Source organism: Tachypleus tridentatus, chromosome 13, assembly GCF_004210375.1.
Source record: "Tachypleus tridentatus isolate NWPU-2018 chromosome 13, ASM421037v1, whole genome shotgun sequence".
Taxonomy (NCBI): Eukaryota; Metazoa; Arthropoda; class Merostomata; order Xiphosura; family Limulidae; genus Tachypleus; species Tachypleus tridentatus.
This window is the reverse complement of record NC_134837.1, coordinates 42,307,555-42,414,146: the sequence shown is the minus strand read 5'-3', so window position 1 is coordinate 42,414,146 and position 106,592 is coordinate 42,307,555. Positions and strand designations below refer to the sequence as shown.

Here is a 106,592-nt window from a genome sequence, read left to right as displayed (position 1 = left end):
ATTACAAGTAGGGTAGCACAGGGTTTAGTACCTGGCCTTTTGCTAGTATCTCCCTAATAGCACAGTGGTAAATTTGCAGAATTAAACGCTAGAAACCAGGTTCCGATACCCGTGGTGTGCTGAGCACAGATAACTCACGGTGCAGCTTTGTGCTTAACTTCAAAAAAGCAAATGCACTTTTGCTAGTAATAACAAAAATAACAGAATAAGTAGCAAGGTATCTAAATTTGCATATAATATTCAAAATGTCATAAAATTATGTAGTTTTACAAAGAGCTATTGACTGTTTGGGGAGCTTCGCATATGCTTTTTACCTTAAAAGAAATAAGGCTATATATAATAATTTCCAGAAAATTGACTATTTTTATAATCTTGTAGAGGATCGAAGTTAGATGTAAAGATGACAAGGAAAACAATCTGGGTTTCCTCGTTTGTTTGAAGTCAAGCACAATAGATTATCTGTACTGTGTCCATCACGGGTATTAAAACTTGGTTTTAAGCGTTATAAGTCTCCAGACTTACCGCTGTGACACTAGAAGAAATGGTCTGGTAATAGCTTTTACAAGATTTCTAATAGTTCTTAAAGAACTCTAGTAATATGTTTTTCTCAGGTGATCTAATTTCCTAACAAGATTAATAAAAGCAGGATCAAACAGGGCATCTCAGTTTGAAAACTCAACACTGGACCACCACATTTACTGGATCAGTGTAGGAGTAGGCATACTTCTTTTTCTCAAGACAAATCTCTGTATGATAAAAAGCAAACAAGCAAAAAACAAAACAAGTTTAACTATAGGATTAAGGCTCGTCTGTTCCTTTGTGTTGCGACAGTGTTACAACGTTAATGATCATTCTCTCACTGTATTCGTTGGCCGTAACACACAGACGTTATTCACTAGTGCAGGGATGGCGAACCTTTTTGAAAGCGTGTGCCCATAATGGGGATAATCTTCTAAAATATTTCTCTTGTGTGCCCATGGTAAATTTTAGCAGCAGATTGCCATTTATTCTTCTTCTGAATTATTTTAAATAAAACAGCTTTATGAGTTACATGTTATTAATAACTACAGTAATTCACAATAAATAAAATTAATGAATTATTAACAATAATAATGGACTTTTTTTATAAGGAAAAAAAGGAATCCTCTTGTTTATTTACGTTTATTCATTGTTTTACTATTGACAGAAGGTATTTTGTGAAATAATAATCTCTGGTTCATATTATGTAACAAACAAAAAATAAAAAGACAAAGAAAGGAAAATAATCATATTTTACTCTTAGTGAGACTTTTGCTGCTGCACCAACGATGACAGATATTCTATACCAGGCTTGTATTTAGTTGTTTTGAGAGCTATACATGCAGCACTAGCTTCATCAGTAAGTCTATTCCTGTAATTAGGCTTTACAAAGGTCGTTACTGAATGGTTCGCATCGTGAGGTGGTTAAGGCACTAGAGTCGTAATCAGAGGATCGTGGGTTCGTATCCCCGTCACACCCTTCAGCCGTGGGGGCATTATAAAGTTACGGTCAATCGTTGGTAAAAGAGTAGCCCAACAACTGGTGGTGAGTGGTGATGACTAGCTGCTCTTGCTCTAGTCTTACACTACTAAATTAGAGACAGCTAGCGCAGATAGCCCTCGTGTAGCTTTGCGCAAGATTCAAACCAGTCATCACCGACAATAATGATTCGCATAAATATGTTAATCAAAATACTGTTAATACTGCCATTGCAACATTTCTCAGTCTTTCAAAAGTTTCAGCAATAGAATTCCAGCGTTTCAGAACCTCATTTTTTGCGTTATTCCAATCACTAACCGATCTCTTTCAACATTTTCTAGTTCAGCTCTTTAAGTCGACAAATTTTTGCCTCCAAATTGAGCTGCTTTGTAAATCAATGAGTTGCATCTCAAACTTATTCGAGTCAATCCACTGCAAGATTCTCAAATTCAGTTTGTCTAACGTTTCACTGTCTGCATACTTTATGAATTTTACAGTTTCTTCAAATAACCTGAACTTATTAAATTGTAAAGAAAATTGTTCAAAAATTGAATTAATGATGCTCCGAATGTATATTTTCTTATTAATTTCAAGATCTGTCATGTTTTTTTTTTTAAGTTTGGGAAATATTTGAAAGAGCCATTGTAAACATCACGTTTAATCATTTTCAGTTTGATTTCAAAAGATTTTATGTTATAAAGCATAACATCAAGTGTTTTGCTAGATCTCTGCAATTTGGTGTTCAGGTTATTTAAATGTGAGGAGAAATGTGTAAAAAACATCAATCTACATACCCACACAACATCAGATAATTCTTGACAAGAAAATTTTCATTTGTCAAAAATAAACGAATTTCATCCAAACACTCAACAAAACGTTTAAGAACAGAACATCAACTTAGCCAGTAAACTTTGTCGCATATAAATAGTCCTATGTACACTGAATTCGCCTCTCTCAGTAAATTCCGAAATTGTCTTTTTTCCAAAGCATGCGCAGAAATACAGTTAACTACCTTGGTTACAATTTTCATCACTTTTTCAAGCTTCTTTAGGCCAGTTTTTGCACACAAAGCCTCCTCGTGTTATAATACAATGAAAGCCTACTAGTGGATGTCCAACATATTTTGCAACCAGATTTACAAAATCTGCTTCTTTACCAATCATGCTGGGTGCACCATCAGCTGTTAAGGGAACTATTTTTGAAAGGTCAACCTGTCGGTTGGATAATTCGTTTACTACTGCTTTACATATTTCAGTCCTTGTGGTGTGTTCAGGTAACGTTATCAAGTTAACCAGTTCTTCGCAGATTTCATCAGTCCTACAAAATCGAGCAGTAACGGCTAGTCTAGCTGATGATGTAACATCAGTGCTCTCATCAAGACAAATGGAAAGGAACTTAAATGAACCAATATCTGTTGTTAGCTGTTCTTATATGTTTGTTTCCATCTTTAATACTCTATCTTTTACTGTGTTTATACTCACTGGCAATTCGTTAATGCGCTGAATATTTCTTTTTCTTTTTCTGGAAAACCGTCAAAAAGTAATGGAGCACATTCCAGTCACGATTCTTTTGTTTGTTTGTTTGGAATTTCGCACAAAGCTACTCGAGGGCTATCTGTGCTAGCCGTCCCTAATTTAGCAGTGTAAGACTAGAGGGAAGGCAACTACTCATCACCACCCACCGCTAACTCTTGGGCTACTCTTTTACCAACGAATAGTGGGATTGACCGTAACATTATAACGCCCCCACGGCTGGGAGGGCGAGCATGTTTGGCGCGACTCGGGCGCGAACCCGCGACCGTCAGATTACGAAGCGCACGCCTTAACGCGCTAGGCCATGCCAGGCCACGATTCTTTAATATATTCCCCATCACTAGGTGGTTTCCCATGTTGAGCAGTAATCTTTGAAATATCAAAACTAGCAGTAACTAAGTTGGAACTACCTGAAACAAATTTCATCAATGCACTTGACTGTGTGTTATTGTTGATATCTTGAGAAATGTGCTATTTTTTGTTCTTGATCACTCTTATCACAAAACTATTTATGAACAGTTTCATAATGCCGCTTTACAGTGAAAGTCCTGCACACTACGGTTTCGAAACATAAGATGCATAATGCTTTATCACACCAAATCTTTCAGTCCATGATCCTTGAAAATATCTGCTACTGCTCCTTCCACTTCGATGTGTTTGTTTTTGCTCGTTGACCTGACATTCTGACAAGCTGAAAAGGGTAAATACAATTTAAAAATATCTCACCACTTAATTTAAATACGAGAATTTAACTTATCGTAACATAACAGTAAGTGGAAATTTATGTCATTGATATAAAAATAAATCTGTGGTTAATTTATAAAAAAAAATATACGCATACCACGCCAAATAACATAATTTTAAAATATAATTAATATATTTACTGCGCTATTATCGCTAAATATCCAGTATTCACTCACAAACAACAAAAGAAAATTATGAGCAGAGCGAAGCCAATACCAACAGTTTACGTCTGTTTTTATTCAAATACTGATGTGTACACTGAGTCTGCAAAGAATTCAAAACGTGTCATCTGGTATCACGTGCTTCCGAAACCGCAAAACTGACGCCAAGAGAGCGTGAGATGTCTCCTGTAAACATTTCTCACTGCTCCAGGCCTGGAAAAATTATTCGCTGCTGCATTTGGCAATAATGATAATCATTATATATGTTTATTTACTTATTTTGGGTTAACGTTAGGGTTTAAAGAATCGAGAGGCAGCACTGCATACCGCGTGTCAGCAAAAGGTTTTATCGTGCCACGTTGGGCACGCGTGCCATAGGTTTGCCATCACTGCACTAGTGCAACGAAGAACGTTGAAGTAGTTAAATCTCTTGATCCTGATGTAGTGCAACATTCCTGTGGGAAGAGTAGATATTATCATTTACAGAGAGAAAAAGTAACTTGTACAAAACTTTCAACGGTTTTCTGAACAACCACTGGTTTATGACAGAACTGCATAAACTAAATGAAAAAAAAAGTTAAAAAAACTTGCTTATAACTCAAAGAAGAGGAAAAATATTTAAGACAACTCCATATTACAGAAGTTAGGCAAACAAGATTTTAGGTTCTTTACAAAGAAGCACTGAGTACAAGCAAAGGAGGTCATTAGTCCACTTTATTAAGTATTAGTTAAATTACACTTGAAATATTGTATTAAGTTTTAGTCACCTTATTTAACATAGTAACAGGCTAAACATTCTTAATATTTTGCATCGGAGAGGTAAGAGCTTAAGGTTACGTGAGTTAAGGTTGTTAAGATTATCAATGGTTAGGCTTAACATTTATAAATTCAAGGAAGTTTTCATTAAACTATATATAGTGAGACTAGAAGACACGATTTTAAGTAAAGGAGGTCATTAGTCCATTTTATAAATTATTAGTTAAACTACATTTGAAATATTATGTTAAGTTTAATAAATAAACAAAAAAGTTTTATAAATAAAAAAATGAATGGAATTATCAACCAGTGATCATTTGGAAAATCATCTTGAAGCATAAAACACAATATTTAAATATTGTTTATTTATTTGTTAACTACCTGAATATTATCGGGATATAAATGCACGATAAAATAGCACTAAATTGAAGTAGCCTTAGTTTTTTACTTTAATTATTTATAAGCGATACTCAAAGGACAGAACCCACACAGAATACAAGTTCATTAACTAAACAAATTGAGACAGTTATATTAAAATGATTTTTAAGCCTCACCATGTCGTTACAGTATATGCTGATACATCTGGTCACGCTTTATCTTTTAACTGACTTCCTTAATCCGTATAATATACGAAGACAAAAGTTTTCCAGTACCCATTTTAAAAGTACAATAGCAGAGAAATATATAGGCGTTGTACGTTGTAACTTAACCAGTATGTTTTCGTTTGGAATAGCATAAATACCCGTTTCATTATTCAGCTGCTTCGGGTATGCAACAGTTAAACAGGATAAACGACTTGAGGTCTTATATTGTAAACCGATACCGTTTTAACCTCGTTTACAAATATATCCAGTACCTTTTGTAATAAAAATAGTTTAGATGACAGTAATCAATGTTCAATTTTAACTTTATATCCTCTATTCTGATTCTAGTTTACTCAATGCGATATTAGCGATGATCAGAAATCCCTTTAAAAGTGTTTTGTAATATGCTTTGTACGACTTCTGGAATTTTCTTTCATTCACTGACTGGTAGAAAATGGTACGTGACTTCTTACAGTTATTAAGATACACATGTGTTTTGTCAAATGTCACCGAATATTTAGTTTTTTCTCTAATTAGGTACTGTTTGTACAATTTTATAGAGTTGATATGCTTTTCCTTTAGGGTGGTTGGTCTTTAGAAGGGGTAGCTTTTGGATTTTGTGGAAGCAGTAAATTCTGGTGAGTTTATGAAAAACGCTGGCTTTGAGATCTTATTTTTATTTTTATTTCATTTAATAGTTTTAGTTTAATTTAGGGGATGGAGCAGCCCAGGTTGACCAATAAGTTCATTGTTGTCCCTAAACATTGTTTTGTAATTTTTATTTTTCTCTATAGTATAATTCTCTAGAGTAAACATTTCTGAAATAATTAAGATAGTAATAATAGAACTATAACGTTTTTAATAATATTTTTCTTTAGTGATATGATATTAAGATATACAAAATGATTTATGTATAAATTTATTTATTGCTTTTCGGGAAACATGATTTTTAAAAATAAATAATAGTTGCTTTGAATTTTACTAGATGGTGCTTTATGTTACAGGAAGTTTTTGAATTAGTAGTTTTTACATATCAATCAGTGGAGTCTGTTGAACTCTGAGGAAATGTGTTTTCATGACGAGTAATTATTTCCAGCAAGTGAATGAGTTTGTTTAAGTAAGAATTTAAGATAATAATTTACGATATTGCGATAAATTATGAATACTGGAAGTCAAATTATTTTGTTCTTTACAGTATCAAAACTATTAACATGAAACTAAGAATTTTATTTCTAACCAGGTCGAGGTCAACAGCATTAACTAATGTTGTACATTACCATTGTAGTGTCTGTAGTACCAGTGATCTGCTTTTTAATTTAGTTCTGATACGGAACAAAGATCTGTACGGTTTTTAGCCTATTGTCATTTGAGGTATGTTACATCATCATTTGACATTTTGAAATAGTACGTAACCATAGAAGAGGACCTATGTTATTAATAAGTAAGTAGTATCACTGGTAGCTAAGGTATGTGATATTAACAAGAATATTACATGGTGGTAGTATAGTTAATTTGTATTTAATTAAAATTTGAAAAGGGTGAAATAATTTTGAAATTGTAATTTTTGTCATTTTGAGTAGGATGTTTATTCTGCTACTGTGTAAATGTACTGTAAATTTAGAGAGTGTAAAGTTATTACTTTCTGTTGGCATTGTTAGGGGAAATAATCAAATAAGCATTTTCAGTTGAGCAAAAATTACTTATTACATATTTTGAATATTTAATAAAGGTGTATCTAAGTGTTTAAAGAAGGAAATGCTTTAGTTAAGTCCTTCCCCAAAAATAACAACATACAAACAAAAACAAAATAATGTAATTGAGGTAAAGCTACTATTTCATATTAAAATAATTTTTGATAATTTGGTTTTTGTTCAAACAACTTGGTCTAAAAGTTTGTTTTATTATTTTCCTCTTGAACTTTATTAAAAAGTTGGGTATTAATTTCTTCAAAACTGTTATTATTGGGCTTTGTAGTATGTGTGTGGTTTAACATTGAAGAATTACATGTGTAATTCTAAAGTTCAAATATAGTTAGTGTACATGTATTTAGCAAATATTTGTGAAGTGGTAAATTCATTATAAATAATCTATTTGTTGTTTCAAAATTTGTTAAGATGTGTATACTGACTACATCATACATGCACACATCTGTGCATGTATGATGTAGAGTTTGCACTATTTGAATGGTTATTAAATGATACAGGAGATCGTCATACCAAATGTTTCTATGAAACTGATTTTTACATTTTAACTTGTAAAATATCTGAGAACATCCAAAGCTTTAACTCCTATAGAATTCTAATAAAAGCCTCCCCTCCCCCATTGAAATCTAAAAATAATGCTCCTACAGGTATGCCAATTCAACTATTGCAATAATTTTTATATAACTATTGTTTCACTTTTTACAATTTTTTAACCTCAACCATTTTTCTGTGAATGACTTTTTACTTTAAAAAAATCCAAGACAATAAATTTAATAATTTAATACTTTAATGTACATTTGTATTTTTTGAAACATTTTTATATTAATTAAAATTTTTATTTTGCAGAAATCTATAAATAACTGTTAGATCCAAATTTTTATGAGGTGAAGAAAGTCTTAGGCATGACATTAACAGTCAAAAGGTCATGGAAGTTGCGTGAGTATGCCTATCATGTGTGATGAAAGTTTTAATAAAAGTAAAGTGAAGATTTTAAATACAAACTTTGATATAAGCAAAATATTTGTCAATAAATGATGTGAATGAATATGTAGCTGCCAGTGTGATTAAATTATTACATTCATAATTATTGTGTTAACTTGATTTCATTATTTACCATAATTTGGGTTATTATAAGGCAATTTGCTTTTATGGTTTCATAACGACAAGTGTTAGATATAATAAAAATGAAAATAATTCAGAAAATGACTATGAGAATGTTTCTGGAAATAGTAGGGTTATGGTACATGGATATGTTAAAATTGCTTAACTTGTTTTCTCTTCAGAAATAGAGTAAGGGGTAATGACCTTGAAGTTTACAAGATTACTTAGTGGACTGATAGGACAAAGGTGTGATTTGTTTTTGCTATATTTTAAAGGCAACAGAATAAGAGGTTAAAATATTTCAAAGAGACAGACTGGTCAAAACAGTTATATTTTCTTAACACTGTGATTGGCTTAATACAAAAGTTTAATACTGTTAGCTGTCTGTGGTCTTCATAGACCTCATATTTTGTAAACGTTGGCACTGACAGATAATTGTTTAAGGACAATGTGGGACTTATTGGTCTGTCTTGGCTGTTCCTCACTCAAAATCAATTAACTTAAAAACACAACTTAAAGCCAATCTTTATCATTCCTATACATATCAAGCTTTTTCTTAAAATTATTTAGCTTTTCTGCCACTACAACATCTCAAGTCAACCCATTTCAAAGGCCAACCACCCTGTTATAAAAATAAAATTGTCTTAACTGAAGATGGAAGTATATAAATGTTTGTTTTTATTGGTAACTTCAGTGTTTTTTTTTTTTGTGGTAAATTGTTACACTTAGTTTATGTGGTAAAAAAAGAAACAAATTGTGATATTTAATGTTTATTTATTGAATAATGAAGAAAAAGATTTTACATGTTAGGGTTTTTTTTGTTTCCAAAATACTAGTTTATTATCATTTAAATATTTTTAAATTAAGTTTTTTGGATGGGATCTACTTTGGCCCTGGAAGAGTGATGTATCAAGTAAAATACAATTAAAATATAGATATATAAAAACAATTATACAAATGCAGAAATGTTTTACAACCAACTCTTAGGTATTTTTAAAAATACTAAATTACTTAAAACATAAATTATAAGTGAATTAGATTATTCTTACTAACATTACACAGAAAATAAGTATTCATGTTTATCTGTGTTTAATTCTTTTAAAGTAACTGTGTAAATATATTAACGTACAAATTTTTTTAGGCCTTAATTAATAAGATGCTCAGGAAGTGTTAAATTTTCTTTGTGTAAATAATAAAATGAAAATTTTCCATATAATTCAGTGTTCAGACCTAACTGAAGACATGAGTTCTAAATATTAGTGTTTCTTTACTGAAACTTTTATGACGGTATCACAGGATAAAATTTTTAAATATAAAGAATATAAACATTTTAAACCTGTACTTATTTATATAGTTAATTTCTACCAATTTACAACCACAGTGATGGAATTTCTTGCTTTTAATTCTCTAGAAACTTCTGTAGTTGTTTTCCAGTAATTATTTTGTTGGACTGTAGTTTCCAGTAGATTTTCTGGGGTTTACATAACTAATGTGCAATACTTAAAGTATACTCTAATGCAAATATTTTTATGATTCAGACATTAGAAGTGTAGGAAGAAAATTAATAGTGGGTGTCCAAGGTTTATTTGACTTAGTAAATCAAAGTAGTAGGAACCATTGGTACGCCTATTATGGCCTGTATCCAGTGCTTGACTTAGAAGATCTTGGGTTCTGTATTAAATTTTATGCATTATATGCAAAAAGTGAGGATAATTTACCTAATTTTCGTGCATTTTCAATGATGTATGTTGAAAAGTGGTGGACCTGGCTCCCTTGATCTTTTTACACCACAAACATAGCAAAATGGATATTTTTTTCAATATCTTAACAGAAACAGTTACCCATAATATTACTGTTGCAAAGTTAATCTTTCAGTACCCCACCTTACTGCAAGCAGAAGTATTAACTAAGTGTTACTGATATCCTGATGTTTAAAAGCTATATGTGACAATTACTGTGCCCTAGAGTTGTAATATTTTATTGTTAGCAGGGTTGTGTAAATAGACGTTTAGCTTACATTTAAATAAGCTTGTGTTTGTTTGATTATGATTATCTCTGAGAGTTGCGTCTGTACCAACTCCTAATTTTAATTAGGTAGTGGTAACTTACCAGATTAGAAATGCTAAAATTCAGGGTTTCATTTTCAATAGTAGATAGAATGAAATTAGTAAATTGTGAAGCTTTACACTAAAGAAACAATAACAACCCTAATTTTAATGGACTTTTAAATTAATTAAGCAAACAAATGAATTTTCATTTTATTGTAAATTGCCATGTTAAAGTTAAAACCAAGGGACAGTATTGAGATATTAAGTTGGTGCATAGACACATAATGTTTTGAAATAGGTACTTGTATATCGTGTTGGCTCAAAGGTATTTCACAGGTAATACTTATTGTTTATTTCACAATCACTACTTAGACTGCTCGGTAGATGGCGATAATTATGCTAAAACTTTGTCCTAATTCTAATAGTTATGCTAACTCTTTTTTAATTCTACTTTACTATTATTAAACCTAAAATATTTTTTGTTTTTGTATTTTATTTTAACAAATCAATTTCGATTTGTGACATACAGTAGACCTGACGTTCTGTTAATGTACTTATTCTCCAATTGGTCTAATATAAATATTATAAAGTAGAAATACAACAAAAAATGGGTACTTTTTTGTGTCATTAAGTGGTTTTTCTAGATTCATTAAATAGTAGTTTATTTATTCGAATTTAACTCGTACTTAAAAAAATTTTCTATAGTCAGTTAAAATATAATAACATATGAAATAAAACCAGCATCAGAGAAAATACAAAAAAAAAAAATGTAGGCTTGTAGTAAAAGAAAAATTTCCTTTGCTCCAATGAATTTGGGCTGTGATACGACAGATTCATGCAGTTGCTATTTGTATTATAAAATCGTTTAAATAATAGCTATTGCTTTATGAACCGGATTAAGTTGAAGTGTAATATTCCTTAGTTTTATTGATGATAGGATAGTTAAAATAAAAATTAACCTTGCTTATCATAAGAAACTTGTGGCTGGAGAACGTCTTTTTCGTGTTTGGTTTTGGATATGACATACTTTGCGATATTTGTATTTGTGTGATTTTTGACCCGTTTCAACATAATACTTAGTGTTTGATAAACAGCCTTAGAAATTACAAGTCGCCAGCAGTGGTTTGTTTCTTTCACTTCATTTGAACATGTTATAAGGACGTCAACTGTTTGTTTCAGAGTTTTTGAACAATTTTTGCAGGGTAGCCAGTTTATTCCGACCCTTTTTTTTTTGTATTTTAAGGACTCGTATGACGTTCATCGCTTCTCGAGTTTGGAGCATTTTATTTTAACTTCGTCATTGGAATTTTGTTAAGAGTGATGTAGTTATCTTTGTCAATTCAAGTGTAAAGTGATGCTCGACAACTTGATTTCACGGTCATTGTAAGCCTAATTATTAATTAGTATTGTGAATGCGGATACCAATTAGGAACTCGTAAAAACTCGAAGCTTTTATATCTACAATTACGTAAAGCAGCTGTGGTATCTACGTTTCTTAGACATGAGCTTCAACTGGTTTTGTAAATCAATGATTCAAAGTGTCCTGGTCCGTTATGGCCAAGTAGGTTAAGGCGTTCGACTTGTAATATGCGAGTCGCGAGTTCGAATCCCCGTCGCACCAAACATGTTCGCCTTTTCAGCCGTGAGGACGTTATAATGTTACGATCAATCCCACTATTATTTGGTAAAAGAGTAGTCCAAGAGTTGGTGGTGGGTGGTGATGACTAGCTGCCTTCCTTCTAGTCTTATAGTGCTAAATTAGGGATGGCTAGCGCAGATAGCCTTCGAGTAGCTTTGCGCGAAATACAAAAGAAAAGTTTTGAATTCAAAGATTTTTTCATTGGAATCAAATTTATTTGTTTTTAAATTTTAATGTTAGCAAAGTTTTTTAATGTTTGTATTTAACTCAAAAACATCAAATTAGTGATGACTAGCTGTCTTTCCTCTAGTCTTACACTGCAAAATTAGAGACGGCTAGCGCAGATTGCCCTTGTGTAGTTTTGCGCGAAATTTAAAACAAAGAAACAAATTTATGTACGCTGTTGGGTGAAGTATATGTAGTATGATGGTCAATGACAGCATGGGGTCTACATAGACCCCACACAAATATTAGATTATAGCTGTTTCAAAAACAGCACTGTCATCTACCAGAAGTACTGAAGAGGGTTAAATATAACGAATAAGACAACCATAAAATCCATAGTTTATGGCCATTTTTTTTTCAATATTATGCTCAACCTTTAGTTTGAACAACAATTTACTGATATTCAAATTTAATATAAGGCTGTTGCAGGTTAATACTGTAGCTGGAACGCATGCGTGTCACTTTTCTGTATATACACATAATACTGTCTAACATACCACAGTTACAACATCGTTGTTTGCCCCTATGCAAGAAGATGAGCATGGTAATGTATCATGAGAGCTAATCAGTTTAAATAGAATCTCTCTCCAGAAAAAGAAAGGTTCTACAGTTCGTAGTATATGTTAAGATGCTACAGTCATAACGTTTGTTTATCAACTTTTTAGTGCTAATCATATCTTATAAGAATAATAAACAGGCTACTAGATTGAAGTACATCAGAATGTCGACGTAAAGTGGGAAAACTAGTTTGCCAAGTGAACAAAGCTACACAGTTTTTCTCACAAAAGATTCAAGTAGAAAGAATAAGCTAATTTTTGTTATGCTTAATCCGTATAATAACTATCAGTAAATATTTATATTTTTATTGTCATTTCTAGACAAAATCTCCATCTTTTAAACTGTTGTCATGTTTTTTTATTCAGTTAGTAAAGAGGTACAACGTAATCTAAATTTCACTGTTTCAATATATGTTGTAGTTTCGTTGTTACAAGACTTCATTTGTTTGGTTGTTATAGAATGTCATTTTTGGTATTGATTTCGTGGACTTCAAAATCGTGTGTTTAAAATACTGTTATATTATCCCTATCCTTGCGGGTAACTAGGGGTTAGAGGGCATGTCATAACGTTTGTAGACTAACATTCAAAATTTTATTTATACCCCTCGGTGTGAATTTCTGTACGTGGTGAGGGGACCTCCCAGGGAAAGTTCTGTTCTTTTAGTTTACCTCTTCTGGGATCTAAACATCCACCCACGTGTTTGCCGTGCGTGGCGACCCGTGAAGGGGAGGAGAGGATCTTGGTAGTTGAGGGTCCAACCCTGACACACTACTTTGGCCTTGAATTTCTGTGGACGGGCGGTCTTGGGGAAGTCCCCCTGGGTCAATCGGCTGGTCCATTTGGGATAGGGACAATCAAGTACCAATGTTGGATGTTCTCTGCAGGTGTTGTGGATATTGTATCTGATGCTGGTGTTTGGGTATAGTGCTCATAAAACCCTGGCGTTGCTGCAGAGTCCTTGTTTGGCTTTGTAGTGCGTCACCTCCTAGGGCTCCATGGTGGGTGGGGGTCAGTGGGCACCGAAATTTCCTTTTTTAAATATGGATCCTCCAAATAAAACTTAAAATAGTGAAAAACGGTAAACGACCACGTCTTGAAGATTCTGAGCAGCAATCTTCAACATCTGTAACACCTCATTTTCTTATTCTACATTTTCTTTCAGACAGACCTTTAAGGCAAATGTCTCCCTTTTTCATTGAAAAGGGACTAGAGGGACTTGATGGCTCTCCAAAGTCCGTAAAGAAGCTTTGATCTGATGACATGTTGGTGGAAACATCCTCATCTCAATACAGTGAACTCCTCTTGCATTCAAAGGCAATTGGGGATATACCTGTTGAGATTACACCTCATGCTACTTTGAATTCATCATGAGTTATTCTTGAGAGGGATTGGAAGAACATTCCTGAGTCAGAGATTCTTGTTGGTTTCTCTACTCGAGTTTCTGCAGTGAGGCATATCTCCACTCGCAAAGATGGAATTACAATGCTGACCAACATCCTCATTCTGACATTTACATCATCACGTCCACCTGCCACCATCAAGGGAGGTTATCTTAATTGCAGGGTACGGCCATATTTTCCCAACCCTCTTTGATGTTTCCAGTGTCAGCTGTTTGGTCACTCAAAGACGTCATGTCGTGGTTCCTTGACGTGTGCTCGTTGCAGTGGCAAGGACCACGATGACTTTGAGTGTGAAGTGGACCCACATTGTGTTAATTGCAATGGCTCTCACTCGTACTACTTTCTTTCTTGCTCTAAACGGTTGTAGGAAAGAGAGGTGCAACGTTTGAAAACGATTCACAATATTACTTATCCTGAGGTTCGAAAATTGCAGACCACCACTTCATCTCGGACATATGCTACTGCACTTCGTTCCACAATTATATTGGAAGTGCAGACAGATGTCTCTGTGCCTCCAAAAGAATCGTTATCAAAGCAAATGAAAAGTCTTTTGACCTCCATGGTTAAAAAGTTGATTAATTAATTTCAACACCTATCTCTGTCCCTTACATACATTCCAACAAATCCAAAGATCCATGATCCACTTCCTTCGATTCTGGGTACAGGCATTTCCTCGGATGCATTTTCTTCTCCCATCCCAAGATGCAAAATGATCATTCGTTCACGTTCTCATTCACTGGAATCCTTTTCCAACAGCAAAATCCTGCCCAATCGACCCAGAGCAGGATCCATGGAGGTCATTAGACCTTCCTCAAATAAAGACAGTAAAGAAAAAAGACGTGGTTGTAAAGAAGGGTTCTCCACCCAATTCGTCTACACATAAATAAAAATGGCCATCTTGATACAATGGAACTGTCGAGGTTAACATTCCAATCTGGATGACATCAAAACACTGATTGCTTCATACCATCCTGTATGTCTTTCCTTACAGGAAACATTTCTGAAAGCTGCTGATACACTCACCTTTCAGTAGTTTTCTTTGTATAGAAATGACAGGCTGTGTGATGGACGAGTGCATGGAGGGGAGGCACTGTTGGTTGATCAGCATGTTCCCACCCTGTTTTAGCGACTCTACACACTCTTGGAGGCTGTAGCCATCCATGTTTCTTTGTGTCTTACCATCACTGTTTGTTTTCTCTATCTGTCGCCTGGAGAGACGCGATCAATCAGACTTTGATGCTCTCATTGAACAGTTGCTGTCTCTTTTTTTTTAATTCTGGGGGACTTAATGGTTGTCATCCCCTCTGGGGAAGTGCTGGTATTTATAGGAGGGGTTGCTCTGTAGAGTGTATGCTCTCTGATCACAACCTTTCTCTTTTCAATACTGGTCCTTCTACTTATTTCTATGTGCCTAGTCAGTCCTTGACTACATTGATCTCTCAATTTGCTCCCATTCTTTATTCTCCCATTTTTCATGGATGGTTGACATTAATCTACGAGGCAGTGATCAGTTTCCTATAATTTTGAGAGAGACTGGCCGTGGTCATTGCCACCTGACCCGCGTGTCTGGTAGAAGCTGGATCACTCAAACTGGCCCTCTTTCACTGCTCTTGCAGAACTTGATTCTGCCATTGTCTGTAAGCCATCAATAGACGACTGTGTGGCAGCAGTAACTGACTGTATTATACAAGCAGCTGCTCAGTGTATTCCTAAAACCTCGACACGTTTTTCACGTTATCCTCGTTCATGGTGGAATCCTGCCTGCCATATGGCACGGAAGGCTCAAAAACGGGCCTTGGATACTTTCTGTAGATATCTCACACTCTCGAACCGCATTACTTTCCAGCGGTCCTGTGCACATGCTAGGTGGGTAAGACGTCAAAGCCAGGTGGAATCTTGGATTAAGTTCACAACCAGCATATCTTCTACCACCAGTTCCAAAGTCATATGGGACAAGATTCGAAAGGTCAATGGGCAATATAATTCTGTTTCCCTCTCGATTTTGCTCTCTGATGGCCAGGAAGTAGTTGATACCTGGAGCATTGCTGGTGAAAGCTTTTGCCGGGTATCTAGCACTTCTACTTCTTCCTCCACCTTCTTAGCCATCAAAACTCTGGTAGAGCGATCACCTCTTTCCTTTTGAGCTGATTGTTTTTATGACTATAATCTTCCCTTCATAGGTCTGGCAGTACATCAGTTGGACCTGATAACTTTTAACTGGATCTGACAGGAGAATATTTTTCCTGATACCTGGCACCAGGCTATTGTCTTGCCCAATTGCTTTGACAAGCTGTCTCTGTAAGACCCTAGAGAGGATGGTTAATGCTCGTCTTGTTTGGCTTCTCGAATCAAACAATCTTCTCCTGCCCACCCATTGTGGGTTCCGAAGACAGTGCTCCACCTTCGACTACCTGATTTGACTTGAAACGTCAATCAGAAAAGCCTTTCTCAAATGACAAAATGATACAATATCTTGTATCAATATTCTTTGACATTGAGAAGGCTTATGACACAACATGGAGGTATGGCATTTTGTTAGACCTCCATATATATGGTTACGTGACCATTTTACCATTTTTATTAAAAAAATTTTAATGGACAGGAGATTCCAAGTGCGTGTAGGTTCGACACTTTCCCGTTCTTTTCTACAGGAACTTGGAGTCCCTCAGGACTGTGTTTTGAATGTCACACTTTTCAGTATAAAGATTAATACCATCATTGAACAACTCCCTCTCAATGTTGCAAATGGGCTATTTGTCGACGACTTTCACATCTCATGTGAGTTGTCGAACATGAGGTATATTGAGCGGCAGCTACAGACTGCCTTCAATCGTTTACTGAAGTGGACCACAGCAAATGGCTTTAACTTCTCTCTCTCTCTAAAACCGTTTGCATGCAGTTTTGCCGCCAACAGGATATTCGCCCTGATCCTGAACTCCGTATGTGTGAAGTTGTGCTGCCTGTGGTCCCTGAGGCAAAGTTCTTGGAGCTTATCTTTGACCATAAGCTGACCTTTATACCACACATCAAGCAGCTACGGGTCAAATGTACGAGAGCCCTGAACATCCTTCGTGTCCACTCTTCCACCACTTGGGGAGTAGATCAATGTTCTGTGCTAAAGATATATCGTGCTGTAATTTGATCAAAACTCTACTATGGATCACTGGTCTATGGCTCTGCCAGACCATCGGCCTTAAAGATGCTAGACCCTATTCATCATCAAGGACTTTGGCTCTGCACTGGGGCTTTCTGCATTTCCCCAGTTCAGAGCTTATACATAGTCTCATGAACCTTCTTTGCACCTCTGCCGTTTGCATCTGCCTTTATTATATGCTTCGAAACTCCGTTTCTTACCAAAGCATCCCACCTGGGGTTGTGTTTTCCTTCTTCAATGGGCCATGCGTTTTCAGAACAGATGATCTGCCAATGCTCCTTTTGGTCTTCGTATCCAGGTGCAGTTGAATAAATTGGGTTTGTCCTTGAATAACATTGTTGTATCCACTGGTAAGCCCATTCCACTATGGCTTCTTACAGTTCTCAAATGTGACCTATCTTTAAGTTGTCTGAGAAAAGCAGACACTCCCGACTGGAAATGCTGTCTGTTATTTGCTGAACATCTTTCGAACTATCCTTCCATTCCTATTTATACAGATGGTTCGAAATCAGGTGACTGTGTGGGCTCTGTTATGGTTTGTTGTGGTTCGGTGGTTGCGCGCAGAATCCCCTCTACAGCTTTTGTGTTCACTGCTGAACTGTACGCCATTTCTCTTACCCTGGATCACATAGAAGTTAAGAAATATTCAAACTGCACTATTTATACTGATTCGCTTAGTTCTCTACTGGCTTTGGAATCGCTTCACATTAGTTCACACCCTGTTATCGCCCATATTTAAAACCGACTGGCTCATTTCTCTTTCACATCTACTTATATCCAGTTTTTCTGGATACCGGGCTAAGTTGGTATTCGCGGGAACGAGCCCCTCGACACCACAGCTAAATCTATCTGCTTTGGCACTATCACCGCTGTTCTTGTTCCATACATGGACTATGGTCCTGTATTTAAGGCTCGGCTCCGTGCCACCTAGCAGTCGACTTGGAGCGAGCAACGCGAAAACTAGCTTTTCCAAATAAAACCATATATTGGACTTTCGCCTTCTTGCTTCCGTAAGGATCGGAAAGAGGAAGTTGTTCTTACTAGAATACGCATTTGTCATTGTTTTTTTAACTCATTGTTTTCTTTTGTCTGGAACTGATGCACAAATGTGTTGTCTGTGTAACACTCCGGTCACAATAAGCCACATTTTACTTTATTGCCATGGTTACGACTTTACCATTTTAAACATGTTCTGTTCCAAAGTTTGTCCATAACGTTAGTGTTATTAGTGATGGTGACACTGTCCACCTTAGAAATGTTTATAGTTTTTTAAAGGTCATTAATCTTTTTAATGCCATACATGTTTTTTAATTTATACATTAGATCTTTTTAATGTGATTCCGTTTTAAGAATTGCGGTCCATCTCGTTTGATTTGAAATTATAAACTGGCCGTAACATCAAATAACTCGAACCCAGGACTGGAAAGGCCAACTTCAGGTAACTAACGCCGTTGTTTGATTTAGCCGTTAGTCATCCTGGCGAGTTATTATTAAAATTTTGCTACAAGTCTTTTAAAACTTTTATTACTTTACTTTTTGAAAATGGCCATAACGTCAAATAATTCGCAACCAGGACCGGAAAGACCAACTTCTGACGGTGGTTTTTGAACCTACCTGTTGGTCTTCAGGCGAGTTGTGATAATTACAATTACGCTACAGAAAGTCCTTTACAACTTGTATTACTGTAGTTTTTCTTTTAACGTTGTAGACATTGGTTTTATGCTATTTATGTTTTTTAAACTTTGTTTTGTTTTACCTTAATTTCCTTTTATGAATTTTACTTAATTTACTTTTACCTTTTTACCGGACGTTTGGCGCAGATATCCTAGCTGCTTTGTGCCATAAATTACTAAATCAACCAACCAACTTTATTATACTATTTTATTAATATATATCAATAAAATTTGTACGAATTTTATACTTTAATTAAAATTGTAGTATTTTATATCAACTGATTTCTTAATTTGAAAGTAAATGAAAATATAGTTTAATATCATACTAACCACAATGGTACTTCATCTTTAAGTTTGGCCAGATTAGGTTTCATGACACGTCTAGTACAACATCTATAGTTTCATACGAGTTATAAACTCAAATTTCCAATATTGAAAAGCTAGAATATAAAATAAATACCTTTTACTTTTTGTATTTGGTAAGATATCTTAATATTTATCAAATTCACCATATTGGCTCCACCCATATACCACTTCATCATTTGAGAACTCTTGTTTATCCACGCCGTTTGTTTTATGCCTATAAGTTTATAATTAATCGAAAGCTCTACATTTTCTATACTTTAGATCTTCGTGATCCATATTGAAAAAGAATACACAGTACTATTCGTTGTTTCATCCAGTTTCATAAAAGTACTATAGAAAATAAGTGTAAAAAGTTAAAGTATAAACTCTTTGAAACTTTACAACAAATACTAACAATACTGTACATTTTATTTTGCGCATTGCAACCTTATTTTCGTTATACAACCTGAAGAATCAAGTATAGCATTATAGTAGAGGAAATAAAATATAGTTTTAATGAAAAGTATATTTTATATTTAATTAAGTTATTTATTTGTTATTTATATTCTCTTTATTATTATAAAAACAAGTTAAAATAATAAAAAATAAAACTTGTTGGGTAAGATAATGAACGAAAAATAATAAAAATCTTTATGGGGTACACATGCCAGCAGTTTGCGTTATACTATTTGATGGAATAACGTGAGCAGCATGTGCACCGCGTGATTTTCAACTTGTGTCGCGGTATTTTTAGTCAGATACGGTTCATAGGCCAGTAAAACAAAAGTTGATAAATATAAATGGATGTGCACTGTTAAGAGATTTAAATTATTTAGAATAAACGTGTGTTCCTCTTATAATTTGCAGTTATTCTAGAACAAAATAAAAGGTAATTTAGATTTATTTCCTTATTCATATGATGGTTATGAAGTTGATCAAATCGACCAACACTGTATGGAGTTAATACCGATTAAATAAGAGATTAAACATCTGGTCATCTCTTAAGTAATGTCCCATTTTTGGTTCAGAAAAAGAGAAAGGATTTCAAACGCTTTTAATATTATTTAATCAATAATGTATGTTCCGTTATTATTAATTATTTCCTGTTAACGATTCACAAGCTTCTGAATGTTACTTATGTAAAATTCTTGGGATTTGGAGGAAAATAATGTAGAGAGGACATTTTTGACTTCATATGTTCCAATCTATTTTCCATCAAGATGGTTCTGCAAACTTCAGAATATATAATAATCAGACAGGGCAAGGTCTGGAGAATTAGGAGGATGTGGAAGTTTTTCCCAGTCTAGCTCTTCAATCTTTGCAGATGTGATCCTTGCTGTATAGGGTAGTGCATTATCCTGGTGTAACACAACACGTTTACGATTGATTAAAGCAGGACTCTTTTCTTTCAGTACAACAGTCAAGCGTTCTAACTGTTGACAATAGAAATCTGGTGTAACCGTTACCTTGAGTGGCAGCAGCTCAAAGTGGATCACACCAACAATATCCCACCAAACGCTTAACAAGACTTTTCTGGGGTGGAGGCCCATTTTAGGCTGTACTTTAGGCAGTTTATCTGCACTAAGCCATTGTTTGCGGCGCTGATCATTTTTATAAAATATCCATTTTTCATCTCCAGTCACTGACCTGTCCAAAAAAGATGAGTTACGTTCACGAGAGTGCAGAGAAGTGCAAATGCCCTCTCTTGCTCTGAGGTTGGCTAGTGTCTGATTTTGAGTGTCCCATTTTCCAAGTTTTGACACCTTTTCAAACTGTTGCAGATGACAGTGAACTGTTTAATGGATTGAATTCAACTTCTGTACTAGTTCTTCAACTGTTACAACACAATCTTCATCAAGTGCAGCCAGCATCAAGTCATCATTAAACTCAACAGGACAACCTGAACGTGCTGCACCATTTAAGCTGTAGTCACCTGATCTGAACTTCTGAAAGCACCTTCGACGTTTTCTTTCATTGAGAGACTCCGCACCATAAACACCTTGAATGTTTCGTGTAGTTTGTTCTGCACTATTGCCTTTTTTAAACTCATAAAGCATTATGTGCCTAATGTGCTCGTCAGACACATCCATCTTCATAAAGGTTTATTTGATTAATGATTTGAAAAAGTGGAGTTGGGTTAGTTTTATTTATTTGTGTGAGCATTTTTGTATACGTCCTACTATATATTTTAGTCTTTACAGCCTTTTACAAAGACCGAAATGATGATGCACTTTCTGTATTAAATTTTCGAACATTACTTATGGGATGACCTGATATAAAGTTTTATTAAAAAAACGTTTAACGATTAATTATGATAATATAGAAATTAGGCAAATGAATCTTGACAAATTTCAGATAAAAAAAAATAAAATAATAACTGCTTTGCACGTTGGATGTTCTACATTCTAAGAGAAAAATTTCATGAGCAAACCTTTGATAAAAGAATCATAACAGTTAATTTAAAAATCTGATATATTGTGTATGAAATCCTTGTAATATTCTATAATAATCTTGTGTTTTTAAAAATTAGCTGTTTAAGTTTTCATTAAATGTTATATAATTTTGGAATATTTTTGTTATAGTTTTGTCCCTGTTGTTTGCTGCCACCTACAGCAGTTTCTCTTCTAATTCGTAATTTACATCGTCAGGTTATAGCATTTTCGATCATCTACGTCAGTGATAATTTTAAGGTGGGTCTGTATTTAAAAATCGTACATTTTGATCCATAGTACATGTTAAAGAAAATACATCCGTTGCATTTTCCGTACTGGAAACGTGTTCGTTGAACCGGTGCAAATGCACGTAATATGAAGCGTGTCTGTAATTGGGCTGTATCTGCTGTATATGCAATAAGTACAGGTTTACGTAACCTGATTTTACGAGTTCTGTTTCTAGTTAGGATCGCCAACTAGTCATTATTCAGAGTATATTTTTCATCATTTCATAGGATTTTCTATTATAAGCGATCGCGTATTCAGTATCAGTGACGTAGTTTGTGCTTCATATGCTACAAAAGTTATTCGAGGGTTACGAGAAGCAGTTTAAAAAGTCGTCACGTTTTTTTCAGCAGATATTTATTGCGTATATTTACATAATGTTCACTAAAAATTAAGGTGTCGGTTAATAATTGAAAAGGAATATCTGAAATAGTTATTCTGCTGTTATATTTACATGATATGCCAGCTTGACTTTTCAGTCATCAAAATATTCATAGACTCTGAGTAGTGGTAAGACATGTACGTTTCCAAGGAAACCGCGCGCGCGTCCTCGTTAAGTTCAAGCGCATCTCGTGGTTCACGCGAGTTTCTAGCTCAAGTCAAACCATCTTTCACGCAGCCTTGACACGAGCGTTAGTGGAGCGGTCGGCTACGTTTAGTTCTGTTAGAATAAAACACGATGACTCAATTCTGGATTTGCTAATATTTCAAGTAGTGAAGATGAGACGGGTGCCATTTCATTCGCACATCTTTGATGTTGTAAACAACTGCCATTCTCATGCACCAGTAGAGAAAGCAAAGGATCAACAAGTCTTATTTGGCATTCAGCGTCATGCCAAGTTTAAAAAGCATGAAGAAGTGAGAGCTAATTACTGTGTTGGATGGGGTAATTATATTTTTAAATAACATAGTTATTCAGTTTAATTAAATACCTGTTTGTTATTATTTCAATTTCACTACACCAATGTATCGCATACCTGTGTATTTCTTGCTTGTATGGTGTCTGTGAGGTTTTATGGACAATAGATTAGTTACGTCGAAGTTTGTTTTTTATCTAAAATGGTTATAATTTTGATTATTTATAGTATAAAACGTAGGTTTATTAAGTAAACCCAATCTATAGACTTTTCGATCTCAGTGAATCAAAGTTTCATTTGATGACGTGGAGGACCATTGACCTTGATATACGCGGAAATGAATGTAAATTAAAACTAATAGCACTCTGGTACACATTATCTCTGGTCGACTTCCGCCTTGCAAGTTGCGTGAGGCTCTTTAGATACTTTTTGTAATATCTTAAAAGGTTGGATGGCCATACGTGGTGACTGAGTTTCTTAATGAGCTGATACGTTTCAAACTGTAGTTCTAACAGTTTGCTTTGAATTTTGTTTAATCAGCTTTCACAGTAATCTACAGAATTTGTACAAAAGATTAAATAATTTCATGCTGTGCATCACCCTCTGTTAATTTATGCGAGAGGAAATCAGTTAGATTTAGTTAGTTTTACATAAAGTAAAAATTGTTTCCAATCTGTACGTTTGTTTTTCCAAGGTTAGAACCTTGATGTCCAGTTTTGTCTTCTAGATGGTATGGAGTTGAATTAATGTTTACTGAAATGATCCTAAATGGATCAGTTTTCCTATGGCTATAGAAAACAAATATTCACGTAATTACAGTATCTGTTTTATGTTTAGTGATATCCATAAAGGACTAATTATCCTTTCCGGAATACAGTTACAAACTCCCCAGTCCAAAGTTTGTTTTGTTTTACCCCATTCTCAAGCACCATTTGTGCATTTTTGAAGTGGAACATCAAAATTATTAGTGTTTTACACCAACTTCCGTGAGACGACTCTCACGTATTTAAATATAACTACCGGAGACTACGAAGAGTCGAGAATTCCATCATACATATAAAAAATATACATATTTCGACTCCGAATGTCGATACTTCTTATGGGTTATTTTGATGATTCGTAGCTGTAAGTAATTTTAAATTTGATATTAATCATGGTTTTTTCTTCACCAAAACAGACTTTTTCATATTATGAAATATTTTCACTACACAATTTTTAATCTTATTTTAGACAAATTTAATAAGACTTGTTAAACTCGTATATAGGCTAAAAATTATTTCATTTTAAATTTTTATTAAACTGGTATTTTATATGCTATCATTTCCTTGTTATTTATAAGAATCTCGGTAACTAGAATTGAAAATAGAGAATCAATTGTTAATATTAAGATTTTTATATTTTCACTAGAAGAGTTCCTGGCTCATGAGAGTACCGTCAATTGCCTGGCTCTGGGTAGAAAGTCAGGAAGGGTCATGGTCACCGGAGGTGAGGACAGAAAAGTCAATCTGTGGGCTGTTGGCAGACCCAACTGTATTATGGTAAATATTTGCCTGTCTATTTACACATTAGAGCTAATTATTTTTAAGGTTTAAGTTTTAAAAGGTTTCGGTAGTTGCCGCGTGAGGGAGTTACACAGTAGTGCTATTACCAGTAATTAGATATTATGCTTCCATCTTTATGAATGTTCATTCTTTATAAAAACAAAATAACTTGCATATAACCATGAACTTGTGGTTGGAGCTCAACTTGCAACGTGCGGATCGCAGGTTCGAATCCTGTCACCGAACATTCTTGCCCTTTCAACCTTTATATTTCGAACGTAACGTGAAGAAATAGTTTTTAAAAACGTTTCTCTTACAATGTTTCCTTTTTAATTTAAAAAAAATAGTTTAAAAAAAAGCTGTTGAAGAACAAACATGAATATTGTAACGCCATCACATCAGAAAAAATCTAAACTTTGGAATAACTCTGTAATCAAAGGTAGGAATAGTATACTTTTCAACGAAAATTAGAATAGCCAATCTAAATTTAGTAGTTTTCTTCACATACATGCATAATGTAAATCTGTAGATTAAATTTTCTTTAACGGAACTGTGATAGATTACCTAATCCTACGAAAACTCTTAATTAATATATCATAAGAAAAGTACACTAAACAAATTATATATTACTTTATTTTAATGTCAGTATTTTAAGTTGTTTTCCTGGAGATCTTGTGCAGGTAATGTTATGTGATTTGAAATAAGAAATGCACATGTAAGTTTAAATTTACGTATTAAATTCATTCTTCATTTTATGAAGTTGAGACAGTTGTGTACTATAACAACAACAGTACGTGGGTTTATTTTCTCTAACGACTGATGTTTGAAACGGAAAACGTCTATATTTGCATGAGTCTAGAAGGAATGTATTCCGTACAACAAAACTTTCAAATAAGCTTAACTTGTTTCCTGTTTAAATAAATGTCTATTTTGTTTTTACAGTTTCAAGACGAAATTTAAAATTATTTTAATTCCGTTTTTCTTCAATTCGTAAATACCTCAAGAAAATGTCCCAATAAAACGACTCACTTGCTTAGGGTTTACACTGAAGGAATCTCGAAAATCCGTAGCAAGGAAATTAATGGTTCACTTAGAAAATTTGAATAAGTCCAATTCTGTAGTTAAACTGATTCACGTATGTCAAATTTACGCATTGTTTCAAGAGCCTTTACGTCATTATACATTACTCAAGCCCCTTTAGTAGGAAACTGTATATATATAGGGTTCAGCTGGTTAATGAGTTTTGTATTCGTGGTTTCCAATTAAATTATTACTCTATTACTTGAGTCAGGTTTTATTAATATACAATATATATGTATATATGTTAATTTTTCAGGTCTTTCTTTTATCAGCGGGCTTTTAAATGTGCTATACGTATTTGAAATTAAACTGAAGTTGGTGGTGTTTTTTTTTTTTTGGGGGGGAGGGAAGGTGAAGAGGTTCTCATCTTTTTTTTTTAAATTTACTGCCAAAGGTAACTTGGCAAACAAATTTTTTATAGGTTGTGGGGAGGAATGAACGCAGGTAATTGTCGTACAAAATTTTCTGTATTAAAACTTCAGTTATGCTATTATACTCTAAGCCTAAACGACGACAGATGTTTACAAATGTACTTGTTTTATTCCATAAGTAATATATGGCGATTTTTGTATTTTTTCTCTGAAGGAACAAATAGAGAAGGGCGTTCTTTAGATGCATATTTAACTTCACCTTTTATGCTAATACGAATGGATCAGAGTTTTGATTCACACACAAATCTAATGAATAATACATGGTAATTTCGTATTTGTGACACACAAATCCCACGAATAATACATGGTAATTTCGTATTTGTGACACACAAATCCCACGAATAATGCTTGGTACTTTCAAATTTGTGATTTCAAAAATGTCTTTGTGGGTGTGCGAAGGACATTTTCTGTACATATAAAAGTAACAAGTAAGCGGAAAACCGGTTGTTGTGTTTTTTTTATGTATCCAACCCTCAATTATTCAGCTTTAATAAAGGAAGACAACTCGTCAAGCATCACATGTTTGATGCTTTGTACGCATATGCTTTCTCACTGAAACTGCATACCAAACCTAAAATGTGAGGTAAAAAAACAAAAAAACACACACAATAACCCGAAGGTTATATAAAGAAAAGTGAAAAACATTGCGGAGTAGTCACGGTGTACAAAAGAAGTAAAAAATTGTGGAAATATGAAAAAGAAATATCTAAATACGGCCCTTAAGCCTCTCTTAGATACTGTTTTGATGTATCGAAGTCACAGAAGTTACTGAATTAGTGTGGTTTCTTGTTAAAAAGAAGAAAGAGAGAAAGGAAATCAGAAGCCTTGTATACGTTTTGTTGTGGCGCAACTCCGGGAGTTTTATTGCTAACTTTGGTTTCTAGGTGCTACCTGTGCAGTTTTCCAAGAGATTGCGTTTACCCAATCATTAATATCAACATAAATATCAACGTGATTTTTAGCCACACAAACATTTCTTTTGGGTGAACCGGTTGTTGAAGATGTTGCCCTCTGAACTGAGCAATTACCCATCGTCAAGCTGCTACTATTGTTTATTATTTTGATATGTTAGTAGATGTCTTTTTCTTTTTACTCTCATAATGAGGCTTGAGGGAGAGACCTAGTGGTTATCGTACCAGGACTGCGAACTTGAGGGTTTATGGTTTACGTTCCGTTTGCGGAAAAAAACGACACGTATCCCACCATTTGTGTTGTAGGCATAATTTAAGAGAAACAAGCATTCATATCTTATCGTTCGATTAGATAAGATTAGCTCAACTCAGCGTTGACGGTCGGTGTTTTTTATCAGTTGCCTTTCTTATAGCCTGTTAGCCCAAAATTATTGAAGGCTATGTGTAACTGTGAGAAATTCTGAAACAAATATAACTATAAAGTTGGATGGTCTGACTTTAAAAAGCTCCTCCGTGTTGGACTTACAGTTCCTTCGGGAAGTTTGTAATTTTGAATTTCTCCAATGGTCTCTCCCCATTATTTCTGGGAAACTTTTAAACTTTCAAGTATACTTTAGTTAGCAGCTATGGAATAACCCCCCCCCCCATCTTCCATTTAGTGGAAAGACATGAGTAAAGCGGTTGACCAAAGTTCAGTCTTTGGTGTGTGTGATCGACCCACAGCCCTTAAAGTATCGATGTTGAAATTGCAACTACAGTGCGAATATATATAAACAGATGTTCTGTCGTTTTCAAATTTCGTTTCTGAAAAGGCAAGAGAAACTTACATTATCTTAGATAATAATAGTGATGTAAGACTGTTGTGATAATAGATTGCAAAATTTCGTTTTTTATATATATATATATATATATAAAATTTAGAGCATTAGAACAGTTAGCTGTAAGAAGAGCCACAATACTACACTGACACTGTTGAGTATTGCGTCCACTAACATGATGTAATTGTATGAAGATGTAAACACACAGAAAAATATACTGAGTTGAATTCTAACTGTCCAGTGGATATGTTTTAATATCTAATATTAGTGTCCTTTCTTCTTGATTTGATACATGCAGCATAATCATTGTTCAACTTCTTTTCATTTTCATTGGTTGCATTGCTGTTTTGGTAACCAATTAAATTTAGTTTTGGGAAAACAGAACTCTTGAAGTATAGTGTTGCTTGACAAAGACTTGATATGAAGACACATTTTTTTATTATATCAATGACAGATATTTTAAGACTCCCCTTCAAAATTAAAAGTTTATTTTTTGCTTAGAATTTCGTGGTACTTTAACTGTAACGTTAATTTATTTCATTGTTTTTATAACAATAAGTACCTTAAGCAATTTCTGTATTTCGCTGCGGGATAGACACGAGTTAGCCCCGAGAAGTAAAATAGTAATACATGTAGTTTAGAAAAATAGTAACAAGTTTCCTATTACCAGTTAGATTTAACTTTGACGTCACATAAACATTTGTTTCTTATGTATCAAGCCGCGCTCTTGGTTGAAACTTTTAGGCAGTCGAATGTCGTTACTATGTATTACATCTAGTTTTGACATGCCATCCATTATAGGCTGAATAAAAAACAAAAGCGAATAAGATAAAAGTAGACTAGAACACCAGGTATAAACTAGGTTTAAGTAAATGTATTAAGTTGTTCAGGCTTTATTTTTTCTTTCTTTTTGGAGTCAGAGCACGTGCGGCATTACCGTTCAGTCCCTTTACATTAAATCTATTACAAAACCCACGTGATATCTTAGGTGAATATATATATTATATATACGTATGCGGGACACGAAATACCACTCATCTCGTGTAACCTACTATACCATTGTACATGTGTACTGCCTTGTACACGTTCGCCCACATAACTTTGGTCGTTCAAATGGGGAGAAATGATCCCAGTTTGAATTCCAGGCGCAGTGTCATGTAGATTTGAAAACTGTAGTGCGCATTTCTGAAAAAATTGGGTTATCATAAATTCACCGGGAACGTTTTGTTTACGAATAAGTAACATACCATATGCAGATGAAGTAAGTGAATCGAACTGCTAATGAGAACGCAAGAACAGATGCAAGGAATATTAACTAACATCAGGTCTCTAGAGAAGGTCGTTGACCGTTTATGCTCGTTGATCTGAGTTGGGATATCACTGTCGCATGTCGTTTACCTCGTGTCACTGTGTGTCGCGTGCGGTGTCTGCTACCTATGGACGAAGCAACAGATAGGAACTAAACAGAAAAACAGTTACCGTTTTTAAGGGCTTTCACCTCGTACTTATAGATCCGTATAGATTAATCTAATCGTTCTGTATAACTTGGAAAATGAATTTTGATTTAAACTTGTTAACACCCCCACATTACATTCGAGATACACTATTTTCATTTTTGTCTTCCGTGAAAAGAAAACAAATCATTGCTTCACATTTATAAGCATTGCAGTGCTTGTGGTTTCCACTATAAGATGCGTTAGCTCTTCTCTACGTAAAGCAAGGTAATCCTTTGGCTCTGTTTCCAGTTCACTATTGACACTACATCTTTAAGTCTTTTGCAGCCTGGAATTTTGCAGTGGCTGTTGTGTTTCAGACAAATTGATGCCCAGGGTAATGGAAACTGCCCTTTACATTTCAGCTGTGCTTCGACGTACTCATTTTTCACGCATAAAGACTGGCTGCTACTTCACACATGACTTCAAAACGACTAAACTGTTCCTTCTTGGAGACTTTTAGCGTTTCTTATTACTTCTATAGTTCAGAAACCATGTCTTTTCAAACATCAGGCCCAACAAATGGAAAATTAGCTGATATTACCATTTTCTGGGCTTGACTTTCATCCTTTACGACGAAGTAAGTGCATTAAGGATGTTCAGCCCATCCATGAATTTCTTGTAAACCAGGACAACATTCGGACATTTTGCTTGAACAGTTTCTTTCCTTTTCTTCTTAACCAGTCCATCAACAGTTTAAATTGGGCTGATAGCAGTAAACTTAATGAGTGTTGTACCAACTTTTCTTCTCTGAGACTTACGCTATCCATTGTTTGTTTTCTTTTAAAAGATTCCCTCCTAGTTTTTTTCGTCATGCTGTCTGACGGGGATGGGTATGTACCCATACAGTGAGATTAAATCTACATAACACAACTACTTGTAATATATACTCTTCAAAAAAAAAAGAAACTCAAAAGGGGTATTTTTGTTATTTTAAAGAGAAATATATGTAATAACGTTACAAGCTCAGAGTATGTGATGTTATACGTGTTAAGGCACTGATTGTCAGACCAAAATGACAATAAAAGTTGTGCACTTTGAAAACGGAGGAAAACATCGGATTTTTCGCCAAAACGCATGCGTGTCTAATACATTTGTTTGAGAGATCTGCATGTTCTGCAAGTGCAACGTGCAAAATCCCTATAAAAGTGACGGGTTCTCGGTTTCCATAACTCCGTGTTAAGCCACCGACACACAATACAGTTACGCCAAGACTGACTGAAGCACAACGCAACAACGCCATTGGTCGCTTGGAAGCAGGCGAATCTCGATCAGATGTTGCCAGAGCTGTGAATGTCCACCCAAGCACCATCACAAGGCTATGTAATCGTCACCAACAACATGGATCAACTCGTGACCGTCCACGATCTGGCAGACCTCGTGTGACGACGCCCGCACAAGATCGCAACATCCGGTTATGTCACCTTCGGGATAGGACCACCACTGCGACGTCTACTGCCTCAACCGTACCAGGGCTGCGTAGGATTTCCGATCAGACCGTACGCAACCGTCTACGAGATTCTTAGGCCCCATGTGGAACCCATCATGGTGAACGTCAACGACGTTTTTCAACATGACAACGCCCGTCCTCACACAGCCCGACTCACCCCTGTCTTCTTGAGACACCACAACATCAACGTTCTTCCCTGGCCCTCCAGATCACCAGATTTAAACCCCATCGAACATCTTTGGGACGAGTTGGACCGACGTCTGCGACGGCGACAACCTCAACCGCAGACTCTATACCTCAGCTTGCAGCAGCTTTGCAGGCTGAGTGGACAGCCATTCCACAGTATGTGATTCGTCATCTCATCGGTTCCATGGGCAGGAGATGCCAAGCAGTTATTGATGCTCACGGGGGACATACTCGTTATTGACGTTGAATGACGTTAAACTTCACCTAGTGAGCGTGGGCTTCGCCTTTGCAGACTTTGGATGTTCAGCAGTGAATGTGCAAAGTTTCACACATGTCGTACAGAACTACCCGGAATAAACTTGTTAACAATGTGTCTCATATTTTGCCTTTTGCGTTTCTTTTTTTGAAGAATATATCTTGCGGGAAAAGTACTGTAGAACAAGCGACATAGCCCCCCCCCGCTAGTACAGCGGTAAGTCTACGGATTTACAACGCTAAAATGAGGGGCTTTATATCCTTAGGTGGGCTCAGCAGATAGCTCGATGTGGCTTTGCTGTAACACACACACACACGTTACACAAATTTGAGAACTGTGTTTGTATTTGTTTCGAGATCAGGCAGTCTATTAGCTGCTAGAATTGGACCACTGTAGATATATCAAAGCTGTAAACCACATTCCCATCTGTAAAAAGTATTTTATCTTTTTTTAAGGGTTTTACCGTATGTTTGAATTCTCGCCTTTCCGTGGCATTATATTCTCATTCACACAGAATTTCTCATCTGTCAGAATTCCTTGGGGCCTGGCATGACCTAGCGCGTTAAGGCGTGCGCTTCGTAATCTGAGGGTCGCGCCAAACATGCTCGCCCTCCCAGCCGTGGGGGCGTAATAAGTTACGGTCAATCCCACTTTTCGTTGGTAAAAGAGTAGCGGTGGGTGGTGATGACTAGCTGCCTTCCCTCTAGTCTTACACTGCGAAATTAGGGACGGCTAGCACAGATATCCCTCGAGTAGCTTTGTGCGAAATTCCAAAAAACAAACAAACAAGAATTCCTTGGAAGCCTTTCAGAAGAGCTTTTATCAACAATCGAACTTTGGATAGCCTATCGTAACCAAAGTGACCAACTTGCTTGTCATAGTTGTTCAAGTGGAGGAAGCATTTCGTAGCTTCCACGTGCAGCATTGATATCGTGTTGGTCAACAGTCGTTTTGATAGGAATCTTTCCAGTACGTACGTGACCAAGGAAAGACCAAATCCAGAGTGTAAATATTTGAGTCGCACTAAACAGACAAGATATTAGTTTACCCCACCACGCGTTTTAGTCTAGTAGGTTTCAGCAGTTGTCCATAATTGGTACAATAAAATAAAGCGGCCTTAGTTTTTACACACAACTCGCAGCTACGTTTTGTTTTCATGGGTATTTACTGATATATTAAACTATAGGCTACGTCTTTTGACTGATGTATTAATAAATAATCATACGAATAAAACAGATGTATGATAGATATATCCTGCAAAAAGGTTTTATTTTCTAATGCTTGTGTTGTTTGGATCTCCGTTCATAATGTTTCATTGGTTTCGTTCGTGGGTAGGAAATGTACTCTTGATCATTTTTATCAGTACGACAAGCTAATTTTGTCTTTTACTTCTCTTTGTCAGAAAACAATGATGCATTCATTTTCTGAACATACAAAATATTTCCATATAAATATAATCGTAATGTCTGTCGTATGTCCATATCACTGTTTCGCAGGGTGTAGATGGATCTTCATGATAGTTGGTATAGAGGTTCACATAAATTATCAGTTTCGAGCCGTGCATTAAGAGCGACGATCAAATCCTACTGTTCGGTCTGATAATAGTTGGCAATAGATGGCGCTGACGAGCTGCCTTAGGACAGTATTCCTTCAAGTCAATCGCTTCCTGTGGGGGATTTGCGTTAAAAACAAACAAACACCATCAACAAACAAACAAACAAAAACAGCAAACAGTCTTTCTGGAAGGTGTACTACTAGTTTTTTTGTTCTTTAATTTTACGATAAGAACTGCAACGGTAACGCAATTTGTTATCACGATTTGAGGTAATATCGAGTTCTGCTAATAGCCATGTGAACTTGGAGTCTGTATTTACATTTTTTAGGGATATTAACCAACATTCGTACACCGGTGTAACAGCTGTAAAATATTAGAAGGAAAGGTGATTTGGACGAGGGTAAGTGAAAAAGTTAGTGCAGGTATGCCACAGTTCGAATCTTAACTATTCCATGAAAGATGTATTGTGTATATAAATATCTGCATTAAAATTATCTCGTTCATCGTAATTACTTTTGTTTGTTTTTTTGCCATTTAGTAGATATAGGGGTAATGTACGTTTAACCCTGTACAGAAAAATCTGTGAAATGTAAATTCTGATAAAATCGGGGTGGAAGTACCAAAGAAGCCATTTCTTCGTGCATTCCATCCTTCCATCTACAAGTGACCCTTCATATGACTTTCAAATATCAAATGGTAGTTACTAGTTGAGAACTGCATTCCTTCATTACTGTTGATGATTAGCCCTTTTTTCAATTCATATTTTTTTTTTGCGTTAAATCTAGCCACGCAGCTCCAAAACAACGTGCAGCAAATAACTTATTTCATCATTTCTAAATTTTCGAACCTTGTTTTGCGGTTTTTGTTAAAATATCATCTTTTTCAAATTCTCATAAATGTAGATCGATTAGTGTTCATGGACGCACTAAATAGTGGAAGCAGTAACCAACCTATAATATATTACAGAATAACCATTTTATCAAGATTTTTAAAATAAACATTTCACATTCGAAGGTTCGTAAATCAGTTGGTGTTTGGACAATTTACGGAAATGTTATATCTTTGCATTGAGTTTATCTTGAGTCAACAGAAAAATTTACTTTTCAATTTCCGTTCTTTTATTTACATTTTTATTACACCCAATAATTACACAGAATTACTTTTATATTTCTTTTTTATGTTTTACCGGTTAAGAACAAAGTTGCTGTTCAAAAAATAATAACCAAAGAACTACAAATTTATTGTGTTTTCCAAAGGAAGCTAACCAAGGTCATTGACATTGATAGTAATATTGATTTTAAGCTACTGCAAGTGGGTGACATATTACACATGTAGGTGGTGTTTCCATTTTACTTTTTACCAGGAAATCTGTGGTTGAAGATTCACGAGCGAGTTTTGCATTTAGCAAATGGAGTCGGGTGCAACAACCTCAAGTTACGAGAATATCTTGAAAGCAACAACAAATATTGTAATATTGAAGACAGAAAATGAAATATAAAACTTCGCTGGTTGTTGTTAATATTAGTTGTAATATGTATTTTTGAGAAATAAATAATTAAAGATGTACTTAGTTGAGAGAAAAAAGCACAAAATACACAACACCGGATGCAGATATTTATTGTCCGATAAAAATTATTACTCCAAAGCTGTGTAATAAATATATATGTAAAAGATTAAAACAGTAGTATTTGTACTTGTGTATTTGTACAGTCATAAGCTGGCTGCTGGAGACAAGATGAAGTATTTACGTGTGTACAAGTGCACCTGCTATCTGCAAGTAAAATTTCGAAATTAGCAGGTTTTATGTCCAGCAAGGACAGGTGGTTAAAGTGCTCGACTCGTAATCCGAGGGTTGCGGTTTCGAATCCCCGTCACACAAAACATGCTCGCTTTTTCAGCCGTGGGAACGTTATAAAGTGACGGTGAGGCCCATTGTTTGTTGATAAAAGTAATCCAAGAATTCGCGGTGGGTGGTGGTGACAAGCTGCCTTCTCTCCAGTATTACACTGCTAAATTAGGGATGGCCAGTGCAGATAGCCCTCGTGTAGCTCTGCGCAAAATTAAAAACGAAAAACGAACAATTAGGAGGTTTTATAGTCAACATAAGAAACAAATATTTCTATAAAACACTAATTTACTCATGGCGAGTATAAAACTACACAGACGTTCACGAAGATTATTTTACTTGCATGCATAGTAACTTATCACAGGAGTCAAAGCATTTCCACTTAAAACAAAAGTACTCGAGTGCATGATACTTGAAAACAGAGAAATGTGAAGAGTATGGGTGTGTTGCTCTTCTCTCTTTCTTTTCGTAAAAATTTGTAAGAAAGGGAAGGAAAGTTTCAGCACAAAGCGACAAGAAGAATTTCTTAGTTGTTTTTTACATTTCATATAAATTACGTATTTAAATATAGTTGATTCACTGACCTTCCCTTCTGGTATTACAATTTTGAAGAGTTACAACCAGTCATCCTCTTTTGTACTTTGTTTCTTTTTTTAATCAGTACTGGTACTGTAGTGGTTTGTGTTTTTTTTATTTATTGGTACATATGAAGTATCAATTGAAACTTTAAAAGATGTTTCCATTTACATGGTGTATGTGGTATTCAGGTAAACAACTATCTACCAGATAGAAATTAAGTATCTGCAAAACATGTTCCAGAAATGTCATAATGACCTTGGACAGTAGAAGAAAAAACAAAACTGGTCCACATAGGATAAAGACAAGATAGGGTATAATGTGATACGGCACTTTTAAGTTATACCATGTTTTTTAGTATGGTTTCTCTTAGTTCTTAGATTTCCTATGTCCAGGGTTATTCATGCATGTCAATAAAAGTAATACAGTGGTGCTACTAGTCTCAGAGTCTGGTTTGTTTGTTTGTTTGTTTTCCTTAATTCATTTACATTTTTACCTCAAGTTATAATATTGAAACCCTCTTTCACTAGGGACTTACCATATTCTTTCAAGGCATATTCCTTAATACTAGAAAACTGGTTTGATCTGAAACTCAGATATCCCATAACTAATAATTCTAAGGATGTTGTAGTAGATTCAGTACAAACATACTTATATCTAGACATTTATACTGATATACAACTCACCATAATAGATTCAGTGTACACAGACTTGCCTCTAGACATTTACACCTATATACAGTTCATACCATAATAGACTCAGTATATCTAGATATTTATACTGATATACAACTCATACCATAATAGATTCAGTGTATACAGACTTGCCTGTAGACATTTACACCTATATATAGTTCATACCATAATAGACTCGGTATACAGACAGACTTACATTTAGACATTTATACTGACATAAAATTCATACGGTGATAGATTCGTTACATACAGATTTACATCTTGAGATTTATACTGACATACAATTTATACCATAATATTAGGTTGAGGAATAATTTGTGAGCGTTTTTAAATAATTTCATTCAAGCATTACATGCAAGACTATACAATACTTCAGTGCATGAACACATTACACCCAAAACATTTATTATGATACTTTATCTCATGTAATACCTAGGTATATAGTATGCATTGTTTTAAACGAAATTGCAAGAAATTAAATGCGAAAAGCAGATGGTGTCGAAAATTCTCGATTTTGTCCACTTGACATTCCATTTAATGAGCTGAAAATGAAAGCAAAAATTAAAGACATGAAAATCAAACACACCATCTATTAGAGCAAAAATTATCTACCAAATGACATGAAATATTTTGCAAAAGCGTTTCATTTATGAATATATTTTTTTAACTTGAAAAAACGCTCACGAATTATTCCTCAACCCAATAGATTCAGTATACACAGACTTGCATCTAGACATTTATGCTGATATACAACTCGTACCATATAAATTTTCTGCATTGTACCTTAAAACATAATAAAGAAGTCCCTAACTGTAGTGGTAAGTTTCATAAAACACATTAACTTAACTTGAAAAAACATAATGAAGTCCCTAACTGTAGTGGTAAGTTTCATAAAACACATTAACTTAACTTGAAGTATCCTTTTTATGTATTTTTATGTTCTTTTTCAACATTAACAGACAGCCTTCACATATAAGCATCCATACAGAATAGGGATGGTATCAAGTTTAATTTAACACTACACTTTCAAGTGAGACCAGTGTTTTAGTATAGTGTTCTCCAAATGTTAGATTACATACATCTAGGACTGTTTAAGTAATGTATACAAGGCAGGGAACTCTGAACTCGTTTGTTAATGATGGTCAGTATTGTTTTAATGTTTTGTTTTCAGAATAATTAGACGGCAATGTACTTAGTTAAGGGGAAAAGACACAAAGAGGTTAATATGTAATAAATATGCACGTACAACTACTTTAGTAGTTTGACTTCTTTCAATTTTGTGGGTTAAGAACAAAGTTGTGGTTGCTAAATAAAAAGTAAACATCCTTAAGTTGATAAGAAAAACATGAATAAAATGTGATAAAATGAAGAGTGAAAGATCATCATGGAAGAGAAGGTACAATGAAGTCAAAAGAAGTAAAAAAATTGTTTAAGATGAGAAAGCAAGGAAATATAACATTAAAGCTACTTCCAGATATTTTGTCTTAAAGTATCCATTGCACAGAAGAATGGAATTAGTTTGATTTCTTATGAGGAATATTTACTATAGACATTTTGCCACAACACAACTTCAGTAGCTCTGTTTTTATGTATGGGCTCAAAGCAATTTCTGGCATAGATTTTCTAGAGTTTGCATTTGTCTGATTGTTGTATTCTGTTTTTGGTTTCCTTGTGCTTCTGATTTGTATTTTGCTTGTATTATTGGTCTAATGTATGTTTACATCTTAAATTTACATTTAAAAAAAAAGCCATTGTTAAATTAAATTTATTTTTGTTGAAGAAAAAATTGTCTTTTTTTTCAGTAATGCCTTTATTTTAAATGGATGAACAATGATTTCAAAGTGTAATAAAGTTCTTTTATTAAGGGAACATACTGCATGTTTGAGTGGAATGATGGTATATTCCCCAGATAAAATCACTTCATTATATTTATAAATTGTTTGCCATTTGACTGTTATATTAGTATAATTTACTTCCATACACAACTATCTTTATTTTAATTTTCCCTGAGGAAAATTCAAGAGTATTAAAAGTTGTAATTAAAGAAAAATGGAAAAGATCAATAGATTCAAGGTTGATTTATAGAAAAAAGTGAAGTTAATAGAAAAATAGAACCTGTTAGAACCTAGTAACTTTTATTTTATAGTAAATAATAAACTTTTTTATAAATAATAAACATGAACATGTTAGGCTTTATAGATGCAATATACTATAATGCAATAAACGTTTACAGTATTACTTTGAGAATTACTACCAGTTAAAATACATCTGATGCAAATAGAAAGTGTTTGTTACAATTTAATCTTTTTTTGTTATTAAGGTAATTTAAATCTAGTATTATATCACTTCTTTTTAGATGTAAAAAACATTTTCTTTTTTGTTATATTACACAAAGAATCCATTGAGTTTGCCACAACTTAACACAGTTTACACATCTATAACATTTGTGTAGTTTGTGTGCCTGTACTTTTGTCTTAATATCCTTACTTTCTGCCTGAGATCTAACAAAAAAAATACATACTTTTAATTGAAAAGATAATAAATGTTTCCTTCCTGCATCATCATTGAGAAGATTGTTACAACCAATTGTACATTCAGCTGATAAATGCAGCTGGATGAGATAGATTGGGTCAGTATCAATTAAGATTTTCACAGGTTGAAAAAAACAACCAAAATCTGACAGTCATGATCATGAAGATCCATGTTACTGGTTGTTAAGATAAAAACTGTAGAGCTCATTAGCAAATGACAACTCTTTAGTTACTTCTCTGGACTATAAGACTGACACAAGACTTGTAATAATGTATACTTGAAGAGTAACAATAAAAATGGTTAACTATCAGTGACATGTTTTATTAGTTTAATGTTTAGTAAAGAGTAATTACTTAATTTTTTGGTAATTTCTATGTGTATGTAGAGTGTTAAAGAACACCATTTAATTATTTTTCTATGTTTATGCATCTGCAAAATGTTTTCAGGCTTCTTTGATTGTAAGACGTTTCAGGATATTGTGTCCGATCAAATGCAAAACGTTTTTTTTCCTAATGAATTTTAGAGTCTGAATGGTCACACAACAGCTGTAATGTGTGTAAAATTTGGTCGTTCAGAAGATACAGTTTGTGCTGGTTCTGTGTCAGGGTCAATGAAGTTGTGGGACTTGGAGGCCACTAAAAGTAAGTGCCACAAACAAGTATTCCTAATCTTCTACTTTGTTGTGTATGTTCCATATCAAAATTGTAATGTGAGAATAATCATCCTTAGAAAGTTAATGCTGAATTTGTTTTTATTTTGCTTTGCATAATTTACTGTTTATCTATTTAATATTAATTTTGAAACACTTAACTGTGAAGGTAACTTTGGGATGAATATTTCATTACAATGTAAATATTTGTGGAGTAACAGTTTATTCAGACCTAATTCTTTTATCTTGAAAAGAAAGAAAACAGTATTTTGTGATGTTTCTAGGAATGAAATGAAGTGACACATAAATTTGTTTAAAACTGAGGAAACTAAAGCTGTCTCTGTATTTATTTAAAGATGGGAAATTTTAATTCTTTCAACTTGTTTTATTTTCAGTCTTAAGAACTCTTACTGGACATAAATCCAGCATCAAATGTGTGGACTTCCATCCTTATGGAGAATTCATTGTTTCAGGATCCCAAGACAACACTCTCAAAGTATATCAGTTACTTAGATAAAAATATGTAATTGATATTTAAACTAATAAAAAATAAAGATACTTAGTTTTGCTATTGTGTTTTTTAAATGCATTTATATAAAAAATGTTAACTAAATGTAGCTATTTTGATATGTTCAGCAAAATACAGATATTCATAGAAGAGCACCATAACAGTTTAGTTCATGAGGCTCATAAGTATTAGAATTAAATAGCATATTAACACAAATATTTTATAATGCTTACAAGAACAGTCAAGAAACCTTATCTGCATCTTTTGTCTACTTTAGTTAAACTGTAATTGTTAGTTTCATGTTGCGTTGTTCTTTTTTAACATTATTGGTAAATGTTATTGGTAATGTTTACATACTCACACAGTTAATTTTTTTCAGGTAAGTTATATTTTTGTACTTTATTTATTCATTTTGTCTTCTCCACAAAGTTGATAGGGTTAGAATAAAAACTTGTATTTGAAGATTTTTTTTATAAATATCATAACATGTAATTTACAAATATTGTCATAGACTTGAATTTTTCAGGGTTGATTTGAAAATAAGAAATTTCTTGTAGAAATGTTTCATTGTTTTTGATTGAAGGTACTTAAATCCTTGTTTAACTTTCACTGTCCTCTTCTGGAACACTTGAAGTTTGAAGGTTTCAAGAAATGGCAACTTTACACTAATGCAATCAGAGCAGCCACACTGGGACTTGCAATTTAAAAATTTATTTTTTATTTTATTGGCCCTTTTTATTCTGTGCTGTTGATTATCCTATGAAGTATTCAGTTTAATACCATACTATTGTAATTCAATAAAGTAGCAACATTTGTCTTTGTATGAAGAAAATGTTTTGCAGGCCATGTTAATACAATTAAAAACTCATCTTTTAAGTATGTACAAAAATTAGATTTCAGGCAAAAATATTTAAAAATTACCAGATTAACAAAATATTTTTCTCTAAGATACCAGGTAATGATTGACCAGTGTTAAAAATAGTAATATCAAATTGAAGGCAGATGTTCATTGTGTGTATTATTCACACTGTACCACAATAATCTTGTTGTTCATTAGGGAAATTAGATAAAGAACATTTTACATGCTGGCCACAAAACAAAACATACTACAAGTTGGGTTTCAATACCTGTGGAGGGTACAGTGCAGATTTCCCATTATGTAGCATTTTCCTTAACAATGAAAGTAACAAATAAAAGCACTTGTACCAACCCATTAACTTTACACATCTTCCTCTTTTTGTTTTGTATGTAGGTGTTTTAGAACTTATTTGTTGTAATATATTGTAATCAGTTCATTGATTATTTATATACCTAGTTTCTGATAAGAAAATATTTTATAAGAAGAGAAGCATAATGATTGTCATAGTTATCTGTGTGTTTAGACAATGTTTGTGATTAAAGCAGTTGCTCTAGGTTGTGATGATAGATTAATTTTTGTTTAGAATATGTGTTGTTATCTTTACTCATACATTGAATATTTGTGATGGTGTGTACTTTACTGAAAATATGAATCAAATTTTTTAATACATATATGTATTAGGAAGTGATAAATGTATTTTTGGTTAACATTTCTTGCATAGATACTAATTGAATTTTGTGTTATGAAATTTTGTTTGTCTCTTGTTTTTTGTAGCTTTGGGACATGAGGAGAAAAGGATGTATTCGAACATATAAGGTAATAGTTAGTTAAGCCATGTAGATGTTTATATAATAATAGATAATGATGTTTCATTGTCACAAGTTCTTGTAATGTATCAGTTAGATTAAAGTAGTTTCAAATTTTCACAATTGTTTGAAAAAGAATTATGTAACTGTTCCTTCTGTAAATTGCAAAGGAAAAATTAAACAAAACATTAAGGCTTGAGAGATGAGAGAATATTTATGATGCTTTATTTTATTTGTAGAATTAAAACATTATAGTTCTGTGTTTAATAAGGTGTGATTATTTTTTAGGTGTTGAGTATGGAAAATAGTTTGATTGATTGGTTACTTTTATATCTATTATGAAGAATTTTTCATTCAAGTCGTATTAAAATATTTTTTTTATGATTGTACTTATATTTGTTAAGTGCTGTCATGTAGCTCTTTAAAGATTTTTTTAGTACAAAATTCAAGGACTGTAAGGGACTTAACGCCCCCCCCCCCATGCACCCAAACTTTTTAGACAAGTTCAGTTGCCACCTGTGAAGTTTCATAAAGATCTGTGATTGCATGTCAGATAATTTCACGCACAACTAATGGTTAAATGCCAATTTCTGATTGAACACTTTTAATACAGCAAGTTTTGTCAGAACTAGAGAAATACAATCAAATATCCATGAAAGGCTCAAATGCCTGTTCATTCTTGCCAGGATATCTACAACACAGTTTGGTTCAACTTTAATATCACGGTGAATGTATAATGAGGCCAGTCCATTCAATCGATTTTCAGTGGTAGTTTTTCTCAAATACGTTTTGAGTCTTTTGAAAGTTGAAAACGAATGCTCCACTTAGCTCGTGGCAAATACTTTTAACAGTCTAGAAATGACTGGGAACATTTCTGCATTGTACATTCCATGTATACATCTATGACATTTTTTGGTCTGTTGTTCACAAGTGATTTGTACCAAACCCTAAGTTCACTTACTGCAGCTAGTGAAGTGCTGTCAATGTCAGCCTTGTATATATTGACCAACTCTTTAATTTGGTCACATTGTTGTGCTGTAGATTCTGACCATTCTGTGGTAGATCCTGATGGTAGTAGACACATGAAGTTCATAAGAAGAGTTTTGTGACTGGACAAAAAAGAACGTGAGTATTACAGGCATTGATGATTTCATTTTGAATTTGAGGACTCGGATACATAGCATTCCTCTTTGTACTCTTAAGGCTTGCTGAAAGCTTGACATCACCCTTTGCCCTGTAGCGTAAAATTGCCCGAAAATTCCCATCATTATTGATGGGCTCCTCATCAGTTCCACCAACAAGCATTGGACCAGAATCATATTTTCCCTCAAAGCTAAACCCTGTCTCCCACACAGCAATACAGTATCAATAATAGGTATTAAATATTGCTGGTTCTGTTCAATTTCTTGCTTGTAAGTTGCATCAAGCTGCAAGTGCACAGATGAACTTGTGTTTATGACCTGTAGAAAATTGTTAGCTTTTTCTTTGCTGTCTTGGTGGTACTGTTTCAATTCATATATCTTGAAGTCTTCAACAGCCTTCTTCCAGTTTGCATATGGAAATTTCACTAGTTGTCCCAATTTCTGGTTTCCAACACCAGCACCATTAGGAGCAAAAAGACAGCAGTACGTGCAGAAAGCACTCTTTGCATGTTGACTGTAGAGTAGCAATCTCCACTGTGAAAGCCAACGATGCTGAAAATGTAACTTTCTTGGACCACACTGGGGGAAAACATAATCACTCCCTGGCTTCCAGGCATTCTGAAGGAGGCATTTTTTGATTTCAGCATTTATCTAAAAGAGACAGAAAGACATAGTTCTAATTAAGTTATTTTGCACATAGGAAAGTTTGTTGTGAGAGTACAATAACCTTGAAGAGAGGCTTAGAGCTGTACTTCACTGAGCAGGCCTAACATCCTGTGGCTGTAGGCCTACAATCACTAGCAGCAATGAATATTCAGTCTAAATCTCATCAGAGTGTTTGCATGATTTTTTATACAAAGTTAATATAATGAGTAGTCGATTTGCCTGTTTACCAATGCTGACATCATCAGAAATGTAATTTCCAATGTCCCAGACTGGACCTGAGGCAGTAGTGGCAGCACTGGTAGAAGGCCACGGTGATGACTCTGACAATTCTAATTCAACCTGATTTGCTGCAGCAGATTGATCAGGTTCAGCCTCATGAATGGGTTTAAAGAACCCATGCAGTGTCTTTTGCTTTTTCAGGTTTGACATAGTGAATGATTGTTTATCGCAACTTCTGTTTGTCAATGTCACATTCTTTTTGTAAACGTCACATTCATAGTACCGATGGCGCCAATGGTGCCACTCACTGTTTATTTGTAAAGTTAATTCTTGAAATCCAGGGAATCTGAACATACACTGTCCATGATATTTGAATACAGATTATAGACACTATACATATATTTTGCACTCTCCTGAGTGACTATTTTATATGTTGGTGACAGGACTGTAGGCCTACTTTACTGGGCCTGATAACTTTAAGTTATATATGGGTCATTCCATGTCAAATCATCCAGATTTTGGAAAATTTTCAAGGTTACCCCCTCAGAATGCCTTGAAAAAATTCACATGTGCTCATCTACCCATATAATGAAAAATTGCCAAAGATTAGATCAATATGTCTAATAGTTTGTGATTTACAGCCCTGTAAATTTTAAGTAGTTTTTTTCTTTTGTTTTGGCAAATTCATTTTCAGGCAACTTTGGCTACTTAAAGCTGCAAGAGTAATGGTGGTAGAAGGCTGAAATTTGCTACACTGGCTGAATTAATCTCACAGAATTAAAAAATGTTTTCAAACCAAGTTTCTCTCTTAGGATTTTCATAGTGAGGGAGTAAAATCACCTGAAAACCCAAACTCGTAAAAAACATTGGTTTATTTAATAAGCCATAGCTCTAAGACTTAATATGATACAAAGGTATTTTTTTTCTAATTTCCTATAACATATCAGTTGATAAATCAGCAATTGTTGTAATTAAAAGTCTGTTAGATCTCCTGTAAAAAAATTTAGCTGCATGCAACTTTTTATGATTTAGCTAAAAATAGCCCTACTTCAGGCCACAGTTTGACTATGTCACCAGTTATTCAGCCTTTTCAGATTTTTACCATATAATACATCTCTGAATATGATCTACAAAACAAATTAGGATGATGTTCAACCCACTTTTTGAGTTATAATTTTTTAAAGTATCCTCTGACCATACGTTTTTTTATTTAAAAAAAATTAAGTTCAGGTGTGTTACTGTGTGCAAATATATCCATAAGATTTTTAAATAATTTATGAATTCCATTGAAATATTTTAATCAGCCTTTACCATATATTCTTACATCTCTGAACATGATCTTCAAAAAAATCAAGGTTGTGAAAAATAATAAATTATCAAATTTTAAGTGTCTGTGATATATACCATTGGGCAAAGACCACATTCAGGGCATTCAGTTTTTTCTTGTCAATCAAGAATCAGTCCTGCAGAATTGTGTAAAGTTTGATCTACTTGAGTGCTATGAAAAATGTAAAACTGTGGCAGGTATTAGGTCACATCATAGCTTTATTCTACCAACAAATTGTATATGAGAAGGCTATCAGATGATGATGTGTTCACAGTTGTACCTGTTGGTAGTAGCAGTGAAAGTGATGTTGCAGCAGTTCAAATAGGGTCTAATGATAGCAATGACAATTATCAACCAGGGAAATACGTGTCATGCATATATGATCATGAATGGTATGTATGAAACATAAACGATAGATCAGATGAACATTCCGATGTGTTGGTGTCATTTACGAAGAAATCAAGAAATGAACTGTTCTCATGGGTGCAAGGTCACATAAAGATGAAAGCTTGATTCCTTTCCAACATATTCTTTGTCTGATAAGTGCACCTACCGTGCAAGGCAGTAGTGCTCACCACTATGTTCTAAGTCAAAGTGATCTCAACATAATCAAACTCAACTTTCAGAAATTTATTCAAGCTGTCTGAACAAAGCAATGTTTATTTGATGTTGTTAAGGCTAATTTATCGCCAAAGCAGTTTTTGAAACATTTCATTGTCATGATTATTGCAGTTTGGCTTTGGTGTGATTATAATCTTTCTCGGTTATCCCCTGTTGTATCACTGTGCTTTTTGTGTCTGATTTACCTTTGTATTTATTATATTATGAATCTTAAACTCAGCCATATCTGCATAACTGTAATGCACACACAATATATTTGCATTGCCATGTGATCTAACTAGTTATGTCAATAAACTTGTTCAGATATGAATTAATTCTTTCTTGTTTCTTACAACTTTATTATTTAACATTGTGAAAGGCTGGTTAGAATATTTCAGTGGGATTTATAAAAGCGTGACAGGTATTTTTCAAAACTGTATGGATATATTTGCACACGCAACTTTCAGAAATTTATTCAAGCTGTCTGAACAAAGCAATGTTTATTTGATGTTGTTAAGGCTAAACACACCTGAACTTAATTTTTTTAAAATAAAAATGTATGGTTAAAGGATACTTTAAAAAATTATAACTCAAAAAGTAGGTTGAACACCATCCTTATTTTTTTGTAGATCATATTCAGAGATGTAAACAATATGGTAAAAATCTGAAAAGGCTGAATAACTGGTGACATGGTCAAACTGTGGCCTGAAGTAGGGCTAATTTTAGCTAAATCATAAAAAGTTGCATGCAGCCAAATTTGTTTACAGGAGATCTAACAGACTTTTAATTACAACAATTGCTGATTTATCAACTGATATGCTATAGGAAATTTGAAAATAAAATTCAGCTTTGTATCATATTAAGTCTTAGAGCTTTGGCTTATTAAATAAACCAATGTTTTTTTATGAGTTTGGGTTTTCAGGTGATTTTACTGCCTTACTATGCAAGTACAAAGAGAGATAAACTTGGTTTGAGACCATTTTTTAATTCAGCCAGTGTAGCAAATTTCAGCCTTCTACCACCATTACTCTTGCAGCTTTAAGCAGCCAAAGTTGCCTGAAAATGAATTTGCCAAAAAAAAGAAAAAAACTACTTAAAATTTACAGGGCTGTAAATCACAAACTATTAGACATATTGATCTAATCTTTGGCAATTTTTCATTATATGGGTAGATGAGCACATGTGAATTTTTTCAAGGCATTCTGTGGGGGTCACCTGCAGCCCCCTGGATGATTTGACATGGAATAACCCATATTACATATATAGGCTTATATATTTATTTATGATTAAAAAAAATAAGACTGGCACCTCAATCCCCCAATGACCATTTCTGGCTATGCCTCTGTATGTAAATCAAAATAGACCAAAGTCCTAGCATTGAGCCCTGAAATATACCCCTTGTGACGTTAATGCAGTTTGACTGAACTTCATTTATAACAACCTTTACTTTTTTCCATCCAACCAATAAGTCGATTTATCCCCCTCATCCCTATAGAAATGATTTTTAACAAATTTTTTATGTAGCATTATGTCAAATGCTTTTTGAAGATCCACAGACTCTCACCTTCATATAAATAATTATTCATGCCTTCAAACAATGTCAAAAAATTAGTAAGACAAGATTTTCCCCTAATGAAACCATATTAATTAGTTATCAAAATTTGCAGAACATCTTTTATCAGACTTTACACATAGTTCTCATAATTGGTGTGAGGCCTTTTTATTACTGGGACAATTTTTATCATCTTTCTTGAAAATTGTAACAATTGGCCAACTCCAAATCCTCTGGCATCTGTTCATTGTTAAAGGACTTACAAAAATTAGTATGAAGTGGCTCACATATTCAACCCTTAAGGTTTTTCAAAACTCTTGGGAAAATGTTATCCAGCCAAAGAGCTTTATCATTCTTTGAACTTTTAAGTCATTTTGTAACAAACTCAGAATTAATGTGTTTCTTTTGTTTTTATTTAACAGTCATTTAGAATGAGGAATATTGCTTGTATCTTCATTTGTAAAAATTGAAGAGGAAGCAATATTTTATTACCCATCCATCTCATAAACATAGGATATGATCCTTTCTTCCTTTATCATCCCTCAAAAGCCCTACCCCTATCCTGACATTTTATGTGCACTGAATTTAAAAAAAATTACTATATATTTTTGGGTCAATCGGCTGGTCCACTTGGGCTAGAGTCAACTAAGTACAAGTGTTGGAAGTTCTCAACGGGTGTTGTGGACATTGTGCCTGATGCTGGTGTTTGGGTATAGTGCTCACGAAACCCTGGCATTGCTGCATTGTCATTGCATGACTTTGTAGTGCGTCCCCTTGTAGGGCTCCATGGTGGGTGGGGTCAGTGGGTACCGAAATTTTTTCTTTTTCCTATGGATCCTCTAAAAAATTTAAATAAAATTGTAAAAAAACAGTCAATGGGTAAGCGACCACATCTTGAATACTCAGAACAGCAATCTTCAACATCAGTAACACACATACCTCATTTTCTTATATTACATTCTCTTTCAGAAAAACCTTTAGGGCAAATGTCCCCTTTTTTTATTCAAAAGGGACTAGAGGGACTTGCTGGCTCTCCAAAGTTAGTAAAGAAACTTCGATCTGGTGACATATTGGTTGAAACATCCACATCCCAACACAGTGAACTCCTCTTGAATTCAAAGGCAATTGGGGATATACCTATTGAGGTTACACCCCATGCTACCTTGAATTCTTCACGAGGAGTTATTGTTGAAAGGATTTGAAGAACGTCCCAAGTCAGAGATTCTCACTGGTCTCTCCACTCAAGGAGTTTCTGCAGTGAGGCGATCTCCACTCACAAAGATGGAGTTACACTGCCAACAAATACCCTTGTTTTAACATTTACTTCATCACGCACCTGCCACCATCAAGGCAGGTTATCTCATTTGCAGGGTTCAGCCATACATACCAAACCCTCTCCAATGTTTCCAGTATCAGAGGTTCAGCCACTCAAAGACATCATGTTGTGGTTCCCTGACATGTGCTCGTTGTGGAGGCAAGGACCATGATGCCTATGACTGTGACATGAACCCACATTGCATAAACTGCAATGGTTCTCACCCCCTCTTACTTTCATTCTTGCCCAAAATGGTTGGGGGAAAAAGAGGTGCAGCGTTTGAAAATGACACATAACATTAGTTATCCTGAGGCTCGGAAATTGCTGTCCACAACTCCATCTCGGACATATGCTGCTGCACTTCATTCCACAACTACAGTGGGAGTGCAGACAGATCTCTCTGTGCCTCCAAGAGAATCGTTTTCAAAACAAATGAAAAGCCTTTTGACCTCCGTGGTTAAAAAGGTTGATGAATCGACTTCCACACCCATCTCTGTTTCTCCCATACCTTCCAACAAACCTCAAGATCCACATCCTTCGGTTTCAAATACAGGCATTTCTTCTGATACATCTTTTTCTCCCACCACAAGAGACAAAACAATTATTCGTTCGCGTCCTCAGTCACTGGATTACCCTTCCAATAACAAAAACCTGCCCACCAGACCCAGAGCAGGATCCATGGAGGTTGATAGACCTCCTCCAACTAAAGACAGTAAAGAAAAAAGACGTGGTCGTAAACCGAAGGGTTCTCCAGCCACTTCACCTACCCGTTCTTAAAAATGGCCACCTTGATACAATGGAACTGTCGAGGTTTACGTTCTAATCTGGATGATATCAAAACACTGATTGCTTCCTACCATCCTGTTTGTCTTTCTTTACAAGAAACATTTCTCAAAACTGCTGATACTGTCTCCATTCGGCAGTTTTCTCTGCACAGAAATGACAGGTTGTGTGATGGTCGAGTACATGGAGGGGGTGGCACTGTTGGTTGAACAACACGTGCCCACCCTGTCTTTGTCACTCAACACACCCTTGGAGGCTGTAGCCATCCGTGTTTCCTTGGGTCATACCATCACTGTTTGTTCTCTGTAACTGTCCCCTGGAGAGATATATGATCAATCAGATCTTGATGCTCTTGTTGAACAATTGCCATCTCCATTTCTAATCCTAGGGGATTTTAATGGACATCATCCCCTCTGGGGAAGTGCTATTATTGATGGGAGGGGCCGATCTGTAGAGCGGATGCTCTCTGATCACAATCTTTCTCTTTTCAATACTGGTTCTTCCACTAACTTTCATGCACCTAGTCAGTCCTTTACCGCTATTGATCTCTGACCATGGTTTGGTCCCCTTCATTATTCTCCCATTTTTCATGGAGGGTTGACAGTAATCCACTAGGCAGTGATCATTTTCCAATCCTTTTTAGAGAGACTGGCCGTGGTCGATGCCACCCTACCCGCGTGCCCCGGTGAAAGCTGGATCAGGCAGACTGGTCCACTTTCACTGCTCTCACAGAACTTGATCCTGCCATCGTAAATCAGCCATCAATAGACGGCTGTGTAGCAGCGGTAACTGACTGTATTACACATGCAGCTGCTCAGTGTATTCCTAAAACCTCGACACTTTTTCCACGATATCCTCGTCCGTGGTGGAATCCTGCTTGCCACTTAGCACGGAAGGCTCAAAAGCGGGCCTGGGATACTTTTCATAGATATCCCACACTTTCAAACCGGGTTGCTTTCCAACGGGCCCGTGCACATGCTAGATGGGTAAGACGTCAAAGCCAGAAGGAATCTTGGATTAAGTTCACAACCAGCATATCTTCTACCACCAGTTCCAAGATCATATGGGACAGGAATCGAAATGTTAATGGGCACTACAATTCTATCCCCCTCTCGATCTTACTCTCTGATGGTTAGGAGGTGACTGATGTTCGGAACATCACTAACACTCTAGGTGAAAGCTTTTGCTGGGTATCTAGCACTTCTGCTTGTTCCTCCACCTTCCTGGCCATCAAGACTCGGGCAGAGCGATCACCTCTTTCCTTTCGAACTGACTGTTTCTTTGACTATAATTGTCCCTTTACCCTGGTGGAACTAAAAATGGCCCTTCATCGGTCTGCCAGTACGTCTGTAGGACCTGATGATATTCATTATGACATCCTGCACCATTTATCTCCTGCTTCTCTTGATGTCCTTCTGATTGTTTTCAACCGGATCTGGCAGGAGAATGTTTTTCCTAATGCCTGGCGCCAGGCTATTATTTTACCTTTTCTAAGCCAGGAAAGATCCCAAGATTCCTTCAAACTACCATCCAATTGCTTTGACGAGCTGTCTCTGTAAGATATTAGAAAGGATGGTTAATGCTCGTCTTGTTTGGTTCCTTGAATCAAACAACCTCCTCTCGCCCACCCAGTGTGGGTTCCGTCAACAGCACTCCACCACAGACCACCTAATTGTCTTGAAACATCTATCAGAGAAGCCTTTCTCAAGCCAACATCTTGTATCAATATTCTTTGACATAGAGAAGGCTTACAACACAACATGGAGGTATGGCGTTTTATGAGACCTCCATACATATGGGTTTCGTGGCCATCTACCCATGTTTATTAAAAAATTTTTAATGGACAGGAGATTCCAAGTTCGTGTGGGTTCGACACTTTCCCGTTCTTTTGTACAGGAACTTGGAGTCCCTCAAGGCTGTGTATTGAGTGTTACACTCTTCAGTATAAAGATAAATGCCATCACTGAACAACTCCCTCTCACTGTTGCGAATGGGCTGTATGTCGACGACTTTCACATCTCATGTCAGTCGTCAAACATGAGATATATTGAGCGGCAACTACAAACCGCCCTCAATTGTGTACGGAAGTGGACTATGGCGAACGGCTTTAATTTCTCTCTCTCCATAACTGTATGCATGCACTTTTGCCGCCGACGGGTATTCACCCTGATCCTGAACTTCATATCGATGAAGTTTTGCTGCCAGTGGTCCCGGAGACCAAGTTCTTGAGGCTTATCTTTGATCGTAAACTGACCTTTATACCACACTTAAAGCAGCTTCGGGTCAAATGCACAAGAGCACTGAACATCCTCCGTGTTCTCTCTTCTACCAGTTGGGGGGCAGATCGCTGTTCAATGTTAAAGGTATATCACACTCTTATTAGATCGAAACTCGATTATGGATCAATGGTCTATGGCTCTGCGTGACCCTCGGCCTTAAAGATGCTGGACCCCATTCATCACCAAGGACTTTGACTCTGCACTGGGGCTTTCCGCACTCTCCAGTTCAAAGTATAAACATTGAATCTCATGAACCTTCTCTACACCTTTGCCGTTTGCAATTATCTTTACAATATACTTCGAAACTTCATTCCTTACCAAAGAATCCCACCTGGAAATGTGTTTTCCTTCCTCGGTGGGCAGTACTTTTTCAGAACAGATGATCTGTCATTGCTCCATTTGACCTTCGCATCCGGGCGCAATTGGATGAATTGGGTCTGTCCTTGGATAACATTGCAGATTCCACAGGTCGGCCCATCCCACCATGGCTTATTACAGCCCCCAAATGTGACCTTTCTTTCAGTCACCTAAAAGAGGCAGATACTCCAGATTGGAAGTACTGTCTTTTATTCAATGAATATCTTTCAAACAATCATTCAGTTCCCATTTATACAGATGGTTCCAAATCAGGTAATTCAGTGGGCTCTGCTATGGTTTGCTATGGGTCAGTAGTTGCGCGCAGAATCCCTTCTACAGCTTCTGTGTTCACTGCTGAACTGTATGCCATATCTCTTGCCCTGGATCATATTGCAGCTGAGCAGTACTCCAACTGCACTATTTATACTGATTCGCTTAGTTCTAAACTTGCCTTGGAATCGCTACATGTTAGCTCTCGCTGATATTCGAAACCGACTGGCCCATTTCTCATTAGCAGCTACTTCAATCCAGTTTTTCTGGATACCAGGCCATGTTGGTATTCACGGGAACGAGCTTGCAGACATGGCAGCTAAATATGTCTGCTTCAGCAGCATCACTCCTATGCCTATTTCGTACATGGACTATGGTGTTGTCTTCAAGGCTCGGCTCCGTGCCAGCTGGCAGTCCACTTGGAGTGAGCAACATGACAACAAACTTTTTCAAATCAAACCCAAAATTGGACTTTGGCCATCTAGCTTCCGTAAAGTTCGGAAGGAGGAAGTTGTTCTCACTTGGCTACGCATTGGTCACAGTTTTTAACTCATCATTTTCTTTTATCTGGAACTGATGCACCAATGTGTAGTTTGTGTAACACTCAAATCACTATCAGCCACGTTTTACTTTCTTGCCATCGTTACAGTTCTCAACGATGGCAATATTTTAAACGTCTTTTTTCCCAGGGTCAGTCTGTAACATTGGACAGAGTTATTGGTGATGGTGACTCTGTCCACCTTGATAATGTTTTTAATTTTTTAATGGCCATTAATTTTTTTAATCTCATTTAAGTGTTGCATATTTATTCATTACACCATTTTAATTGTGGTTCCTTTTTTACAGTTTTAATCTCTCTCCTTTAATTTGACATTGGACAATGGCCAGAACATTAAATAACTCGACACCAGGACTGGAAAGGCCAACTTCAGGTGACTAATGCTACTGTTTGAAATACTTGTTAGTCTTCCTGGCGAGTTGTTATTATACTTTTGCTGCATATCATTTCACACTTTTACTACTTAACTTTTTAGTACTGACCATATTGACTCATAACCCGGAACCAGGACTGGAAAGACCAACTTCGGGTGACTGATGGTGGTTTTTATACTTACCTGTTAGTCTTCCTGGCGGGTTATGATCATTACCATTCTGCTACAGGTAGTTCTTTACAACTTTGTTGACTGGATGTCAACATTGGTTTTTACGCCATTTTCTGTTTTAATTGCCGTTTTGCTTTTATCTTCAATTACTTTTACAAATTTTAGTCCATTTACTTGACTTTTATCTGTTTACTGGACATTAGGCTACTCATTATTATGATTTTGCGGAGTGTCTTTTAAAACTTTTATTCTTTTACATTTTGATAATAGCTGCTATGACACATAACCCGGAACCAGGACTGGAAAGATTGACGATGGTTCTTGAACTTACCTGTTAGTCTTCCTGGCGGGTTATGATCATTACCATTTTGCTAGAGTAAATATTTTACAACTTTGAAGACTGGATGTCACCATTGGTTTTTACACCATTTTCTGTTTTAATTGTTGTTTTGTTTTTACCTTCATTTACTTTTACAAATTTTACTCCATTTACTTGACTTTATCTTTTTACTGGACATTTGGCTACTCATTGTTACAATTTTGCTATGTATCTTTTAAAACTTCTATTCTTTTACATTTTGATACTGGTTGCTATGACACATAACCCGGAACCAGGACTGGAAAGACCAACTTCAGGTGACTGACGGTGGTTCTTGAACTTACCTGTTAGTCTTCCTGGTGGGTTATGATCATTACCTTACAACTTCTTATACTCTGCCTTCTATCTTAACATTGTAGACTAGGTGTCAACATTGGTTTTATACTTTTTTGTTTTACCTTCATTTCCATTTATGTCTATTACTACATTTATTTGTTTATTTTTTACATTTTTACCGAATGTCTGGCGCAGATAGCCTCGCTGCTTTGTGCCATAAAACACTAAATCAATCAATCAATCAATCAAGCAATAAACCTAAAATAGCAATGTTTCTAGTAGGTTCACTGACAATTTGATAAAGAAAATCATCCCAAACAGTTTCTAAAATCTTGTCTCCTTCCTCACTTGACTCTTAACATTTCATGATCTACATGATGGAAATTTAAATCACCCATAGTTATTTTTTTAGAAGCTGAAATCTTAATCTCATTATGAAGTGTCTTATTTATTTCTTCAGTTTCAGCTGGTGGTCTGAAACAGTTTCCCACTAAAAGTCTTCTCCTGTTATGTCCACTAGCAGAAACTCAAATAGATTTAATCTCAAATTCAATGTGATGTAACTTATGTTTTACATATGAATCCAGACATTATTATTTCTACTAACAAATCTGTGATTTTACATTTCAAAGAAATTTCTGCCATCAGAATTGTCTACATTTCACCAAGTTTCAATTATTACTATTTATCAAAACCCTCCTGCCTCTCCAGATGCTCAATGGTATGTGATTTTGATATCCATTGTGGGCAGAGCACAGATAGCCGATTGTGTAGCTTTGTGCTTAACTTTAAACAAACAAAATTCTACATTCTGACCAGTGTTCTAAAAACATCCATTTTATATTTTTTACTCCTAAAAATGTAGTTATTTGCATATTTGCTGCCAGATATTGCTGAAATTAATTATCTAGTGTCAGTTAGTATTATTAGAAACAACCAATAAATTGTCAAGTAACTGTAAAAGGATGAAATTTTATCTTGGATATTTCAAGATGTTCAGTATCACATAAAATTTTTAATTTTATGTATTTATGTTCATAAATTTTATTTTTGATGGTAGACTAACTTTAATTTAAAAACAGTTTACCACTGAAGAAGGAAGTATGTTATTTTAATTTATTAGAAAGACTTTGCAAAATGGCATAGATGTATATTTGTTCAAAATAGGTATTATTATTAATAATAAAAATATTATTTTTTCATTAATTTTGGTACTGTGAAACATTAAATCAGCTGTGGTGTTTTGTAATTGTATCATAGTCAAATTTAAAGAGTTTGAAATTCCTCCCAAATAAGTTGAAAAATGTACAAAGATATGACATTCACATATCATAAACATACTTAATTCTTTTCAGGGTCACAATCAGGCAATAAATAGCTTAAAGTTCAGTCCAGATGGTAGGTGGATTGCATCAGGAGGAGGAGATGGAGTGGTAAAGGTAAGTCTTAATTTAAACAAAAAGTGAGAGACATTATTGATTGCTTAGAACTTCATTAATATTTTTCTATATTTTGCAACTTTTGTGAATTAAAAACTAGAAAATACACTGTGTAAACCTAGACTTTCTGAAAAGCTTTAATGGATCTTTTCATCGCAAAATTTGAGGTCTGCCATTGAAGATTCTGTTTAGGTGTAAATAGAAATTTACTTCATAAAAGTTTAAAAATTATGTATCTATGAATTTTTTTATTTAGTAATATGTAAATAAAGAGCTACAAAACTTTTAATAAGTATATTTTGGGGTTTGTAGCTGTGGGATCTTCCAAGTGGGGAAGTGTTAACAGAATTCATTGGACACACTGGGTCCATTGCCGAGGTTGAGTTTCATCCAAATGAATTTCTTTTGGCAAGTGGTAGTTCTGACAGGTACAAATATATTAAACATTTCTTTTTTAAAAAATAAATATAGCACTTAAACATTTTTGTTTTTTTATTGTTGTAATAATTTTAGGACATGCCTAATATGCAGTGGTTTAAACTTATTTGCTTACATTTATGCTTATAAAATATTTCATTTGACTTACCTGAAATTAATAAACAAAACAGAAAATAACTAATTTTGTACAAGAGATGTATTCATTCATCTCAAAAAGCTTAAAAAGTAACATTCCTTTTTTTAAAATTTAAATCCATTTTTAATATCGGGAACAACCGTGAATACAGGATAAATGTCAAATTGTGTGTGTGTGTGTGTATATATACACACACACACACACAGCCATTCATTTTGTGTTTGCTAGATGTGATTGACTTTATGATGACTTGGGTAATACTATAAAACAGTAGACAGTGAATATGTATTTACTATGTTAAAATTTATCAGTTTTCCTCACTTTTGTGAAGTTGAGTGTCAAAATGATGCATATTGGAATGAGTGCTCCAAAGAAACCATATGATTGTCTGTTTTTAGTTAGAATAAAGATTTTTTAAATTAGAAACATTTTAACAAAAGGTAAAATTTGTTTCACTTTTTTCAATAGTTTAAAAGGCAAGTACAAATCTTTAACAGTAAGGATATTGCATCACAACTGAAAATTAATTCATGATCCAGAAAGTTATTTTACTGTATAATTTTTTAAAAATCTAATTGAAACACTGTCCAGTAGGAAGTATTCAGTGTCTAGTTTATGTATGATTTTCATTCCAAGTAACTGGATTCAACTTCACTGTTTGTATCTTTGTTTTCAGTATGAAAATTAGCTTGAAATGTTAAGACCAAACAATTATATGCTAATTCTTTTATCAAAACTCATTTGTCTACAAAATATGTGATGAATGAGTTACCACTTTTCTTTAATGTTGGTCATTCATGTAAATTATATTGTTTATATGATTAAGCTACTTTAATTTACAAGACCCAAGTAAAGTAAACTATTAAGTATGTTTTCTCATTTTAATCTACAATACCAAAGTATCTTTCTTGTGTGACAGAGTGTTATGCAATATGGTATAATAAAAAAATTTAGTTCATTTTCTGCAAAGTTTTGAGCATATACCCTTTGTTAAGCTGTGACAAAGATTGTACTGTCTGACCAAAGGTGTCTATGAAATGTCATAGAAAATAAACTAGAAAAAAATTTCATTTAGATGTGGTTTTTTTTTAATCATTTATCCAAGTTTATGTTTCTAACTGTTTGCAGTAAATTGTATTGTAAACATATTAAATCCTTGTGTAGTACAAACACTTTTGACTTATTACCTTTGTTTTTTAACAGATCAGTAAAGTTCTGGGATTTGGAAAATTTTCAGCTAATTTCTTCAACGGGTACAGATAGTGGGCCTGTGAGGTAATTCTCATTAATGCAGATCCTTTTAATATATTTGTTTGTGTGTATACATGAGGATGGGAGTGATTTGTATTTAGAACAAAAACTAAAATACTAGCTTCAATGTTTCTGGCAGGTTACACAACAACATTGTCATGATAGTGTGATCTCAGTGGGAAAACCAGTATGTTTCCTTTTCCCTTTCTTTTCTTATTTTATTATTTTCCTTCCCCTTTTCCTCCATTTACACAATCCAAAATTCTACCTCAATTTAAACAAATTCACAATTATTCATGTACTGTTTAAACATTTATTTAAAAGGATATTTACCCTTGAATAAAATAATATTAGAAAATGTTTGACATTTACCTTAACATATAGTAATATTTGTAGTGATAATTGACATGTTTGTTGTGTGACAAAATAATTGTTAGCTTATGTTGTAATGTGAAATGAAAAGTTATTCAACATCTGAAAACATTTCCTTTTCTTTAAGTATGTACATATACTTGGTAAGTACAGGGCTTACCCTGGACTAAATTTTTCTGTAGCCAGGCTATTAGCCAAATTATTTTTTTGGTAGCCAATTTTAGCCAGATAGGTTTGATCCGTATCCAACCCTCCAGCCAGTCACATACGATAAGACAGTCAAAGAATAAATGACAACTAAGTTCTTATCATACATTTTATTTCAATGAATTTATCATTTATCAAATTTATTATAAAACAACAGTTTCACAGTTACAAAGTTCAATGTTTTTCACACACAAATCATTACACTAATGACATGGGTAGACGAGTCACTAAATTAAAAGTAACTGTTATCACATGCTGCTAAACAGGGCTCAATTGGCTCAATTTATAGATAATCTTTCCACTAATTACATTTAGTTTTTTACAAGTACATGTTTATTATGGTACTAATCCAGTAACAGCTTTTAATTAAACTTACCGGCCAAGCCATGTGCCATTAGATAATGTAATTACACGTGTGAAAGCCATCACAATCTTCGTGGCCGTCCTTTAATTATAGTGCCGCTTATCAACCACATATAAATGAGTTATTCGTGTCAACCCGTTAGGTTGCTGTTGATTGAACAATTTTTCACACGTTTGTCAATCCTGACCATGACCTTGCATGAATGCAGACGGGTTATTGATTTTTATCTGCATACCGCATACTTACATTAAAAAAATGTTGATGTAGTGAACCAGTCTAGCATGTTGTAAACAAACAGTGTTTCGTCGGTATATTTGCCAATTACAATTTTTCTTCGCCAAAAAACAAAAATAATAGCCATTGGCGAATATGGTGAGCAACAGCGTGAGCCCTGAAGTATAAGCTGTTATTATAAAAATGTCTTACTTTAATATTGTGCTAGAACATTCAACACTACACTTTCATTTTCTAGTAAAACAGACACTTAGTCAATACAGTTGTTTTGTAAATCTGGTGTGAAATACACTACAATTTAAAATGTTTGTATCTAGCTTTGTACATATGCATGAATGTATGTGTGTGTCTGTATATCTATATATAAATTTAGTGTAAAATGATGTATGTTAGCAGAAACACAAGGTCACTTGCAGTATGCATATGATTAGTAATGATCAATAAATTAGTGACAGTTGTATCTGATTAGTTGGGGTTTAGTCTACATATTTTATTTTACTGTCTATGGGAATAACCTAATTTTAATAACATTTTACTAAATTGCAGGATTCACTAATAATTTTTTTTTCCATACAATTTGCAGATGTATATCTTTTAACCCTGATGGTGAATGCTTATTTAGTGGAGCTCAAGATGTCCTTAAGGTTTATGGATGGGAACCTGCTATGACATATGACACACTTGTGATGGGATGGGGAAAAGTTACTGATGTAACCATGTCACAGCAGCAACTTGTGTGTAACTCATTGGATTATGTTATACTTTTTTTTTGATAGATGTAATTAAGATATTTCTTAAAAATATAGCTTTGCTCAATCTTAATATGATTATAACAGTGAATTATAAGGTCATATATATGAAAGTCAGGCCAAGTATTTCCCATGATGACCTGTGGATTATTTAGTTCACAATTTAAGAAACAGTATATATTTTAACATTACAGCTACCTCCTACTGAGACAGTGGTGAGTTATAGTTTCAATGCTAAAATGTTGGACTTCATTCCTTTTGTAGACACAGCAGATTGTCTAATATGGCTTTGCTCAAAAACAAACAAAAACAATAAAATTCTTAAAATAGATATAAATGAACATTGATTCTCAAAATATTAAAGAATTTATATATAAAAGTGTATATGAGATAAATATTTTATATTTTAATCATGGTAAGTGTATTTACAGGTAATTTCTACAAACTAGATAATGGAGGTTTTTTTTCACAAAAAGTATATATGTGAAGTAGAAATTCACAGCCTTTTAGGTCTGAAGTCAAGACATTGTTATTATTCTTAGCTTCATGTAACAGTAGGAGTTATAAATAAATATATATATTAATTAATTGATCCTCTCTCTATAAGTCTTCCTTGGCCAGGGTCAAAAAGCATGTCATCATGTCTGTAAACTTACATTCAAATCTTTTTTGTTTTTCTATTAATGTGTTTTGATTTATGGCTTGAATATTTTATGGTTATAATATAATTAATCAGAGATTGGGATTTGCTGTTTTTAACGTAGTCCTTCCTCATGACTTTTATTCATTTAACTTCATTTGGATATAAATTATTTGATTTCACCATATATATATATATAGTCCACCTCTCATTTTTGGAAATACTTGCTTACATAAACCAACTTCTGTCTATGATGTGTGAATAACTAATAAAAAGCTCAAAAGTTCTGCACGTGGTTTTTCCAACCTCTTGAAGATGAAAAGTTTGCAAGATTATTTCTTTGTCTCAAACGTCAGAAGGGATGAGAAAATGTTGTCTAAAGAACTATTCTTTTTATCCAAATACAGTTTAGTTAGTAGCCTGATAAATTACAGCAGAATTCTGCAGTGTTGATGAAGTAATTTATAATGTTTATTTCAAATTCCATATATAAAAATCTGAAAACTGATTTTGTTTTACATCCTCCACATGCAAAATTTCACAAAGCTTAGCAAATTATGGCATTTGATAAAACAAGTGCAAATTTTACAGGTAGAAAAATATTGTTTTTTATATTTCTTTATTTACTGTTCTATTTTTTAAGGAAAATAACTGAAATTTAAAAACTTGTTTGTAAATAGTAATAATATATGTACATATGTATAACCAAATGTGACTGTATTTTATGAAATATTGGTTCACTAGAATAAGCCGAAGACAGGCCACTTTGTAAAGGCCAGTTTTATACTATTGGATACAGTAACATGAATTCACTTGCTCTGTGTCATTGCAACTTTTGTAATGTTAGTTACACAGCTGAAAGGTCAATAAATAAAATAAATAAATAAATATATATATATATATAATGTGTAATGTTATGAGATTTAAATTATTTAGACTAAACATTTGTGTTTTCTTGTTATAACTTATAATCATTGTAGAATGAAACAAGCATGACTTGTATCTATTTTTTAATTTATTTTATGTTGGTTATGGAGTAGGTCAAATTGACCACACCTGTAAAAAGATACAATGGTGAAAATAAGAGACAAAATATGAAGTTCTTTCTGTACAAAATGTTTGATAATTACCTAAAGGTTATTTGGATATTATATAGATTTTGCATGTGAAATTTGACAATCTTCTGATGCATAACAGTATTTTTAATTTTAAAGTAAACATTTTTTGCATGTTGGACAGTCAACATTTGAAAAAAATCTTTAACTTATTTTAAGAACTTTATATTTTGTGTACTAGAGCCTTAATATGTTTACTAATAATCTGTAAAATTTTATGAAAATAATCATACAGTATTAAAAGAAATGGTTTATCTTTATATGATTTTCTATGATGTCCAAAGCTGAAATTTTTAAGTTTTTGAGAAATATTCAAATTCCCTTGTTAAATATAGTAACTTATAAAAGTATTTGCATACATGTAAAAAGATTATTCTGTTTATTTCCTTCTTAAAAGATTATGTTGTTTTGTTTGTTGTAAATTAAGATAACTAGTTTAGCTTACTGAGAGTGCACCTAATTTTGATTGCCAATTTGTGATCACTACTATATCTTTTAAGGTATTAATGTGTATTGTATCAACTAAAAATTAACCAAAGTCTTGACAATTTTAACAATGTGATTTTAAAAACCTAAAATATCTTCAAAATATTTTAAAACAAGGGTGCTTCTCATTTTCCATATGGTTTCTCAAATAATTAAGTTACAGAATAAGCAGGTACATGTTTCTTTGCTTTCAGATTGCAGGAACTATCTCACTTACTAGTGTATCAGTGTACATCGTAGACCTAAAGAGAGTGCAGCCATTAGCAAGCTGTATGGATGAGGCTGCCAAACATCATATTTCTAAACAGACAGACTTAGTTCACAGGTGAGTTTTTATATCGCTATTGATTTGTTACAATCTTTATTTCGTAAAGTGAAATGTGTCAGGTCTGTTCATGTTGATGGTCTTTCATGAAAAATGTCTGTTATATTGTAACATTCTTTAGGTGTAATTAACTATTTTAAATTTAAACATCAATAAGGAAGATGAATGAGATATGTTTATAATATGGTTCCCACAGATTGTGGAAACCAGCGAGTCAATGAATTTTATATTTTGTGTTCCTGGGCTAGGAAACATTTTGCAGACAAGGAGAAAGTCAGGAAATTGTATATGATTCAGTGATTCTGGTATGACTTAAATGGTGAGCAAATAAATTATCATGTGTCAAAAAATCACATGAAGGTTGATTCTGAATCATTTAACATGTCAATATGTGTATTTTATGCATGCATGCATTATCTACAGTGATCTTTTTTGCTTGCCATTAATTATCACTTGATTAAACAGTAAACAGTAGCTATTTATGGCCTGCCTAAAAGAGTATAAGGACTCTGGAAAATACTTTATTTCTTCCTCCTGAAGCTAAGCTATGGGGGATTATTTTCTAACTATGTAAAACCCCTTAAATACTACTTAGAGATGGACAATTTACATCAAATAAATCACTTTGATCTTACAAGTTTTAGTGCATTAATAAAAGATTCCTCATGGCAGTAATCACTGAAGGAATACACATTATGTCATTGATGTATCTGCACTGGAAAGATTAGAAGGATGTCGAAAGAGAAATTAATCTTAAAAAATGAGTATAATATTTATATAAAAATAATTTATTCATAAATTTGTTTTGAACCATTATGAAACAAACTATACATAACTAAGTATTGCCTATAGCACACAGTATATGATGTGTAGTACGGCTTAGGCTGTGGTTGTTGACAGATGTTACTTCTTGTTAGAGTATCACCAGTGAGAGTTCAAGCAGTATATGGATGGCAGTGCATGATGTCAGTAATTTAGAGATAAGTTTCAGAAAAACTAATTATAAAAATAATGAAATACAGAATGTTGATTTTACAGTAACTAATATGACACATGTAAGGATTTCTCAGAATATGGTGGTGTTTTTCTATCCATGAATATTTGTAGAAACAGTTGAATATATACTGGCGAATATGTCTTGTTTAGCTGTCAATCTATAATCTAATGCATCACATACTTGAGTAATATCTTGGGAGAATTTACTGTTTACGGAGCTACTGACAATCACCCACTGAGGATAAAATTAGTATATTTGGGTCTATTCTTGCACTTGTTTATAAAAGAGTATCACATTTTGGTCATATTAGTAGTTTTCTGTAACACATTGTGACTGGTTGACTAGCTAGATCCAGGACAAATTCATTATCACATTCATTCAAGAAATGCAGTAGATTGCATCATTTTTCACTATTGGATGAAACATTTTATAAGAGAACATACTCCTAGTCCGACCTTAGAATGTAACTATGTTTAGTGTTTACATTTTTACTTTTTCAAAAATCTTGCTATCAGAGTATTACAAGTTGGTAGCCTTGTGTTAATCAAACAACAAAATGACAGGAAAGAATTTAGGTAAAGATAAACTGAAGCCTGATAGAGAACTGAATTAAGGGCTTTGGTATTATTTTGAAACTGTGGACTTTGAAATTATGATGTGTTCTTGAAATTGAGATATTAATTACGATGCAGATTGTGCAGTGCCAACATGTTGCAATAGATACAAATAATGTTTTAGTGTATTTCGTTGCCACAAATTCAACGAATCATGCAAGAATCTTACTGTGAAGATGATCTGTTTTGTGTGTGTTAACATACACTATCCAGAGTTGACTGACTTCATTATAATAGTTTTTGATATGGTAATTGGAAACTGTCCAATGGTCTACATTGTTTATTTTGTTGTTGGGTTTTTTGAAGAAAGAGGAATAAGTCCTGAAATAGGATACATTTCAACTTTTTTTCTTTTAATAAACTTTTGACTTGTAATTTAAGTCATAAATACATAATCAGCTAAACAAGTTAATTATTACCTTTCACAGAGCAGGGCATGCGATTGGCATTTGATAATGCTATTAGGAATTTAATAATAAAGGATAGAAAAGAGGAGCATTATTTTTTATACAGTTTTTGCTTCCTTAACAGGTACTCGTAGTTAATAAATATAATCTGAGTACGTTTAGAGAAAGTTACTTAGTAGCAACTTTAATTATTGTAATACACAATATTGTGTAAAAACAAAATGAAAAGCTTAAATAGTGTGTACTGTAATACAATATTAATGGCAGTGAAGAACATGTTTGCATACAGTTACATCTGTGCCTTTACCACAGCTTATGTGAGTGTGTTTACATCATGTTGGCTTTGAAATAATGCAACTATAAATGTTATGAATCTTTTATCAGCAGGTTTGGTACCACATGTGAAGTGTTTTGTATGTGTAATTATAATTTACAACTTTATTATTTATAAATACGATCTGGTAATCTTATGAACAAACAAACCTTGCATTAACATGAAAATAATTTTAGTAACATGTGATTGATAAATATATGGTCATACTAATTCAATGAACTCAATTTTTGATATGAACTTTATTTGCACAAGTGTTTTGAAATTGTACATAAAGTTCATATCAAAAGTGGTCTGGATGATTCCATTAACATGTGCAATTATTTTGTAGACATCAGAAATGTATTTTTTGCAGTATATATTTAACAATTGAAAGTCGTTTTTTTACACTTCTGTGCATGTACACGTACAAAATATTACTTTAATACATATTTGACCTATAAAAAGCATACTTGTCAAAAGTATTTATTTCATTACATAACAGTAAGCATATTCCTTTTATCTATTAAGGAAATGTGCTTATTGCATTCAAATCTATGGTGTGACTTAGTGTTGTAACGTTTTTGTGATTTAAATTAAAATAAAAAACTGATTAGTGTGAAATGTAGTAAACAAATGGATAAACTACCATTGTTATTCTAATAAAGTATCAATAATTTCAGAACACTGTGATTAATCATATTGAAGCTTTCCAAAATGATATTTAAGCTAGTTGTGATTCTTTTTACATACATCCTGTTTTATTAAACATGTATGAATGATGTTTTGCAATTTCATATGTTATAGTTCAGTGGTGCATTACGAGTACATATTAACTGGTCAAGGAATAACATATTTTTGTCAAGGAATTTCATTCCATCCAAGATGTTGGAGCCATTTAATTTTGCTTTTAACAGGCATGTTTCATGTTTGACAGTGAGCATGTTTCTTAACTTCTTTAACCCAAGTGGATGCTGCTAGTGTCTGTCTGAAAATCCCAATTTATGCATCAGATGGTGACAGCATCCAATAACATTTATGCCTCTTTGGTTCAAAAGTAACCCCAGTCATGTTGTCATTGATAGAATTAATAAAATTGAAGTTTCATGAAGTATGATGTTAATTATTATGAAAATAAATTTGGCAGAATGGATTATGGGTTTAAAGAGTTAATCATGTTGAAAGCAAAAAAATTGCAGTTAAACATGAAGTTAGTCTGCATTAACAGTGAAAAAACTTAAACTCTGATGTATTTCTATTTTGTAACCCATGTAATTATTGTCAAAGATTACTTTTTTTAAAAATGTTTTTTTGGATTTGTCACTTTGTTGTGAAACTATGAGTATTATAGTTGTGCATTTTGAAGTAACTGACATCTTTATCACTGTTTTTATTATAATTTTATATTGTTGTATTGTACACAAGGATAAAATGGGAAGTAAATCATACAACATTTGTACATGAAAATAATTAGTGATACTTGGAATAATACATGAAAAATTTAGGCTTTCAAAAACTTGTTTTCTGTAAAAAATATTTTGTATCCTTTTGTAATTAATATTTATTCACTGCTTTAAATTATTTTTAAGAAATTAGTCAAATAACTTAATTTTTTCTTTTAGTAATCATAGTCGGAGAAGTTTTAATAAAGGAAACTTAAAGTGAGTATGCAATCGTGGGTTTGATAGTTTGAAATAGTACATATATATTTTCCACATGTACAAATATATAATATACTCTATGTATAAATTAAGTACAATATAAATGCTTAAAAATAAATAAAATTAGTCAAAGTTTACCTAGTGTATATTTCTTTTTAGATTAAAATCTTAATTCTAATTGTACTCTAGTTTATACAAATTTACTTATTCTATAATTTGTACTCTTACTTATTTTATTCCATTTTCTGTAAGTCTTAGTAACTTTCACAGCTTTACAATTTTTACAGACTTCAAGTAACCAATTACTTCTGGTCTCTTACTGTTATCTACCTGGTGTCACAAAAAATTATAAAATAGTTTTCAAAAAATTAGTTTGTTCCACATTACATTCCCAAAGTATAAAAACAAAAAAGTATGTTTTTTTTTAGAATTTTAAATTTGTTTAAAATACATTCAATAAATGCTTGGTATTTATTTTACTTTTTTTGGACACTTTATGTAAATTTGTCCTTGATCCTAAACTATCTGTTTAATAAATATATAATTCTCCAGAATTGAAACTTTCTAATGTATATATGTTCTTAGAATTATAGTTCAATGAGTTATTAATAAAAAAAATTATTGTTTCATATTGTTTTGGTAGTTTTCGTGTAACTTAAATCACATAAAGCACAGTTCTTTCTTTGACAACTAAAGGTATATTGTTTAGAAAAATTTCTTTAGGTTTGTTCAATAGTCTATACAAATTTTTAGGTTGCCTTCTTGATAAAACAAGTTTATTATATTTGAATACATCTTTAAGTTTTTACTATCTGTTATTTGTTTTAACTGTGTATTAACAAATAAAATATCAGTATGTGTATTTGTACATTGAGTTTACAACCATAATATTCTCTTTAGGTTTGTTAATCTCTCTGTTTAAATATTTTTTAGTAAAAAAGTTCTTAGCAATTCAAAACCTCTTAATATAATTTTTGGGAAAGTTACTTTGAACTTAGGATGTTGAAAGTTGAGCTGAACAGTGAAACACAGAAGATTCTTAGAAACATCATATATATATAGATGTAATATTTTTAAAGTTAGTGTTTAAATACTGAAAGTTTGCAAAGTATTAAAAATCAATAGGTCTTTAATTTGTGATAAATGTTAATTCCAGATGATTTTATTTTTAAATTTTGAGATTAATGAAATTTAAAAAAAAATATTTGTTGTGTTTAATTTTGTGTGGAAGTAAATGTAAATTTAACAAAACAGTTCGAATTTGATTTGTAGTTTCAACTAATAAATTTTATATGTGTGGTGAATTAGAATGTACATATAGTTTTTTAAGTGTTTTTGAATAATTTTGAATGTCATGTGCACAAAGAATATTTTATTTCTTCTCCAGTTACTGACATTTACGAAGAATATTATTGTTTAGAAAATATAGTAATTGGTAATGATTAAGAGCTAAGCTTTGCAAAAGATTGTTTGTTCTTGTCAATATGTTCACGAATTAGCAAGGTTTTGATGGCCTTGATAAACAGTATCGTGTCAAATGTGATTTAAAAAGAACCTCATTCCTCTGGGAATAAGTTTTTGTTTACTTTGCTTTACAGGAGAAGTGTTCTTGAAGGGGGAGTACCAGTGAAATGTTGTATGAATTGTAAACTAATTGGAAGCTCATGTTCATCAAAACAGTGTTTCTCTATGAATGCACAAATGTTATTGTTTCAAGCATTGATTTGCTGAGAGTAAAATTCTAATTTTTTTAAAAATCTAAATCATGAGATAATTGATGATTTAACTTGTGAAATCCTTAAGTAAAGGAGCACCCTGTTATCTTACTATCCTGATAAAAATCCTGACTTAAAAATAATGTAATTAAATGCTTGAAAATGTCTTCTGTTTAAAAACTGAATATAGGTATTCAAGAATTATAAAATGATTTTAATTGTAACATGCTAAATATGTATGAAAATATTAAAAAATAGATTATTTTTGTCTCTATCTAGCAGATTAGTGAATGATAAGGATTCTGAAGAAGGACCTCGAGGAACCTTTGCAGAAAATTGCAACTTAAGTGACGGAATTATTGACACTAAGGGATATCCTGAAATTTGCAATCTAAGAAAATCTTGTGTGTAACTAACCATTTAATTTTTAGTTTAAGGCACCTACGTAAATTAGTTTCCTTTAGATGAATTTTTGTAAGCAGTGATAATTGACAAAGATACTTGTTAACCATTGACTACTTTTGTAAGCAGCGATAATTGATAATTGTACCTGTTGACAGTTAATTTCATCTGTAAGCAGTGATAGTTGGTAAGATATCCATTGATTATTAGTTGTTAAGAGACTGACTGTTGCTGGCCATAAAAGCAGAATAGTTGACAAGGAACCTGTTGACTGTTGTTGCTTAAAAAATAATTATATCTGATAAGGAACCTGTTGACTTTTGCTTACCTTTGCAAAGAGTGGAAGTTGACAAGGACATCTTGACTGTTTATGTGTAGTAACTAACTTTTAAATGTATTAAAATGAAAAAGCTCATGTTTTTCTAACTTTTAATTTAAAGCTATCATAAAGTGTTTATTTCTTCAATTTTCTAAATGTTCTCTGTTATAATTTTAGTGATTGAATGTAGATGAAGGGTGAAAGTCACTCTTAAACTTACAAAGCTATATTAAAATTTAAGTAACAAACAAAGAGCAAAGCAGTAGGCTGGGCTTCTGAGTTGAAGTTGCTTTTAGATGTTAATCAAATTAGAAGAAATAATTTAAGATATTTGTAATTTTTGTATCACAAAAATTTAACTTGCGTTTAATGTTATATTGCAGAAATGTGAAAGTATTTGCATTTTAGCATTAGAATGGAATTCAGTCTGTAAGATATATTAATCAGTTCCAGCTTATTAATACTGTTCTGAACTGATGTGTTCCTCTGTCTAGCCATGCTAATTCTGAGATAATTTGTTATACTGGTTTTTAGATACCAGTGTTGAAATAAGTTTATTAAAAATAATTATTGAACTACCATAAAATTAGTTTGTATGACCTTTTGATTTCCTCTTTTCTTTAGATTATTCCCAGACTTTTGAATCAGCAGCCAAAGTTTTTAGTTCTTTTATTCCTCCAGGAGAGAACTCGTACAGTCCTATTCTGGGAAGAGAGTATGAGAGATCAGAATTAACAACACATTCTTCTTCATTACCTTCTTCTTCAAGTAAATTAACCTCTACCCCTGTGCAAAATGCATCTTCCATTAACCTGTCAAATGTTCAAACAGCATCCTGTGATTCATTCATAATCTGTGATAGTGGACATCCCTCTAGTAACCCTGTATCTCTGCTAAGAACTTCTAATTATCCAAGTAATACTTCCTCCAGTGCTACAATATCTGTTGTCAGACCTGTTGCCATAAGGCCAGAGAAAGCAACCCAGCAAGCAATTGTTTTCCCAAAACATCGGGTAGATGATGACATCACTAACTACCACCAGTCTGACAGCAGAGTGGTTCTGGCATCATCCAGTAATATTGTTGAATTTGTGCCTGACCAGAGAGACAGACCAGTAGGACTTGAATTAGAAGAGTTTCTACCTGTGAGTTGTTTTATTTCTTGTGTTGAAATATATTAATTAAAAACTATATGTACTGGCTGGCCAATTTATTAGACCCCATGCCTAATAATGGGTAGGGCCACATTTTGTCTAAATAACAGCCATTAACTGATGTGACAGAATTCTCAAAGTGATTGAAGGTAGCCTGAGGGGCTCTTCCACATTCAATCATTAATATTGTACACAGTTTACAGAATGAGGCAGACAGAGAATCTTTAATGGCTTATTCATCTTTAAGTTCATCCCACAAATGTGCAGTTACATTAAAAACTTGGGATTGTAGTTGCCATTTGGCCACACAGTTTGGACATAGTGGGTAGAAGCATTTCATATTGAAGTAGTTATTTCAGTCAGGGTACACATGAATGCATTTGATCACAAATGGTACTAAGGTAAGTTGTGGTATTCATTCTGCTTTCTGAAGGGACAAAGAGGCCAGAATATGCCAATAAAACATTGAATGACTTCAACATTGGAGGCATGAACAGTTGGGACAATACAAGAAGGATCTTGTCTTCTTTTAGTCTAATGTCTATGATCTTCAGACCTCTTAGAGTTTCTTTCTAGTTTGTAACTGAGATCAGTGGTTTATATAATGATCTTCTACTGCAGTAATCCATTTACTACTGCTACAAACATTCTTCCCAAGGTATTTCTGGAGATTGGTATATCTTGGGCTGCATTGAATGCCTCTGTCAATTGGTCTCTTGTTTGGCTTTACTATTCTGTTTAAGTATAGTTCTTTATCTATCGTTATTTGATTGTGGCCACACTACACTTACAGCAGACATTTTTATTAACTTTTTTCTATTGCTGATAAACATCAACTGCTGTTTTTTGTAGCATCCTAACAGTGAAAATTGTCTTGGTCACCATAGTATCTGCCAGGTGTTCGCCCATTATCATACTTCTTTTGGATGCTGTAGTACCTTTGCCTTTCACAATATCTGTTAAACTGACTCCAAGTGTGCTTTTCTTAATCATTTATGGTGCTTTATGGATCACATGATGCCTTGTGTGATGAACATAATTTGCATCTGCAACTTGGTTCAGGACCATGTTTGAAAGGGTACATAAGACCTTAATAAATTGGCAAGCCAGTGTGTATATATGTATATATAAATAAGTAGCTGAGTACTAATGATTGTATTAACTGTTAACAGGAAATTAACTCAGTACCATGGAACAATAATGAGCTTAATATAAAATAAGCATTGTCATTGTTGGTCCTAGTTGTTAACTTGATGTTATAATGGATAGTGCCTATGGTGATAGCACCAAAATGAATTAGGGTTATCCCATCTATCAGGCAATATACAAATGTTGATAAATTAACCAGGTATCAGGGCATAGAAAATCAGTTAAGGGTACAGAGTTGAGTGCTTGTGCCAACATCTCAACTCCTACTGTCTTTCACTGTCAGCTACCAGTTGAGGGAAGTCATTTACTCTTAAAAGTTCTTAAACTAGAAATGCAACGACCCTAAAATTTTCACTATATGAAACTCCCAACCCTACCCATACAAAAAATGAACAAAATAGTCTTAAAGAGAACTACAAACTCTACCTTAATAGGGTGTGTGTAATTAAAAATATATTGTTAAACAATTTAAATGAGAACAATTGAATAAAAAGCTATTTATTTCTTTTTTTTTACCTTCACCAGTTTCATGTACTTGTTAATGGTGTATTACTTTTAAACATTAATGTCTTTAAATCCAAGTATGAATTTTTAACAATAGGAATGAAATAGTCTGATTTTTTAGCCATTCAATAGGCTTTTATTTGTCATGAGACATTACAGATGATTGTGTATAGTTTTGCATATATTGACATAGTTCTCTGAGCAACATTAAATTCACAATAATACATAAAACAAACAATTGATTCTTTTTTGCATGCTTCACAAGTAAGGTAAATGCTGTTGTTTGTTCAGTGTTACTTTGTTAACAGTATTGGTTGAAGTGTTTGATACATATTTATATGAATAATTTTTATCATTCCTAATTTTGTTATTATATTTCCATTGTAAAGATTATTTTTCATTATTAGCTTGGTTACCTGCATTTAGGACTAATTTAAATCTTCAAACCTGACTGAACATTATGAGAGTTAGGATTATGGCCAGAAATATCACTAACAGTGAGGTAACCTAACTGAGGAAGCAATAGATTCTAAACTTTATGTGTAATAATATAGAAGCAGTATACTTAATTAGCTATATTCATTCTGGGTGAAATTTTAGTTATGATCTATACAAGTAACCACCTTTGATCAGAAATTAATGAATTTGTTAAGTACTGTAGAATTAAAAAAATGACTGTACATTCAGGCATGAACTTTACCTTTATAATATTGATTTTATCGTGTCCAGTACAATAAAATACTTTGTCATTTAAATATTTAGTTTGTTAATTTTTTGACAAGAGATTTTGCCACTGACATTTTTTTGAAAAACCTGTTTCACTTGTTAAAGCAGAATAATTATTTTTGCTTGTCTATCCAGAACTTTATTTTAAAAAATTCAAGTTTTTAACCTAGCTTCAGTCTGGTATTTGAGTTCAATTTTCTGCTAATTAATCATTAACTTTTAATTGAAAATACACTTCAAATTCTTCAAAAATAATAAAGCTTATTATTGCCCTTTGTGGTGAAGTGGGATCTTTGTTTATCAAAATGTACATTGTTTATGAACCTTGAAAAATATGCAATTCAATGTGTTTTCAGGTAGGAAAGGAATGAATAACCATTAATAAAAAATTATATGAATTGTCAAATTCTAAAGCAACAATGTTTTAATTTAAGCTAATTGTTTTGAATATTGTAAATATATTTATACTTAACTTTCTCTAGCTTTGCTTTTTTGAGTCCTGGTTTGTGGGAATAATCTTTAAGATGTTCAAGTGTTTAGTTTTTGAGCAGCATTAACTAACTTTTAACATGTAAAGCAAATAGTGGCAGACTTAGCCTGAGGTATTAATTGTTGGTTAAAATTATAAAGATGTAACTTCTCTGTGTTGAGACATCAATTGGTTACACTGTTTGTAATGTGTGGTATTACATTTCAGAGGCACCTGCAGAACATGCTCAGTGCAAGGGGACAAGTCCATGCAGAAATGTCTGAGGCAGAAGCTATGTCATCCATCATCAGAGGCCATCAGTCCATGATGACTGTTCTTCAACACAGATGTAAAAACTTACACATAGTTTTTGCCCAGTGGTCAACAAAGGATGCAAAAGTTAATATTGCCATTACCTAAATATCTAACCCCTAATAAGACCTCTAAAATATCCTGTGATGCATATTTCCTTTAGAAACACATTTATTCAAGCCAGGTATGATCTAGTTGTTAGTGTTTCAAGACTGTGAATTTGAGGATTCATGGTTCATGATGCATTTTTGAAACCCACATTTTTAGTATATTCATTTTATTAAATATTGAGGGCAAACTCATCACTAATTGCAACAGAAGATATTTTAATGGTTTTATAATATGAAATATGCTCTCTGTAAAGTAACAAAAGTTTAAGTGAGTTGTATTAGAGGAAAACCCTTAAAATAGCAAAAAAAGAAAATGGACACCATCTGTGATGTAAATAATCTTCATTATCCATCCACTGCATTTTTTTTGAAAACCAAAACCATAGGGAAATGAGTTTTCTGGACAAATTACAAAGAGATAAACCAACCAATCTTTTCTTTGGACCAATACAACATTTAGCTCAAGCTTACACTTCTGTATTTTTTGTAGGAACATCAGAATCTATGACACTTCAGTGAGGCAATGAAGAAACATGATGCAAAGTGACAGTGACTCTGTATTTCCATACTGACATGTTGTGGTGTAAGTAGCACTCAAAATCTGGGTGTCAATAGAAGCTCTTTGCAAAGTGACATCTTTCTCTACAATGATTCATCTCAAGATTTCAGGGAAGACATTTGGACATTCCTACTCAGATTCCTTTTCATGGGGCCTGGCATGACCAGGTGGTTTGGGTGCTTGACTTGTTATCCAAGGGTTGTGGGTTTAATTCCCCATACACTAAATATGCCTGCCCTTTCAGCTGTGGGGTTATGTGACAGTCAATCCCACCAGTCATTGGTAAAAGAGTAGCCCAAGAGTTGGTGGTGAGTGGTGGTGTATAACTGCCTTCCCTCTAATCTTAAACTACTAAATTAGGGATGGCTAGTGCAGATAGTCCTTGTGTAACTTTGTGCAAAATTCAAAACAAACAAACAAATCCTTTTTATGGTAAGCAGGATATGACTTATTCTATGTTAATATCAATTTGATATCACTGCTGATGAACTTAGTCTTAAAACTTTTACAATGTTCATTTTATCCACTTCTGGATCATTTTTTTGAGGAGTGTGAAATTCCTGAAGCACAGCGTAAGTGGTGCTTTTTACTGTGATTACATTTGCTTTTCTGCTGAGCTTGGTTATTCCTGTTTGAATACCAAAATGTTCTCTGAATTCTTCTTTCATTTGCATGTACCTGAATGTCTCATTGTTTTATCCATCCAGAAACATCTGTATTATGTCATTATCACTGTTTATTGTTTTTCCTCGAGAAACTTGGTAACCTTGAGGCATGCATTTGCACTTTTCTCATTGAATGACTGCCTGATTTATCCCAACTTTTGAACATATTGTCCAGTGTCACAAAACATTCTGGATCTGCTTGCTCATCTGGAAATTTGCACTGCATGCCTGCTGATAGAAAGCATTGGTAGCAGATAGGTCAATTATGTGCAACTTTCTAGTTTGGATAGTTTCAGACTGTAACATGTTATAATTTACCCCAGATGAGTCTTCAATTTATTATGTTAGATATTATGATGTCAAATAGCCAGAAATGTTAATTTTAATTTATAAATTAATTTAATGTTGATATGTTCTAAATTTATGATATTTTCTGACAAGATTGATAAACACAATTATTTATAACACAAATATATGTAAATATACAAACAACAATACAGTTTATAATAGTTATTACAAATAATGATTTACATACAGCAGTTTTAGAAACATGCAAACAATACTGAGTTTTCTATTTGATTTGTAACTGAAAATGTTTAATCGTTGGTTCATGATTAGCAAATTAATTCAGAGTTGATATTATCACACTTTGCTAAGAGGCATGCTGGCTAGTTCTCTATTTGCAGATGGCCTCACACCATTTTTAAGCTGATATTTTGTGATGAAAATATCTAATATTCTTGTAGAAGTAGTGATGCCTGAAGTTAAATGGTTTGTGATGTAAACATTCCTGGTCAAAAATCTGTAATTTCCCAGTTGATAATCATTTATCACAGTTATAGCTTTGGAGGTATATAATATTCTAATTATAGCAAACCAACAATATAAAACTGTGCATTGGTGCATCAACTTATAAATTTTTGGGTTGAGTTTCTTGAAAGTTAAATTTGCAACAATACTCGAAGATACACTGGTGTTTTCATAAAATATTTATTGTTGATTCTTGCACTCGAGAACTTTCTTCACATTTAGAGAATAAGCGGGACTTTTGCAATACATATGCAATAAGTTATATGCATTTCCAAATACATATTTAACAAACACAAACATATAAATATGTATAAAAGTAAGTTCATTACACAGGCGATCTTGTCATTCATTTCAAGTTGTAAATAATATATCCTTGTTGCCAAAATTTTTAAGTATTAGGACATCAGAGTGCTTTTTCTACTGCAAACTTTGCTGGTGAGCCTCAGAAAAGGCAGTTTTTGTTAAATCTATTTTTTTTCTTCTCCTAATCCAACTAAGAATATTATTCCTGCCTATTAAAAATATGGTCATCTGGTGTGGGTTACAATAGTAATGTAAGTAAAGTTTGGATACTGTCAATCTGTTGTTGATTTGCCTTTTTGATATCCACACTCCTTTTATCATGAAGAGTAACAACTGATTTATCTCCATCCAGATGTTCTTTACAGATGACACAATCTACTGTCACCCACATTTCCCATCTCATTTGAAACACCAACTGGAAACATGGATTGACACTATTAGACCATTTATCTATAGTAACTTGAATTTGTACAATCAGAATCTAAAAAACAGAAAAATGTTAGATAATTTTTTACCTATATTGGGTGAAAAGTTACGAGTATTTGTGTTATAGATGGTGGCCATTCTGTACTTTTGATTTTTATTGAGGGCATGTTCTGAGTTAAAAGTGGCTGAGATATTTTTTGTTGCAATTAGTATACAGTTACGACAGAAAGTATTCGTACCCCTGCATCCCGAGTAGTTTTTTTGCTCATAACTTAAAAATTATCACAATTAGGCTAATATACCTATAGTATATTATAAATATTATACTGACACACATCTACATAAATTTTTATGTAAATTAAACGACAAATAAACTGTTTATAAACAAATAACCAAAAATATGAGGAGCAGAAAGTGTTTGTACACTTCAAAATTTCATAATGGCAAACAGGAAACAACTGTCCAGTGATTTAAAAAACCTAATTATTGTAAAATACAAGTTTCGTGTGTTTCTTTACGGTATTGCTACACAACTTAATGTGCCGAAATCTACTGTTCAAAGCATAATTGCCAAGTTTAAGCTTACAGGATCAAGTGCTAACCCCCCTCGTTCCGGATGCCCCACCAAAATTCTAGAGAGAACCAAAAGGAAGGTTCTCAGAAAAGTTAGTAGGAACCCTTGTTTAACACGTAATGACATATAGAAACTGATAAGAGAAACTGGGATTGAAGTAAGCACCTCTACAGTTACGAACATGTTACGCTCCTCTGGGTTCAAACCATGCTGTCCTCGTAGAACTCCATATTTAAAGCTTGTTCGTTTAGAATCACAGTTGAGGTATGCAAGTAAGCATGTAGATAAACCCTTTACCTATTGGAAGAGTATTCTTTTGTCAGATGAGACTAAAATCAAGCCTTTCAGCCACAATGATGTTCACAATATTTTCCGTAATAAGGGGGAACCTAATCTTCCAAGGAACACCATCCCTACAGTTAAACACTGAGGTGGCTCAATTATGCTATGGGGTTCCTTCAGCTCTTCTGGTGTAGGCAGCTTTCACCATTTCAATGGAATCATGAAAAAAGAAGAGTACGTTGATATATTAGGCACTTATATCAAGAATGATGCTCGGAACTTGCGGCTCAGGCGTTGTTGGATCTTCCAGCACGACAGTGACCCTAAGCACACATCGAAATATGTGCAATTCTCGTTGCAGAGGAACCATACAAGTGTTCTGGAGTGGCCATCACAGTCACCCGATGTCAACCCAATTGAAAACGTTTGGCATGAGTTGAAGACCAGGGTTGATCAGCATCATCCAAAAAACTTGCAAGAGTTGGAGGCCTTCTGTAAAGAAGAATGGAAGAAAATACCAGGCAAGTACTGTCAAATGATCAAGAAGGGCTATGAGGAGAGATTGCACCAAATAATTCACCTGTAAGGCTATACAACTGACCATTAAAGTAGACGCACGAACACTTTCTGCTCCTCCTATGTTTGGTTATTTGTTTATAAACAGTTTATTTGTCGTTCAATTTACATAAAAAATTGTGTAGATGTGTGTTAATATAATATTTATAATATACTATACTTTCATTATCCTAATCGTGATACCTTTTAAGTTATGAGTTAAAATACTCACGATGCAGAGGTACAAACACTTTTTGTCGTAACTGTAGATAAAAACCTCAGAAAGCCTAGTCTGTCTGAAGCTGTGAGAGTATTATAAAAGTAACAGCCAAATCCAATTATTCAATCATTCAGGAGTTGGTGGTGGGTACTATTGACCAATTGTCTTTTCACTAATGTACAAGTTCAAAATTATAGATGGCCATGTGAAGATAGCACTTGTTTAGCTTTGAATGAAGTTTCTGAAATACAAAATTTTCTCCGTTTATTCTAGGTTCACTCTTTTGATTTTTGCGATGAAAATAATGAAAATTTACGTATGATTGAAAATATGTAATGAATGTAAAGGTTACTATATTTTCTGTAAAATGTACTGAGAATACAGTTACACATTTTATAGTTTAAATGAAATATCTTGTCGAACGTGAAAAAGCACAAAAAACATAATTATATAAAAAAGTGATGTATATCAAACAGAAATGGAATTAAACTTAAGTTTTAATTACTTGTAAATAATCATTCTTTTAACAAAAAATAAGTTTTAGTCTTAAGTACTTTTTAGTTGGATTTATGAGACTTCGCAGTAACCAGCTCCTTCTAGAAAGGCTTAGAATACATGATTTATAAGATAGTGTGAAGTTTAGTAGTTCTGTATATATATTCCTAACATTTTGGTAGTACTTACCAATAAAAATATGGATATTTTCATAAGAAAGTGAAAATATACTTTATATTGAAAGGATTGTTCAAGAAAGGTGATGTGAAATGATGATACTTCTAAAGATCCTAATTATTAAAAACAAACAACCCTGCATATATTATGTAATCAGCTGGTTCAATGTTTTGTGTGGGAGTTCTTAACACTTATTTAATTCTCGCGTTTTGAGAATGGTTTTAATGTATATAATACAGTTGTTGTTTTTTCAATATATATACTACATATATAATCTTTGTTTTTTGTAACTGTCACTAGATGGAAGCACGTCAGATGATTTCTGGTATTGACTGTTCATACGTCGTTGGTGTTGTCATTTAATAATAATTATTCCAATTCTCATCAGCATAAAGAATGCTAGAAACCTGGTTTCGATACCCGTTGTGGGCAAAGCACAGATATCTCACTTAGTAGCTGTATGCTTAACTACAAACAAACTCGCTAGTAGAAGAATCATACTCACTAACCTTGTTATTAATATCGTCGAAAAACAGTGGCAGTTAGTTGACTTCAGTACACTTTATCCATTCTTTGTAAAAAAAGGGAAAATTAGAAATGGTGAAATAAGTTCAGTAACTTCTCTAGTAAGAAAACGTGCAAGTTTGTTTGTTTGTTTGTTTGAATTTTGCGTAAAGCGACACGATGTCTATCTGCGCTAGCCGTCCCTCATTTACCTAACCATCATCCACCCATCGCCAACTCTTGGGCTACTCTTATAAATGAATAGTGGTATTTACACTCACAATACAACGCCCTCCCGGCTGAAAAGGTGAACATGTTTGGTTTGACAGGGATTCGAAACCGCCACTCTCAGATTACGAGTCGAGCGCCCTAACCACCTGGCCTTGCCGGGTCAGTAAACGTGTAAATACGCGTAAGAACATCATAATAGTCAACTGTAATAACTCTTCTTCTAATGGGAAGTTATAGGACTTAAGTTTATCAGTGTTTTTAACTTCAGGGCTGACAATATAACATCAGAGTAAGTGATGTCTGCGGACTTTTACAACGCCAGACATCGGGTTTCGGTACCCGAAGTAGACAGAGCACAGAAAACCCATTGTGTAGTTTTGTGTCGAACTTCAAACAGAGTAAGTGAACTGAGGTAAATTGGCTCTTAATCTGTGTGGTGGATCGGTAAATAAATGCAACAGAAGTATTTAACTTCGTTAACTGAAGCCACGAAACTTTAAAAAAAATTGAGCTAGAAATGGTCCAGTGATTAGCATTCCGAACTGAGTATCGAAAGACTCGTAATCGGAAGGTAGCGGGTTCGAATCCCCGTCACACCGTCAGCTGTGGAGGCGTTATAATTGTTCCGTCAATCCCACTATTCGTTGGAAAAGAATAGTCCAAGTGTTCGCGATGGGTGGTGATGACTAGCTGCCTTTCCTCTAGTCTTACACTGCTAAATTAGGGATGGCTAGCGCAGATAGCTCTCGTGTAACCTTGCGCGAAATTAAAAAAACAAACAAATAAATTGGAAGCTCTAATGTTCGAGCTTTAATATTACACAACACTTTCTGTTCTTTAAAATAATGGACGTTATGACTGTGTCAGTCGATCGTCCCTCAGTCCTACTAATCGAGCAATAGTAGGTAGCGGTTGCTGTGTATTATTTTCCTCTCCCCCCTCTTCCGATCAGTAATTCTAAATGAGAATTGCTGTGTCGGAACTTCAGAGGTTTCTGGTGTATACCTACTTAACTCATTAGCCTTTTTTTGTGACATTCGCAAAAAAACAACCCACAAAAAACCGCATGTGTTAAAACTTTTTATGAAAAATTACCTGAATGTGACAATTTGTATAAAGCGAAAAACTATTGGGTGTTCATGAAAGTTGTTTAAATCGGCGCTAATAAACATTAATCTCAAAATAGTTTTATGAAAAACTCGAGTGACCAAAACAGAAAATGAAAAACGTTAACAAAGATGTACTATTTCTTGGGACCCTGCCGATTAAAAATCAAAACAGACTCGTAATTAAAAACTACCAACTGTGTTTTACTTTCTAAAATTAACATACCACATTTCTCTTTTTAAGGTTTGGTCAAAAATATGTTTTAATTTTTGGACTTGTGGTTAATTACGAAGTGACCAAGAAATATTACTCAGGCATTTTACATTTGTTTGTAAAAGCAACGTGTGAAACTGTGGATATGTATGTGTATATTTTTTATTCCCACTTTTTAGACTGCTTTGGACACTGCGGTTAGCATGAATGACACATCTGTAATAGTAGACATTTTGAATGTGATAACGTTAAGGCCGTAAGTGTAGATTAGTTTTGATTTCTAAGAGTTATATTAAAATAGAATAAGCTAGTAATTCAAGTTGAGAGTATAAACTTTTTGATTTACTCCATATATATATATATATATAATTTGCAAACTTTATTCTAATTTCAAAAAAATATGAAGATATAAATTTCAAAATATATTTGGATATTAACTGAAAGAAACATTTTTTTTATTTTAGGTATGGAATTGCAATAAACTTTTATTTTAAACTAATAGATGATGCCGTAGTCGTATATCAGTTGATTTGTGTGTAAAACTAATAAAGAATAAAAAAAAGTGTTTGTTTTGAAGATATATTCTACTTCATAAACAAAATATTGTTAATATTTTTGCCGTTGGGTATGGGATGCGCGTGTTGTGTATTCTAGCCGAGAAGTTAGGAAAGTCGTCGGTAAATTGAAAACTCTTGTGTTTATAATGTTAATTGAATTAGTCAACATTCAGTGGATAACGTGCGTCCTTTTTAACAGAAATTTTCATTTGTTTTTAGCCAACTCTGGTCTTTAGACCTGTGTCAGGTTGTTCTACCAACGGTTTATGATCTTCTACAAAATAGGTTTGAAACGTAAGTATCTGTTTACTTTGATTAGATCTGAAAACTTGGTAGATTGCCCTTTTTAGCAACTTTCTGGCATATATTAGAGATAAGTTCAATTACTGGTAACTGTTCAATCAAACAAGAGTGGTACTTCAGTATATTGTATTTAGTATATTTCAGGCTGATAATAAGATACTTTATTGTGTTAACGTATGGCTCGTTCCCAAGTATAACTTTCTAGTATATTTTCCGTCTTTGTTTGTTTTATTATTTGGTAAAATCTCGTCAGCTGAGTTTTTATTTTTACAGACTTCGTGTCACAGTTGAACAACCAGTTTGAAATTAAAATGCCTTTTTTTTTTCTGTACAATAATAATTTGTGCGTGGAATTATTTCAACAAGTAACTAATTAGTGGTATCGAGGTGACTATCATGTAGCAGCACTTAAATTCTGTTATCGCAACAAATAGAGCATTAATAACGTGATATATGGGTCTAGTACTTCACCAGTTTTATGGATACAGAAGTTCTTGGTTGATTGAAAATAACACGCAGACTTTTAGTATCTCAAGCACGGGCTTGTTTTTTATTCTTCTAAGAATAATTCATTTCTTCTAATAAGTAAAACTTATTAAATAATGACAATTGGTGAAGATTGAACAAAGTATGTTACAAGACTGACATTCAACAGTGACATATTCAGTGTATAGCGATCATTAGATGACTGTCATAACTGTACTAGAAAAAGGTTATTGTTTGACATTTGTTATGCTGACCAATCAATGATTGTCGTGTTTTTTATGTTGTTTTTTTCCTTTTATTAACGCACTTTCTGCGTCGTTTTAGTGGTGGTCTTCCTTTTACCCTTCAATTTAATATGCTGCATTTTTTTTTTTTTTTTTTTTACTTTTCTTCCTAACGAAAGTACGATCTGTTAATCACCCCCTAAGTCGCCATTATTACGAGTCGTAAAATGCGACTCGGAAATCTGGTTGGTACTGGTGGTCTCAGATCGATCTACCAGTCCGTTCTGTATAGATTTTGATATACCACGGCTAGTCGAAGGAGTCTGATTGGCTAGTGGCTTGGCTTGAAATGTGGTACCGTCATTACATTTCAGTGGAGTCGAGAATTGGGGGAGGAGAAGGCAATGAAACAGTTTGACAAAATGGTGGAGATAGCGCAAGCGCACTAAGGTCTTTGTCTGCTTCTTTTTGTGAACAGCATGTCTCATATTGTAGTTATCAAATATATGAAAAACAATATTAAAAAAAAAAAGATAAAAGCAGGTAACTTTAAGTCTGTTGCACCGGTTTTCATAATCTATTGTCATCGCAGTGTAAACCACTTCGTTTTATCTTGGTAGCGCTATTAGAATAATCAGACATTACTTGGAGTTTGAGGGAATTTTAGACCCAACGAATAATTTTTCCTTAACTATGACATTCAATAGATTAGCATTTTATTTTACCGTATACACCACATTAATGAAGAAACTGAATGGGGCTTATTTTTACGTATTGTTTACGTGTTACGGCTAACCAAGAAAGGAAGTGAGTGTGGATATACACTGTTAACTGTCGTTGTAGCTTGTTACTGGTAGCTAATAAAGGAAGTGATTGTGTCTTTAAACTGTTAGTTGACGTTGTACCTTGTTACTAGTAGCTAGTAAAGGAAATGATTGTGGCGTTATATTTTCAACTATCGTTGTAGCTTGTTATTGATAGCTAATAAAAGAAGTGAGTTGGACTTTAGTATTTTACATTGCTGCTACAATAATCATAGCTTGGCTTACAGTTCTTAGTAAACTGGGAAAGGTGCCCAAGTGAAACACAAAATTACTCATTTATAAGTTGGCAACATTTAACAACAATCTATGATTGTTTTACAATATACGTCAACGGAGAGAAAAACCCATTAGGTTTGTTTTTTCTCACGAGTTTATGGATAATTTGCGGACGAATTTGTAGCCCCTGGTGAAAGACTTTGCTGTTAAAACTAATAGGCTTAACTGTCGTATAAACTAATATAGAATGTTAATTTTGTAGACTATTTAGAAATACTTTATTCATGATTTATGGCATTCGTTAAATGACGTCATATATTTACTGCTGTAAAAAAAAATCTTCAGATACTTTTCACGTTAGTTTTGCTTACTGAAAGTACTGCAATGTAAAGCTTTACTGGAAGACACGTAAAATTAATATTTAGTGTTTTTAGTTGTCGCTAAAAATCGAGAGTTTCCCTATTGGGCCGCTAGGCCTGAATTTCTCTGATATCATCAGTTATAGTTTGAATATTACTTTTATAAATATATATAATTGCTGATGTTCATTTGCTAGTTGAATAAAGCTTTTCTGGTGATCCATAAATTCCCTTTAGTTTCGGAGATTTCTTCCTCCTCTTGGACCAAAGATTTATTTACTTTCGTGGATGAAATATGATAACAGTGTGAGCATTTGGTTAGTAGATACGCACGAAATTGTTCATTTTTTTAAACTGATGGAGCCCATGAAAAATCCAAAAATTTAAAGTGAAACGAAATAAGTTTTGTTGTTTTTACAGTTTTAACATATTTGTGTTTTCAAGTTAGCAGGTTAGAAAATAAGACATGTTGAGCATGTAAAATAAATAGGAAAGTAAAAACATTTTATTTGTTTTTATGGTATAATCCTGTAGGCTTAAAGATAATATTTTAGGACTTTTTAACAACCGTATGAGCTTGTACTTTTAAGGACTTCAATTAAAGTGATCTCAAATGATGATAAACTTCGAAAATATAATTTGAGGTTTTAAAATTGCCGTTACTAATGCGAGATCTGCGTATTACGTCATTTCCTGTCCACTTTAACCGTTGTTTGTTGATTGACTTCTTTTTGTTTTTATTATAAGTCGGTTACCATCATTTCGCTGTGGACAGAAGACCACCCTTAACGCTACGTTTACAACGTAATCACAATGTAAAGTCCATCTCGCGTTCCCTACTGGTCTTCACCAGCATCTCCGACCAGCAGCTACTACCCTAGTCCGAGTCCGTGCTCAGATGACCTCCTGCGGCGACTTGATTCTTTTCAGCTTCTGACACTTGGCTATTGTAACGTTTAGTTCGGGACAGAGCACCCAAAGGGAAATAAAGCTGTTAGAAGGGCCCAAAGTTTTGAAGTCGGTCGTTTATCATTGGCGATGACTAGTTATGAAAAGGGAAAGCCCCTTTTCAGCCGGGCCTTACCCAGCAGGAGGACTTAAACAACGTTATCTCTCCCACCCTTCCACGCCCTCTGCCGGCCTGCTTTCTTTGTGTTGTTTTCTGTGCCGTCGACGTCCACAAAATGAACGTTTCTACCTTTGACGATTCTATTAGAGCTAGTGTAGTCGCATTAGCCCATCTGGAACTTCCTTGGCTATCACAGAAATGTAATCGATGTAGAACCAAACACAGACGTAATATACCCAATAAATCTTGACGACCGAAGACACAGGTCAAGAAGACGACGAGATGTTTCCATGTATATTTTCCGGGCATGTTTGAAGTTATGGATTATAACATAGCAATATTCGAGCATTAACTTATGGTGTCCACACTTTTGTATTTTCATTCTTCCATAAGTTCACTGTGGTGTGAATACAAAGAAACAAAACATCACAAAATGCATTAACAAACTCTTGATTAGCCAAGTTATAAAGTAGTGGTTCTGATATCCGCTTTAATAAATAATTTATTTGAATGCACTTCATACTTGTAAGGCCTGGCATGGCCAGGTGGATTAAGGCACTCAACTTGCAATCCGAGGATCGCGGGTTCGAATCTCCGTCATACCAAACATGCTCGCTTTTTCAGCCATGAGGGCGTTATAATATGAAGGTCAATCGTTGGTAAAAGAGTAGCCCAAGAGTTGGCGGTGTGCGGTGATGACCAGTTGCCTTCCTTCTAGACTTACGCTGCTAAATTAGAGACGGTTAGCGTAGATAGCTCTCGTGTAGCTTTGCGCGAAATTCGAAAACAAACACATATTTTAAATATCTGGTTAAAACCGGAACTCAAGAAGAAGCTGGGCAGGCTTATTCCATAACAGATCTAATGCATTGTTAACGGCCCGGCATGGTCAAGCGTGTTAAGGCGTGCGACTCGTAATCTGAGGGTCGCGGGTTCGCATCCCGGTCGCACCAAACATGCTCGCCCTTTCAGCCGTTGGGGCGTTATAATGTGACGGTCAATCCCACTATTCGTTGGTAAAATAGTAGCCCAAGAGTTGGCGGTGGGTGGTGATGACTAGCTGCTTTCCCTCTAGTCTTACACTACTAAATTAGGGACGGCTAGCACAATAGCCCTTGAGTAGCTTTGTGCGAAATTCCAAAACAAACAAACAAACTAATGTATTGTTTGTGAATTTTGTTTATTTTTTCTGGTGTGGCTCTTGAGTTTTTTTCTATTAATATCTTAATGAAGATTGCTAGTTGCCATACTTTAATCTGGAGGAACCCAAGAGTTGGCGGTGGGTGGGTGGGTCTTACACTGCTAAATTAGGAACGGCTAGCGCAGATAGCCCTCGAGTAGCTTTGCGCGAAATTCAAAACAAACAAACAAAATATTGTTTAGGAGCATTTCTGAATGTGTAGATTGATTTTGAGAAGAAAAGTGTTTTATCAACGTTTATTTAAATCCTATGCTTTAGACAATCAATATTCAACAATTTGAATCAGAATAAGTTGTAAATTTTTCCCTGCAATCGATAGGGAAGAAGATGTCTTCCAAACTTTTCACATTTGTAATAAATATTTTATATGGTATACTGGTTTGTTTTATGTTTGCTTTGTATTTTCTAAAATGTAATCCGAAACATGTTTTTGTTTTTTCGTTAATTTTTTCAACGCTAAAAAATTCGTGAAATTTAAACTTCAGTACATAATCATATCTGCTATTACTAATTATTTATATTTGTTGGATAATCTGTGATACACATTTTCGTGACGCTGAAGACAAACCCTGAGAAAATTCGATATTTGAAAGTTTAACGAAAGACATTTATCACGCGCATTTTAAACCTCATTGTAGTTAGGCACGTGCTCACTTCCATGGTAACTTAGTTTCGTGATTTTGATCGCCTGTTTATCCTTCATTTATGCAGGTACATGTCAGCAGGTTGTTCCTGCTTGAAACTTATACTTAAAAATTTCGCCTCATTGATTAACAGTAATATCGCAGCTCCACCTGGTGTTGGTGTTGACATCAGTCGTGAAGAAAGGTAAGTTGATTCTTGGATGCTATAGCAGAGTAAAAGCGATTTTTTTTTCTTTCTTAGGGATGAATCCAGAATATTTTTTTCTTGTTTAATAATCGCGTATACACACAAACATTTATCGATTATTATTCGTGGACAGTGGAAACAAATCCTTGTCATATAAATAGAGTACGGTTAAAAGGGACAGTACACGTAAACTACTAAGTAACTACAATTCCGCCTCTTCCTGAATGAAAATAGTCTCTTACAATGGCTACTTTCTCCTCGAGAAATACTCCGGTAATATTAATTAGCTCCACCTCTGTAGTTTACGCGGCTTGGGCGAGGGGCGATATGGCTTCTTTCGTTGTCCGTGCTGTAAATGTTCGACCGGGTTTGGGCGAGGTAAGGTCAGTAGACCGGTTTGATATTATAGCTGTGACGCGTGAATAATAACATTTAAAGGATAATTAAATCATGTTCTGCTGTATTCATTCAGAATTAGCACGAGGAAGTGAAAGTTGAAGCTTGTGTCACGCTTCAATCTGTACTTTCTCGTGTAAGAGAAGTCGCGTGTGAGCGTGCATGCACGCAACTAGTGTCCTGACACTGTAAATAGGTTGATTGGTTGCTCTTTTTTTTTTTCGACCCATCTGTAATCCTTTAACACAAGGAATACGAGCAGTAATGGGGTTTCCCCTTTGACGTTAATAAACGTTATATGTAATATGATAGTTATTTTATCATAATTAATGGAAATTTGATGTTTTATCACTTCATCTTATTCTTCAACTGGTCAAATCACAGACTAACTTATCTCAGATGTTATTATGGTATTTGTTGCTAATTATAAATTAATTCTTTGTTTCTTCTTCCTTCTCTTCGACAGATACAACAAATGTGTGAGCTGCTATCACCAGTTGTTGTCCATTCGAGCTTTCTTGTTGAAACGACAGACACTGTCGGGAAAGCTCGGACAGTCATTCCGAGAGTTGCAGCATCTTATGCGGAGATTAGACTAGCCGTAGCGATAGCTCTTCGACTGAAATTTGTCCAAGGGACCTGAAGACCAGATCAGAAGTCCAGATGGAGCCAGCCTTCAACTTTTTGTTAGAAATAACCACAAATTTGATTAACTCGTCAGTTCGTGTTAAGTGGCTTAACTGTTAGAATTAGTCAGGAAGGCAACCCAGGGAGGTATTATAGCTCTAACTATACATTTATCAACGGGCAACCAATCTCGCATTGAGGGTTTTTAGTTTGTTTTTTTGCAAGACTTGTTTGAGTGTTGATAAATCTATGAGCTTAAGCCAGTACGATTAGCGAGACTATGTAGAACGAGGAGTTTGTGTTCTATTTCTTAATTGGTAACAAAAAAAACTTTAAATGACATTATCTTGTAAGTATGGCTAAACAAAATCCGAAAAGTTAGTTATCAAGCTAGTAAATCTTTTACAACTAAGTCATTCCAGGAAGAACAAATTATCAAAATATATTAAGAATTATTCTAACCCCTCTTTACTGTTCTTTGTTGTTGATGTTTGCTTTTATCTTAATGTCGCACATTTCTCAAGATGAATGTACTTATCATGCACATAACAGATAGAAATCACGTTATTACAAACAACTTAGATTACTTTATTACAGGTTTTGATAAAATTCTCCAATTAAAGAAGAGAACACTTCAAGAGATCTCGAGTGGTTCAAGTTAGTGTAAATCGTGTGTTGTGGTGACGTATCTAACACAAGTATTTCGGGTCGAGCTCATAAAACGTGTATATTTTATCTTCTGTTCTGAAAACGTAGCTTCAATCTTCTGCAGTTATTAGAAAAATGTGGTATGTTTTCAGGTAATAATATACACGAAACTAACAGCAACAATTCTATTCTGTCCTTTAACTCCCGAAGAGTGGTTTGGCTTGTTACATATAGGAGTTCGGTATACATTAACTGAAACCGTGATACCTAGCCTTGACTCTTAGTTATACCGACTTGTACCATTTGGTTCCCAATGTTCAGAAGTGAACAGACTAGAGGCCTAATTCTGATTCCGTGTTCGGAAGGAATAGCCTCGAGTAACAACTTTTGTGGTATCGAACAGCCACTGTAAACATTTTGTAGTGGTTCTTTTGAATGTCAAATTTACACGGTTAAAAAAAAATCAACAAACATAAATCTTTCGTACATTTTTTTAAGCGTGAATTGGATCTATAGTCTGACTGAAAAGTTTTATATTTGGCGAACGTTTGGGCATACTTGCGTTTGCCTGATTTTTTTATTTTTTAAACCAAACAATGGCCGTTCAAAAGTACACACCGTAACGAGTAACAACACTTTATCACGCGTATATAACGCCAAGCAAGTCTCTGGTTTAATCTACAGTTTAAACTAGATAATTCAACAACCCTCCTCACTCAGAATTCACGTGTCCAAAAAACAGTGTAATTAACCTATTTAATTATTAACATGTCAGATCCAGTAAAGAAGCCAGAGAAAGATACGTAAAATACGAATTTATGACAAAACGTCGTAATTTCTCTTTGTTAGAGAGTGGAATAGATGGCGCTGTTGTTAATTGATCACTTAACTTTAGAACATGAAAGTACAAAACCCCAGAAATTGTTTAAAAAGTAGAATAATGTGACATAAAAGTATTCCTTATTTTTCAGGTTGTACTTTTGTAGTTTCTATTATTAAACGTTTGCGTTAATGCATATGTCTAGCTTATTTATTTACAATAATTGAAATTTTATATTAGTGATAAAGGTGCTACCGAAGAAATACTTTCAAAATTCAAATATAGCCAGGTGTTTAAGGCGCTCGACTCGTAATCTGAGAGTCGCGGGTTCGAATCCCCTTCACACCAAACATACTAGCTCTTTCAGTCGTGGGGGCGTTATAATGTTACGATCAATCTCACTATTCGTTGGTAAAAGAGTAGCCCAAGAATTAGTGGTGGGTGACTAACTGTTGTCCCTCTAGTCTCTTACACTGCTAAATTACGGATGGCTAGAGCAGATAGCCCTCGTGTAACTCTGCGCGAAATTCAAAGTTGAATAAATTTTTGATGGTGGGATAATTGTTTTTTGTGTGAAGGTTGTTGTACACCAGTTGTTTGCAATTTATCACCTGATCTGTAGAAGATAGTTTTTATAGTTCAGAAATCAGTATTTCGGATAACTAGTCTAAGATATGACATTCCTATGTTTAGTTTTTATAAAGGTTGAAGTAGTTTACCAAAATAAAGTTATAACTAAATATAATATTAAGTTGACTTGTCCACTATAAACTATTCTTTTTTTTCTGCAACTTATTGTGAAGTAAATGTATATATGTCAAAGTATTTGTAGTTCAGAACCAGAGTGGATGAGATATTTACACTATGGTTGCCCAGAACTCCTGATATAGTTTGTTTGTACATGATAATATTTAATTTCGAACCAGATAACTTTATTTTAAAACTGCTCTTTTACTCTTCACTTGTGGATCGGTAAAGGATTTTTGTCACTAGAGTCAGGGTCAGAAAATGACGAGCGAAAGAAAATTTAATATCACAGAAGGATGGTGTTTTCGTTTGTTAACGAAATGATTAGTTTCAACAGAAGTTTGGCTGTTAAAGTCCTTAATGAAAATGTCTTTAACTAGTGAGTGAAATAGTATAACTTGCGAATTACACGTAAACACAACAAAATAATAGGAAGCAGTAACAATCGTTTGTTTTGATAAGTATACAGTTACAATCGTTTGTTTTGATAAGTATACAGTTAGAGAGAGAGAGAGTGAATTTTGTTTTTTATTATGAACAATTTACTAAGTACCATATATGTAAACTGTATATGTATATTTGTGCCAGAGTAACTGATTCTTTAGGTCAGGCATGGCCAGGTTGTTAAGGCACTCGACTCGTAATCCGAGGGTTGCGGGTTTGAAACCCCGTCGCACCAATCATGCTCGCCCTTTCAGCCGTGGGGGCGTTACGGTCAATCCCACTATTCGTTGATAAAAGAGTAGCCGAAGAGTTGGCGGTGGGTGGTGATGACTAGCTGCCTTCCCTCTGGTCTTACGCTGCTAAATTAGGGACGGATAGTGCAGATAGCCCTCGTGTAGCTTTGCGCGAAATTCAAAAAACGGAAAAAAACAACAAAGAAAGGTTAGTCAAGGCGATGTTTTGTGTTTTTTTATCCAATATAACAATTCCTGGAAGAAGTAAAGACGTTTTTTGTAGAAGTGTTTGTGGTTTTTCCCCCTATTCTGCAATTGAAATGCATTTATTTTTCAATAAATCCTTTAATGTTAGTATGTATTATGCAGGATATTTAATTTATTCGCTGACACCGTTTCTTAAATATATTTTACAATTTTCATACACTTATTTAAACATTTTATTATGAGATGCGTTATTTTAAAATAGTTTTACACTCGTACGTATGAGAGTTTGAAACAATTATCAATACACCTGAACTTCTCAATTTTTATTAATTGACGTAAACTTGTTTTTCTTCCAAGAAACACGAATTGTTCAATAAATTCCATTCGTCTCCGGTTTCTATCCCAGTTTAATATTTGTCGCGTAGCATTTTCATGATGTCATAGTTCAACATGACGTGTAAAGTGAAAAGTTTCTGTAAGGATCGTAGTTTGTTACGTCTTACGTAGAATAATCAAATAGGTAATTATTTTTATGATAAGAAGTAAATCTCTTGTTTTTTGTACAATGTATGTTTCTGTGTTTGTGAATGTTCGTATCTAATGTCCTTGTGAAAGTAAGTGACAAAAATTGAATATTTACGGATTATTACTTTTGTACATGTATTTAATGTAATGTTTCATTTGTCTACTCATGTCCAGTTAAATACTAAGTTTGGTTTACATTGAAGAAAAAATACAATTTTCAGTTTTCGTTTAATTAATTGGAGTATATGCAGGTATAGAGAATAATTATGGGTTTTAAACGATTTGAAGTTTACCTGGATTTTTATAATATCTATCTTTTTTTCCTATATCTCTACTCGTATCATTGCATCTGTATGCTTTTTAGTGGGTCTGTTATGTCTTTATCGTAAATAAATCTATGCATTTGAACCACGCGCTGTTCTACGAAACACGTTTACAAAACATTACGGTATTTAGGCTTACACTGCCCAAATGGTGTGATACTCTCTAGAATATATATATATATATATATGTTCGTATACAAGTTGGTCTCAATATCAGGCGTAGTTTGAAAATTATTAGTTGTATAGCTTACGATGTATATGATCGGAGTGTTTTGGCAATAATTTCCTGTCAATATGCACTTGTGCCTCAGTAGCAGTTGCCTTGCTCAATTCAAAACACGTGTTTGGCATCGTGCATTTGTTACAGATGTTGACACGTTTAACTATACTAGTTATGGTGGTTTCATATCATATCTCGTCCATACCTACAGAGATAGAGCGTCTTCTGTGTACAACCGTAGGCTAGAAGAAGATACTATTATTTGATTTTGTAGAATGACTTGCAATAATATTTCATTCATATTTATTTAATTCTACTTTTTAGAAAATAGTGTAAACAATAAATAACTTGAAAAATAACATCTCAATACATGTCGTTATCAGATTTTCACAGTTTTAACTAATTTAAAGTTAAGATGGAGCTTTTGAATATATGAAATTAGTTATTCTCCTTAGCACGTGACGTATTAAAGACTCAAGGTTTACAATATTTTTCATTATTCAGAAGTGTATTTTTAAACATTTATTCTATGCTGATAGCTCGTTTGCATTATATGAATCTTATTTGAAAACAAAGATATCTCTCATTTTGGCACAGCTAGTTTAATTCCTTTAGTTTTAATGCCAAGAACTTTGTGTTGGTAAGTTTAAAAGGTTTGTGATTTAACACGTTATCGTTTGTTTTTTGTGTAGTTATAAGATGCTTATACTAGAATATACTTTCACCAAAGAAAACGATTTCATAACGTTTATAATAAACTTGTTCATCTAAAAAACAAAAGCCAATATTTGGTTTAAGTGTTTGAAGATTATGAGCTCTTACGTTTTGTTAGATTTATAAAGAAGTGTATAGATTTAAAAAAAAAATGAACATTTAAGTTTGTTTGAAAATTTGATGTTTAAAGAGCAGTTACAAAACGTTATTGTGCAATTTTGATCATGTGGAATATAATTCAGTTTTGTTATAACTTGAAAATTGTGTAAAAGTATATTGAACTGAAAGGGTTTAAAATAATTTATTTGAAGTGTATATCGTACGTCATCAGAAGACAGGATCATCCATGTCTGTGATTAAAATTTTTGGATATGAAATTTTTGCTAGTTGGTGTGCATTTAATTTCCTTAACATATTCTATACATCCGTTGTGAATAAAACAAATGCTTTAGTTTTAAAGACAGAGCAGTCAAAAAGAAAGAAAGAAATGAAAAAAAAAGCTTAATATCAAAATTGCACGTGAGTTCGGATAAATCAATTTCATAAATAACGCATGTACCAAAATGTTATACAGTTATAATTAAGTCACTATATAAGCCTACCAGGACTAGATTCACCAAATGTATTTAGTCTATGTAAAAGTTACAAAGTACAGTGTATTTAATATTGCCTGCAACATATCTATTAACGAAGTTCAAGTTAGGCCTAGCGGTCCTTTAATCATTAACATGTCAACAAATGTAAATAATAATTGCATGTTTTTAAATATTCAAATATATATTATATGATCTGGTATCTCAACTTTAAAAAATAATGACGAAAACGGAGACATTCAGAAACGTATCATGGTCATAATAATAATATAACTTACTAAGGCTGGGAGAAAGAAGTATTTCTTTATTAACATTGATTTTTTTCTTTATTTACAAATAAAACTATAGCGATTAACAACAAAAAATATGTTGTGGACTGGTGGCCTTCAGGAAAAGTGATTGTTTGAATTTTATCGTACTGTTATAAACAATAAGTTTTATTGTATTATCGCAGTTTTGTTTTGATAGTTATGCTACGTTGCACATTTATGGTGCACCGGTGAGTTAAAAATGGCAGTTAATTAAAATGTGTTCATCCCTTTTTCTCTCTCTCGAAAAAATAAGAAAGTATGTAATTTGGAATCGCTTGATGACTTAATGTGGTTGTAGACAGTTGTGGCCTTTAGACCTGTTTTTTTTTTTTCATAGTATCTCAAACAAATATATAAAACTTTACTATTGCAGTTATTCATGTAATTAACAAAAGCCATAACTACCATTGTTGTCTTATGTAATTTTAATTTTTTTTAAAAAATGGAGTGCGCAACTTCCCTTTAGCCCTATTATTACACTGTGCAATATGATGCGATTACCCGGCTGTAGGTGGCATAACAATAGATCGGGCTGTCACTGGTCGAAGTTTCTTTTTTTCTCCGTATTAAAGACAGTAAGTATTTATTAATTGAATTAGTGAAAAGGAAACAACGTTGTTTTCAGTTTTGCCTCGAAATAAACCGTTTAATGAAGGGTTTGTGGAGAAATGACAACATTAGTACTCTGGTTTAAGCAGTTTTAAGTTCAGATGAAAAAATTAACTTACAATTAATACGACTGGTAGAAGTTGTCTCTCAATTCTGGAAGCCTGCGTTTAAAATCTTAATGTACATATCTTCCATATTTCATCCAATAAGAACATTGAAAGTAAAAAACAAAACCACCGGAAATTAAATGACAGATATCTACTGTCAAAAAGTGGCCTCGCAAAAACTAATTTAAATAACACTGCAACCCAATAAGCCAAAGTGAGTACAGAAACTGCACGAATCGTATTTTACGTGTTGTTGTTGGTTGTAGAAAGATGCAGACTATTCAAAAGAGTTTGAATATCCAGTGATCAATATATTAAAATAGTGTTAAGTGTAAGTATTTCTATAATTGAAGCTCTTTCGGAAAACAGGTGGAAGAAAAACCACGAATTTGACAGATGTTACAATAGTTTTGAGAGTATATTAACCCTTTGACCTGGAAAAATGTTTTATTGTTTTTCATGTTTTATTTATTCTGGGATTTTCGTTGAATTTCATAGCAAGTTATTTATTTTGAACATCCTTCTTCAGTGTGAAAAACACGTCACTTACATTGAAGTAGCAATATTTTTGGAATGAATATTGTTTGTAATTGAAAACAAAGCTAAGCAGTGGGTTATCTGTGCTCTGCCCACCACGAGTATCGAAGCCCGGTTTTTAGCGTCGTAAGTCCGAAGATCTGCTGCTGTGCTATAGGGGGCGCTCTACAATGAAATGGTTAATTATCTTTAAACAATTATATGGACTGGAATGTTTATCGTAATAATAACTAGTGAAATTTGTTATTAAGCAAGTTCAAAGAATTTTTGTTATGGATACCCAGAAACAAAAGCAAAATGTCTAAATATTAGAAACTAGGAGAGAGAAAAAATACTGGCTGAAAGTTAAGATTATTTCATAGGCTTACAATCATACCATAATTAATCTATCAATCAGTTAACAAGTTGGATTACGATGTTATGTAGAAACAAGATATAACTTTGACACGTATATGCTGATAACGTATTTATAATACAAAAACGTCGATGCATCTGAAGTAATAAGTATAAGCGCTTGTTTATTTGTCCCAAGTCCATGAGATGTTGATTTGAAGAGTTTTTTTGTCTTCATTGATTTTTTTAGTATATTTAGTACATGATACTAGTTAAAGAGTGATTATAAATAAAGTACCATATTTTAAGCCAAATATCAACTTAGGAACACTGAGAATTTCAAGACAAATATAAATTTATTCATGTGCAGGGTATCTGAACTGTATTTAATATGCAAATCAGCAAGTCATGTGATAATCACATCAGGGCAAAGTTTAGAGTTCTGTAATTAGTGTGATATCTCCCAAATGTGGTTGCTTTGAGCAATCAACATTTGTTGACATTACACTGTTCCCAGAACGCCAAACAATGTAAAAAAAATGCTTAAGAGCTTAAAGATGTATGCCTTTAGATTGAGGTTTTAGAATTTCCAAGATAGAGATATTCTTCATACTTGATACCATTAGAAAATAAAGGAATGTGATCAATTTGGGGTATCAGGACCATTTGGAAAGGGAGTTGCAAGAAGGAAGTCATATCCTAGTTGTGGTAAGTGAAATGCGATTCCTTGTAACAAGTGAAAAACCATGAATACAATATCTGTGGCAATGCCATACAAGTGCCTCTGGAATAAATTATCAACATCATCTGGAGATGAGTCGAACAAGGTATCAGTTGAAAAAGAAGAGGTTTCCGATTATGCTACCCGTTCAACTATCACATACTCCAAGAAATTATAGAAGGGATAAACTGGTTAAGCCGTTGAGTGCATACCTCGTGGATTTGTGTGTGACTAGACTGTTGAAACGAGTACTGAGAAACAAGGTGGAATGTAGAAAGAAATCGAGGAGAAGTGGCATGTTTTGAGCATTACATTATATATAGCATGACCAGACGTGGTGATATAAACTGTAAAAACATGGAGTGGCTCCAAAATTGTTTTAGTATAACATGCTTAACCTCTGTACGATATTTGTACAAGCGTATGTTTCTTCAATTATATTTCCTCGAGTTTCGGGTATTTGTACAGCTTCTTAAATTTTATTGATCTGGTAGTTTGAAATATTGGAAATAAACATTTACTTACACAATATTGTTGTTGTTTGTAGTAATTAAGCACAAAGCTACACAATGGACTATCTGCGCTCTGCTCACCACGGGTATCGAAACTTGGTTTTTTTTTGCAGTATAAACCCGCAGACATGCAGCTGTGCCACTGGGAGGTACTTACATAAGAGAAGCTGTGGAAATGTTTTATCATTTGACAGACTTGTTTCATTTTACGACTTTTCTTCATATACAAGGCTCTGAACAACTGCAGTTACTTATAACTCTTACGTCAGAGTTCTCAAACTGAAGGCTATTGACACACTAAACCTAAACATTTGATAGCGAAGATTTAATATTAGTAACAATAATTTATTGTGTAGTTCCCAAAGTAAAAGTTTTTACACAGATGCACGTTTTTTCAAAGCAGACACTAGTGAATGAAGACTTATGAGACTGACTGACTGGACAGAGAGAGAATTGTTGCGACTATTCTTTTGCTTTAGAAAAGCTGTATTCTATATTCGCAATCTCTTTAAAAACAGCTCTTTACCCCCTCACCGCGTTTAACTATCCCCCCAATTTCCAGCACTCAGCGTCTGGATGATCTACCCCAGATCAACGAAAAGATAGCGATCTTTGTGTCTGGTAAATGCACAATTTGTAAGCAAGCTCCGTAGCAAAGATGGATAGCACATTAATCTTGTGTGCTAAGTCCATAGATCTTATCGCTAGAAGCAACCAAAAAAACAATTAAAACGGCTGAAGAAACCGTGTTGTATGGTAGTAGTACCTCAAGCACCTGAAGTCTTCGTGTGCTTGACCAGCAAATACATCTGTTTAAATAATTCAAACAACTTTCTGTTTTAGTGATTGTCGTTTTGATGTATACTTAGGTTATCTGGGTGCGGATCTAAACGTTTGAAAGTTCCACAGTGGTCAACGCTTAAATGGTTACTGGACAAATGTTTGTTTACTCACGAAACGTCATTGACCCTTGCAGTGACCAGCACACGGAAGACTGTGACAATGATAGACCAGCCGGAAGTGACCACTATAGAGCTAAGTTATGAGGTAGCGGAAGTCGTTATTCCCTGAATAAAATGTATCAAATGTCGAGACTGATGTACACACGAGTAGCAGTTTCTCAGGTCCGTGACGGTTCACTTGTGTGTGTGTATAAACGTGGACTATTTACATCACAAATATATACTACCTACTCAGGAAGAACACCGAGTAGGCAAGTTTAGGTGACAGGATGAAAAGCTGAAAGTGAAAAACACACTAGTGAAGGGCTCTTGTACTAAGAATAGTGTTTACCAACACTAAGTTTTAGACCATTATTATCCTTTAAGCAGATGGTTTACACGGCAACAGAGTAGCAAACACTGCGTACTCACCTTAATGATTCTTTCGTCTTAAGAAGATATGAATTGTCACAGAGAGAGATTGTTCACAATAAAAATTACGTAATTCTGGATAAATGGCCTAGGTCTTGATAAAGAGCTTACGAAAAAATGATATAGTTTAATATGCATCATCAGGGCAAAATGTTCGCCCTACGTATAGGTTGTCATTCAGTAAGGTTTCTGATATAATTTTATTCACAAACTCTGTTGATTCGGTGCTCTTTCGTTTATCTTGATAATTAATTAAATCTTTTTTTCAAATACCTCATATTTAGCTCAGAAGTCTTTAAATTTCGCCCACTGTTATACTCTAAAAGTACCACTATATGTTTGTAAAGAAAAGGTTTTATGATGGTGTAAAACCAACTGCTCTTAGCAGATAGCCCGATGTGACTTTACTATAAGAAAAACGTACACACACACACTATCAAGTATCAAATGTGGTTGCACTTGTTCTCATTATAGTACTGACTGTCTCTCTGTGGTTAAATTTGAAAATAATTATAATTAGTTAGTACACAAGGGTATTTAAGTAGCAGTAAAGTTGTTGTACATGTTCATTGCCACAACATTTAACAAAGTTGCTAACCATCTGATAGAATCTGTGTTTTTGGGCCTCAAAAACGAATCGAATTTAGAGGACAAGTGAAAACAATCTGTATATTAATGTTGGAGACAAAACCCTCCTAACTGCTTAGAAAATCGGTTTGTAACATTAATTATCTTGAGTACCATATACTTAAAAATTTTGTTTCTACAAGACATTGGGCGCTATTACGGAGAACATTTTCATTCATTTTAATCATTTAATACAGTACTCTTAAATAAAGAAAGATATAGAAACACGAGAGCTGAAAACTCAAAGTTTTGTGAACAAGTGTGGGTGTATTTTCAATCATCATGGCACGAGTTCGTCTAACAGTTTAGTCCAAACAACCGCGTACTATCGATTTATGACTTTCATGCTATAATCTCTATGCTTCCGTCGTCTTAGCGACGGCACGGAAGAATTGGCATATGTCACGCCCCTGTTGTTATTTGACCTTTTTATTATTATTTAATACACGGCACTTGCTCAGTGAATCGTGATATCTAGTTATCAGTATATTTTGTAAGGCTGAAAATTTGAACTTTTACAGGTAACACACATGTTGAGTCTTAATACGTAATTTGTTTCTGCGAGGGTGCGAAACTCGTTCTTTTAATGTATTAAGTTATGGAAAAACACTCATGTCATTATAACTAGAATACCAGCAAGAACAGATGAAGACGTGACGATGTGTCTTTGCCTCAAAGCGACAGCATTACAGTATTATTAATCTGAATAAATTATAGTCCTTTAAACAATAAACAAAACTCAGTAGTTAAAAAATACAAAAGAAAGAATAAACGTATCGAACTTTCAGCATTTCTAGCTGGGATTTGTTTTCCATACACAGGATGATTACATTACTTGTAAAATTAAATTAAGTTGTTTGTCTTTCTGTTTGTTTGTTTTTGGAATTTTGCGCAAAGCTACACGAGGGATGTCTGCGCTAGCCGTCCCTAATTTAGCAGTGTAAGACTAGAGGGAAGGCAGCTAGTCATCACCACCCACCGCCAACTCTTGGGTTACTCTTTTACCAACGAATAGTGAGATTGACCGTCACATTATAGCGCACCGACGGCTGAAAGGGCGAGCATGTTCGGTGCGACAGGGATTCGAACCCGCGACCCTCAGATCACGGATCGAACGCCTTAACCCACCTGGACATGCCGGGCCTTGTTTTTGTTATTCAATAACATAGTTTGTTTGTTTGAATTTAAGCAGAAATCTCTGTGCTCTGCTCATTATGGGTATCGAAACACAGTTTCTAGGAATGTGAGTCAGCAGATATGCCGCTGTGCCACTGGGGGTTTGTTACCACATCTCTCGTAATCATCTAAAGAATATTTTTAAAATTACAAAATAATATTGAGTAGGTTTAGAAAGACAAGTAACGTGGCGATCAAGCTATAATGGAACTTGAGACTAGATGTACTTCCCCGAAAGTGTTCTGTTTCAAGAGTAAATAAAAACAAAGTTAAAATTAGAAAATATTTCTTTGTTTTTTGCTTTTTGTTTGTTTGAAGTTAAGGACAAAGCTGCACAGTGAGCTATCTGTGCGCTGTCCTCCACGGGTATCGAAACATATCACTGTGTCGCGGGAGGGCCCTTGCTTTTGAAGCTCATATGTTATTCTGTGTTATAGCCTGTAAAGTGCATAATTCTTTTTGTGATCCATGGCATGCGCACGTTTTTCTGACGTCATGACTAGAAATTGTAATGTTAAGCATACCTTATGCGATGTCACTTCAGTGTCTACTGACTGACTGACAGACAAAAAAGTACTGTTTAGTGGTGCGAATGTTAAAATAGGTGACCGTTATAGATGGCCTTCGGTTTTCTTTCGGAGAAATTATCTCCTATCATGCGCATTCTCTGACGACTTAGTTTTGCTTATAAAAAATGACCAGTAGAACGTTTTGTACATGTTTTTATTTTCTTGTGTGTGTGTGTGTGTGAGGAGGGAGGGGAAGCTTAAATGCGTTAGTGATTGAAGGCGCAGTTAACGTTTGTTTAAACATTCTGTACAAATATAATACATTCCGTACAAACATTTTACCGCTCTCATGGGCCTACTGGTTGTTATTGTTGTCCCTATCGGTGAGCCTGGGTGGTGGCGGCGGGTGCTCAAGTTATCTCCTTGAAAAACATAGCAACGCACTCGCAGTTGTTAACTTGTAACATGCTACCACCCAAAGTTTTAAGTATGGAGAATAACTGATTGCGACCTAGTTCTAGTATATTTGATATACAGGGGAAATGTGTCCCCCATTTGTCTCACTTATTACTCCTTTACCTCCAGCAAATACCAAATGAGAAGCTTTATATTCAAACCTTATTGTCCAATTCACATGAACGAAATGCGGTTAATTGAAATGTCTACATGATGCAACTTGTTTGGCAAAACATTCGTGTCATTCTTACTCAGTTAGGCGTAACATTAAGAACCAGGTATCGGCTTCCAATGAAAATAAATTGATTGTGGATTCTCTATAAGTTTTGTTTCTCTGAGATTGTAATTTTAATTACGTTTTCATTACAATAAAATAAACTGCGTTCAGTTTATTTCGATCATGTTTCCGATAATAAACATACATCACAATGACGATAAAAATAAGTTTTATAGATCTAGTCCATAGAAGTTTACGGCTTGAGTTTGTGATAATTAATAATTCATTGCAAAAACATATAATTTATTTTTCTAATATATATATATATATTTGTGTTTCAAACAGTCAGATCTTATAACTTTATTATCATTATTATTTATCTGTAGTAATTTGAAATAGAAGTTAAACATTGCTCTGCATGCAATTGTTTTTAGTATTTTTACGCTTACGTGATTTTTTTTTTTACTAATTCTTGTGTGGATGTGACTCGAATAATCCAACTCTTTCGACCATGTTTCAAAATGCAGTTATATACATCAAGAAGGCAAATATCCGGTTTTTATTGCCTCAACAAGCAGTGACTCTTAAATATATATGCAAAAACGGCTCGTTTGGGTTAAGAAAATATTTTACATAGAAGAGCGAACAACGTTTCGACCTTCTTCGGTCATCGTCAGGTTCCCAAACGAGCCGTTTTTGCGTATAAATTTCTCAACAAGTGGGTTTCTCGACATCACTGTTCCTTTATATTGGTTTATTTTGGGTTTAAGTTGTTGTATAAGTAAGGCTTCTTTAATTTTGCGTTTGTTTATGTTTGTTTATTTAGTATTTGAGTGTTTTCTATGGTTATGTTGTGCTTATTTGACTTGCAGTGTTCGAAAACGTGTGAAGGTGACTTTTTATGTTCTTTGAATCTGGTTTCCATTTTTCTACTTGTTTCTTCAACATAGAAGTCGTGGCAATTATCACATTGTATTTTATAAATAATGTTGGTGTGGGGTTTGTCAGTGTAGTTTTTACATAGTATAGACCTCAGTTTTGTGCCTGGTGTTTGAATATATTTGGTATTAACTGGAATGTCATAGTTTTTGCCAAATGTTGGTTATTTTTCTGTTGTTGTCGGGAATATATAGTATGCAGCAGCATATGGTTTCGAGATTTTTTGATTCGTGAGATATATTTACTTTTGTTGGTTGATTTTGCTTTCTGTCTAGGTGTGTGCGTATAATGTTTTCTACGGTTTGTGGAGGAAACTTATTGATGTTGATGAAGTATTGTTTTATTTTGTCTAATTCATCGTTAATTTTATCTGGTGAGCATAGTTTTATGGCTATGTTTATTTGGTTTCTTAGTATGTTGAGTTTTTGTTTTGTTTCATGTGCTGAGTCCCAAGGAATGTATAATCCAGTATGGGTGATTTTTCGGTGGATTTCTGTTTTAAATTGTGCACCGGTTCTTGTAATTTTGAGGTTAAGAAATGACATTTGATTGTTTTCTTCCTGTTCACATGTGAAGTTAATGTTGGGATGTTTCGAGTTAATGTGATTGAAAAAAATTAAGTGTGTGTTGTGTAGATGTAAATCCCGCAATCGTATCGTCTACATATCTGTACCAGTATAGTGGTGGATGTAATGCTGTGTTAATTGCTTGTGTTTCAACTTGTGTCATAAAAATATTGGCTAGAACTGGTGATACTGGGTTGCCCATGCTTAAACCATTTGTTTGTATATAGTTGTGATTGTTGAACATGAAGTTTGCCTTCATCGTGGTGAATTCTATGAGGGTTGCTAATTGGTTGCTGGGAATGTCTATAGATGGGTTAGGGTCTCGGATATAGAGTTCTGAGGCTATCTTGCAGGCTTCAGCGGTTGGAACTTCTGTAAAGAGGGATATAACATCGAAACTGGCCATTAAGGCTTTATGATTAAGTTGATTGAGATTAGACTTGAAATTAAAAGAGTCTTTGATGAATGAGCTGGCTGATGTTACATATTTGGAGAATACCCATGCTATGTATTTACCAAGATTGTAATTAAACGATTATATGTGGACATTATTGGTCGTAATGAACGATTTGGTTTATGAGGTTTGGGGATGTATATTTGTGATGCGCGTGAGTTGGTTTTGCGTAGGTAGGAATAAAGTGTTTGTGAAATTGTGTTGGCTTTTTTCATTTTTAGTAGTATTTTGTTTAGTTGCGTCTCGTGTGTCTTTGTTAGATTTGTGTGTATTGGTTTAAATTTGTTAGTGTCTGATAGGATGTTCTTCATATTTTGGATGTATTCATTCGTGTTCATTATGACTATAGCGTTTCCTTTATCAATCCCACTATTCTTTGGTAAAAGAGTGGCCCAAGAGTTGGCGGCGGGTGGTGATTACTAGTTGCGTTTCCTGTTGTTTTACACAATAAGGAAGTGCAGCTAAACCTCGTGTAGCTTTGATGGAAATTCAAAATAAACCAGACGCCCTTGGAAACCAGATCCAATACTTGCCAATCGTGACAAAATAAATATTGGCTAGTATCTGAATAAGTTCTGTTCTTAATCTTATGTACTCACCATTTTAATGCGGACTCTTTTTCTTTGTTTTAATAACAGGGTGTTGCTGTATTGATTAATTTAGTCATCACTTTACAATGACATTATTACAATGACGCTGATAATAAGTCATCATATTCTTTTTGATTGAATATGAACAACTGTTACGTATTATAATATATCCTTGACGAGTTTCAATTTATTATGCAACGTATTACGATTTGTATATAGAAGTTAATTAAATGTCGATATGTATCAAACTTTTGATATTTGCCAACAAGATTGATAAATACAGTTTTATTCCTTAACACAAATATATTTTAGTACACAAACAACAATACAATTTATAATAAAAGTTATTAAAATAATGATTTATATATAAAAGTTTTATAAACTTACAAACAATACCGAGTCTTCTAGTTGGTCTGTAACTGAATATTTTATCGGCGATTCATGATGAGCGAATTATTTGTGTGTTGATACACAGATACACGCCTCCCAGTGGCACAGTAGAATGTCTGCTGATTCAAACCGCTAAAAATCGGGTTTCGATACCTGTGATGGGCAGAGTACAGATAGCCCACTGTGTAACTTTTTGATTAATTCTCAACAACACACATTCACTTCCCTTGACGGGAAACTATATTATTTTTGCTGAAGTTATACAATATATTCTTTAAGATATTAATGTACAAAGTTAATTCACTCAAATTAAACGCTTTGTAATGTTAGAACTTTTTAGACGTTCCTGGTCAGATATTTCTAGTTTTCAAATTAATAAGCGTTAATCATAATTATAGCTTCCGAAACTTATAGCATACTGACTATAGCAAATTAACAATATTAAATTGTCTCTTGGTGCGTCGATTTATAAACTTTCAGGGCGAAGGTCTTGAAAGTTCAGTTGGCAACAGTATTCAAAGATACGCTGTTGCTTTGGTAAAACATATAGTTCTTGCACTCGAGAATCTTCAACAAATTTAGAGAATAGGCGGCACACTTGCAATACATATTTAATAATATAAGTTACATGCATTTATGAATATATATATATATATTTAACTGAAACATAGATATTAAAATAAACATATAATAGTAAATCCGTTACAACTACAAAATAATAAGATATTTAATAATGAAGAAATACTACTAATTTGTGAGATGTGTCTGTTTGTTTTTTTAATTTCGCACAAAACTACACGAGGGCTATCTGCGCTAGCCGTCCCTAATTTAGCAGTGTAAGACTAGAAGAAAGGCAGCTAGTCATCACTACCCACCGCCAACTCTTGAGCTACTCTTTTACCTACGAATAGTGGGATTGACCGTTACGTTGTAACTTCCCCACACCTGAAAGGGCTAGCACGTTTGGTGTCACGGGGATTCAAACCCGCGACCCTCGGATTACGAGTCGAGTGCCTTAACCACTTGGCCATGCTGGGCCTGTGAGATGTAAAAAGAATATATAAAAAGACATTTAATAGTTTCGTTGGAACTGCTCTTACTAATTATTTAGTTTAATAGACAGCGTTCTGAACTCTGGAACAATCCATAAGAAAATGTATAACATGTTAACATACATTGCATAAAATTATCTTTAACAAACTCTATATAGAATAAGAGAAAGAAAATAAATAGAAAAATAATTTTATGTTGAGAGGCGACGTAGGGACTCCTAAAAGTGGTTTAAATTTTCTATAAAATATCTTTAAATCTCTAGCCTGTGCTTAGTGAATTTTCATAAAATCGGAAAAACAACTGAATGTCTATAAACTATGGCAAATATATATTGGATAATAAAAAATAATATAGTTACCATCGCAGCCATTTTAAAGGATAAAAGTATTTCGCTGTTTGGATTTAGTCTTAAAAGAAACTGCTACGTTCTCTAAAATTTTCAGAGGTATTAAGTTAAAACAGGTTTAGATAGAATTAAGTTTAAAGTCTTTCAATGATTTCTAACAAACTACGACAAGTTGAAGAAGTCTCGTTGAAACAAGGAGTTAACTATATACAACATTCTACAACAAGAGTGGATCTCCAGAGAAGGTAGTACCAATGTATGTTAATGTAACACAAATTTTGTTCGTGGATAGTATGTGTTATTTCTTGATTGTCTATGTTGTACTGAAAATAGCCATTATTCCCTTCAAAATTTCCTTTTGTGACCTGGATAATGAAATTTAGAAAGTAACCTATTTTCTATGTAAAAACGGGCAAATTTGCACATTTTCAGTTACATAAGGTCTGAATAAAACAACATATGAATCAAGATTTACATGTATTTATACTAAAGTTATACAAAAATTAACAGAAATGTTTATAAGTGAGTAGTTTTTTTTTTAGATTTGCGAGTGTAATATAAATCACTTTCACGTATCAACCTCCAAATGTAGTCTCTTATCATGTTTTTGTTACACGCTCCTAGTTCACAAAAGCAAAGTTTAGGCATAAGCAATTGTGAAATAACACTTTCTGCCCAGGAACAAGAAAAAGTAAAAAAAATTGTTACATAGTGTAATAGGATCCATACTCCGCTAATTTTCTATCAGTGATTCGAAGAAGTAGCTAGTAATGAGTGTTTGATTTAAAATATTAATTTAAACTGTTCATTTTACTAAGTAGAACTAATAAGATTATGTTAGTTTTCAGTAAACCCTTTCCCTATAACGGCTACTTTCTAAGATAATTTTATGTAACTGTCACCTTGAGCACAACCAGTTGCGATGTCAGAAAACACAACTATATTGTGAAGTACAAAGTGAAAACCACTGAAAACGGGTAACACAATTATATATTGAAACACAAAGTGAAAACCACTGAAAACGGGTGCAATACCCATTTCACAAGGCAGAAAACTACGAAACCTATCATAATATTTTAATATGACCTTCAACTCTATGTTCTTTTTTCAGACATTTCCGTGAGTTTAGCACCACGTGCATTTTGCTGTAACCTTTCAGATTCATCACGTTGGTGTGATTATTATTTGAAAGAAGCGTAAGAAAAATATCATTCGTTTTTGATTACACGTTGATGAAGGATTGTATTGTTTAACTGAATTTTCTTTTCTTTTTTAGAAATATAGAACAGTGATATTTATAACCATTCAGACATAAAAACATCCAAAAATGTCACTTTCTGTTACAATATTGGAAATGATTAAGAATTGGATGCACTCATCAGGATCGAAAAATCCGAAACTGTGTGTGTTGAAGTGAACATGCACGTGTACTTGTGGGGTATGTTTGTGGGCTCACATAGTTAGAAACCGGATTTCGATACCTGTGGAGGGCAGAGCACAGATAGCCTTTTGTAGCTTTTTGCTTAATTCCAAACAATCAACCAATCATAACGTACACCCGTATACTTGTACTTGTAAATCAACTTGCACTAGAAGTTATTGATGCGTGGGTATTGTGCTTTCTTTGAGGTTTAGAAGTAAGCGATGCGTGTGTATTTGTGGTAGAGACAGAGTGAGCCCCCACCACACCCATTGGCGCATTATAAACCGGATTTCGATACCCGTGGTAGGCAGAACAGAGATAACCCATGGTGTGGTTTTTTGCTTAATTACAAACAAGCAAAAATAGGAAGTGAGTAATATATATGTTTATGTGACGCCTGTCTGTGTTGGGGTTAAGTAATGCATGGTTGTGATGACCATCTGTAATGTGAAAAATGTTTTGTATATTTTGACTCTTTTGGATATTGGAAGTACAATGATATATTTTTACTTGATATTTATACAAGAATGTAACAGCTGCAAGTAAAATGCCAACATAATTTGTTCTGTACTATAGACATTGTTATCAGCCAGAATAAAGCAATATTTTGTTTTTAATGTTCAAAATATTTATGTGAAAACGAATCTCTACATTGTGTATAAGAAATATGTGTTTGGAGCATCTCTCTCCCCCTTTTAATAAAATAAACAAACCAGATAACTGTGGTACTATGAATTCATGTCTTACAGATTACGTAGGAATGGTTTAACAAACTCAATATGTTACATTAAAGACCTGAGCGTGACATTGACATTAATGTACCGCACTGAGGATCCCAATGTTTGATTTTGAGATGTTATACTTTGCACTTTCAATTGGGGGTGCATTATAAGAGTAGCCTCCAAGTCCGCAATTTGGTAGCCGCTTCAGCACAGTTCAGAAGTGGAGAAAGCTATTTCCCAAATTGAGAGGGGACGCTGACCTGATATTTTAGTCTATTGTGAGTATAAGGTATCGTTCAGGAGGACAAACAAATAGTTCCATTAAAAATTGTTTCCGGTTTGTGTATGACTATCCAGCGAAATAAAAAAAAATCAAGAAACACGTAACACAAACTGTTTCATATGTAACTAACACAAAAAGGTACAAAACAGCATGCCGGTGAATTAGTGATATTTATCAAACCATTTCCTGTAGTTTTTGTTTTCAAGTACAAAGTTGGTTGACAATCACTCTTCCAAATCTACCCTGTAGGGCATCGGTAAGTCTTCGAATTTAGAAGATTAAAATTAGGTGTTCGACTTCCCTCGGTAGAAACTGCAGATAACCCGATGTTGTTTTGCCCCAGTGGCACAGCAGTACGTCTGCAGACGTACACTGTTAAAAACCGGGTTTTGATAAACGTGGTGGGCAGAACACAGATAACTCATAGCGTATCTGTGCTTAACTACACTACAAAACAACCAATCAATGGAACAATCACTCTTTCAGAATGTGTTAGTTCCACTGAGGAAAATATGATGCTTGTTCTAAGCGTTAAAATTATCGAATGATTTTTACTACGAAACATTCGTAGATTTTAAAGAAAAAATATTCTCACGTATTTTGTTCATCATTTGATGTGCTGTATTTTTCTCAAACTTTTATTATAATATATTATTTTGAGGGTCAGACGAATGGTGGCCGTTTGTCGCTCTGTTACTACAGAGATGGCGTAAAAGCATCAAACTACCATTCGGATGTCAGCGGGCCTACAACTCAAAGAGAATCTTCTCCAATATCAAAATACAACGAACAGGAAGACCATCTTGTTCTGAACAAGTTCTGTTAGGCCTTTTTATCTGAACAGTGTAGAAACTAATCACCAATGAGGGGAAAACGTTTTTTTTTACGCA

At 33.9% G+C, this 106,592-nt stretch overlaps 1 protein-coding gene across 10 annotated transcripts; it reads left to right on the top strand.

Moving 5' to 3' along the window:
• The first annotated feature begins 6,274 nt into the window (after positions 1-6,274).
• Positions 6,275-91,232, top strand: LOC143237621 (katanin p80 WD40 repeat-containing subunit B1-like). Of its 10 annotated transcripts, none has more exons than XM_076477077.1 (20): positions 6,304-6,716; positions 7,825-7,914; positions 21,704-21,811; positions 24,103-24,233; positions 38,589-38,706; positions 39,110-39,210; positions 40,856-40,897; positions 54,511-54,594; positions 54,907-55,022; positions 56,372-56,443; positions 58,180-58,330; positions 60,781-60,911; positions 64,862-64,900; positions 66,895-67,019; positions 67,961-68,481; positions 71,567-71,737; positions 79,061-79,137; positions 79,658-79,732; positions 84,832-84,948; positions 85,814-91,232. In XM_076477077.1, the coding sequence occupies exons 4-20, from the start codon at positions 24,168-24,170 to the stop codon at positions 85,944-85,946; spliced, it is 2,139 nt and encodes a 712-aa protein (XP_076333192.1). In that variant the 5' UTR covers positions 6,304-6,716; positions 7,825-7,914; positions 21,704-21,811; positions 24,103-24,167; the 3' UTR covers positions 85,947-91,232. The 10 variants fall into 10 exon arrangements, 9 of the variants coding, with proteins under 9 accessions (XP_076333189.1, XP_076333190.1, XP_076333192.1 ...); XM_076477076.1 differs by lacking the exon at positions 21,704-21,811 and adding an exon at positions 8,262-8,325; XM_076477074.1 differs by lacking the exon at positions 21,704-21,811 and having other exon boundaries at positions 6,275-6,716.
• The last annotated feature ends 15,360 nt before the right edge of the window (positions 91,233-106,592 follow it).

Bases quoted from the DNA above. Each gene is read 5' to 3' on its own strand.
- LOC143237621 (XM_076477068.1), top strand. From the start codon at position 22,559: ATGAGACGGGTGCCATTTCATTCGCACATCTTTGATGTTGTAAACAAC. The intron at 38,707-39,109 runs GTAAGTGCCACA...TTTTATTTTCAG, and splicing joins GGACTTGGAGGCCACTAAAA to TCTTAAGAACTCTTACTGGA. The intron at 84,949-85,813 runs GTAAGTTGATTC...TCTCTTCGACAG, and splicing joins GACATCAGTCGTGAAGAAAG to ATACAACAAATGTGTGAGCT.